Source organism: Anolis sagrei, chromosome 2 (genome assembly GCF_037176765.1).
Source record: "Anolis sagrei isolate rAnoSag1 chromosome 2, rAnoSag1.mat, whole genome shotgun sequence".
Classification (NCBI taxonomy): domain Eukaryota; kingdom Metazoa; phylum Chordata; class Lepidosauria; order Squamata; family Dactyloidae; genus Anolis; species Anolis sagrei.
The window spans coordinates 246,313,152-246,457,330 of record NC_090022.1 but is presented as its reverse complement, the minus strand read 5'-3'; the positions used below and the strand labels follow the sequence as shown (position 1 = coordinate 246,457,330).

Genomic DNA, 144,179 nt, shown 5'->3' with positions numbered 1-144,179 from the left:
TACATGCAACACATTGACCTAACCACTGTCTAACCTAAGACATCTAGAGATTTTTAAGACACACAACCTTTTTGTTACAACCAACATTGCTACTCCTACTGATTGTTTGTTCTTGTTGTTTATTTGTTCAGTCACTTCCGAGTCTTCATGACCTCATGGACCAGCCTACGCCAGAGCTCCCTGTCAACTGTGGCCACCCCCAGCTCCTTCAAAGTCAAGCTAGTCACTTCAAGGATACCATCCATCCATCTTGCTGTTGGTCGGCCCCTGTCCTTTTTCCTTCCATTTCCCCCAGCATCATTCTCTTCTCGAAGCTTTCCTTTCTTCTCATGATGTGGCCAAAGCACTTCATCTTTGCCTTTAATATCCTTCCCTCCAGTGAGCAGTCGGGCGTTATTTCCTGGAGTATGGACTGGTTTAATCTTCTTGCGGCACAAGGCACTCTCCAAATTTTCCTCCAGCACCACAGTTCAAAAGCCTCTATCTTCCTTCACTCAGCCTTCCTTAATAATCTTAACTGATTGTTAAGAGAACTCAATGTATTATTATTAGTCTTAATGTTATAAGTATTTCACTACAGGAAGCATGACCATAATATTTTGACTTTTTGCTGCTATGGAAGTCGATGTGGAAGCAAAAACTATTCTATACAATCCCAGCTGCTTTCTTGGCATCCTGCAAATGACTCAGCTTATCTAAGAAACACAGAAGTTTCAAAATAAGCATTCCTAGTAATTCTTCTGGGCCTGAACTGCTGCCAAGGCCTGGAAGATAGTCCTTTTATTTCTGGGGAGGAGTTTTCTTCCTTCATTTGATAAAGATTTTTTTTTAAGCTTTGAATGCATTCTCTTGAATTTTCTGTCTTCAGGACTTTTCTCACATCCTATTTTGTTTATAGATTAGATCAATATAGGCCATAAAAACTGCAAGGCTATTTTTACTTTGGTGCAGAGGAAGAACAAAGTTTGGTTGCAAATTAAAGACAATGAAACCCTCGGGACTAAGTTAACAACAACTATTTGAATATGATATACCCATAGGAATATGATATATCCACGGGAATATGATATTTTCCCATGGGTATACTTTGAAAACTTTAGAACGAACTTAGAAGACAGTTCATGCAATTCTTGGAATTTTACATGTAGCATCCGATTCTGTCTGAAATAAGTGGTCAAGGCAGCAGCAATAATGATGAATAGGTTATGACTGATTCTACAACAGAAGTAAAATGCCCAATTTAGATAGCTGCAGAGGCAAGTGTATTCCAACCCGCACAATGAGATATTTTCTTGCTTCTCTGTCTCCTTGACATGGCAAGGAATGTTATAACTGATAGTGTGGGGCCTAACTGTGAGAATAAGATAACACACATAACAACTCACAGCAATTCATGCTATTCCTGTAGCCATTAGACAGTTTTTGAACTTTTGTGCCTAATGGCTAATGATAATACACAAACCCACTGGTAGGGATTTCATACTGTATGCTAAAAATAAACCCTTGCCCTGTCTTTTGGCAATTAGCCCTTCTCTGTTCTTTTAAATCTATACATGAAGCCACTGGGAGAGATCAACCAAATGTTTGGGCTTTAATGTCATCAGCATGCCGTTGAAACTCAGCTTTATCTCCCCTTTACAACTGATGTTAAAGAGGCTGTGTCAGTACTTAATAGTTGTCTCAGTATGGTAAAAGACTGATGATAGATGAACAGACTGAGGCAGTGGTGGACTAGGTCTAAAAATACTGGTGTTATTGGAAATTGTAAAGATCTCAGTCTATATATGGAAATTGTAAAGATCTCAGCCTCACATAACCTGAATCAAAAATATTTTTTTCGGAATTATTTATTATATTCTTGAAATATTAAGTATCCTCAAAAATGATTATAAAAATAGTCATACCATTTAGATTTGAGTCCCATATAGTAAGGAATGTCTGTTATATTTTCAAGACACTAAAACAGTGTTTCTCAACCTGGGGGTCATGAGAGGGGTGTCAGAGGGGTTTCCAAAGACCATCAGAAAGCATAGTATTTTCTGTTGGTTATGGGGATTCTATGTGGGAAGTTTGGCCAATCTTATCGTTGGTGAGGTTCAGAGTGTTCTTTGATTGTAGGTGAACTATAAATCCCAGCGACTACAACTCCCAAAAGTCAAGGTCTATTTTCCCCAAACTCCACCAGTGTTCACATTTGGGCATAATTGAGTATTTGTGTCAAGTTTGAACCAGATCTATCATTGATTGAGTTCACAGCATTCTCTGGATGTAGGTGAACTACAACTCCAAAACTCAAGATTAATGCCCACCAAACCCTTCCAGTATTTTCTGTTGGCCATGGGAGTGTCAAGACTGGTTCAATAGCATTGTTGATGGAGTTCAGAATGCTCTTTGATAGTAGGTTTACTATAAATATCAGTAACTACAACACCCAGATGACAAATCAACCCCACCCCACCCCCAGCCCCACCAGTATTCAGATTTGGGCTTATCAGGTATTTGTGCCAAATTTTATCTATACTGACCATATAACACAGTTCTAAACACCATTATATGGCAGTATAGCTCCAGTCAAGGTCTGTCTCTCTTCACATGTCTGCCTTCTTTCTATGAACTGCTTCACTATCCAATGCAGAAATATCGTTAGAAAAGAGTGAAACAAAAGATTAACAGGTTATGTTAATCTACTTTTGTTTTTCATTTGAAAAATACTGTAATTTTCCCCATAGGAGCTATAAATCACCAACCATAGCAACCAGGTTGTGCCTGTGTTCACAGAGTTCTGTTTCACTGGAATATAATACTAATCTCCTTCCTCTTCTCACAACTATTTGCATAATTGCCATGCTTAGTGTAGATAGGAAACTATTGCACTTTCCATTTTGCTAATTCATAAGGTTGCCTAGAAACTGAATGAACTATTTCACTTCAGACTAATATACGATTTATATATGCAATGGCCTTTACCACCTTCTACAGCACTCAGAGAACCGTGCACCTTATATCAGAGAAGGAATGTACAAGTAGACTCTAAAAAAACCAAACCACTATACACCTTCAAATGGTACAGGAATATTATTTGAAAAAGTCAGTATCAGATGTAAGATCTTTGCTATTGGCAGTGAACCACAGATAACATACACATTGCAGATGTAGCCAAGGAAATAAAAAAGATAGCAAATAAACATAAACAGCAGGGAACCGTGACACTTGTGAAGAATACTATGAAACATAAAGAAAAGAGAAAAAAAATGAAAGAAAGCACCAAATATAACAGTCCCCAAGCTAGGTTTTTCTCCACAGTCCTTCCATCTGGCAGCCATTTTTTCAGGAAGAAAAGAGATCTATGACTGGATCTTTCAATATTGGAGACCACTGACAACCAGGACTTGAGAAGTTTAGCAAATGAAGCGAGCAAAATTTCTAAATAACTTTTAAAGTCCTCTGAATTATCCAGTAAATTAATTAATTAATTAATTAATTTGCTATACTTGTATACCGCCGTTTCTCAGCCTAGCCGGCGACTCAACGCGGTTTACAACAACTTATAACAAACAACAGTATACAGTTTAAAAGCATAAAAACACGATCCACAATACATATATCAATAAACCATCCAATTCATCTCTTGACTAAAATCGCGATCCAGTTTCGTCGTCCAAATTGCCAGTCCTTCAATCATTACACTTATTGTACTGAGTTAACCGAACACCTGCTCGAACATCCAGGTTTTTAGTCTTTTCCGGAAAACCATCAATGAGGGGGCTGATCTTACCTCCATGGGGAGGGCGTTCCATAGCCACGGGGCCACCACAGAAAAGGCCCCGCGGCCTTGAGATGGAATTGCATGTTATTTGGCTAGCGATTGGTCAGAGACTTACACTAACATCTTTGTTAGGAACCTCCTAAAAAAGAAACTATATAGGGCAGAGCTTTCCAAACTATGTGTTACAACTCAGTGGGTTGTTGTAGTGTATAGGTGTATCATGCAAATGTAACGAGAAGTAACAAAAATCTTGGAAATATATGTTATTATCTTACAAATTATATATTTTAAAATATAAATGAAATATTTTCATGGGATATGTTGTATTACTATAATTTTTGTTATAACAATTTATATATGTGTCCTTATTTCTTATAATAGATTGGTAAGGAGCTGTGGTGGCGCAATGGCTTAAACCCTTGTGCCAGCTGAACTACTGACCTGAAGTTTGGCTGTTCGAATCTGCAAGATAGGGAGCCTGTCTGTCAGCTCCAGCTTCCCATGCGGGGACATGAAAGAAGCCTCTCACAGGATGGTAACACATCTGGGTGTCCCCTGGACGTCTCTGCAGACAGCCAATTGCCTCACACCAGAAGCGACATGCAGTTTCTCAAGTCGCTTCTGACACTATCTATATATATAATAAAGAAGAGTGTTTGTATGGGAAGGACAGAGGTGCGGAGGGCGGAAGGGGTATGTGCCAGCGTTCTGATTGGCTGCCGCTGTGGTGCTATTTGCATATGGTCTCTGATTGGGCAGCTTCAATAGGAGCCCCTGGTGGAGAAGAGGGTTCATGGCAGAAACGAGGCATGACAGAAGGAAATTTGCATATGGTCTCTGATTGGCCAGCCTCAAATTCAACATTCCGAGATGACAAAGAGAGGAAAGGAAAGGCCAAAGGGGGCTGGGTCAGAACACTCCCAATACAGACCGAAATAGGCACACAGAGCCCCCATCACCCACTCTACATCCTACTGCAGTTTGGAGGACTATGAACCATGGATGATGGGACTTGCAGTACCACCACTCACATTCTGAGACCGCTGTTAACCTTATCTAATGACTGATCAGGACCAAACTTCGCACAGAGACCTCTCATGACCCACTTTACGTCCTGGTGTGGTTTGGCCGGGGATGGACCGTGGATTATGGAACTTGCAGTACAATTGCTCAATTCTTCAGACTACTGCAACCCTCATCCAATTACCAATAAATGCCAAACTTGGCACACTGAGTCTCCATGACGCACTCTACATCCAGGTACAGTTTGAAGGAGGATGCACCATGGACGATGGGACTTGCAATACCTGCACTCCCTTCCTAAGACCATAACTGCCAACAATGATGGATCAGGACCACAATTTACACAGAGAGCCCGCATAACTCACTCTACATCTTGGTGCGGTTTGGAAGAATTTGACAATGGATGATGGGACTTGCAGTCATTTCACTCACTTCCTGAGACCACTGAGACCCTCGCCAATGACTCATCAAGACTAAACTTGGCACATGGAGCTTCAATGACCCACTCTACATCCTGGAGCAGTTTGGAGGACGACAGACTATGGATGATGGGACTTCAAGTACCTCCACTCCCCAAGACTGCTGCAAAACTCATCTAATGACCAATCAAGACCAAAGTTGGCACACAGAGCCCCCATGACCCACTCTACATCCTGCTGCAGTTTTGGAGAAGGGTGGACCATGGATGATGGAACTTCCAGTACCTTCACTCACATTCTGAGACCTCTGCAAACCTCATCCAATGACGGATCAACACCAAACTTGGCACATAGACCTCTCATGACCCACTTTACGTCCTGGTGTTATTTGGAAAACTTTGGAGATGGATGATGGGACTTGCAGTACCTTTGCTCACTTCCTGAGACCACTGAGACCCTCGCCAATGACTAATCAAGACTAAACTTGGCACATGGAGCTCCAATGACCCACTCTACATCCTGCTGCAGTTTGGAGGAGGACAGACCATGGATGATGGGACTTCAAGTACCTCCACTCTCTTCCAAAGATTGCTGCAACCCTCTTCTAATGACCAATCAAGTCCACACTTGGCACACAGAGCCCCCATGATCCACTCTACATCCTGCTGCAATTTGAAAGGGGATGGACTTTGGATGATGGGACTTGCAGTACACTTACTGACACCACTGCCACCCTCATCTAATGACTGATAAAGACCAAACTTGGCACACAGAGCCCCCATGACCCACTCTATATCCTGCTGCTGTTTGTAGGAGGATGGGCCATGGATGATGGGACTTCAAGTACCTTCACTCACTTCCTGAAAATAATGCAGCCGTTATCCAAAGACCAATAAAGACCAAACTTGGCATACAGAACCACCATTACCCACTTTCTCTAATAACCCGGGCAACGCCGGGTCCCCAAGCTAGTAAAATAATAAAATAATAAAAGGTTGGTTTAATCTCTGGTTTGCTAGTAAAACTGAATTACTGTGTCACAAAATGATGCATGCCTAAAAAGTATGTCATCAACATTCAATGTTTGGAAAGCTCTTATATAGTGTTTTGAGTATTGGTCATGAGAGTGGAATCCGTGCTCGAACGTGGAAACCTACTAAACAATAAGGGTAAAAATCAACAAGCTCATAGAATAGTTTCTCTGGGACCCCTTCCACACATCTGAATAAAATCCCACATTTTCTGCTTTGAACTGGAATATATGGCAATGTGGAATCAGATTACCCAGTTCAAAGCAGATATTATGGGATTTTCTGCCTTAATATTTGGGGTTATATGGCTGTGTGGAAGGGCTCTGAGAATACAGAAGTAGTATGTACATGCTAATGTAGGTATGTGTAAGTTTAGTCTTGACTAGTGTGATTGTATGAGGGTTATCCAGAAAGTAAGATGACAAGGAACATAGCTTTCACAGGGAATTTTCGTGAGGAACAAGCAGTGCCAGTTGTTAGTAGTTCATTGACTGGCATTGTGGTAAAGGTTAGAGATAAGCATTCTCACACCGTTTCCCTCCAAGTATGAAGTTCACGCTGTAATATACTTCCTAAATGCTAAGGGCCTGAACACCACTGCGATTCATCACAAAATAGTTTCAGCTTATGGAGAGGAAGTAATGTCAAGACAGCATGTGATAAAATGGGTATGGAATATATTGTGAGACCATGAAGAAACTTCCCAGAGCCATCCAAAACAAACATTGTGGGATGCGGTTGGTGGGAGTCTGTCTCCATCATGACACTGCACGCCCACACACTGCTCATGCAACACAAGAGTTATTAACTTCATTGGGTTGGGATGCTTTCAGTCACCCCTCCCACAGCCCTGATCTTGCACCCAGTGGCTATCATCTGTTCACTAAATTGAAGGAACACCTTGGTTGAACACACTTTTCCTGACGATGATGAGGTGAAAATCGAAGTGGCGAACTGGCTGAAAAAGGCCCAGGGAAACTTCTATGACACAGATATCAAAAACTCATCCCATAAATGTAAAAATGTATTGAACTGAATGGTGATTATGTGGGGAAATAATGTAATATCTATACTACAATCCATTAAACATTTATTAAAATGTTTAATAAAATACAAATTAAAATATATTCATTCTTTGCATATTTTTTAAAAATCTTGTAATTGTACTTTCTGGATAACCCTCGTCTATTGTAGTGGCTAATTAGACAACTGCTTAGTTTTAGCAATATCTATTATAAAAAATTACTTTTGGGTATTATATTTGGTTTTTTATTATATTTTCTTTATTTCTGAATAAAAATGAGAGAAAATTAGAGAGAGGCCTTCGTCTCTGCCAATCACACTTGCGAGGCAGGTGGGATCAAAAGCAGGGCCTCCCCAGATGATCTTAAACTCCTAGATGGTTCATGGGAGGAGATACGTTTGGACAGGTAAGCTGGGCCAGAATTCTTTAGGGCTTTATAGGCTAAAGCCAGCACTTTGAATTGTGCTCGGTAGCAAATTGGCAGCCAGTGGAGCTGACGCAACAGAGGAGTAGTGTGTTCCCTGGTTAGAAGATGTGTATAGAAGATGTATAGATAGATAAGATATAGATATAGACCAAAACAATAAACATAAAAAGAAATTATATGCATTACATATAATAAAACAGAGTAAGAATATGACTTTAAAAAACATATGTCATATTTTAACAGAAGAAAAAACAAACAAACATAACACTGTATTGCAGTGACGTAAAACAACTATAGGACAGAGGCTAAAACTATTTGATAGCCTGAAAATCCCATTATATTTAAGATTTAGTTTTGACTGAACATGTATAGAATTACACTATCAATATAAAATATCTCTAGGAAGCTCTGATTAACAACTGCAAAACCAAAGAAGACCAAAAGGTGCCATCATTTGATACTGCATAATCCAGGTAAAGATCAGTTGATGGTACAACAGCCTTTTTAAAGATCCAAGCTCAGGAATGATTTCATCAGCTAATGTACAGCTGTAGCTAAAAGGCAGAGCTACAAATCAATTTGTCACAGTTTCGGTCTTCTGCCACCAGCACTTATCGAGTGACCTTAAGCAAGACAGTCCGTGCCTTGGTCCCAATCTGCTAATTTGGGATGCTAATATTAAACTAGTCTACAAGAGTTGTTACAACAAATTAAGTCCTAATTATCAATACAGCCACTCCTATTGAGTGTTTTGGTTAATCATACTCTCTTCATGCTATTCCAAGAATTCTTTCCGGCTTTCACAACAGCCTCTTGGCATTCTCTAAGCATGCTCTCCTCCCAATTTCTTTTTGTCCTAAAGACAGTATATAATTTTTCGCAAACCTCAATATTTTAGGAGTCGGATCACATAGGTTATGACACTCATATCTGAACACTTTTTTCCGTGTCAGGAGCAACTTGAGAAACTGCAAGTTGCTTCAGGTATGAGAGAACTGGCTGTCTGCAAGGACTTTGCCCAGGGGACACCCAGATGTTTTGATGTTTTACCATCCTTGTGAGAGGCTTCTCTCATGTCCTCGCGCAGGAGCCGGAGCTGATAGAGGGAGCTCATCCGCGCTCTCCCTGGATTCGAACCTGTGACCTGTCAGTCTTCAGTCCTGCCAGCACAAGGGTTTAACCCATTGTGCCATGAGGGCTCCTTATCTGAATACTGAAATTAAATGGAATGATTAATTTTCCCTGCGTTATGCTGCATGTTTGATTTTTAAAGAAAAAAGTTGCTCTGTCCTTTATGGTGACAAATTTCAGGGAGAACCAGTGTGTTGCAGCATTAAGAGTGTGTAGGGGTGAGTGGGAGAAAGAATCTAGCAGCATCTTTGAGAGTAATACATCTTAGATGAATTTTTCGGGATTTCCAACCACTTCTTCAGATGCACTGATGGCATACAACATTAAGCTGTGGGTAATTATCTACAATTATGTAGTTATGGAAGTGAGATCAGAGTGTAATGGGATGCAGAATGCTGCAAATTGTGATGCTAGCCATAAACTTTCAAAGAGTTGTAAGATGATCCCGGTGACAAGTATGTCTTAATAATTAGCACTTCATAAAACCACTTTAACTGTCACACTTGCTTCCTAAATTTAATCTATAGAAAACCATTATAACAGTTTATAAGAACTGTGCCAAGCTGTCAGAAAAAGGAACATTTGGCCCTTTGAATGTTTTGGATTACAGCTCTATTGCCTATTACCCCCGGCTGACTTGGATGTGGCTTCTGGGAGCTAAAGTCCAAAACACTGGCAAGAGCAAAGTTATTGTATCTCTGCTCTAGAGGAACTCAAGTTGCCCCTTCTAGTCAAAACACCCACTACTTTCTCTTACTCATACTCAACATGCTGATAGGCAGTTAGTTAACTTTAATAAATGGGAGAAGCAGAACTGATTAATATTTTCTGGGATGTTGTAGTCCAAAAATTAATTTTTCCAAGCTCTGTTGAAGAGAGAAATAACTTAGAATCATAAAATCATTGCGTTGGAAGAGATCTCGTGGGCCAAGAAGCAGGAAAATCGCATTCAAAGTACCTCTAACAGATGGCCATCCAGCCTCTGTTTAAAAGCCTCCAAAGAAGGAGTCTCCACCGCACTCTGGGGCAAAGAGTTTCACTGTTGAACAGCTCTCACAGTCAGGAAGTTCTTCCTTATGTTCAGGTGGACTCTCCTGTAGTTTGAAGCCATTGTTCCGCATCCTAGTCTCCAGGGCAGCAGAAAACAAGCTTTCTCTCTCCTCCTTATGACTTCCTCTCACATATTTATACATGGCCATCATGTCTCCTCTTAGCCTCCTCTTCTGCAGGGTAAACATGCCCAGCTCTTTAAGCTGCTCCTCATAGGGCTTGTTCTCCAGACTCTTGATCATTTTAGTTGCTCTCCTCTGGACACATTCCAGTTGTCAACATCTCCCTTCAATTGCAGTGCCCAGAATTGGACACAGTATTCCAGGTGTGGTCTGACCAAGGCAGAGTAGAGGGGTAGTATGAGTTCCCTGGATCTAGATGCTATACTCCTATTTATGCAGGCCAAAATTCAATTGGCTTTTTAAATTGAAGCATCACATTGTTGGCTCATTTAACCTGTTGTCCATGAGGACTCCAAGATCTTTTTCACACATACTGCTGTCAAGCCATGCATCTCCCATTCTGTATCTTTGCATTTTATTTTTTTCTGCCAAAGTTGAGTATCTTGCATTTGTCCCTATTGAACTTCATTTTGTTACTTTTCTTCTCTCTAATCTGTTCAGATTGTTTTGAATTCTGCTCCTGTCTTCTGGAGTATTAACTATCCCTCCCAATTTGGTGTCATCTGCAAACTTGATGATCATGCCTTCTAACCCTTCATCTAAGTCATTAATAAAGATCCTGAACAGGACCAGGCCCAGGACGGAACCCTGCATATGGCACTCCGCTCGTCACTTCTTTCCAGGATGAAGAGGAAGCATTGGTGAGCACCCTTTGGGTTTGTTCACTTAACCAATTACAGATCCACCTAATTGTAGTTTTGTCTAGTCCACATTTGACTAATTTGTTTGCCAGAAGTTCATGGGGGACCTTCTCGAAGGCCTTACTGAAATCTAGATACACTACATCCATGACATCCCCTGCATCTACCCAGCTTTTAATTCTATTGAAAAAAGAGATCAGTCTGGCATGACTTGTTTTTGATAAAGCAGTGTTGACTATTAGCTATGACCACATTCGTTTCTGTGTGTTTGCAGACCTCTCCCTTAACGATCTTTTCCAGAATATTACCTGGTATTGACGGGAGGCTGACTGGACAGTAATTGTTTGGGTCATCCTTTTTTCCCTTCTTGAAGATGGGGACCACATTTGCCCTCCTCCAATCTTCAGAGTCCTGTTCTTCAAGAACTCTCAAAGATGATTGTCAGTGGTTCTGAAATAACTTCTGCTAGTTCCTTCAATACTCTTGGATGTAGTTAATCTGGACTTGAATTCATTTAGAGCAGACAGGTATTTCTGGATGACTTGTTTCCCTATTTGGGGTTGTATTTCGCCTAATTCTTCATCCATTCCATATCGCTGAGGTTGACGTCAGCTTTCTTTTTGTGAGAAGAATGAGGCAAAGAAGGCATTAAGTAGTTCTGCCTTTTCCCTGTCCCGTCAGCATTACCCCATCTTCTCATCACTGAGACCCCATTGTCTCCTTCTTCTTCCTTTTTCTACCAACGTAAGCAAATAAGCCCTTTTTATTGTTTTTAATGTCCCTGGCAAGCCTGAGCTCATTTTGCAGTAGTTTTTTTTTGCTTTGGTACTCTTTTTTATTTTTTTGTGTGTTGCATTGTTTTCAAGGACTAAATAAGTTTCTGAAAGCTTGTTTTTAATTGTAATACCTTCCATAGTGAACAATTTAATGCTCCAGAAAAGAAATCTGACAGAAGTAATAAAATAAATTTTCAACCCGACTTTGTATTTCAGTAAGCACTAAGTAACAATCAGCACAAATTATGCAAATTGTGTTCCATATTGTCAAAATTATTCCAGGAGCTGCAAATTCTTAGACATATGTGATGACTTAATTAGTTTGTGTATCATATGTTAGAACATCTGACATGTACTCAAGAATGTTTGCATTTTTGAAGTTATAATAACTGGCTCCACTTCATAAGGATTCAAACAGACCACACCAAAAAAGGAATAGTTAGGTGTGGATGGTGTTATTTCCAATCATGAAGGCATACTTCAGAGAGAAAAGATAAGCCCAGAGGCACTGCAAATGGCTATTCTGCTTCCATTATACTTGTACCAATGCCTCTTACCTGCTGCTTAGTGTTTGGTATATTGTACGCACAAATGTCAGACTCCTTAGATGCTAACATCACTGAAAGCAGTGGGTGGAAGCATTAGTTGCCTTTACATCTGCAATCATCCTGTAAAAGCTGGGAAACACAGTTTGTCATAAAAAGTTCTGCCCTTTGACAAGAATACACAAGTGCTGAAGCAGGGAATAAAATTTGTCTTGTTGGCTGCTTTCCTAAGCAAATATGAACAGATAAATAGACACTGTCCCATTTCAGAATGCAAGGTTGCACTTACAGCAAGAAGAATTCTCTCACAAAGGAAGTGCTTTGTGAGTTTAGAACTAGAAATTAATATTGTTGACTCTTTGTTTCAATGGATTCAATCATCCATGACCTGAAAATATCTCCCCCCACCAAAAAAAAATCTACAAAGTAAACCTTGGGTTTACCATTTTATATAAGGTAAAAGTAAAGGTTTTCCCCTGACATTCAGTCCAGTCGTGTCTGACTCTGAGGGTTGGTGCTCACCTCCATTTCTAAGCTGAAGAGCCGGCGTTGTCCATAGACAACCCCAAGGCCATGTAGCCGGCATAACTGGATGGAGCACCGTTACCTTCCATTATTTTATATAAAGGGTGCCATTTTAACATACCATCTAATACAATAGGAACTAAGCATTCAAAGATTTTGCTATCTATGAGGGTCCCAGAACCAAACCCAGCGGATAATAAGGGAAGGAGGATTAAACAGGGGCGCTACTTTTTTTGCTCCTGGCTTTTCAAAATGCAAACACTGGGTTTTAAAAGAACTTAAGAGACAGAATCTTTCAGTTCCTTTTTCTTTGGGTGTCTGGATGAAAGTGGAGAAGCAGAATTTCTTTGACTTACTTTCTCATATTGTTACTCCATTGATAGGAACAGAGCTTCAATGGAAAGAAGTGAAACCAGGAACTTGAACTGCAAAGCAGGATTCTCTACCAGATGGACAATGTGTACATTCCTGTATTTAGATATGTTTTAAAACAATTAAAATACAGTATGCATTGTGGAAGTCTCAAGGCTTAAGCAATCAAACCTGTTCTGCCATTTATCTTGTTGGAATAAGCTTTTAATACTTTGTTTCATAATTACTTTATATCCTACACTGGGATTGCATAATTTGCAACTCTGATGCTCAGAAGAGTATCTTAAGAGTTATCATCCAAAAATAATTTTGTAAGCTATTGTTCTGATGTAACTCCATATTAGTTAAGGATCCTATTGGATCTCAGAAGCTAAACAGGATCATCCCAGTTAGTACTTGGATGGGAGAATGCCATTGAATCTTATGCACTGTAAGCAATATTTTAGAGCAGTGGTTCTCAAAGTGAGCTCTATGGAGCCTTTGGGTCTCCGTGAAGCATACTGAAGGGTTCCCTGGTCCCTACTCCTCCTCATCCAAGATTTTCCTTCTCTTTTCTGCTCCTCCTCCTCTCCCCACTTCCCTTGGCACCAAACACCCATTTCCTCAGCCCCCTTGCCACCAAAAGCCTTTCTCCTTAAGCTCCCTTGCTGCCAAAAGCCTTTCCCCAATTCCCTTGCCTACAAAAGCCTTTTCTCCATCTCCCTTGCCACCCAGATCCTTTTCCCCTCACCATCCTTGCTTCCAAAACCCTATTTCCCTCCCACCACTCAGGGGGTGCTTTGACTGTGCTTTTCCTGCATGGCAGGAGTGGGTTGGACTGGGTGCCCCCTAGGGTTTCTACTATTGTTGCTGTTACTACTGCTACTACTACTACTACTACTACGACTGTTGGGGATGCTTTGGTTGTGGTTTTCCTGCATGGCAAAAGGGGGTTGGACTGGATGGCTCTTGGGCTTGCTCCTATTACTATTATTATAAAGGCTGGATGGTCATTTCTTGCATGGATGAAGGGGGTTGGAGTGGATGGCCTCTGGGATTGTTCCTATTATTGTTGTTATCATTGTTGTTGTTATTATGAAGACTGAATGGCCAACTGTTGGGGCTGCTTTGATTGTGCTTTTCCTGCATGGCAGAAGGAGGTTGGACTGGATGGCCCCTGGAGTCTTCCAATGAAATAATGTTAAGTTTATGTTGGTTAAAATAGTTCTTCCAAAGTTTGCTTATGCCTGATATATATGCATTATATATAACACAATATATAAACATTTCTTGGGGTTCCACGGCTGAAAAAGTTTGAGAATCCCTGTTTTAGCATAAGGAACTAGCAACATCATCTCTGAATACTGCTTGCCTAAAGGAACACTATAAAACTCATGGGATCACCATAAAGTCACTATATGACTTGAAGGCACATATGCACACATACCCCTTGAACCGCCACCGCCCATCCTATAGAAATCTTAGGATTCCATAGTATGCAGCCATGTCACTAAAAGTGGAATCATACTGTTATAATTGTTTAGTGTGAATACCCCCCTCCAGTTTCTGTGTTCATAATATTTTCCCTATCTTTCTTTGCCACCTCAGTGATAACAAGAAATTATCATATTTCTGCAGCATTGGTTTGCCTTTTTGTACAGTGCGGAAACAAATTAATGGAAGTGGTATAATTACCTTCACAGTTTTGCTTGTTACAACACATGGAGATGCTAATGCTTTGCTATACTACTTTATTTTTAGGTTTAATGGTTTTGGGAGCTAGATGTTGATCTCTAACAGCATAGTCCTGTGTCTTTGCCTAACAGATATGTCAGATAGCAGTATTCTATTAACAAGAAGTGTGACTTCATCTTTCTGCTCTAGACACAACTGAGAAATACAGCACATTTGCATAATACAGTTCAAGTACATGTGAAGTCTTGCTTTATAAGTATTAATGTCACGCTTCCAGGTGATGTCAAAGCAGCGCTCATTCAAAACCACATGATCAATTATACCTGGGGCCAATCAGCACTCCAGTTTCTATTGGTATATAGTGGCACTGAAAGATTAGTAGTCAAATGGGAAAATATATGGCCATATTTTAATAGGTAACAGTTGATCGGATCTCCCATAATATTGCAGGAGATTGTGTAGCAATTATAAAACTAAGACAAAGAATTTGATAGCATAACATTTTGTAAATTTGTGTCTACTTCTTGTTCTTGTTACACTGTTGTTACATCCCGTTTAGATTACTGCAATGCATTCTACATGGGGCTGCCTTTGAGGACTATTCAGAAGCTTCAACTAATCCAATGGTCAGCAGCCAGATTGCTTACCATAGCTGTGTACAGGGAGCATCCCCCTCCCCCCCCGTTACATCAGCTCCTCTACCACCCAACTTGGAGATTAAGATCATCAGGAGAGGCCCTGCTCTCGATCCCATGATCCTCGCAAGTGTAGCTGGTAGGGACGAGAGACAGGGCCTTTTTGGTGGTGGCCCCCAGGCTGTGGAACACCCTACCTAATGAAATCGGATCAGCCCCCTCCCTCCTATCCTTTCAGAAAAAAACTTAAAACTTGGTTGTGGGATCAAACATTCGAGCAGTAGACACAGCGATAACAATGAGAATGATTTATTGGAGTGACAATGGACTGACTTGGATTATGACTTGAACTTGCGTAATTTTAATTGGATATTATATATGTGATGTTTTAATGATTGTTTTAAATGTAAATTGCTATTATAATTGTCTTGTTTGGGCATCTAATGGTTGATACAAATTTATACAAAGATACAAATTTACGAAATAAATAAATAAATAAATAAATACTTCATCAGGTGCATCACTCAATAAAGTAGACATAAGTCTACAGAAGTTTATTCTACCAACTTCTTTCTTTTGGTTAAGAGGTGCTACAAGATCTTTTTGCAGCCTAACATGGCTAGATTTGGACTGGACTACTTCCAATTGGGGGACTTGAATCATTCTTTAAAAATCTTTTCACATACTGTGTACTACAATTTCAAGGTTTCTCTTTCCCCTAGAGGCTTAATGGCAGGTATGCATACCATCTTATTTGTTTTAAACAACAACATACCCATAAAAACTAATTTAAAAGATGAAGTAAAATTGATTAAAATGACCTCATTCCTGCCCCTAAAGCCAGTCCAAATAAGGAACTCTTATGGTGATTCTGGGAACTCTTCAATCTTGTTACTAGTCTGAATGATTTTTCCACTTCAAAAGGAAATCAAATTAGATGTACTCTAACCCATACAATTAAGCAGTTCTCAAATTGCAGGGAGGGCTGCCCCGAGGATCCATATAGGGTAGCAACAAAGTTGTAGGCAGGAATATCTGAAAGGTAAAGTTTGAGATGTTAACAACAAAGTTAGTACAATGGTTCTTGCAGAAATTGAGGTACTGAACTTGAATGAGGGAGGGACAATAAGGAAGTTAAAATAAGGGAGATTGTATCAATAGTATTTCATTCTCTCTTCTCTTTCCATCTTTGACCAATCTGTAATAGGGATAGATAAATCTCCAGAATTTTTGTCATCAGCGGCAGCCAGGTTGTTAACTGGGGCTCCTTACAGAGAGCGGTCATCCCTCCTGTTCAAGGAGCTCCACTGGTTGCCATTCATCTACCAGACCCAATTCAAGGTGCCGGTTCTTACCTTCAAAGCCCTGAATGGTTTGGGACCCGCCTACCTGCATGACTGCATCTCTGTATATGAACCAACACGATCTCTTCATTCATCTGGAGAGGCCCTTTCTCGATCCCACCAGCACCGCAGGCGCAATTGGTGGGGACAAGAGAGAGGGCCTTTTCGGTGGTGGCCCCTCGACTCTGGAACTCACTCCCTAAGGACAGGCAGGCCCCAACCCTGGCAGTCTTTAGGAGGAGCTTGAAGACGTGGTTGTTCCAGTGTGCCTTCCTGGAATAATGTTCCCATAGCACTTTGTCTCTCCAAAGCACTTTATATTTTAGGTCTGCTCGTATGTCTTCCACAAATGCCACTATCACCTTTTCGTCCAGGCCTCAGCACTATTTCCAATTTAATTTTTACATTTGGCCTTCCCATAGTTTTTAATTTTATGTTGTCTTATTGATAATGTTATATGTTTATCATCTGTGTTTTATTTTAATTGCTTGTATTGTTGTGATTATTGCTTGTATTGTTGTGTTTGGGCTCGGCCTCATGTAAGCCGCACCGAGTCCCTTGGGGAGATGGTAGCGGGGTACAAATAAAGTATTATTATTATTATTATTATTATTATTATTATTATTATCAGAGGATTTGTCTTTGTCATCTAAGTGCCCTTCCACACAGCCATATCACCCAGACTATCAAGGAAGAAAATCCCACAATATCTGCTTTGTACTGGGTTATCTGAGTCCACACTGCCATATATTCCAGTTCAAAGCAGAAAATGTGGGATTTTATTCAGCTGTGTGGAAGGGGCCCAAGAAAAGTTTTCCAGTTATAAAATTTAGCTGGTCCTGGATCCTGAGAATTTAAAAAATTCAAATGGAAATGGATACACTTCCATACACATTTTCTACACCATTTGATCTTTTTGTACAACATTTCATAATTAGGCCAAATTGGTTACGAAATATATGTACCTAGAGGAATAGTACATACATTCATTTTTATACAATTACGACTAAAATATAAAAGACCACATTATACCCAAATGTGTATGAAAATGTTATGCACTGTTTCCCCTTATAGATATTTTTGCAAATAGTCTTCCCAATTGTGTACAACAATACCCAATGGTGTACAAAAATCCCATTATCCACATTTTACAAGAGATTTTCCCCAACATATTGTATTGTTGTTTTGACTTATTCTTATGCATTGTCTTCCATAAATTGTAAATTTTCTGTGTGAGTTCAAAGAAGAAAAAATGTCAAATGACAATGGTTATATTCATTTGAAATTGTAAAATTTAGTGCACCTTAGAATTTAAATATATTTATCCACCATCCCTAGTCTGAGCTGCTCAGTATAATTCTTTTCTAACACTCACGTTGTTTGTGATCCTGTCAAATTAAGCAATTTGAGAACTGCTTAATTCTATGGGTTAGAGTACATCTAATTTGATTTCCTTTTTAAGTGGAAAATTCATGTCACTAAACATGTCACTAAAAACTTATGAAGTTATGTATGTGTAAACATGTTTAGCAACGTGCTGCACATGCTGTGATCCTATCCATAGACAGGGTATTGAACTCATCACACTAGAGCAGTGGTTCTCAACCTGGGGTCCCCAGATGTTTTTAGCCTACAACTCCCAGAAATCCCAGTCAGTTTACCAGCTGTTAGGATTTCTGGGAGTTGAAGGCCAAAAACATCTGGGGACCCCAGGTTGAGAACCACTGCACTAGAGAATGAATCCACTTTAAATCCAGTTGTTGCCTCCTTCAGAATTCTGGGGTTTGTAGTTTAGGGGGAGCCATTAACAGCCACACTAAACTACAAACCCCAGAATTCTGCAAGAGACAGAAATCAGATTTAAACTGGGTTCGTTCTCTAGTGTGATGAAGTACTTAGTTAAGTTATCCGAAAGAGATTCTATTGAAAGCACTGGAATTTACTTCTGTTGAAACTTGATTGGACTCCTGAAGTAGTCATAAATTCCTTTCATTAAATAAGTATGGAATGAAAATGGCACTTTGGAAACCAAACCAAATGCTATCGCTTTCTATAAATAAGCAGATACATTTTGAGGAAAAGTAGCTTTTAGTTCGTGCTGAAGTCTATTAAAGGCACATATTTAAGCAGAAGATGTGTTCAGCCTTGTATCACATAGTGACCTCTTGAAATTGTGGCCATGAATTGCATCTGCTACTCATCTAATTTGAGCCATGGTGAATTATAAATGTGAACCTAATATAGATGTCCTCACAGCATGTACTCAGTGTTCAGTGTATCCTTAATTCATATTACGATTAACCTCCTCCAACCCCACCCCATTTTTAGATAGGTATATGGACTGGTTGTGAAAGATAATGGTGTAAACAAACATGCAGAAGCATAAATTATTTTTTGAAGGCATGCCTGTTGCAAGCATATTTCTAACCCTAAACACCTAGTTAACAGCTGACTCAGTTGAGTATGTGGAGCACTAATTTATCCTGGTATGAACAGATTAACTAATGCTGAAATGAACTAAGTCACTTTCAACTTTTTCCCTGTGAGGTCCCATCTACACTGCCATATACCATATTTACTTAAGTATTGTGTGCCACTGCATATAATGCATACCTCAATTTTGAAGCTGCACATCAAATGTAATGTGCCCACCGGAGCAATCATAGCACTTCAGGGAGGCAGGAAAAATTAATAAAACCTTTTGAGAAGTCATGCCCCTCCATCAGGCTAAGGCTGGCAAACCCTACAGCCTTGCATGATTCCCAACTGACCTCATTTATGAGACCTTAAAAAACGAGGAGGAGGTTTCAAAGTCCTCATGAGCGCAGCAAGTTGGGAACTGCATGGGACCAAAATCCTTGGATGCTCAAGTCCTTTGCAGATAATGCTATAGTATTTTTTGAAGAAGAGTTTACTGATAGAGGATGATAATAACTTTATTTTTTTGTACCTCACCACCATCTCCTCGAAGGGACTCAGAGCGGCTAACATGGGGCCAAGTCCAAGCAATTACAGTAAGGCAAAATAAAATACATACGAAACAGACGATAACATCAATTAAAAAATGCTAAACAATAGCATGGTAATGCAACAAAAAATAGTGTCAATAACATAATAAAACAAAGTGTAAAACAGTACAAAGATTAAACGAGGGTGAGCTGGGAGTTGCAGTCCAGTCACATCTGTAGAGCTGAGCCATTCCCACCCATTATCAAGGGTGTGGCTCTCCTAATCCCAGCCTATTTGCCAGGCTGCATCTCCCAACATCTTTACCCCTTAGCTAGGCAGGCTGGGGATTATGGGAGTTGCACCCCAACAAGAAGGCCGAGCCATCTGACTGGTTAGGAGGAAAGCCTTGAGTTTTAGACAGATCTGGGGTTGATGGGAGTTGAAGCCTGGGTAAACATGGTACACATACCCTTCATTGGGGGGGGGGGGGGGCATACCAGGAAGGGTATGTGTGATGAGAATTGCCAGATCTGGTGTTCATGGGAGTTAGGAATTGTGGGAATTGTAGTCCAAAATACCTGGAGGGCCTGTTGGAAAGTCAGACAAATACAGGTACCTTCTTCCACCTATGGTGGACATGTGAAAGAGCAAAAAGATTTTTGAAGAAGATCCACCTCATAATTCAATCGATTCTGGAGACAAAAATGGAATTAAAACCAGAGTACTTCCTTCTTGGATTATTAGACTTCAGTATCAATAAAAATAAGGATACACTTTTCTTTCACATGGCCACCGCGGTGAGAATAATCTATACACAAAGAAATGGAAATCTAATGATGTCCCAACAATTGAGGAATGGACACTCAAAATATTGGACATTATAAATATGGATAGTTTATCAAATCATCTCAGAAACCATCAGAGGACAAGGACAGACTGGCCCTCAATCAGAAATTTCCTGAAGTACTACCAACCACAAAGCCTAAAGCAGGCCACTACGACGCCATAGGAGGAAGACAAATAGACAATCGGGGTTACTGGGAAGAGTTCACAACAATAACCCACATCTCAACGTGTGATTACACTTTTTCTTTTTTCTCCCCCTCCCCTTTTTTTCTTTCCTTCCTTCTCTATTTTCATTTTTACTTTATTATTAGTATTATTATTACTCTTTTTTGTTTTGTTTTTGCATGCTTGCGCAGATATCAAGTAGATTTTATATAAATACTTTCTTCACAAACAAAACCTTTTCACATCCTCCTAATAAAGATTATTCAGTAAAAAAGAAAACACCTGGAGGGCCAAAGTTTGCCCATGCCTGGTCTTGAGCCTCACCAAACTACAACTCCCAACAGTCCACGGCATTGAGCTATGTCAATGAAAGCCATGTCGAACTGCATTAATTCTACAGAGTAAATGCACCAACACACAACCCATTCTATGTGAAAAATACAAAATAGGATTCTCCCAAAGGAGCGCAGGGGAAAATGTGAGGTAAACCCGACCTCTCTGCTTTCTGTGAAAATGGCTTTCAGCCTCAACAGCTGGAGGACTCCGAAGGCTCCATAGAAACTGGGGGGAAGTGGCCTCAGCAGCTGTTCCGAAACAACAAAAGGCACTTTCTCCTCCATGGCTGCCTTGCCAAAAGGAGCAAAGGCTTGCTTTTCCCGATCAGTTTTGTGAGGCCAACATGATTCTGCAGGCAAGAGTGGAGTGAGTCAAAATTAAGAGGCAGAGGAGCTTTCTTGCTATGAAACATGGCAGAATCAGAGTCATTATGTCTGTATGGTGGCATAAATGCAGTTTGACCCCACTTTAATTGCAAAGGCTCAGTGCTGTCATTAGGGAAATTCGTTTGGATGCAGGTGAAGACAGCAGACAGACAGCAGGCGATCATTTTGAGAAAGTTTACTGCTGGCCCAAAGTGGCAACAGTCTCCAACTTGTGCTGGGAAAAAAATAAACTGCCACACCCAACTTAGGTGTGCCGGCTTGATGTAAACTTTTTCTACCATGCATACACTGAACAAAGCTTAAGTTCCCGCTTTCCAAAATCACCCGTTATTTGAAATAGGCAGAAATATTCTCGAGTATCCAGAGTTACATTTTGTTGCTATTGTAACAAGCATTCTATTGTCCCTTGTAGTTCAGAGCGAAGAAACAGAATATATGACTGTGATAAGACCCTGGGAAACAGAGGAGTTTCACTTCTGTTCCAAGCACCTTATCAGCTTAGGTGAAGACTGTGTCTTTCAGAGACTGTTAGAAACAGCAAATGGTTGCCTAATATTCAGCTGTTAGGATCTTTGGACATTTTAATTTAAGCATTATTTTGAGACACTTTTTAAAACCATTTCTCTGAGAATTTCTAAATACAATTAATCACTAAAAGCTGTTCCCCTTTACTATGGAATCCTGGGAGATATAGTTTAGTGAGGCACCAGCACTCCTTGGCAGAGAAGGCCAAACACCTTGTTGAACTGTTAAGGCACCACGCCTGAAATATTCCTAGTCTGGTTCCCAATTAAGACTAGAAAGTGAGGAGAATAGCAATTAACAATGGCTATTTGCTTCTTCAGAACTACAACTTGCACGATTCCAATGCACTGAGCCAGGGCAGTTAAAGTGGGGTGAAACAGTGTACATGCAGTCTGTGTACGTGTGCGCGTGTGTAAGTGAGAGAGATGAATGCCCCGCCGACACTGACCATTAATAATAATAGTAATAATAATAATACAATTTATATTCCGCCCTTCTCTCCTAGGGGACTCAGAACAGATTACCACCATTTACATATATACAAGGGGCCCCTGGTGGCGCAGCGGGTTAAACTGCTGAGCTGCTGAACTTGCTGACAGAAAGGTCGGTGGTTCAAATCCAGGGAGCAGGGTGAGCTCCTGCTGTTAGGCCCAGCTTCTGCCAACCTAGCAGTTTGAAAACAAGCCAATGTGAATAGATCAATAGGTACCGCTTCTGCAAGAAGGTAACAACACCCCATGAAGTAATGCTGGCCACATGAACCTGGAGGTGTCTACAGACAACGTAAGCTCTTCGCCTTAGAAATTGAGATGAGCACCACTCCCCAGAGTGGGACACAACTAGACTTAAGGTCAGGCGAAATCTTTACCTTTACTTATACATAGGCAAACATTCAATGTCTTTACTTTTCAATGCTGCAATCTGCTCTGAGTCCCCTAGAGGAGAAAGGCGAAATATAAATAAAGTGTATTATTATTTGAAACACAACAAGATGAGTCCACAGCAGACACTCTGCTGGCTGTTGTATTGGATTACACGCCTGACACTTCCCAAGTGACTAGGACTGTGATGTATTGGTGAATAATGCATGCAGATCCCAGTAAGGTGGCCTTCTGCAGCTGGCAGATGGTAATTTTGTCAGCGCTGATTGTGCACCCAGTGTGCCAGTCTTTGCAGTTCAATCTCTAAATCCTCAAATCGTGTCAGCTTTTCCAGTTGTTTCTCTTCAACCCTGCTGTCACTTGGGATTGCAACATCGACAATCCATCCTTTGTTTTTTAACACGATCGTGAAGCCAGGAGTATTAAGTGTATTATTATTATTAAGTGTATTATTATTATTATTATCATCATCATTATTACAATCATATACAGTGAGACACACAAACACAAAGGCTGAGGCTTCTTCATTCATTTTCCGGCTTCTGGAGGCAGTGCTCATCTCTGGCTCTGGGGAGGTGCTTTGCTCCATTTTCAAGCTGAGGAGCCTGTGTTGTCACCTCCTAGTTGTGCGCCTGGCAAAATTACTTGGAGTATCTCTTTGCCTTTTCCCACCAAAAACAGCACCTATTGATCTACTCACATTTGCATGTTAAGGCACCATGCCTGAAATATTCCTAGTCTGGTTCTATCAACTGCTAGGTTGCCCCGCTCCCTGGATTTGAACCACCAACTTTTGGTCAGCAAGTTCAGCAGCTCAGTGGTTTAACCCGCTGCACCACCAGGGGGCTCCTAAAACAACAATATCAGTAAAATACACAATTATTTTTTTTGCTGGATTTAGAAACAATATTGTGTATATGGGCAAAACCAGTTCAAGCCAGTTGGTGTTTGTTCAGCTATAAAAAAACATAATATGCAACAACATTGTAAAATTAATGCAGTTTGACCACAATTAAAACTGCCAAGGCTCAATGCTAGGCAATCATGTAGGAGTTCCCGGTGGCATAGTGGATTAAACCCTTGTGCTGGCAGGATTGCTGATAGGTCAGCAGTTCGAATCTGAGGAGAGTGGGTTGAGCTCCCTCTGTCAGCTCCAGCTCCCCATGCAGGGACATGAGAGAAGCCTCCCACAAGGATGGTAAAACATCAAAACATCTGGGCAATGCCCTTGCAGATGGCCAATTCTCTCACATCAGAAGCGACTTGCAATTTCTCAAGTTGCTCCTGACATGGAAAAAGAAGGCAGCTGCACAAGGTCTTTAGCCTGGGAGCTGTAGCTTTGTACAGGCAGTCACCAAGTTATGAATGAAATAGGTGATGTAGGATTGTTCTTAAATTGGAATTTGTAAGCTGGAACAGGTACATTCCTTAACTCCATAATATATATCAGGCATGGGCCAACTTTGTCCATCCAGGAGTTTGGACATCAACTCCCATAATTCCTAACAGCCTCAGGCCCTTTCCTTTCCCTCCTCAGCTGCTTAAGCGGCTGAGGAGGGAAAGCAAAAGGCCCGCGGCTGTTAGGAATGTTGAGAGTTGACGTCCAAAACTCCTGGAGCAGGAATGGGCAAACTCAGGCCCGGGGCCCGATGCGACTCCTTGAGCTCTTTTCTTAGGCCATCTTCTCTCTTGCTATCCTATTCTTTCTTCTCTCTTTCCTTCCTTCTGCCTTCCACTCCTTTGTCCTTCCTTCCTCTCTCCCTCTTCCTCCTTCATTCCCTTTCATCTTTCCTTCCTTCTCTTTCCTCCGTCCCTCCCTCTTTCTCTCTCCCTTTCATCCTTCCTTCCCCCTTTCTGCATTCCTCCTTCCTTTCCTTCAACCCTTTTGTCTTTCCTTTCTTCCCTCTTTCCTCTCTCCTTTTTTCTCCTTCCTCCCCTTTTGTCTTTCCTCCTTCCATTTCCTTTCTCCCTTTCATCTTTCCTTCCTTCTCTCTTTTCTTCCTCATATCCTTCTCTTCCTCCCTCCACTTTTCCTTCCTTCCTTCCACTCTTCCCTTCCCTTCCATCCTTCCCTTTTGTCTTTCCTTGCTTCCCTCTTTCTCCTTCCATCCTTCCCTTCCTCCTTTTTGTCCTTCCTTCTCTTTCCTCCCTCTCTTACATCCTTCTCCTCCTCCCTTCACTTTTTCATTCCTCCCATCCTTTCGTCCTTCCACTCTTCCCTTTTGTCTTTCCTTGCTTCCCCCTTCCCTCCCTCCCTCTTTCTCCTTCCAACCTTCCCTTCCTCCCTTTCATCCTTCCTCTCTTTCCTCCCTTCCTTCTATCCATCCATCCTTCTTTTCCTCCCTTCACTTTTCCTTCCTCCACCTTTCTTTGTCTTTCCTTCCTTCCCTCTTCCCTCCCTCCTTCCCTCTTTCTCCTTCCATCCTTCCTTCTCTCTTTCCTCCCTTCCTTCTATCCATCCTTCTCTTCCTCCCTTCACTTTTCCTTCCTCCTTCCCTTCCTCCCACCTTCTCTTTTGTCTTTCCTTCCTTCCCTCTTCCCTCCCTCCTTCCCTCTTTCTCCTTCCATCCTCCCCTTCCTCCTTTTTGTCCTTCCTTCCTTCCTCCCACCCTTCCCTTCCATCCTTCCCTTTTGTCTTTCCTTGCTTCCCTTTCTCCTTCCACCCTTCCCTTCCTTTTTGTCCTTCCTTCCTTCTCTTTCTTCCCTCTCTTCTTTCCTTCACTTTTTCCTTCCTCCTTCCCTTCCTCCCACCCTTTTTTGTCTTTCCTTCCTTTCCTCTTCCCTCCCTCCTTCCCTCTTTCTCCTTCCATCCTTCCCTTCCTCCTTTTTGTCCTTCCTTCCTTCCTTCTCTCTTCCCTCCCTCCTTTCCATCCTTCTCTTCCTCCCTTCACGTTTCCCTTCCTTCCACTCTTCCTTTTTGTCTTTCCTTCCTTCCCTCTTTCCTCCCTCCTCCCATCCTTCCCTTCCTCCTTTTTGCCCTTCCTTCCTTCCTTCTCTCTTCCCTTCCTTCTTTCCGGGCTGCCATTCCTCTTGGGAGTGCTAGCATGCGGCCCCCAAGTTAGAAAGTTTTCCCACGCCAAGCCGGCCCTTGCTTGCTTGGCCCAGTGCTGTGGAATCTTGGTCTGGCCGGTGCTTCCTGGGCGTTGGGTGGCGCTGTGCAGCCTGGAGCTCCGCCTCGCTCGGCCTTCCCCCCTCCGCCTTGGGAGAGAGGCGGAGCGCGGCCTGATGAGCAGCTCCTCCTCCTCCTCCCTTGCCTTGCCTTCCTTCCTTCCTCTTCATTCTGTGGAGGAGCCTCCGTGCGGCACACTTCTCCGAGTCGGAGGGGAGGAGGACGAGGAGGAGGAGGACGAGAGGCAGGCGCGGGGCTGGGCCGGTCCCCTTCCCTGCCTTCCTTCCTTCCTTCCTTCCTTCCTTCTTTCCTGCCTTCTTTCCAGGCAGCCGTTCGCGCTCGCTCCCCTTCGGCCGGGCTGCAGCGGGGAAGGCGCCCCCAGCCCGGCCCCGCTTCCAGGGGAGCTCCGGCCAGGCGGTGGCGGCGGGGCCGGGACGCCGGGCGCCTGGCAAGAAGTTTACTTGAAGCCTCCTCCTTCCTTCCTTCCTCCTCTCCTCTCCTCCTGCCTCCCTTCCTTCTTTGGCGGCGGAGATGAAGCTCAGCCGGCAGTTCACCGTCTTCGGCAGCGCGATCTTCTGCGTGGTGATCTTCTCGCTCTACTTGATGCTGGATCGGGGCCACTTCGACCACCCCAAGAACCACCGGAGGGAGGGCTCCTTCCCCCAGGTGAGGCCACGCGCGGCGTCGGTGGGTGGGTGGGGGCCCAAAAGGAGAAGAGCCTTGGCTCATGGGAAGGAGGCTTGGCGGGGGCCAGGAAGGAAGGGCCACCCCATTGATTCCAAAGGAGAGAGAGAGAGAGAGATCACTCGGGTCTGGAGTGGGTCGTGGCGGGTCAAGTCACTTCTGAGCGGCACTCGCCCCTCCGTATCCACGGACCCAACCATCCACGCCTTGGCAGTACTCCCCATTCACAAATCTTACCAAATAATGTGCATGTGTATGGAGATAGATCTTTCTTATGCATCTCTATACATATTTCCTGTGTATACTCCATGCATGGGAAATACAAACAAAGTCATATTCTATTGACTTTCCTACTATGTGTGTATAGAAAGAAGTGGCCAAGAAATAGACAGTATTCCTCCATATCCACGGACCCAACCATCCATGGCTTGGAAATCTTAACCATTCACAAATATTCCCCAAATAGTGTGTATGTGTAAGGAGATATGTTTCCAGTACATATTTCCTGTGTAACTCCATGCATGGGAAATATAAACAGACTCATATTTTACACACACACACACTTTCGTGGATGTATGAAGTGGCCAAGAAATAGACAGTATTCCTCCATATCCACGGACCCAACCATCCACGGCTTGGAAATCTTAGCCATTCACAAATATTCCCCAAATAGTGTGCATGTGTAAGGAGATATGTTTCCAGTACATATTTCCTGTGTAACTCCATGCATGGGAAATATAAACAGACTCATATTTTACACACACACACACTTTCGTGGATGTATGAAGTGGCCAAGAAATAGACAGTATTCCTCCATATCCACGGATCCAACCATCCATGGCTTGGAAATCTTAGCCATTCACAAATATTCCCCAAATAGTGTGTATGTGTAAGGAGATATGTTTCCAGTACATATTTCCTGTGTAACTCCATGCAAGGGAAATATAAACAGACTCATATTTTACACACACACACACACTTTCATGGATGTATGAAGTGGCCAAGAAATAGACAGTATTCCTCCATATCCACGGACCCAACCATCCATGGCTTGGAAATCTTAGCCATTCACAAATATTCCCCAAATAGTGTGCATGTGTAAGGAGATACGTTTCCAGTACATATTTCCTGTGTAACTCCATGCAAGGGAAATATAAACAGACTCATATTTTACACACACACACACTTTCGTGGATGTATGAAGTGGCCAAGAAATAGACAGTATTCCTCCATATCCACGGACCCAACCATCCATGGCTTGGAAATCTTAGCCATTCACAAATATTCCCCAAATAGTGTGCATGTGTAAGGAGATATGTTTCCAGTACATATTTCCTGTGTAACTCCATGCATGGGAAATATAAACAGACTCATATTTTACACACACACACACTTTCGTGGATGTATGAAGTGACCAAGAATTAGACAGTACTCCTCCATATCCACGGACCCAACCATCCATGGCTTGGAAATCTTAGCCATTCACAAATATTCCCCAAATAGTGTGCATGTGTAAGGAGATATGTTTCCAGTACATATTTCCTGTGTAACTCCATGCATGGGAAATATAAACAGACTCATATTTTACACACACACACACTTTCGTGGATGTATGAAGTGACCAAGAATTAGACAGTACTCCTCCATATCCACGGACCCAACCATCCGTGGCTTGGAAATCTTAGCCATTCACAAATATTCCCCAAATAGTGTGCATGTGTAAGGAGATACGTTTCCAGTACATATTTCCTGTGTAACTCCATGCAAGGGAAATATAAACAGACTCACATTATATATATTTTCGTGTGTGTATGAAGTGATCAAGAATTAGACAGTATTCCTCCGTATCCACGGACCCAAACATCCACGGCTTGGAAATCTTAGCCATTCACAAATATTCCCCAAATAGTGTGCACGTGTAAGGAGATATGTTTCCAATACATGTTTCCTGTGTAACTCCATGCAAGGGAAATAGAAACAGACTCACATTATATATACCGTATATTCCGGCATATAAGACGACTGGGCATATAAGACGACCCCCAACTTTTCCAGTTAAAATATAGAGTTAAGACGACTCCCATGCATAAGACTACACCCGCGTATAAGACGACCCTTGACTTTTGAGAAGATTTTCTTGGGTTAAAAAGTAGTCTTATACGCCAGAATATACTGTATATATATATATATCGCGTGTATGAAGTGACCAAGAATTAGATAGTATTCCTCCATATCCACAGACCCAACCATCCACGACTTGGAAATATTAGCCATTCACAAATATTCACAAACTAGTTGGGATACCCAGCAGTGCCCATGTTATTTGAAAAAGGCATTGTTTCTTTTTAGGATGTTAGGTCATATCATTTAGTTAATCGGTAACACTATTTATTAGGGAAAAAAAGCCAATTTTTGATTTGGTTTTTTAAATGAATGCTTCCATTAGAAAATGCATAAGGATGTGGGTGAAGTACAATTCCCAAAACCGTAGGTCCATCCTTCCCAAACTCTGCAAATATTTACAGTTGGCCATGTTGGGTCTGTGTGCCAAGTTTGGTCCAGATCCGACATTGGCAGGGTTTAGTGCTCTCTGGATGCAGATGAACAATAACTCCCAAAATCAAGGGTTCAGTGTGCTCTGAGTGCAGGGTGAACTATTCCAGTATGTTCTGTTGGTCACCAGGGTTCTGTGTGCCATGTTTGGTCCAGATCTGTCATGGGTGAGGTTCAGAGTGCTCTGGGTGCAAGGTGAACTACAATTCCCACACGGGTGAGTCAGTTCTCCAAGCCCCTCCAGTATGTTCTGTTGGTCATGGTGAACTACAACGTCTGCAAATCAAGGTCAGTTCCCCCAAACCTGGTCATGGGGGTCTGTGTGCCAAATGTTGTCCAAGTCCATTATCAAAGGGGGTCACAGTACTCTGCTTTGATGCAGGGTGAACTACAACTTCCATGCTGTTGAGTCAGTCCCCCAAACCTGTCCAGTCTATTCATTTGCTGATCAATTCCTCTGTTTGCTGTGTCCCATTGGAAAGGGTAGGAAAGGGTTAAAGGAGAGGCGGTGGGTGGGGTCATGCAAATTTATCACAAGGAACCCTGGGATGCCTGCCTCTGGTGGAGGAAACATATCAAGTATAGGATGAAATTGTCCCTGAATGAAAGCATTCCTTGGGTGGTGGGCCGTGGTGTTTGGGGAGGACATTGGCGATATTTGGGCTACATGTTCATGGCGCTTGCTCTAACCTGCAATGTCAGCAACATATACATTTTTCACTTTTATTGTTATGTATAGGAAATATAAACCAACTCATATTCTATTTGGGTGATTGTGAGTTTTCCAGGCTGTATGGCCATGTTCCAGAAGCATTCTCTCCTGACGTTTCACCTACACCTATGGCAGGCATCCTCAGAGGTTGTGAGGTCTATTGGAACAGACCTCACAACCTCTGAGGTTCCAACAGACCTCACAACCTCTGAGGATGCCTGCCATCAATGCAGTGTACTGTATGTTTATTTTATGCGTTGTTTTTAGGCTAATTGTGTCATATGTAAGCCGCTGCCCCGAGTCCTTTTGGGGAGATAGAGCCAGGGTACAAAAAAAAAGTTATTATCTATATAAATAAAAATGTAATGTTTGTTTGTGAGATTAACATAACTCAAAAACCACTGGACGAATTGTCACCAAATTTGGCCACAATACACCTCGCAGGCCAACGAGTGACCATCACTCATAAAAACACTGAAAAACACAGCAGAAGGGACTTAAAAAGCCAAAAAACAAAAAATACATTACAATGCATGCGCAAAACCACATGTATATACGCAAACACACATATATACAAATATATACACACACAAACTGGGCCACAGCAACACGTGGCAGGGGACAGCTAGTTATTCATAAAGAATCATGGGCAGTTTCTGGTGCTGGTCTCTGGGGATACTGTTTTATTTGTTACCCATCTCTCCTCCCAGCTTGATGAAGGGAGGTGTGCTCTGCTTCCACCTTTTTCTCCCACCCGCCGCGACTAGGATCTGGGTGTTCATCTACACTGTGGCATGAATGCAGTCCGACATCACTTTCATTACCCTGTCTCAGTGCTATGGAATCAGTGGATGTGCAGTTTTACAAGCTTCTCTGCTAAAGAGTGCTGGTGTGTTACTAGCACTCCCAGGATTCTATAACACTGAGACGTGGCTTTTAAAGTGGTGTCAAAGTGCACTCATTCTACAGTGTAGATCAGGCATGGGCAAACTTGGTCCCTCCAGGTGTTTTGGACTTCAAATCCCAGCATTCCTAACAGCCTCAGGCCCTTTCCTTTTTTACCTAAGCCACTTAAGACTGTATTCCTCCATCTCCACGAACCCAACCATCCATGGCTTGGAAATATTAGACATTCACAAATATTCACAAAATAGCTTGGATACCTGGCAATGCCCAGGTTATTTGAAAAAGGCATTGTTTGTTTTGGGATGTTAGGGCATATCATTTAGTTAATCAGTAACACTATTCATTAGGGGGAAAAGCCAGTTTTTGATTTGGTTTTTTAAAATGAATGCTCCCATTAGAAAATGCAAAAGGATGTGGGTGAAGTACAATTCCCAAAACCGTAGGTCAATCCTCCCCGAACCCTATCAATGTTTACAATTGGCCATGTTGGGTCTGTGTGCCAAGTTTGGTCCAGAGCTGACATTGGCTGGGTTCAGTGCTCTCTGGATGCAGGTGAACTATAGCTCCCAAAATCAAGGGTTCAGTGTGCTCTGAGTGCAGGGTAAACTACTCCAGTATTAAAGTGGTGTCAAACTGCACTCATTCTACAGTGTAGCTCAGGCATGGGCAAACTTGGGCCCTCCTGGAATATTGTGTCCAATTCTGGGCACCACAATTCAAGAGAGATATTGACAAGCTGGAATGTGTGCAGAGGAGGGAGACTAAAATGATCAAGGGTCTGGAGAATAAGCCCTATGAGGAACAGCTTAAAGAGCTGGGCATGTTTAGCCTGAAGAAGAGAAGGCAGAGATAAGATAGCCATGTATAAATATGTGAGAGGAAGTCATAGGGAGGAGGGAGTGAACTTGTTTTCTGCTGCCCTGGAGACTAGGACAGCGGAACAATGGCTTCAAACTACAAGAAAGGAGATTCCATCTGAACATTAGGAAGAATTTCTTGACTGTGAAAGCTGTTCAGCAGTGGAACTCTCTGCCTTGGAGTGTGGTGGAGGCTCCTTCTTTGGAAGCTTTTAAACAGAGGCTGGATGGCCATCTGTCGGGGGTGCTTTGAATACAATTTTCCTTCTTTTTGGCAGGGAGTTGTACTGGATGGCTCATGAGGTCTCTTCCAACTCTATGATTCTATGATTCCATGTGTTTTGGACTTCAGCTCCCACCAAGGAGCTTTCCTTTTTTTAAGTGGCTAAGGGGGAAAAGGAAGGGGCCTGAGGCTTTTAGGAATGCTGGGAGTTGAAGTCCAAAACACTTGGAGGGCCAAAGTTTGCCCATGCCTGGTGTAGATGCACCCAGATAATTGACTTCCAGACAAGGCATGCTGGTGAAATCACAGTTTCCTTGGACTGGACTTTTTGTGGGTTTTTTCGAGATGGTAGCAGAGAAGGAGAATAATCGGCTCTCTTCTGAACAGGACTTTGGACAGGAGCTCATTAGCTTACCTGCCCTAGTTTCTAAGTTGGGTGGGCTTAAGTCGAGCCGGAGGCCTGTCTTGGCACGGGATTGAAATGTTACAGTCGGCTCAGCCCTGCAGTGGAGTATGTGTTTTCACAGCAAGCAGTGCCTGCTGGCATGTGCACGCCACTAGGCACCTTTCCTTTGCCAGCAGTTAGGAATAAGATTTTCAGTCTGGGAATGCAGTAATGCCCTTAAAGAGCTGGGTGCCAGACATGGATGGTAGGTGTCTTAGTATGTGTGGCTTTCATTCCTTTTCCCTAGAGGGAAAAACCTAGAAAACAGGGAGAAAGTAAATCTCTAAGAAAGTGAGCAGCTCACTGACTTCAGGGCAAGTTTGTTGTACAGTTGGCCCTTCGTATCCACAGTTTCTATATCCACAGATCCAATCATCCATGGCTTGCAATTTTTTAAATTTTTCCCAAAGCAAGCATTGATTTTTGCCATTTTATACGAGAGACACCATTTTACTACACTTTGTGTATAATGGGACTTGGACATCCATAGGTCCTGGACAAATGCCCGGATACCAAGGGCTTGCTATCCTTTGTTTTTCTTACTTTTACCTTCTGTTCTTTTTTTCATTGAAACTTAGCATAGGGAGTGCCGCATTCTGCTATTGAAACACTTCTTTTAGATACATCAAGCACTATTTACATGTGTGAGAGAAAAAGAGAGTGGTCACCCCAAAAGCTTGTAATTCTGGTTTTTCAACATTTTAGCCACCATATCACATTAATGCTATGGTGTTTTTAACTTGGAAGTTAATATGGCATGAAAGCTATGGGTCTATTCTGCATTGAATGTGCAGCTACTGTCTCTTGTAAATGGAAATAATAGCCTAGGAGCAAATTGCCCAGAGGGGAATGTGGCTGTCAGAATAAATATTTTAATTTTCTTTATATATGTAACTCAAGATTTGAGACCTTACACGCGTTGCATGACTTGTAATTCAAGAAATGCTTGTTCTGTATTGCAAAGAGGTGTGCCGCTCAAGTAGTTCTTTATTGGTGTGATGGGAGTCGAGGATGAGAACACAGTGGTAGAAAAAAGTTGAAATTACCAAATGCTGCTTTTGTCCTCCTTCCGTGGTGCAGTGGGTTAAACCGCTGAGCTGCAGGACTTGCTGACCAAAGGTCGGTGGTTCGAATCCGAGGAGCAGGGTGAGCCCCCGCTGTTAGACCCAGCTTCTGCCAACCTAGCAGTTTGAAAACATGCTAATGTGAGTAGATAATTAGGTGCCACCTCTGCAGGAATGTAATTGTGCTGCATGCAGTCATGCTGGCCACATGACCTTGGAGGTGTCTAGGGACAATGCTGGCTGTTTGGCTTAGAAATGGAGATAAGCACCACCCTCCAGAATTGGACACAACTAGACTTAACATCAAGGGAAAATCTTTACCTTTACTTTTAACTTGTTTTTAGTATGTTCATCAGAAGGAAATAAAGTCTGCTTTCACTTAAACAAGATTCTTCATTTGAATTCCTGGATAGTATAGGCACATTGCCAAATCTAGTTGAAAAATCTCCCACTTTTTCATTTCTGTGGATGTCTGTTGTTCAGATTTCACAGCTGCTAAGTAAAGGATAGTTCCATCCAAAAATAAATCAATGCGCTGCCAACAGAACTTCTGTAGACAGTACTTTAAAATATATGTTTTCATATTTTCAGTGATTTGATTCCACCGAACATCCATATTACATAAATACTGGGCTTTTTAGCTTTATAGAAAGCTGCCCCAAAGTATCAACTGTTCATCAGATTGTAAATAAATCAAGTTGCCTAAAAATATCTTCCATAGTTCTAAAAAGTTAATGGTAATATCCCTGTGCTGGTGTTTTATTGTATTTTAGGGACACCTTTATTCCAACAGCTCAGTAATCTCTTGATAGATTAGCATAGGTGGGTGTCTGTTTTAGTTAACTTTAATACAGTGAAAATGCAGTAAAATCTATAGGTGCCATCACATGTAGTGTTTTTTGGTCATGTCAGGAGCAACTTGAGAAACTGCAAGTCGCTTCTGGTGTGAGAGAATTGGCCGTCTGCAAGGACGTTGCCCAAGGGACGCCTGGATGATTTGATGTTTTTATCCTTGTGGGAGGCTTCTCTCATGTCCCCGCATGAGGAGCTGGAGCTGATAGAGGGAGCTCATCCGCCTCTCCCCGGATTCGAACCTGCGACCTGTCAGTCTTCAGTCCTGCCGGCACTGGAGTTTAACTTGTGTTAATCACATGTAGTGAAAATGATATGAGCTCATTTTAGCAGGAATAGTTGAAATATTGAGGTGGGATATTGAGTCTGAATGGAACCCCTGGTGGCGCAGTGGGTTAAACCACTGAGCTGCTGAACTTGATGACCGAAAGGTCGGCAGTTCGAGTCTGAGGAGTGAGGTGAGCTCCCGCTGTTAGCTCCAGCTTCTCCCAACCTAGCAGTTTGGAAATATGCATATGTGAGTAGATCAATTGGTATCGCTCTGGCAGGAAGGTAACGGTGTTCCATGGAGTCATGCTGGCCACATGACCTTGGAGGTGTCTAAGGACAATGCCGGCTCTTCAGCTTAGAAATGGAGATGAGCACCATGACTAGTGGTCATGACTAGTGGTTGGAGAGTGGACCAGGGACCACTCTCCAACATTAGTACCTCTTATTGAGTCTGAGCTCTTGACACCTGTCTTCTCCCTGATAGTTTAACTTTTCAGATTGGTGTTTTGACTGAGTTAAAACATTCCTCTGAGTTAAAACATTCCTCTGGAATGAAAGGAAGCTGGTCAGAATCTTTGCTTAACCCTAAAGTTAGTTTTATTTATCAAAGGACAGAGAACTGCAGCGAGCAAAATAAAAGCAAATGTTTTAAAAATATTTCCCTATAGTTAATATGATGGGCAGGTTCTTATTCTTGCTTGGTAATGGACATGTAGCTAAAGACAGAAGTGTTAGAAATCTAGGATCTGCTCTTCCTACTTAGTAGAAAGATGGAGTATAGAATTGAGTTAAATCCTAGATTAAAGCTCCCCATGCTAATTACAGTTGCATACTTGGCTGTGAGGTAGCTCTAGGGTAAAGTCTCATCCAGATCAGCAGAACAAATGACCAGGGCAGGTTTCATCTTGTCTTTACAGACAATACACACATCTTGAGTGTTTTGATACTGTCTGGGCTGTCAGATCGCATATGCAGGCTTGGCCCTCAGAAATAGAGGCAGACAAGCCCAAACAATGCAAACTCACCAGGGTGATAATTAACATGGACACCCTCCTCTATGTTCTAACTTTATATGACAATTGGTGTGCAAGGAAAGTGTTCTTGATTTTACCATTTGTAATAGACTGCTCCAACAGGAAATAAGGATTCTTAGGTGACCTGCAAATGCCTTATTACTTTGCGTGTATTAAACAAAGCATTGGGTATTGTTAATCCCCAAGGAAAAAGAAATGAACATGAAAAATGAAAACTTTAATTTGCGGTGGGTGGTTTTTAGTGTTATAGACTATAATATAGTGATCTCTTTCAGGCATCCTTTAGGGCTAAAGCATAAGTAGTTTCAGACTTGATTACCGATGACCTTAGCTCTCTTCCGATGCTATGGAGGCGTGACTACTAAACAGAAGAGGAAGGTCAGTGTGTCAGCCCTGTGCCCTTCCTTGGTTGCTGTTTCTTTTGTCCTCTACATGTGCAGGGTGTCATTCTGTGGAAGTGCTCCATGCAAACTTGGGGTTTAAATTGTGAAGTCAGCCTCCATAGAAAGTGGAGATTCCCCTTTCAGAATGCCACTTTTCATAATCTAGGGCAATAGAAACAGTGATAGAAAGTTGGGGTCAGTGTGCTTCCTCGCCTCACATGTTTTCATAATGCATTATTATTGTTTCATATCAAAAGCATTGCATAAATTACTATAAAAAATTCATAATGCCTGAAAATGGCTAGTGTTTCTTCTGTGAGCTAATACATTTGGAGAGGGAAGATAGGTGGAAAAGCAGGTAGCAGTAGTCATATGGGTATATGTAACTGCATGTTTAATGTCAAACAAGGAGGAGGAGTGTGAATTTCAGACTAGGTAAATACTCATTCAGCGGCATGATTGGCTGCATTTATATAGAGTTGTGGCTCATTTTTGTAAGTCATATGCTTATTCTGAAGTGCAGACTTACGGAACTCTGTGAGGCAGTTTACAGTCATCCTATCACATTTGAGATTTTGATTTTTGCAGGTTTGATTATTTACATATTTGGTTAAAATGTTCTTTCTTAGACTCTGTAGGCCCTCCAATGTGATTCTGTGTTTAATTTCCAGTGGAGCATGACCATAGAAACATGTTGAAAGACTTAGAAATTCCTAGCAAGGCGTTCTCTCAAGTTAAAAAACTGCTCTCTCTCTCTCTCTCTCTCCCCCCTCTCTCTATGCATCTCAGTGGTTCCCAATCTTTTTTTGAACAGGGACCACTCTCCAACATTACTACCAAAAGGGTTACGAATGAGCTTTTAGTCAACTTTAGATTCGGTTTGGTTATTTGGGGTGCTGAATCAGAAAATTGCATTGGATAGACCACATCAGCTCTAGTTTCTGATACAGAACATATGTCATCCACTAGTCGTCATCTGTTTGCCCACAGAAAATAAGATTTAATAATTTAGAGCTGATGTGGGTAGTCAGTCTCCCCCCTCTTGACATCCCAGTTGTCTCGGCACTATAAGAGGGTTTCACAAGACCAGTCACTCTCGTTGCCACACAATTTCAAGGCAACAGTGTAGTAATGGTGAGTCCGCGGACTATATTTTCATTCTTGTGGACCACTGGTGGTCCACAGACTACAGATTGGGGACCACTGATATATATATATATATAGATAGAGAGAGGAAGAGAGAGGGCTTTATGTAACACCAATGGACAAAAAACACAATAAAATAGTCTTTTAATTCACATGTTTTCACTTTCATGGGGTCCTGTGCCTTTAACTCCAGTGAACATGGATGGCTTACTGTACTTTGACTTTGGCCCTCTCCATTCAAAGGAAACATCTACTCCATTTCGTTGCTTTTCACAGCCCATTGTGTGTGATTTGGCTTCTAGTGCTGTACAAATTGGCAAGATTTGTCATTCAGAAAGTATTACCCATTCACAGATGGCACTTTGCTGTGTATTGAAGGTTGGAAATTGCAGAAAACTACAGTCCTAAGAAGGGGAACATGGGCAGAAGCTGGTTTGGCCAGAAAATTTGCTTTTCAGCTAAAAATATCAGATAGATCAGTTATTGATGAGAAAATCACTTTAGCCTTATTCATGAATGTTGTTCAAATTGGCACGTCGGAATAAATATAAAAGCAGTTTAGATATTTACCCTAATGGTAATTGCTTCTCAGTAATCCTTTTATTAATGAATTACTTTACCAATATGGGTGTATACATAGCTTTTCTTTTAAAAGTTCCAAATGCTTCTTCAAATTTCAGCTTTGTTGGCCTTGCTGTCCTTGATAGGAATCTTAAATTTCTTGAAGTAGGTATGTCATATAAGTGAAGGATTGTAAGAAAGGAGGCAGCATGTACACTTTATCTATTCTTAGATGGCTTTAGGAAACCAAAGACTGATTCAATTTGGGTCAGATGCCTTTAACCAAGTACTGTATATCCCATCTAATGGAGTTAAACTGAAATTGACTTTTAAATGTTTGTGATTGTTTTAATAGGATTATGTTTATGTTTTGTAATGGTAATTTCTGCATTTTTGGTGTCATTTGGCAATTGAATGTTTTGCCCTAAGTTGGAAACTTTCCTGAGTCCTCATTTTACACACGTAAAATGACCTCACATATAAGTTGGAGGCTGTTTTGGAACCCAAACTATGAATTTTGATATGACCTGTGGATATTTTGAGGGTTATTCCACAGAGAGGGGCAAACATCGATGCTGGCTACCACTAAGATTTCCCCATAAAGGCATTCAGAAAGATCAGAAGTGGTGGCATGACAGAGAGAGTAGAGGATATAGATGTTTCTTTTAGGTTCTTCCAGGATAGACTAAGCTCTTGTCCTCTTCTAGCATGGTTCCCTTTAAAAAAAGAATTAAGGTACAATACTCACACTGGCCAGTCTTTTTAGGGTTGATTTTGTGACTAAAATTCCTAAACTTACACATGAGTGCATAATAGTCTTGTGAATTTGTACAGAATATCTGTTTCTGTTTGTTTCATTCGTAAGTCCCGGTTTTCGTTTCTGAATGTTTCTCCCAAAAATTGACGCCTTTCCAAATGAGCTTTTTCATCTCAGGTCCAAAAAAACGAGTATTTTCTTCCCATTGGCGGCAATGGGTGGGCTTACCATTCTCCCCTTTCCCTCAGTTTTAGGCACTGGTGGATCTAGGTGGTTTCTTGGCCTGCACGACACAGACACACTCTTTTTTCAACAAGAGTGCATGTGTGCCTTGCAGGCCCAAAGAACCCGCATTTTCCAGGGCCTGCGGCCGAGTGCCAAGCACCTCTTACTAGGTGCTCAGCGCCTGGCTGCAGGCCTTGGCAGGCATGGGCTTTTTGGGCCTGCAAACCACATATGCACTCTCCTTGAAAAGAGGCTGTGTGTGTGGCTTGCAGGCCCAAAGCAACCACGCCTGCCAGGGCCTGCAGCCAAGCGCTGAAAATCAGGTGACCAAATGGTTACCATTCCCATTTCTATACCAGAGGGGGGAGTAACAATTTCATACCATCCGAATGAAACAAACAGTATGAAAACCCCTGAAACGGTTACTGGGCCCATGACTAGTGCATAGTGTAGTTGATGATCTCACTGCTAAATGTAGCTTACCATTCAGTAATGAAAACGTTTTGGAGAGGACCACATTCAAATAAGTATAAATATTTTGTCTTGTATCTTCTTTGTAATCATCTTGATTATGGCTTTCCATTTTAGCAAATATGTTGTTTTACACTGAACAGTCCAGCAAGATTCAACTTGCATCCTCTGAAGAAGTGAATCAGTAATTTGTGATACTGTCTTGGTTACTTCTAGTCAATCAGCCCATATACTTTCCTTTGCTGCTAGCAACAGTGAGTTGCACATTAGTACCACTCAGTGAAAATTGTGTGCAAAAGAAGAATATTCTAGGCAATCTTGAACTTCTGAACTTACCATTCTGGGTTAAGAGAGAACCTTGCACCTTGAAATAGTCTTTGCCAAACTTACCTGTTCACATTCTTAGTTCATCTAGAAAGCAAATCACTCTGACAAATTGCAATCAATTGCTTTAAATCTGAAAATGATGTAGATGTAATACTATCAGTTTTCTACTCTTAGACTGGAGATTAGAGTATACCACAGAGACTCTATAGGAAAAGGAATAAAATTGGTTTGGTCACATTTTAGTATAGGCTGACATAATTCATACTGATAACCAAAATGGGAATGCCACTAGGATTTGATTTTCATGCTTGTCAAAACTCTGTGATGAGGGTCTTTAAATAAAAATGCACACACTGTGTAAAATTCTGCCTACAGGTTAGGGGAGGATGGCTGCAAAATGGTGTACAAAATGTATGGAAATTATTATGCACACCAAAGTATGTGCACACCTTTGTGAACTGGTGAAAACACGATAGAGTAAACTAATGCTTGGAAAATGTGACTTTTAATGGGAGGGAGGATATACACATTGTCTATCTTAAACCCACATTCCTTCCTTTTGTTTGTCCTTCGATATGAGGATTTTCCGCTCCTGTCTGTAGAGCTGCAAGACTTGGGCTGACGTTCCTGCTCAATTGCAACAAATCGACTTAGTTATTGAATTAAGCCCCTTTTCTCAGACAACTTTTCTTTGTAGGACTGGTGAGGATATTATGGTGCAACTTGATAATCCCAAGCAGTTCAGACCACTACACTTTGTAAGATGGCAGGAGATAAACACACATACAATGTGTATGTATATATGCATTTTAGAAGAATACTTGATTTGAGCTATGAAGTTGCTGGGTTTTTTATTCTGATATATATATATATATATATATATATATATATATATATATGCAGCTGGACAAAGAAAACATGTATAACATATACTCCCAGTGAGAATAAAAATTGATTTCTCTTCTGAAAGTAAAGACTTTCTGTATATATTTCAGATTTCAATATTAATGTCAAAAATACGTAGTATGATTTTACATAGGATTTGTGCTACATTAGAACAGTCAAGACAAATATCACTTAAGTAAAATAAACATTAAATATTAAATAACCAGAAAAATAAAATAAGGTGTAAACACTAAACTAATCTGGGAATCTGCTATTGTAACACATCCAATGAAGTGGTTTAAAACCAGTATAAAAAAAAAGATTAGGACTAAGTACGTTCCAGTCTACTTGGAATACACGAAGCTCATTCCACTGCATCATGATACAGTCGATATCCAAAGTGTTACCAATGAATCACAGACCTCAAATCATTTGAAAATTCAAAATGCATTAATATTTACAGTTCTGCTTGCACAACACAGTGTTGTTTGAGATGCAACTATGGATGTATGGTTGTATAAAATACTACATGCTTTTGTATTTGCCACTTCTGAAAACCTCTCAGAGGGGTGACAGAAAAGCAGTTGCCATTTTATGTAGGGTTACAGAATGTTATGAGATTAAAAAATGTATCTACTGGTATATTATATTCACCATGACTGCTAAACTTAAAATCAGTCTTTGGATTTGATTATTTGGTTAATATACCACTAGGGGGCATAAAGTGGCACTTCAGTATTTTGTCTATCTGAACTTTTTCCTTCGTTTTTGCTGGCACGGTGTTCACAGTTTTCTCTGAAAATATGGGCCTTTCAGATGCCAAATGTGTACTGTGGGTCCCGTCACCCCCATTTAAGAAGTGATTGAGTCGGCAAGTGGTATGATTTTTAAACATGATAAGAAATACAGTGTCTAAATACTCTAAAGGGTACCAGATGTTGTCTGATCTCGGAAGCTAAACAGGGTCAACTCTGGTTAGTACTTGGATGGGAGACTGTTGACGAATGCCAGATGCAGTCAGGCTAAATTTCAGAAGAAGGAATTGCAAAACCATTTCTGAATACCTAAGGAAACTCTATGAAATTTGTGGGGTCAGCATAAATCAACAGGTAATATGTATCGCAACAACTAGCATAATGTAGCAGTTTGTGTGCTGGACTGCAGCAGTGGAGACCAGGATTTGAATCCTTGCTTGGCCATGGAACCCTACAGGGTTACTTTGGGCAAACCACACCTAGCCTCAAAGGGAAGCAAGTGTACTCTCGTCACTTCAAACCAATTTTGTTGAGAAAACGCAATGATACGGTAGCCAAACATTAGGAGCGACTAGAAGGCACACTATTTATTTATCGTGTCATCAGCAACCAGACATTTGTATTACATTTTTAACAAAAACAAACAAACAGACAAAACACAGAATTTGCAAGCTTGGTAGTTGATTAAATGTCCTTTGACCAGTATCTGGCCACTTGGAGTGCCTCTGGTGTTGCCGCAAGGAGGTCCTCCACTGTGCATGTAGCAGGGCTCAGGTTGCATTGCAGCAGGTGGTCTGTAGTTTCCTCTTCTCCACACTCGCATGTCGTGGATCCCACTTTGTGGCCCCATTTCTTGAGGTTGGCTCTGCATCTCGTGGTGCCAGAGCGCAGTCTGTTCAGCGCCTTCCAAGTTGCCCAGTTTTCTGTGTGCCCAGGCGGGAGTCTCTCCTTTGGTATCAGCCATTGATTGAGGTTCTGGGTTTGAGCCTGCCACTTTTGGACTCTCGCTTTCTGGGGTGTTCCAGCGAGTGTCTCTGTAGATCTTAGAAAACTATTTCTTGATTTAAGTCGTTGACGTGCTGGCTGATACCCAAACATGGGATGGGCTGGAGATGTCACTGCCTTGGTCCTTTCACTATTGGCTGCTACTTCCTAGCGGATGTCAGGTGGTGCGATACCGGCTAGACAGTGTAATTTCTCCAGTGGTGTAGGGCGCAGACACCCCGTGATAATGCGGCATGTCTCATTAAGAGCCACATCCACTGTTTTAGCGTGGTGAGATGTGTTCCACACTGGGCATGCATACTCAGCAGCAGAGTAGCATAGCGCAAGGGTGGATGTCTTCACTGATGTGATCCCTAGGTTGTGCCAGTCAGCTTTCGTATGATATTGTTTCTAGCACCCACTTTTTGCTTGATATTCTGGCAGTGCTTCTTGTAGGTCAGAGCACGGTCCATGGTGACTCCAGGTATTTGGGTGTGCTGCAATGCTCCAGTGGGATTCCTTTCCAGGTGATCCTCAGAGCTTGGGATGCTTGTCTGTTCTTAAGGTGAAAGGCACATGTCTGTGTTTTAGATGGATTAGGGATCAGCTGGTTTTCTCTGTAATAGGCAGTAAGAGCAGAAGGCACACTGCAATTGCCATATGCATATCAACTATGCATGATACAAAAAATAAAGCATCATATTTGAGAATTGTATACACTGAAGGAATTATGAGCATTTGAGAACTGATGCAAGTGTCTATTTCAGCAGGGATGGAAAGAAAGGGGATGCAGATGAGCAATCAACTGAACTGAGGAGTTTGTAAAATCAAGAGCTATGTTTTGGGATAGCTTTCCATATCTGTGTGGTTCCCAGATGCATAGGAGGCTCACCATTCCCACTCAATAATTGTATTATAAGTTTTGAAGACCAGCTGTGGAAAATTCCACTTCCAGGAAAATTACTCTGAAAGGAGAGAAAAGGACTGTTTTGAAGGAGCTAGTAACAAAATGTGCTTCCCTAAGGTCAACTCTGACAAACAGCATTCATTTCTTTGTCAGTCCCATGGCATGATCTGACTAACATTCAGTTAATGAGTTAATTAATAATACCTTAAGAAATTAAACCATTTAGTCTACAGCTATCCCTTTGCATTCACTGGAGTCAGGGACACAGGACTACCACAAAAAGGGGAAATCTGCAAATTAAAAAATGCCTTTTGTATATCTTGAGGAAACACATCTATGATTAAACAACTCTGTTGCACTGGAGGACCTGGAGAGACCATATAACTCAAATCCACAGAAGTTAAACCGGCAAATGTAGAAGGGTATTAGGTATGATGTTAGTAAATTCATTTTTTTCAGTTTCTGGCAAGGTCTTAACATTATCAAAATAATCTTCACACAAATGTTCCAAGCTCTGATTTAGATCTTGTTTGCTCTATTTATTGTGTGAATCTCTTTCTAGGCTGTATCTCAATTGCTTCCATGTGCATAGTTTGCAGCAAAAAGCTTTGTTAATTAGTACAGACAATGCAAAATTGAGCCATATCAGCCCTTATTAGCTGATATGGTAGCTGCAAGTTTGAAGTACAGCATCAGGCTGTGAAAAGAATTGAGGCATAAGAAATCGAACACCCGCCAGACAACTTTGCGGATAACAGAAAAGGGAAAATAAGCTTGATGTGCTTGCTCTGAAATCAATGCAGTTAATATAGACTTGTCAATAAGTACCCCAGATGTAGTGTCCTGATTGGGAGAAATTAAAAGACAAGAGAGGCTAGTGATGATGGTAATGGTAAGTGCTGTGCTATTTATTAGGGGCTCATCTTGTATCTTTTAGGCTGCAATCCTGCGCACAATGGATTTACAAGCAGGGTTGGCATGCTAGTCAGATCAGATATTTGTCCCTCAACTGCATCGTATTTGTCTGCAACCAAATACTTCATGAGCACTGTGGCAGCTTGCTTTAGAACATTATGACACTGGTTAGCAAGAGCATTGGGTTAGGGCTTGTTCCCAGAAGTTACCAGTTTCCTTATTATGCACTAGCTGTCTCCTGCCACATGTTGCTGTGGCACAGTAAGTGTATATATGTGTTGTGTGTGTGTATATATGTGTGTGTTTGAACACACACACACACACACACACATACACACACATATATATGGTTTTATGCATGCATTGTAATGTAATTTTTCTTTTTTAGCTTTTTAAGTCCCTTTTGTTGTTTTTTAAAGGGTTTTTTTTATAAGTGATGGTCACTTGTTGGCCTGATAGGTGTATTGTGCCTAAAATTGGTGTCAATTCGTCCAGTGGTTTTTGAGTTACGTTAATCCCACAAATGAACACTACATTTTTATATATATAGATTAGCAATGACAAATTGAAACAAAAACAATTTGCTGATTATGCTTGAAGTGTATCAGTTCTGTCTTCTATGTTTTCACATTTGTTTCAGCTTGCTCTGGTCTGAACTTAAAAAAAACCCCAACCCTTTTCTTAGTTTCCTAAGACAAAAGCTAACAAAGAAATGTTCATTGATTTTTGATATGTTTTGAAGTTATCATTTGAAACAGTGTTTTAAGTTATTTATGCGGTGGCAATTTAAAAAGTTATTTTTTTTAGTTCCTGAAGAACTGTTATTTTTGTATCTAATAAACTTCTTCAGGCCAAAGTTTGTGCTTTAATGAAAGTTCAATGTGTTAAAAATTGGTCACCGTTATTTGACAATATATTGACTTATTAGGAGACTGTATTGCTTTTGATTGGTTACATTTACAGCTCTCCTGGGCAGTAAATCCTACTGAACCTAATTGGATTTACAAGGGTAAACAAATTGTGCTAGAGCTTGGTCCCCAGCTATTATTTCCCACTAGCCAGCTTTATAGTCTAATCAAATCACAGTGCTATGTAACAAGATATATTATTTTGCAGTTCCAGCCAATACAATACTCTTGTCAGTGAAAGAAAAAGATTTTTAAGAGTTCATTTTTTATCTCTCCAAACAGTCAGAGTATAGCTTTGTTGGGGTCCAGAGACAGAGGACTAATCTACACTGGGCAGTTTATAGCCTGGTATAAATGCACCTTGGAGTAGCCTCAGATCTGGATGCCCAGGAGCACATCCACTTTGCTGGGGCGGCACACATCTTACTACCTCCATGTGGCTGCTGCTGCTCCTTGCCAACTTCTGAGCTCTGTGCAAACTTCTGCTGATGTCGGAAAGGAGTGACCGCACAAACAGCAAGAAAGAATGTGGCAATCATCCTTCCCTCTTGCTTCTTGCATGGGTTCCCCTTTCTGACATCAGCCGAGGTGAAGTTCATATAGGGCTCCATGGCCAGCTAGGAGCAGCAGCTACACAGGTGTGATCTATGTCCTTTCCTATGCTGATGAGTGCAGGGAAAGGTGATGCTGCTTGTGTCCAGTCTGGACAGCGGATCAATCTACATTGCCCCAAAGCCTTGGGATATTCCAGCAAACTCTGGAACAGTTCCTGACTTTTCCCAAACTAAGGGAAAGTTGGTTTAAAGGAAAAAGCAGTGATGATACTCACCAAAAGTTATTGTGCAATGTGGAAACAGCAAGTGGTCCTTCCCTGCTGAATGCGCCTTTTCTTTTTCTACATTGTAGACAAGTCCACACAGTTTTGATACCTCTCCAGAGCCAGATGACCATTGGTGCACTGCTGTAGTGATTTCACTTTTTATGTATAGTGGTAGTATGGGAAGGACAAAATCTGTCAGCTTCAAAAAGTCATTTTTTCCACTGCTTAAGTTCTTGTTTTGGTTATTGTACTTAGTGCCCCTTTTTCTCCTGCCACTACTACCTACGCTGACATAGTTGCACTGATTGAGAATATCAAGTAGTTGTCCCATTTTATCTATTGTCATTCTTGTATACTTTCAAGTTGTTTCCAACTTACTGCAACTGAAAGCCTATCACTTTTTTCCTGGCAAGATCTGTTCAGAGTGGGTTTGCCTTTGACTTTGATCTAAGGCTAAGAAAATGTGACTTGCTCAAGGTCACCCACTGGGTTTCCATGACCAAGTGGGGATTTGAAACTTGGCTGTCTGCAAGGACATTGTCCAGGGGATGCCTGGATGTTTTGATGTTTTACCATCCTTGTGGGAGGCTTCTCTCATGTCCCCGCATGGGGAGCTAACAGAGGGAGCTCAACCCGCCCTCCCCGGATTCAAATTGCTGACCTGTCGGTCAGCAATCCTGCTGGTACAAGGGTTTAACACATTGTGCCACCAGGAACTCAAGATATCTACTGGAATTGCTTCTTATAGCATGTTGGGGATATACTTCTATGCTTTCTTATAAGTCCCATTGAACTCAATAGAAGACAATTGAACTACTAAAGGAAGAAATATATTTTGTAGAGTCAGTTGGAGAAGTGTAACAGCAGTTTTTTTTAACCTGCTACATGCTCATGCCTCATTAAATTATTTGCTAAAATTGGAAGGGAGGGGAAAAGAGCAGTTTTAAACTATGTGAACCTGCAGTTTACTGGAGTAGTAGAGCTGGACTCAAAAGGAGTGAAAAGAGAAATGAGTTTGATTGTATTCATTTGCATACATTTTTCTATGTAATGTAGCCCCTCTCCTTTTGCTCTAAAGTATGACATATTCTTAAAACTCCAAAATCTCATTTTAGCAAGAGTTAGCAATAAATGTTTCCTTTTTTTAATTACAAGTGCAAAAAGAAAAAAGAAAGAAAATAGAGTAGATGCAGTATATTAATGGGCTGGGCTTATTCATTAATATATGAGTACACAGGATCAGTGCCCATCAGTTAAGTTCAGAGTCTTGTAATACATAAGCAAATAACATTTTTTGAAATGCAAAATAAATATTCTGCGGTACCATATGGGTCATAGGTTACTTCCTGTTGCATGAAGAAGTTGTAACCAAACTGGCAATGTGTTGTCGAAGGCTTTCATGGACAGAATCAATGGATTGTTGTGAGCTTTCCAGGCTGTATGGCCATGCTCCAGAAGTATTATCTCCTGACATTTCACCCACATCTATGTCAGGCATCTTCAGAGGTTGTGAAATTTGAAATGCAATCTCTGAGGATGCCTGCCATCGATGTGGGTGAAATGTCAGGAGAGAATCCTTCTGGAACATGGCCATATAGCCCAGAAAACGCACAGCCACCGAAAATGGCAATGTTTTTCCTAAAGAGGTATACCCAGTACATCTATAGCATCAGTTTTGCTAGTCTAAGAAGAATTTTTAGTCTTTGAAGAATTTCAGATGTTAAGGTTAAGGCAATTTTCCATTGGTTAACTGACATAGAACAAATAGTATTTTAACTACTTATTCTGCTTGGTTCTGGCTTCATTAACACAAAATTTAGTGCTCTCCGATACAAAAATTGTTGGTTTCTATTTCACTGAGGAGTGCTTTAATGCTTTTGGCACACTTGAAGTAGCTAAAGCACTCAAATGTGATATTGTAGCATTAAAAGCTAAATATGTGTAGATGGCAGTGTTGAAAAAAGTTAAGGTCTTTGATCAGTCCTGTCATTTGAAGAACTGCACAAATCCTCCAGGGTTAACAGTAGTGACATTTAGTGGTTATTATAGGTAGAAGAGCTGGTGGGAATTCTGCCTCATTCTTATGCCCTAATTTCTGGTGTTCCCAAACTAGATTTCAGTGCTTGAAATCTTTTCTCTGTGGTCTGTTTTTGGATAACAGTTAATTCCTTTCATTTCTTTTAAGTATTACCTAATCATTCCGTAAAGAGAATTCTTGACATATGTGAAAATATGAAACTGCCTCATGTAGCATCAAACATTACTTCATTGGGTTGTTGTAGGTTTTTTTCGGGCTGTATGGCCATGGTCTAGAGGCATTCTCTCCTGACGTTTTGCCTGCACGTCTCAGGAGAGAATGCCTCTAGATCATGGCCATACAGCCCGAAAAAACCTACAACAACCCAGTGATTCTGGCCATGAAAGCCTTCGACAATACATTACTTCATTGATTACTCTGTTAGTGACCCTCTTTAGTTTTGGAAGAAAGTGGTCACCTTTCTACTTGAAATCTTTTAAAACTGATGTGTCTATTAAGTAGAGACCTGTATAGAAGGAATGTGTTCTGCTGCTCACCAGTGACCACACTCCAAAGCAGTAAACCCTAAGTATTAAGTTCTTTAATTAAACAAGCTGTGGGTGCTCATTGAACTTAACGTCTTGTAAATGTGACTGCATTTCTGTGTACGAACCTACACGATCTCTTCGATCATCCGGAGAGGCCCTGCTCGCGCTCCCGCCTCCTTCGCAGGCGCAATTGGTGGGGACGAGGGAGAGGGCCTTCTCGGTGGTGGCCCCCCAACTCTGGAACTCACTTCCCAAGGACATCAGACATGCCCCAACTCTGGTAGTCTTTAGGAGGAGCCTGAAAACGTGCCTTCCCAGAATAAGGAAAACTCTCAGCAATATGCCCTCAATATGCACTTTACCACTGATTTAGGACTGACTGCATCCCCTCATCTCTTTTTGAAAACCCTATATCAGTTATAGCCTACCTTGTTCATGCCCAGCATTATTTTTTTAATTTTAAATTATTGCATTTGGCCCGGCCATTGGTCTTTAAATGCTGCGTGTTACTGTTTATTGTTTTTTTGTTTATGTGATTTGTTTATGTGATTTATATTAATTGTATTGTATTGATTGTTTTGTTATTGCTCTTGTTATTGATGTATTGTGGACTTGGCCTCATGTAAGTCGCACCGAGTCCCTTAGGGAGATGGGACTCGGTGCCATCTCCCCAACCTTGAGCAGCGGGGTATAAATAAAGTATTACTAATAATAATAATAATAATAATAATAATAATAATAATAATAATGACTGCCCCTCTCCTTCACTGATACCAGTATGTTCTTATTTGTCCCCCCCCCCCAAGTTCTCATTTATCTTTATGTTTTCTTTGGAATTCCACTTTTACAATGTACTGTCTGTTCTGTTCCATCATCCACATCTCTTGCTTTCTCTTACCTTCATTCTAGGTTTTGTTTAAAGTCGTGTCTCACAAACATAACATCACTTCCTAGGGTGGTTCTGTGGAGCTTGTGGTCATCCCTACATGTTGTTTTCGATCAACCTTGGGCAGTGTGTCCAATAGTCAGGGATAATGGAGGTTGTAGCTCCAGATACAACTGGTGGGCTTCAGGTTCTCTTTCCATGCCCTAGGACTTGTATGTGATTTTGGGTTCTGCCAATCTGGTAACTTTATCTTCTCTTCCAGAAAAAAGGAGTGAAACATTCTGAGACCACTGTCATTGATATGTTTGTTTAAAGTGTTTGAAGTTAATGTTTTAACATTATCACTGTAAGTGCTCTTTATGGGATAAGTAACTATATACATAAGCATAAATGCTAACTGGCCAAACGTTCTGAAGCTTTATCAGTGCAAGTAGAATACAGTATGGTTATCCCTTTTCTTTGTGTGATGAAAAAAAGTCATATGCTCCCCAGCGAGAACCGAAACATCAACCTGCACCCAATAATTTAATGATATGTTTCATGTCTTGTTTGCAGAGAAATGCTTCCTGTCACAATGAGAAATCGCTTCTGTGCTATCCTAAATATAGTTGCTAGGAGAGAGGTCCTTTGTACAAAGTGGAACTGATTTCAGTGTAAATATGTTTGGGATTGCAGTTCTTTTGCATAAAGTGGAGAGTTGCTAACTTGCTGTTTGAGAAATAAAATTCTCTTGGGCACACAAAACTTAATTTATTCAGTTTCTGGTCTTTGCAGCAGAGTCGCTTTAGGGAAAAATAATAATCAAAGTGTAAAGCACATAATTAGTAGCACAGTGCTCGGCTAAGTTGGAATCTCCCTCACGTCTGCCTAGGTTTATGGATGACCCTAACAGAAGAAGAAGTACCGTATATACCCAAGTATAAGCAGACCTAAATATAAGCTGAGGCACCTAATTTTACCACAAAAAACTGAAAACTTATTTACTTGAGTATTAGCCAAGGGCGGGAAATGCTGTTAAATTTCAAAATAAAAATAGATACCAATAAACTTACATTGAGGCATCAAGTAGGTTAAATGTTTTTGAATATTTACCGTATTTCAAAGAAAAACAGTAAACTAGCTCTGTAAATGGAAAAGTAAGGTCAACAAAAACAATATGGCATCAACAATAACATAATAACAATAATAATAATAATAATAATAATAATAATAATAAAAAAATAATAGAACTTCATTTGTATCCCACCCTATCTCCCCATGGGGACTTAGGCTGGCTTCCAACATAGTGACAGGCAAACATTCAATGCCTATATAAACAATGCAGAGCTAGATATCGATCTATAATTATGTATGCATTTCCCCCTGAAACATATGCATTTCCCCCTGAAACGTTTGCAAATCCTCTCTCTATATGTGCATTTCCCTCCTGCAATATTTGCAAGCCCTATATATCTATATTCATCTCTTATCTATCTAGACATCTCTGTCTATATATATAATTATATCTATATAGGATTTGCAGAGACTTGCAAACATGTGAGAGGAAAATTCATATAAAATAATGTATACATATAGATACAGGTCTACAGATACATGAAAATCTCTCGATATCTATATGTATATAGGATTTGCAAAGATCTGCAAACATATGAGGGGAAAACTTCAGAGGGAACAAAAATGCACATGTAAAGTTAATACATTTAGATACACATTTTTTTTAAAGCCATGGAATTGGATGGGTTTGAAAGAGAGCCATACAAACAAGGAGGATATGAAATATATCTCCCTCCTTCCCTTTCTTTTGACTGGAAAAGAAAATACACTATCAAGGGAGATGAAGAGGAGAGAGAAATATATCATATATTGCAAGCAATTGCCTCCAGGCTCCACTGCCTGTCCTTGACCTTGACCCCATTATAAACCGGCTTATCTTCGAGTATGTACGATAAGCCATGAAATTGTGGGAACGGCACTCTAAAACACATGGTCTGGTCAACAAAGAAATCTTAGTTGATTTTAGCACTTCGTATGTAATACCAAATAGTGAATATTAAGGCAAATAACATTAAAACGAGTAAGTGCTTCATAGATTTAAAAAGAATGTTGCATTGTGTCTGGACAAAAATAGACAGCCAATCAAGACAAGGGAGCCCTGATATTGTGCATTCTATGAACACTCCTGCCTTAAAATAGCACAGTGCTATATGACAAAGACTTGGTTTGAACACAATGCTTGGTGGAAATATTCCACTTGAAAGGGAAGAGCTGAATGAGCACTGCTCAGGAGTTGTACTGTGGGCATTCTTGGAGTACAGCCTTGAAATAAAATTTCTGAAGACCCGTTGAATGTAATGTGCACCTCAATTTTGACAGTGTGCATTATTAAAAAATGCCTTTGCTTTTGAATGGAATATGAGGTGGTGGTGGATGCAAAAAGTATGGTGGGAAGCCACACCTCCCCGTCTGGCTTTCCCACCAGCCCTTACCCAGACACTGCTTCCACTCCCTCTTCTGTCCCTCTTCTGTTAAGATGTGCGATTCTAACATGCCGTCAAAAGTAAGGCACACTTCAGTTTCAGCAATGTCATTTATCCCTAAAAGTTGAGCATTAGAGCGTTCAGGAGGCTGGTGAAATCCTGGCTATGGAAGGAAGCATTCCCAGAGTAATGGTTGAGACCGGCTACAGAACAAAGTTATCAACCACACATACAAACTGAGTTGGACATGATTTTATCTTGGCGATTTGGCTTATTTGTAATTTTAATCGATATGTATTTTAACTCGTTATTATATGATGTTTTTAGATTGTACTATTAGCATTGAATCCTTGCTGTAAGCCGGTCTGAGTCCCTCTACAGAGGTTGAGAAGATCGGGATATAAAAGTTTTAAATAAATAAATAAATAAATTAGACTGTGAGTCTGGATTGTGTAATTTTAATGTTTTTGTTAGTTGATTTTAATTTTTATACTTCATGTTTATTTTATGATGGATTTGTCCTATTGTATTTTATGCTTTGTCATATGCTGTTTGATTTATGATTTAGCTTATTAATGTAAGGCATTGAATTTTGCCATTACTTTTTGTAAATCGCTTTGATTCCCCCCAGGGGTGAGAAAAATGGTATATAAATACTGTAAATAAATAATGAATTAGACTTGAGTAAATATGGTGTCTCAACAGGAAACATGGTGGCTCAATGAGTTAAAGCTTTGTGCTGGCTGAACTGCTGACTTGAAGTTCGGCGGTTTAAATCCGCAAGACAGAGTGAGCTCCCGTCTCTCAGCTCCATCTTCCCATTCGGGGACATGAGAGAAGCCTCCCACAGGCATCCCCTAGGCAACGTCTCTGCAGATGGCCAATTCTCTCATACCAGAAGTGACTTGAAGTTTCTCAAGTCACTACTGACATGATAAAAAAAATCAGAATGAATGATAGTTTACTCAAATAGTAAAGCAGTCAGATGAGAGGAACTGATTTATATTTTGATAGTTTTATTACAAATAGCCTCCTAAAATACACTGGATATGAATGCATCTGTATTTCACACAGTAGTTGCTTCAGCAAGAAATGCAATATGGCTGTGATGCTGCTAGGGAGTGTCATACTTTTTTGGTATGAAGTGTTCCCTGTTAGTGCTTGGAAAAGGCAGCACACAGACAAATCAAAAGCAAGATGTATGCAATGCTTCAAGAAGGAAATGTGTATCTGCCATTGAGAAATACAATGGTGAGGATTTTTTTACTCTTCCCATTACTTTTCCATAGGGAAACTTATTAACTTATTATTTAATAGCCTTTAAAGTGGAAATCTAGACTACTGTTCCATGATTTGAAGAAAGGCCAGAAATTGCTCACTTTAAGCTTCCATTTCAAAATTATATTTCATAATGCAAAGTCATTTTCATTGTAATAAAACAAATGACCCCTTAGCAGTTAGTTTCTCTAATTATAGAATCACGAATAGTGAGATGCCTTAATAGTGAGATGACTCGGATATTCTTGTAATTTAAAACATGGCTATTGTTAGACTCAGGAAGATAAAAATTGAATATGCTTTGTTCTTAATTTGGTTTGCAACAGATATATATGTAGCCTGCTTACTTTTTATTGACTAAGCTTTGTGTGAGTTCACTTTAATTATAAAACTAAATAGCCTTGAATTATTTCAGGTTTTTTTGGGGAAAGTTCCTTGTGCAATTTATGATACTTGCAAACTTTTCCCCCCTGGTATGGACTATGAAGACTTAATAAAGTTTGCGGCTTTGGAAAAAAAGGGAAAATGAAGTAGGTCTGTTCATTCAAAGAAATTTGCACATTTGAATGACTAATACTTTCTGTCTCAACAGGGTCAGCTTTCAATACTACAAGAGAAAATCGACCACTTGGAGCGCTTATTAGCAGAAAACAATGAAATAATTTCAAACATAAGAGATTCAGTGATTAATCTGAGTGAATCTGTCAAAGATGGTCAGCGTACTCCAGATGCTATAAACTTTAGTCAAGGAAACTTCTCAGAGCTATCATCTCTTGCCACTATGTACCTCTCAATTGATCCTGAGGATTGTCAGTTTGCTTCAAAAGTTGGAAGCCAATCTTCAGATGTACAGGTAAGAATCAAATAATGCATGTTTACTACTCTTCTCTTGCTGTTTTGAAAACGTATTTTATTTAACTGTATTATGTATTTGTATTCCACAATCAACTTAGGTTGGTTAGTTATCTTGTTGGTTAATCAGATTTGTTTTACTGAAGTTAGTGGAACTTCTCGGAAAACATAAGAGATGCAAATACACTGTTTTGGTTGCTTTGCATATTGCAGCCTAAACCATCTTCCTGTGCAGTTTCAAGCAGAAGTGTGTAGAAAAAAGATCTGTCTCCATTGGAAGATAGGTGGTTTATAGTACACAAATGTGGATTCATAGAACCCCTTTGGTTAACAGCAGGAGGGAAATTATTGTGCATCTCCACCTGCCAGTTAAACTTTTGACATCAGGATATCCATGAATGCTTCCATAGTGAGTGTTTATGTAGAATGACTGTAAACTGCCCTGGCTCAACTTACCTGTTTGAACGCATCTCCCTCTATGAACCATCACGGAGGTTAAAATCTTCTGGGGAGGCCCTGCTTTTGGTCTCACCACTTTCGCAGGCACGACTAGTGGGAACGAGAGACAGGGCCTTCTCAGTCGTGGCCCCTCAGCGGTGGAACTCCTTCCCTAGTGGGATTCCATGGACCTCTTCCCTCCTGTCTTTTCACAAACAAGTAAAAACTTGGCTTTGGGAGCAAGCATTTGGCTCAGCATAATTATCTGTGCAATTCAATTCGAATTGACCCTGGATTGATGAAGATGATTATTTGATTATCTGGCTTTGGATCTATGCACAATAGTCATCTAATGTTTACATATGTTTTAATGTTGTTTAAATTGTTGTTTAATTCCTTTTAATTGTTGTTGTTGCTTGAGCATGGAGTAATGACAATTATATAATCCACCTTGAGTCCCCTTTGAGGTGAGAAGGGCAGGATATAAATGTCACAAATAAATGTCACAAATAAATAAATAAAATGTGTTCAGTTTGGGTTCTTCCAGAATCCAACATGTTGCTTGTAGAAGGATCCCTTTTTCTGCCAAAAATATGCTTTGAAAGGGCACATTTGAAATTCCCAGGAAAAAAATGGGGCATAGTGCTGGACAGCAAAAGAGAGGGAAAATTGTTGTAAACGTCCTCTCCCAGCATGCTGGACTTAAATTTTACAGTTAAGTCCAGCATTGCTTTAGAATTTTTAAAGTCTAAAACCCTTTTATTAGGTCATCCAAAAAGAGCACAAAATTGTGTACAAACATCTGATATTATTATTATTATTATTATTATTATTTTATTTATATTCCACCCTATCTCCCCAAGTGGACTCATTGCGGATCATAGTACACATACATGGCAAACATTCAATGCCGTTTTGGATAGACAGGACAAAGACAGAACAGAAAGGAGGAATGTTGTGTCAACATCCAGCTTTTTGGTGCCTTGGAGGTTGTGCTCAAATCCGGCTACAGGAGAGTGCTGTCGCTCCATCCTCTAGAGATCTCTTCATCATGTAGGTTGGTGAAATATAGTGGGATAAGAAAATGGGGAGAGAAAAAATACACAAGACGTTTAATTTTAAGTGTATCATTTGCACTAGCTTTGGATAGGGAATTTCAGAGCAAGTTAGGAAAAGTAGATTTAAAAACCTGACTCTTATCCTCTCCTAGTGGAATGAAATCTGTGGATATTTTGTTGTGTTGTTATTTTTAAAAAACTTTTTTCACTCGGGTTGTTTTGATTCTTACATATTCTTTTCAGACAGACTCAACATGCATAACTGTGTTGTTGGCTCCCTTGATAAATGAGAACTCACATCTGTTTTCAGTATGTGATGTTTTGTACTTAAAACAATATTTGCTTAAAGGCTGTTGCAGAGAATATATATACCCCCCCTCCTCAGAATGAATTTCTTTGCAGTGAAGATTACCTTAAAAGTCAATTTTAAAACACTTGCCTCTACAAATCCATAAAATAACACAATCTAATCTATGCATGTATGTTTAGAAGATGAAGATAATGGATAATTAGAGAACAGAAAAATCTTAAGTTTGAGCCAGACTGTTCTTTAAATATGCTATGGAAATAGATGCCTTGGCTCTTTGAGATAACACTTTTGTAAATACAGCTTTACTAGAGGCCTGCAGCCAAGAGGTTTGCTGTTTATTTCAAATCATTATGTAAATGTCACCCTTTGTCAACTTCTGGCTCAGTGTACTTCCCTGTATCCACTGTTTTCCTCTCCCAGTTGTCTTCTTTCAAACTCCTTTATGTGACTTTTTCTTTTGAAATATTACGTGTCCCAACCAATTTTGTTCCCCTCCCTTTAATAATGGTTTCCGTTCCTGCCTTTGGTAGACCTCAGCTCATTCTAGCTATCTTTGTCTAGGTTCTTCCATCTCTGTCATTCTCCAGAATTGGAGCAACTCAAATAAATAAATAAATTTAAGCCAGTGATAATCAGGAAACATTCTGCTTGTCCCATCCCTCTGTAACCATAATGAAAACCTAGACTGAAATTCTATCTGTACCTGTACCTGTACCTGTGTAAATATGCTGGCAAAGGCCACAAAATAGACTTTTTGAAGCCAGCAACCTTCTTTTCCAGGTGAGGGACATGAAGAACTTGTCTGCATTTGTAGCACTATACAACCCAGGAATAAGTGCACTTTAATCTGTGCCTTCCAAGTTGTTCCCAACTTATGGAGCCCATAAAGCAAACATATTATGCCCTTATCCTGGTTACTGGTTGTTGAGTTTGGTTTGATATAGTTTTAATGATGTTTTTATATCCTGCTGCGGTGTTGATTGTTTTAATTGGATTGTTTATTCTATTATGTTTTAGTTGTGTTTTTAATTGGTGTATTTTGTTGTACGTTCTGGGCTTGGCCCCGCTTGTAAGCTGCCCCAAGTCCCTTCGAGAAGATGGTGGTAAGGTATAATAATAATAATAATTATATTAAAATTAATCTCTCAATGCAAATAATAATAATAATAATAATTATTATTATTATTATTATTTGCATTGAGAGATTAATTTTAATTTATTTACAATTTCTCATTGATGTTTTTGTTAGGAAGAACATTCTAGAATTGGGATTAGATTGGGTTGGATGTTTGACTTACTGTAAGTTTTAATATTTGCTTGCATTTCTTAGAATTCAATGGGCATAATTTGAGAGTATTATATTTGTATATGACTGCATGGCAGATAACTGGACTTGATGAGTCGTGTGGTCTCCTCAAGCTCTTTAGATTTTGTGATTCTATGAGAGATTGGCAGTGGGTCGGTGAAGAATCAAGCAATTAAAGGCACTAAAGGAGTAACTATTTATGCCAAGGGATCATTATTTGTTTAATATTGTAGGGAGAATTGTGAAGCCCTCCAGTCATTGTTGACTACAGCTCAATCCTTGCCAGCATAGTCAGTGGTATGGAATATTAGGAATTATAGAGTGTTTCCGAATCTAGTGTTTTTGAGCTGCAACTCCCATCAGCCTCTATTAATATGGTGAGTGATTACGGTTAGTGGGAATTGTGGCCTTTAGATGTTTTTGAGCTACACATTTGCCGGAAGGCAATCCAGTATTATCAACACAAGCAAGAATATCTCTTAGCTCACTGTGGTAAATTCTGGTTATATTGTGGCTCCATCCATACAAGGACACTAAAGACAACAGATTTCTTATGGCGGCCATGATGGCACTTTATCAGAAATGGCAGAGGATAGCAGGTGGTTATCCTGGCAACATGGTTCCAGAATCCAATCTTTTCACCATCCATTAATTTTATGTAATTTTTTGGATTGCCACAAGTCAGCAGTCAAACTTACAGGCACTTGCACCATAATCACTAAGAAAACAAAAAAAAAACACATGCAGGCTGGTTCTTCATGTCTTTTAAAAAATTCATTTACTATAGCAATATCTTTTCCACAAGCAGTCTCTAATAAGAGCTATAAAACTTTTCCAGAATAATGACATTTTTTTCAGAAAGGCATCGGACACCATTAATGTGTGTACTGCTGTCTTTTGTATTTTTTGAATTCTCTCACAGCTAGATTTTATCCTGAGTTTTTGTTGAGTCGTATTTGCCTGCTGGGTTGTCACATGGAGCTTCACACTTATTTCACTTGTCCCTATCATGCTGGAGTGAAAATTCAGGCAGTGGAACCCATACTGCTGATATTTTATTATTTTATGTGTGTGGTTGGGCATACAAATATGAATGACTACTGTAAGTCCAGCTGATGAAATGTTGAGAGAATATCAGCTGAATTAAACTGTAGAATATTCTAAAATAATAATGGCAGTTTTAAAGATATATATATATATATATATATATATATATATATATATATATATAGCAAACAATTCTTGATATATCAGACAGACGCTGAAAAAAGCTGATCTTCCTGGTTCAGCCTCCAGTTTTTTTCTGGAGGAAAAGCAAGCAATCTAACTCCAGCTCTTTTCTTTGTGAAATCCTCAAAAAAACAAAAAACAAACAAAGAAACAAAAAACCTGCTGTCTGAGCATGCTCAAATTTGCTTTCACTTGAAGAATTGTTTGGTTGGTTGCATCCTGCAAGTTGCTTCTGGTGTGAGAAAATCAGCCGTCTATGAAGACCTTGTCCAGGGGACACCCAGATGTGTTACGATCTTGCGGGGAGGCTTCTCTCATGTCATGGAGAAGAGCAAACCACAGATCACCTACTACAATGCAACCTGAGTCCTACCACATGCACAATGGAGGACCTTCTCACAGCGACACCAGAGGCACTACAAGTGGCCAGCTTCTGGTCAAAGGACATTTAATGCCAAATTTTTAAAACTTTGTTTGTGTTTTTAAATGCATTTTAACATATCTTCAACTTGCTTCTGACATGTTAAATAAATACTTAAAGAATATGCAACTAAGCAGACATTTTTGTTGTAGACATTTAAACCAGTTCTAACCTCTAGGAGTGTGGACTCAGATAACCCAATTCAAAGCAGATATTTTCTGCCTTGATATTCTGGGATATAGGACTGTGTTCTAGGTTTCTTCCTTCCTTCCTTCCTTCCTTCCTTCCTTCCTTCCTTCCTTCCTTCCTTCCTTCCTTCCTTTCGTTCATTCCAAAGTTGAAGTGTTTATCTGTGAGTGTGATGAGTAATAATATTTCATTCTACGTGTTTAGCAGGGTGGCTCCTTGTATTTAGCAAGAGGTAGCCTGTGTGTATGTTTAGGGTTTAAATAAATTGTTAGATAAGAACCATCCCTCTTGAATCCACATACCTAGACATAACCCTTGTTGAATTCATTGAGACTTACTCAAGAGTAAACATAATAGAGTTGCTGTGATGCGAGTTTCTAAGTAGTGCTCCCCTTCCCTCGTCACCCTCTTTTACCTTCATCTTCCTCCTCTTCGTCACTGCCTGGGCCTCTTGCTGCCGCTTGGGCCCTGCGATAGAGGAGGCGACGGAGGTGTTGCAGGGCCCAAACAATGGCAAGATGTTGCAGGGCCCAAACAACAGCATGCTCCCCTCGCCTTCTTTACTTTCCTCCACCTGGTCACCGCTGGGGCCTTTTTGCTGCCAATTGGCAGCAAGAAGCCCCGGTGGCGACCAGGAAGTGGAAGAAGAACGTAAAAAGGGTGAGAGGGGAGGAAGAGCCCTCTTTACCTCCCTCCTCCTGGTCCCAAAACTCGCAAAACAGCGAGTCCACAGTAAGTGAACCGCGAAGTAGTGAGGGAACACTATATATGCACAAACGTGATCATTTTCTCCATAATAATATATCATAGAACAATTCTCCACTCTGCTTCTTGAGGAATTCTACCAATTCAAGTCATGCTAGGTTATCAATCAGATTTTTTTTTTTTTTGCCCTTTAATGGTTGGGCAGATCAATGTGGTTAAAAATAAGCGGAACATTTGTCCATGAGGAGTCAAGAGTTGAGCCATTCCCTTGATTACAACCAGCTGCTGTTATGCTTATTTTCTCGTCATTCTCTCTTTGTCATCCAATGGCAAAGGGATTTGCATTTTGCTAATTTCCCTTCATAATTTCCTCCTCCGTGTGTGTGTGTGTGTGTGTGTGTGTGTGTGTGTGTTTTGGTTTGATTATAAGCCATTGTTTGAAAACTGTGGATTGCCTGGACTGCTGTGGCAAAAATGCTGCATAGAAGTGTATATGTAAACAAGGAAATGTGATAAGTTCATATTTGAGAAAGAATGCTCCATTAATCTTTCCTGCTACTGAAATACTTGAGATCTGATGCAATTGTTTCAGTTGTCCAAACTCACAGTTGTTTGTATTCAGTGCCGTTTCTGAGTAGTCTTATATTGACAGAATAAATATACCCATGTGTTGATGATAACAGTAAGACTAAGTTAAGTCATAGGAATGTTTACATATAAACTACAGTATGTGTCGAGGGTGCTTTGAATGCGATTTTTCTGCTTCTTGGCAGAGGGTTGGACTGGATGGCCCAAGAGTTCTCTTCTAACTCTATGATTCTATACAGGCAGCCCCCAAGTTATGAACAAAATTGGTTCTGTAGGTTTGTCCTTAAGTTGAATTTGTAAGTTGGAACAGGTATATTTATATATAGCTTTGGATAGCATAGGGAAGGGTTAACACCCCTGTGGTGTTTGTTTTGCTGTTTGTGCCCCTGTTCAGAAGATTTACAATTATGTCCCTGTCATAATTGGATTTTGAAAAAAATTGGCTTGTTTTGCAAACACAGATTGGTGATAAAGCTTCAGTGGAGACACCTTTTCCCCATGATAATTCTTTCAGGAGTGAATTTCCTTTCTGAGAGTCAGATTTCTCTCACTTCTTGTTGTCTCATGCCTGTTCTTAACTATGAGTCATTTGTAAGTTGGATGTTTGTAACTTGAGGACTGAATATATAGAAAGTAAATATTCATAATCCCCAGTGGCGCTGTGGGTTAAACCACTGAGCTTGCTGATCAAAAGGTCACAGCATGAGCTCCTGCTGTTAGCCCCAGCTTCTGCTAATCTAACAGTTCGAAAACATGCAAATGTGAGTAGCTCAATAGGTACCGCTGCAGTGGGAAGATAATAGCGCTCCAGGCAGTCATGCCAGCCACATGACCTTGGAGGTGTCTACGGACAACGCTGGCTCTTTGGCTTAGAAATGGAGATGAGCACCAACCCTCAGAGTCGGACATGACTGGATTTAATGTCAGGGAAAAACCTTTACCTTTATTCTAAACATTCATATTGTAGATCATATCTCATATGGACAAAGCTCACATGTTTTGCTAATTAAAGTCTTTGCAAATACCAAATAAAATATGTAGCCAGAATTTCTAGGTGAGGTTATACCTGATGGGTTGTTTTAATTTTTTTGTAAATAACAGTGATAACAGTCACACTTTTGAAATTGCAAACCTGTGCAGTTCAGACATTTCTGTGTACGATATTGTAGCCTGTTTTTTTTATCCACTTTAGATGCTTGATGTCTACAACATTCTCCCTTTTGATAATCCTGATGGTGGAGTTTGGAAACAAGGGTTTGATATCACTTATGATGAACATGAGTGGGATAGTGAACCTCTACAAGTTTTTGTTGTGCCTCACTCACACAATGATCCAGGTAATCATAATTCCAATTTTAATTTTCAAAGAATTATGTGCATGACAATTGTACCTGCACCCTCTGTGCTCTTAAGATGATGGCTCAAGTAAATTGCCATCTAAATTTTATGAAATGGCATGTGCCAATCTCCATGTGGTTCTACAGTTTCTGTTTCTCCTTAAGCAATTATTCATTTGATTTAATGGACATCAGACTTTGCTTCACATATTATACAATCATCAGGTACATACCTGATGGGCAGAAGTAATCTATAGCACACGTTTGAATTTTTTTTTAGTACTGATGGTCTTGTTTAACTCTTACTGGGAAATTAAAGTTGTCTTGGGAATCATATGGCATACATACATAAATGGGATTCTGATAGACACATTTGTTGTGACCTATGAAGTGTTCCTAACAATATGGGTTTGTTGTGATATGACTGTCCTAAATTTACATTTACATATACAGTAATAGTTACATATACATAGATACTACTGAGCTGGGAAACATAGGTATTTTTAGAAGCATGCTGCCATGATGTCAAAGGAGGAAAAGTAGCTTACTGAAAACTTTAGTGCAAAGATAATATTGCTTTATTTTGCTATACTTTTTCATAAACACTCATTTAGTACACTAGCAGTCATAAATATAAAGACTGACAGAAGTAGGGAATTGCAGCTTACATTTCAATACAATTTCAAATCTACAAATATGTGAAACATTACAATAGAATTAAATATCATTGCTATTCTTTAAAGCAGGCATGGGCCAGCTTGGGCCCTCCTTGTGTTATGGACTTTAACTCCCGCAATTCCTAATAGCCAATAGTGTAGTAGTTCTCAACCTTCCTAATGCCACAATCCCTTAATACAGTTCCTTGTGTTGTGGTGACACCCAACTATAACATTATTTTTGCTGCTTCTTTATAACTGTAATTTTTCTACTGTTATGAATCGTCATGTAAATCTCTGATATGCAGGATGTATATCCAACCTCCTGCCATAAGGGAAAAGCACAATCAAGGCACTTCTGTCAGGTGGCCAATCAGCCTTTGCAGGCTGAACATCGTGTTGTTCTCGCTGCTGCTTTGGAAGAGGAGGAAGAGGAGGACAGTGGGTCCCTCTTCCACCCGCCCACCAGCCACCAGGAGCAGCAGAAGCAGCATTGTTGGAGACGCAGCAGCAGCAGCCTTCCTCCTCTGGGCTGCCCACCGGCCTTCTTCTCCTCCTCCCTCCTCCCTCCTCTCCTTCTTCCTGAAAGCTGCCTTGGTGGTGGTGGTAGCACCGGAGAAAGAAAGAGGGAGGGGGGTTGGGAAAGGAGGAGGGAGAAAAGAAAGGGATTTAAAAAGGAGAGGAGCATGCCGGATGGAAAGGCTGGAAGGAGAAGTTTGAGAGAGGGTCATTGGGCTGAGGGTGAGCTCTTACTCCCTTTTCCTTGGAAGGGAGTTTGTCCTGGGATCAGAAGCCTTTCAGTCCCAAGTCAGGGGAGGTGGAGAGGGGGCTGGAGGAGGATTTGGGACGCTTTCCCTCTCTCCTGCGCACAGCTCCCCTTGAGCAGTTTAGTTCCAGGGTTTGGGAGAAGCATTGGTTGGAAAGTTTGGTGGCTCATTTTGGTGCGCGTGTGTGACAGAGAGAGAGAGAGATGCAGAGAAGGAAGCTGTGTGTGTGTGCGTGCGCACACGTGCTTTGGCAGGGCGCCAGGCTTCAGACAGTGCTGGTCCTTTCCTTTTTCTGCCGTGGCCGTGTGGCGCCTTCCCGCCTCTTTGATGGCTGGGCGCGCAAACTGTCACGTAAAAAGCCCCTTTAATTAACAAACTCCTTTCATGTGACATCACCTGTGCGCCCACCCGCCAAACAGGCAGGAAGGTGCCTCCCGCCTGCCCTGTGCAGGGCCCAGCTATGGCCACGCCCCTGCTGAGGGGCAGCCCGTTGGGGCGCGGTGGCCCAGTGCATCCAGGGGCCAGATAAATGCCCCTGGATACGCTGGGCCACCGCGCCCCAACGGGCTGCCCCTCAGCAGGGGGACCCCTGCTCTAAGCTTTCAGGACCCCTGCTCTAAGTTTTCAGTTTTTCTCCACATATGATTAAGTCCCTGGGCTTAGAATCAGCAATGTATAAGCAGTGACACAGCCCACTGTGAGATACTGCTTTATTTAATTCCTAGAGAGTTGTAGAAGATAAATGACGCTAAATCTGCAGTCATGTATCCAAAGCAAGAAGATTGCGAATGTTCCGAGGACAATTGCAGTCATCGTGTGACTGGGCTATCCCACTGAATGGGATGGTGGTGTTCCACATAGGTTTTATTTGAGACTGCCAAATAACAGATTACAAAGACAAACAAAGACGTCTCTCCTGGTGAACAAGGTGGTGAAGTCATTTGACAGGAAAATCTCTGGCCATGGGGCTAGGCAACGATCAGAAAGAGAGGAATCCATTGTTTGAAATTTAGATATGGACCTGCCCATGTTCAGCCCAATGGGTAAAGAGTGAGGAAGCAAGTATACATTGGATGCCCAAATTTCTAGGGCAGTTCATATAAAGGGGTGACTACTTTAATTCAAATGATTGAATCAGAGTTAGCTGACGAAGCATTAAAATGAGAGACGTTTGGAGAAAGGTACAACTCATATCACAAGGAAAGTTTGATTGATAGATTAACCTATTGCTCTTTCTTGTGAGGATGCTTCAGTATGGGACCATGTTTCCCATCGCGATCGACCACTTTAAAGGTATTCTCATGGGCTCCTCGACTAGGCTGTCAGCTTGGTGATGAAAGCATTTGCATGTACCTAGAATTCCCTAGCTTTGCATTATCAAGTTGTGTTGGGGAAGTACTATTTTGTGAACTATAATTACAATAAAGTTATGTATCCTAGTTTCCTAACATCAGAATCCTGTTCCTCTAGTTCGCAAGAGATCTTGCATGTTAGACACAGTGCTGGGGAGGACTTTATTGCAGAAATACATCCAGATTTCATGTGGCAGAAAAACATTGTGGCTGTGTTTTTCGGTAACATGATTGTACAGATAGATCTGAGCAGGAGAAACTGGATGTCACAATGAGTAAACAGACCTTGACACTGAAATTGGTCTTATATACGGTAGGTTTTATTACCCAAATTTCCTAAATTGTAAAACAAAGCTGAGGAGTAAGTACATTCAGTCCTGAGGCTCAAAACATCAAAAACTATTCTAAATAGTCCTTGAGTTAATGTGTCATAGAGCATTTTGATTTATTGGAAGATAAAGACCCCAACAGACTGTGAAAGGTTGAAAGTCTAACTTTGCTTGGGAAAACACTGGAAGGGAGTTGCATGGGGAAATAGTTTCTTTACATAAACATTCTTTGTAGTGGAAAGAAGCCTATGTAAATAACAGATCTATTCAAAAGCTCTTTGGGGCTGGATAGAGGTCTGATATAGAGATTTGGCAGTGTTCTACCATGCCTCTTAAAAAGTTTTGCAAGACTTTTTTTTACATGAAGAAGTGGTGAAAACATTTCAGCAATGCAATGTTATTGAATTTTTTGTTTTTTGTTTCTTGAAGCAAAAACCTACTCGATCCTCCAATGCCCCTGGAAGATTGATTTACACCCCCCCCTCCCGCCCGCCCATCACCACACAAACAAATGCAAGAAAATCTGACAGTATGACTCACTTTGTGTCCTCCTATCCCCAAACCCTACAGAAATTGACTAGATGATTCCTGGAACTTGAAGGGATTCAACTTCACTTTCAGTCATGTTAAGTGTGGCTCTTATGGAAAGGGAAATGGTCCCTGCCACTGTCACAGTTGTCTATCTCTGTTCTAGAGAATCCCAGAATGCTCCATAATGATGCTGCATCTGAGGCAGAGTGGCCACCAGGATGTGTTTCCTGAACCACCACTAGAGAATAGCAACCTTCTCTCCATAGATATGTGCTCAATGTATATAAGTTAATTAAGAGAATGAAGTTCATTTGTATCCACTTGTTGCTCATTTAGTAATTTAAGGCAGTTGAGGCAAATTAAGTCCTCTCGGGTTCATAATCTTTCACACTATATGATTTCAGAAAATTAATGTTTTATACCACAATTTTTGCATTAGAGTCGTTTAAAAACATCTTAAGATACATACTAAATATCTATTTGTATTCTCACAGTTTTGATCTGCAAATCTGTCATAGAATAAGCCAGTTAATGCAAATGTTATGTTAGTTGTTTCTGGGAAATTTGAATGAAATGTATTCTATTTAATTTGGTTAATATATGCTATTTGTTGTTTTCATCAGGTTGGCTAAAGACATTTGATGACTACTTCAGAGATCAGACACAACATATTCTTAATAATATGGTTATAAAACTACAAGAAGATAAGAGAAGGAAATTTATGTGGTCTGAAATTTCGTATTTTTCAAAGTGGTGGGATGGAATAGATAGTCAAAAAAAGGATGCTGTGAAAAGGTCTGAATATTTATTTCCTTATTGCATGCATATTTCCTCATTGTCTTTAAATGAACAGAAAGCTGTAAAGATGCTTTTAAACTATATCAGTATTCACAATAGTTGCATTCAATATTAGTACTTTCATAAATTGTAGTGTTTGAATGCATAGCTAAATGTAGACTTAATTTCTTAAATATAGTTTCATGACATTTCTTTTAATGTTACACTGTTCCTGTTAAGCTACAAATCTGTGTAAGTATGAAGACTTAAAGCAAGAGTTTGAAGTGGTGTGTTGAAGATGTTTTATGTTATTATGTTTTAAGTGTGTTTTTAGCTGGTAAACTCTGGGCTTGGTCCCAGATGTAATCCACCCCGAGTCCCTTCGGGGAGATGGTGGCAGGGTATAAAAATAAAGTAGTAGTAGTAGTAGTAGTAGTAGTAGTAGTTGTGGTTGTTGTTAAAGGGAAAATACAATGTCAATACTGTTACTCCCACCCCAAACATCTCACTGACAACCTACAGTTACTGCAGTAATATAGCTAATTTAAAACTCAAACATTGGTGTTGGCATACTCCAGACCTTTGTTCTTTCATCATAGTGTTATCTCATCATAGTTAAGATAATTAAATTCACATTTCCTGATGGATCGTTAGCTAATCATGTTCCTATTTACATTTAAAGAGTGGTTGGTTGTATTATTGTCAAAGGTCTAACAGTTACAGCTGTGCTCAACCTACCAAAAGTAGGCAGAAGCTCACTGTTCATCATTTCAAGTGATAATACTAAACCTTTCTATTTCTATTCTTATTCTGCATCAATATATTTTTATCCTAAGTACCTTAGCTATAGTGTTTACTTGCATTAATATTTCACATGTTTGCCATTAATTTATGTGGCCTTTATTAGATAGCTTTTTAAAAATAACTAGGATGGTGTCACCTATCTTAGAGCAGGCCCTCTAGATACTATTAGAACTGCATTACCCTACATGAATGTTTCTAGACCTGAAAGAAAAACTACATTGAAGCCCACAAACCTGTACTCTGCTATTTGTTTGGAAGCTTATGGGAAAAAGTGTAGCCTCTTTTAGCACAAGCAGTGAAAGAAGGGAAAAGCTTGCTCAGACAGGTCTACATGGTTGCTTTGCATGTCCGAAGAAGAAAAATGATGTATAAACCTAGCACCTTACCCTTTATTTTTGTCTGGCTGCATAAATCCAGGTGTCAGTGGGATATTACCAACAAATAGACCACACAATCCAAATATAAATTGCAAATAATTTGTAGGAGGTCTCTTACTATCATATTGAGGTTTAGAACAGATTAATAGTGGTCCTCAACCTGTGGGTCGCCAGATGTTTTGGCCTTCAACTCCCAGAAATCCTAGCACCTGATAAACTGGCTGGGATTTCTGGGAGTTGTAGGCCAAAACGCTTGGGGACCCACAGGTTGAGAACCATTGAGATAGATGCTTATGCCTGTTCCAAAATTGAAGACACCCTCTCTTTTCTCTTCAGTGTATTCAGAGAACACACACAAATAGGGTGATGCAGATAAACAACTTATGTACATTTTGAAATATGGGGCGGTTCTTATTTTCACTGATTTCAAAATAATACAGTCATCATAAATATGTGCATCTATATTGTGGAAAATAAATTAGGAGTTAAAGGTGTTTTGTATTTGGCTTAAAACTATATGCATAGCTATTCTCACTGAATTATTATCAGTCTTTATAGTGGGTTGTTTTACTAGGAGTAGCCTAGTTAAAACCAGTGGATTACTCAGGACTAATTTAAAATTGGGTAGAAGCAGTTCAGTTTATTTCTAGTTGAAACTAGAAAGTATGTTTAGGGATTGAATGAATTTGGGCTAAATGTCTCCAATGTTAACTAAATGATTTCTTACAGATTTTAGATAATCTTGTATATCTCAAAATAATGTTATGATTAGAGATTAAATATGTCTCTCGTGTTCCAAGTACATTTGTCAATTTTTATCCACACAATATGTGTATGTCTGACTGAGAGTGATAGTTACATGCATGAATAAAAGTTCAGTATACATATTTTTCAGATTAATTGAAGATGGCCAGTTTGAAATCGTGACTGGGGGATGGGTCATGCCTGATGAAGCTTCACCCCATTATTTTTCTTTAATTGACCAGATGATAGAAGGACACCAGTGGCTAGAGAAGGCACTAGGTTGGTTCCATGGAAATTTTATCTCGGGATTTCAGTTTTATTACTGTTTCTGTTTCATTAACAGGAGGTTAGGAGATGAGTTATCTGTCACTAAATTCCTTTCATTTACATATTACCAGATCAGCATTTACAGCTTGTGCAGGAGTTGAAAGTCACATAACTTAATTTATATAACAGTTATTTGGTATCAAAGTTTTAAATGGCAAAGTATGATTTCCCGGATCTGTAGTGGAAACTGATGGCAGCCTAAAAACACTCAGAAAACTTGGATAAATCTAAAACTAACATAGGTTAATTATCCCTTGAATTCTGGAAAAAATTTTTTTCAGATTTTGGAATATTAGCAGTCACAGAATGAGATGTTGAAAGTGGGACACAAGTCTAAATACAAAATTAATTTATATTTCATTTGTACCTTATACATATAGATTGAAGGTACACTTTACAAAATAAAAATTTGTTATAATTTTGTATATGAAAGAAAGTTTGTGTACATTAAACCATCAGAAAGCACAGGTCTCACTATCTCAGCCACCCGTGTGTACAATTTTGGATTATGGAGCATTTCAGATATTTGAATAAGGGATACTCAACTTGCTATAGATAAGAATAAGTAATACAGTTACTTCTCTCTGAGTTCTTTTTGGCAGCAGCAATAATTTTAAGTGTTTCCCTTGAGGTGAAAGATTAAGAACATCTATATCCATTCTCACCTAGCTGCTAACATCTACTCTGTTAACTTGCGGTTCACCATCTCCCCTTCCAACCATTTATCCCAAATTTAGAGCCTTTAAAGAGATTTTAAGGATTTAATATGTTTTTGATTATGTGTATTGTGTCACATATGGTTTTCTTAAGTTGTTTTAATAATATATTGAGTTTTTTTTTAATTGTTTGTATATAATTGATGGCATTGAATGTTTGCCATTGCGTATTTGTTGTGAGCTGCCCTGAGTCCCTTTGGGAGATAGGGCGGGCTATAAATAAAGTTTCATTTTATTTCATTGTACTCATCTATACTCATATTTATATAATCAATAATTATTTTCTAATAAGAATAACTCCAGTGGCACAGTAGGGTTAAACCCATGTGCCAGCAGGACTGCTGACCGAAAGGCCAGCGGTTTGAATCCAGGCAACGGGATGCGCTCCCATCTGTCAGCTCCAGCTTCCCTTGCGGGGACATGAGAGAAGCCTCCCACAGGATGGTAAAACATCCTGGCATCCCCTGGGCAACGTCCTTGCAGGCAGCCAATTCTCTCACCCCAAAAGCGACTTGCAGTTCTCAAGTCGCTCCTGACACACACACACACAAAATAATAATTAAAGTTGGCTTTAGTAAACATGGTTTAAGGCTTTGAACTATTGATGGCTAACACATGTGCAGATACAATGTCACAGAATAATTGGATTAAAAAAGAATTAGCATCTGGAAGTGACGTCAATCGCTTAATAATGATTAGGAAGCTATAGACTGAATATTCCCATATGCGTTCCCATTAAAATTTGAATATAAATCCACGTAGAAAGCTTCTTCAAATAAAGCCTACTTTAAATACGCAGGAATGGACTAAATTCTTTAACTGGTTCTAACCAGAGTAAATCCTGCATATCTTAAGTAACTCAACATTTATGTAAACCCCATTGATTCAGCAGGCTTACTCTAATTGGGAATTAACAATAGAATTAGATCAGTATACTATTTTGAGTGTTACATAGCATATAAGAGATGAGAGATACATATAGTCTGTTCTTTAATAGAAGTAGTCTGTTTTATAAACTAGATTTGGTTTTATTCCTTACATATCCTCTGATGGGAGGGGTAATACATTCAAATAGTCAAATCATATTAAACCAGGGTGGTATAGTAGTTTGAGCATTGAACTAGGTACCAGGAAGCCAGAGTTCATTCCCTGCTCAGCTTTGGAAACCCACTGGATGAGCTCAGCTTTACAAGACAGCAATGGCAAAACTCATAGAATCATAGAATCATAGAATCAAAGAGTTGGAAGAGACCTCATGGGCCATCCAGTCCAACCCCCTGCCAAGAAGCAGGAATATTGCATTCAAATCACCCCTGACAAATGGCCATCCAGCCTCTGCTTAAAAGCTTCCAAAGAAGGAGCCTCCACCACACTCCGGGGCAGAGAGTTCCACTGCTGAACGGCTCTCACAGTCAGGAAGTTCTTCAGACCCTTGTTCTCCAGACCCTTGATCTCCAGACCCTACTCCTGAGAATAAACTTTGCTAAGAAAACCTTATGATAGGATTGCCATAAATCATTTTTGATTTGAAGGCACATAGCAACAGTCAAATCACAAAGATTATGGATGTCCAGGTAATTTACAGTTTTCTTCTGTGCATGCCTCACTCAGAACAAAATCCTACTGAGTACAATGGGATTTGCTTTCAGTTTAAATGGGCACAGAAGTGTAGCCCTTTAAAACTTTATTAAATAATTTAAAATCCTTCCCCCTCCACAAGATCTGTTTTGAGTTTTGGATGTTAACTTGCAAGAAAAGATGTTTTCTAATTGCATGGTGTGAAATTAAGATGCTTTCCTTTTATATTTTCTTTTATCAGGAGTAACCCCAAAATCTGGCTGGGCAGTTGATCCCTTTGGGCATTCACCAACCATGGCTTATCTTTTGAAACGTTCTGGATTTTCCAATATGCTCATACAGAGAATTCATTATTCAGTTAAAAAGCACTTTGCAGCCCAGAAATCACTAGAATTTTTTTGGAGACAGAATTGGGGTATGTATTACTCTTTACATGACTATATATTAAGAAATGTTGTAATAACAGTGTTTTCTAGCTATTATTTTGCTTCGACCAGAATATTTAAGATATAACATGATTCTTCTATGCTCCTGTCTTCCAAATTAATTTGTAACTTCAAATTGATTTGTAGAAATTATGCACATATCACACATGCAGTCAATTAGATTTGTCACTGTGACATACACTAATACATTTCATTTATGTACAGAGCTCTTCAATGATTTTGCTAAAACAAACTATCAGAGAGGAAAATACAAATCAAGAATGTGCTACATGTACACAACTTTTGAAGCCTTTAAACCCCCCCCCCCCCCATGACCTTTTATTTAAAATGTAAATTTCACTGTATTTTCCCCAAGTACCTCCATTTTTCTCAGCAGTCCCTCTTGAAATGGCAACGGAAAGTGACATAGTGTTACTACCTGTCACCATGTTGAGAAGGCCTGCTGAGGAGTATTTAGGTATACTGGAGAGAGACTATGGTCTATGATGAGCCACACACATCTCTGAACGCACCTCCCCCTATGAACCACCTCAGAGATTAAGATCGTCAGGGGAGGCCCTGCTCTTGGTTCTACTTCCTTTGTAGGCGCAACTGGTGGGGACGAGAGACAGGGCCTTTTCAGTTGTGTCCCCTCCCTCCCCAGTGATATTAGATCAGCCCCCTCCCTTGTGGCCCTTCTTACCTCTCCGAACGCATCTCCTCCTATGAACCGGCTAGGACACTAAGATCATCTGGGGAGGCCCTGCTCTCTGTCCCGCCTGCATCACAGGCGCGCTTGGTGGGGACGAGAGATAGGGCCTTCTCAGTGGTGGCCCCTCGGCTGTGGAATGCCCTGCCTGCAGATATCAGATTGGCCCCCTCCCTGCTGGCGTTTCGGAGGAAAGTGAAGACCTGGCTGTTCGAACAAGCATTTGATTAAACAGTGTAATTGAACATAGGAATACGGAATAATGGATGATGAGACTGGATTCTGATTTTACTGTTGAGGCGCTAATGATTGTTATACGGATGTTTAATGATTTATGTTACAATTGTTTTTAATTGCTCTATACTTGTCTTGTGATGTTTTGTATTGATGTTGTTCACCGCTTTGAGTCGCCTGAGGGCTGAGAAAAGCGGTATATAAATAAAGTAAGTAAATAAATAAATAATTCATCATCATCATCATCATCATCATCACTTTATTTCTTAATTAGTCGCTCTCCACCAAAGTGCTCCAAGCGACTTACAATTTAAAATAGATTATACACAATATAAAACATTCAATATAAAAACATTCAACATAAAAACATTCAACATAAAAACATTCAGCAGTGACTATGGCAAAATTTGATCCCATTACTTAAATGCACAACCAAACAGCCAAGTATTGAGCGCCTTTACAAAAGGTCGCAACTCCGACATTGCTCTAATATATGGAGGCAATGAGTTCCACAGAATTGGAGCATAGATCGAAAAAGCTATGTGGCCTTCCGGAGGAAAGTGAAAATGTGGCTTTGGCATCAAGTCTTAAGAGAAGTGCAATAGAATAATATGGAATATGTACAATAACTATTGGAATGGCTCTGGATTACGATTGTGAATGACATGGTTTAATAGTGGTTGTGATGTTTTTAAATGTTTTAATGTGCATTAATTTTAATCTTAATTTAAATGTTTATTTTAGTTCTGTGTTTTAAAGGCATTGTGTAAAGCCGTTTTGAGTCCCCATCGGGGTTGAGAAGGGTGGGGTATAAATATGGTAAATAAATAAATTGGTGAAGACATAATTGACCCCTGACCATCATGCAGTTGCCCAGCACAGTTTAAGCCCTTGGTTTTTTAAAAATAGATCTTCACAGGGTAAAGTTTTCATGTTAGAAATATATGGTGCAGTTGATAAATACACTGGGCCCTCTCAATTTTCTGAGATTAAGTCCACAGCACTCCCATAAAAGTTGAAAACTACACATTAAAATAGCTGTCTTATGTGAGAGAACATATCGAATAACCATATCTGCAAAATTCAAACATGTTGTACCAATTATAATTTAGGTGTTATAAAAGTTTGAAGTGATTGCTTGATTTCTTTTATGGTATACAGTGTTCCCTCACTTATCACAGGGGTTACGTTCCAGCAACCTCTGTGATAAGTGAAAAACTGTGAAGTAGGGAATTATGGGAGTTGAAGTCCAAAACCCTCGGAGACAGCACCAGCGTGGTGGGGTGGTGGGCCTTACAGGTCAGGCAAGAGCAGGGTCTGGTGCAGGCCCTTGCTGCCTCCCTTGCTGTGGGATTTGGTTCAGGCCCCACCGCCTCTGATAGGAAAGAGGAAAAGGCGAGGCCTTCCCCCTTTCCTATCGGATGCAGCACTGACGTGGTGGGGCCTGCACCAGACTCCGTGGTGGGGGAGGTGGTGGGCCTGTAAGAGACCCTGCCCTTGCCTGGCCTGCAAAGCCCGTCGCTCCTTCTTTGCCAGGCCCAGCCTGAAGTGTTGAGCAGCGGAGGGACAAAGAAGAGGATGTGCCGCTGAGGACCTCTTCGGCAGTGGCCTCCTCTTCCTCACCACCTCCGCTGCTCCCCGCCTCGGAGGTCCCTTCCATTCTGGGCTGGGTGCCCAAGCTTGGCGTCCAGCCTGGCGAGGAAGGAGCATCGAGCAGTGGAGGGATGAAAAAGAGGATGCCGCCACCAAGGCCCTCTTCAGAGGTGGCCTCCTCTTCCTCACCACCTCCGCTGCTCCCCACCTCGGAGGTACCTTCCATGCCAGGCTGGGTGCCCAAGTCTGGTTCCCAGCCTGGCAAGGAAGGAGCGTGGAGCAATGGAGGGATGAAGAAGAGGATGCTGCCGCTGAGGCCCTCTTCGATGGCAGCCTCCTCGCCACCTCTGCTCCTCCCCGCCTCAGAAGCCCCTTATTCGCCAAGATGGGGGCCCTTGGGCCCCCAGCCTGGCAAGGAAGGAATGGGGAGCAGCTATACAGTGTTCCCTCGCTGCTCCGTGCAAAACAGTAAGTCCGCAATAAGCGAACTGCGAAGTAGCGAGGGAACACTGTAATAGTAACTTTTAGTTAATTGTACACAGTAGCAGTAACTGTAAAGATGGGTAAAGATTTCCAGTGAAGGGTAAAGGGTAAAGATGTTCAGTGAAGGAGAGCCTGCTACTTCTCTAGGGGCTTGGTTCCATTGCTCAACCACTCTTACTGTCAAGAATTGTCTTTATTTTACTTATTTTTAAAATTGAATTTGTATCCTGTCTTTTTTCTAAGATAGGATTGAAAGACAACTTGTGTTTTTCCAAAAGTTTAATGGAAATCCTGCAACTTCAAACCATTAGACCTGGTCCTATCCTCTGGGGCAGCAAAGACCTGTCCCTTCTCTCCGTAACAACTCTTGAAAGTGTTTAAAGACTTCAGCCATGTCACTTCTCAATTTTCTTTTCACCAAACTGAACTTCACCGCTCCTTTAATTTTACTTGATGTTTTTGTTCTTCATACCTCTTAGTATCCTTGTTTCCTTTCTCTAAACCCGCTCCAACTTTGTCTAAAAGAGGAGCTTGTAGCATTCAAGTGTTTTTAAAAGTTCAGTTATTCTTTTAGTCACTCTCGAGACACAGGGAAATAAAATTCTGTCTAAAAACAAAAAAGCAACTAACTTCTTTTAAGGTTATCTGAACAATAATGAGAACTTCTTGAACGAGTGGCTCCCTAATCTCCAGTATTCAGTGAAAGTCATATAGAGGGGAAGATTCTATAGAGGTAGCAATGATTCTCACTCCAAGAATGATTCTAAAAACTACCAATCTTTATTTGATGTACACCTTCACAGCTGATGAAGTTGGCTGCAACACATAAAAGTTTATGTCGAATAAATATGTTAGTCTTTAAAGTGCCACTATATTCTTTGTTACTGTTGATAATGGGAAAAGGAACCCAGAGTGAAAAATAATTCTGTTGACATGTCTTTATATAGCTCTTAGATATTTTCAGATTGTAGGTCACAAGAGCATTAAGTGAGTTGCAGAGCTTTGTAAATGCTCAGTAACCTTCAAGAAAATACATGTTGAGTTCACCTGTGTCCTATTACATAAAGTGCAAAATGTGGCAATTTAGGGTTGACAAGCTGGTGGTATACACATTGCGACTATTTAAAGCTAATACCATCCAATTTACAAGATTTTCTTTTGTTTGCTCTGTGTAGTTATAAAACAATTAGAATTTGCTTTGGAAATTTGCTTTTTGAGTGGTGTAGTGGCTCATTCAGGCCTGTGTATTAGTTGTACAGGGAACAAAACTTTCGTGTTTAGACTTGGGTCCCATCTCCAAGATACCTCATAATTTAAACACAGATATTCAAAAATCTGGGGGGGGGGGGAATCCTCAAAATATTTGTGATTCCAAACATTCCAGTGAAGGGGTACTCAACCTGTATATGCAGAAACATTGCAGCATACCAAAATTGGGTTCGGCATCAGAAAATTGTTTTATTATATGTTGTCCTTCACTGCTATTAAAAAGCAGCATTCTAAGCTCTCTGTGCAATATTGTAGTGTATAATCAAATTCTAATGCATTAAAATGTATAAGCCATACCTGTTATTATAATTTAAATGGTTTGTTCTTTTGGCAACAAAATCCATGAGCTTGACTAGAGTCATCGAATGGGACTAAAACAAAGACTGTAGTAAGGTTTCACATCCTATCCCAAACTACTTTGGGCTCTTCCCAAATTCAGGCAATCCCCAAGTTTTGAATAAGATAGGTTCTCTAGTTTTGTTCTTAAGTTGAATTTGTGTGTAAGTTGGAACAGGTATTTTTTTTAATGTAACTCTCTATATATATCTTCTTTGTGGTCTCTGTTAGTGCAGGCTCTAATGGAAGCTTTTCAAGCTGTGCTCTTTTAAATTTTGGTGGTAACACCACCCACTCCTACCCAGAGTATACAAGGTGCCCTGACTCCGTGCTCCCTAGTTCCTTTTCTTCTGCCGCAGCAACTGTTTTTGGAACTTCACTCAAAGAATGTCAACGACTCACTTCAGATGCTGTATCTAGTGTCCGTCGAAGATACTGGATTCGGATGGCCAATGCCTCCTCTGCTTGGGAGAGAATCATGTGGTTGGCTCACACAGCCATTGCCAGGCCTTCATGGCCCAGGCAAGAAAAAAATTAGAGCGTCCAGGTTGAAAGATTTGCTCTGTGGAGGTAGAGGGGGAGACTATGGCTAGCAGTAAAGACAAAAACAAAGCCCTTTAAACATGCATAGGAATGTGGGGAGAGGAATCCCTGAGGTTAGCCCTGTCTCTAGCCTAGCTACTCATTGACAACTAGAAACTTGATGAAACAAAGACCTGTGCAGTCCAGGGATGAAACCCAACAGATTCTTCCTCATTGGAAAAGACCAAATGAAACACATAGTGCATGTGGAGATTTTTTATTGTGGCAATAGACTTGTAGGATGTTGATGATGATAACAACAAAAATAATTAACAACAACAACCAATTTTATTAGTTACCCACCTTTCCTACAACAAAATACTTCACATGTATTGAAACACCACTATAAAATACATAACCAAACCACATGGTCAAAAGGGCAAAGTAGAATGCAAATCCAAAATTCATGGTTCAAAGTTGACTGGTTAGGCCTGCTGAAAATGAATATAGACAGAAGAACACACACAGGAGTTGGTAAATTGAAAAGTATGTAAATCTTTGAACTAATTTAAAACATAAGGGTAAATAGTCTTTCTCTCTAGGCCAGTCTTATGATATAGAAAGGAACGTTTCTTTTTATCTTTATCTTGCTTATTTTAATTCTAGATTTGGGATCTAATACGGATATTCTCTGCCACATGATGCCTTTTTATAGCTATGACGTTCCTCACACTTGTGGCCCAGATCCTAAAATCTGCTGCCAGTTTGACTTTAAACGCCTTCCTGGAGGAAGAGTCAGTTGTCCCTGGAGGGTTCCTCCAGAAGCCATTCATCCAGGAAACATCCAGCACAGGTAAATATATCACCCATTCAGTTTATAGCAAAGCCAACCATGGTTTGTAGCATTAAAAACAAAACAAAAAAACAAATCACATGAGACGCAACAAAATGTAGAATAATATAAGATGAAGAAAACTGTATCTTCCCGTTCCTGATGTCAATACTTATATAGTTGACTGTTGGTTTTTTTTTTTTAAGTTCTGTTGTTCACCACAAAAGCTGCAGTTTTCTAGTTCTACTTAGAAAGATCAAGCTTAAAAGAGACAATATAAAAAGGATTGGGACAAGGAAGGAAATAAGCAAACCCTGGCCCTAGTCCTTATAATGATCAACTGGAATAGAAACAATTCCAAGAGAGGAGAGTTGAAAAGTTAGTGACATCTCTGAAAGGCTGAAGGAATGCTTAAATAATATCTTCCCCCTTCACTGGAGTGTCACAGAATGACAGTTATCAGGTGACATTTAATGGAGAAAAGAGACTGCCTTATCAGTGGAACTGATGCTGTCCCTGTAGCTCTGTTCTTTATTGCTGTCAGATGGACCTTAAGTATTTCATTGCCCTACTGTGTTCCTCAGATACTGTGGCCAGCATCAGTGGCCTCCTGTCTCAAGTGGGTCAGATAGTGACCAGAAAGTGTGTTCTTCAGTAGAAATGCCATTCAAAATGCCTGTCTTCTGACAATGCATTTGGTGCCTTCCCAACACCGAATATTTTAGTTAGACCTCAATTCAGTTTTTGGTTTTAACCCAAACCATTTAATGAATGGAACCGGTAACTTAGCAAGTTCCCATTGATTCAGTTTGTTCAATCTAGTTTAAAATAATAATTAAATTTAGGGTTTTCAGAATGCTTCATTTAAACAATTTTAACAACTATTTTGTCTTTTTTAAGTCATACATTTGTTTAGTGTTGCTTTGTTTTAACTATGTTGTTATTTTATTTTCTCTTGTGACTGTTGTGAGCCCCACTGGGCATTTCTTACAGTGAAAATGTGCACAAGTTTTTGAAATATTTTTGAACCATAATCTAATACTTTTAGTCCTGCACAGAATTTTGTGAATTTTCTTCACATTTCCACTCAACAATGCAATATTATTTATAATGCACAGATGTGGAACATTTTTTTACTGGCTACAAGTTATGATGGTTGCATGTTACTTCCACTTGCTTCTTGCCTTTTGTCTAAGTATATAGAGATGCTGTGATATTTCCGGCAATAGAAGCATAGTATGGCTCTCAACCAAATGTGTGGGAACACCTGGGAAATGTGCTTCATTTATCACATTCTTCTGAAAATTTTCTGATGACTGGTCACAATGGGAATGTCACTAAATAGATCTTTGACACAATCCTCTACCAATCTTCATGCTCTCCTTTTGCGGTGATTTGCTGATTTTAGTGGATGTGAAAAAATGTGGAGAGATGTATGGACTGTGACTTACAAAGAACAACAGCTGTGGCTGAATACAACAATTAATGCAGGGGAACTTACAGTTCCTGAAACAGTCCATTTCCTCTTGAAAATAATTTGCCATGTTTCTGTTCCTCATGCAGACACAAAATAGTTTTAAGGTTACTTTCTAATATACAACTGAAAAAAAGTTGCATTCAACACAGTTGGACCTTTTATTATTGACATGCATAGGATCATATTAAACTGTGGCAAGTTCTTGGTGGCATGGGGATACCAGGTCAACTTGTCTGTCTCCTGAGGAATCTGCATAATGACCAAGTAGCAACAATAAGTACAGACCATAAAATACCAGATTGGTTCAAGATTGAGAAAAGAGTATGACAGGGCTGTATACTCTCACCCAATCTATTCAACTTGTATGCTGAACACATATGCTGTGCGGGACTTGATGAATCCAAGGCTGAGTTAAAATTCCAGGACAAATCATTAACAACCTCAGATATGCATATGATACCACTTTGATGGCTATATATATATATATATATATATATATAGGATTATAGCAATCAGACTGATGGATAACTGGCAAATAGAGGGAGAAAACGTGCAGGCAGTGACAGACTTTGTATTTCTAGGAGTGAAGATTACTGCAGATGCAGACTGCAGCCAGGAAATCAGAAGTCATTTATTTCTTGGGAGGAGAGCAATGACCAATCTCGATAAAATAGTGAAGAGTAGAGACATCACACTGGCAATGAAGGTCCACATAGTTAAAGCAATGGTATTCTTCATAGTAACCTGTGGATCACAAGAAGATCAAACCAGTCCATATTTCAGGAAATAAAGCCCAACTGCTCATTGGAGGGAAGGATATTAGAAGCAAAGATGCAGTACTTTGGCCACATCATGAGAAGACAGGAAAGCTTGGGGAAGATGATGATACTGGGGAAAATAGAAGCAAAAAGGAGGAGGGGCTGACCAAGGGCAAGATGGATGGATGGCATCCTTGAAGTGACTGGCTTGACCTTGAAGGAGATGGGGGTGGGGATGGCCGACAGGGAACTCTGGTGTGGACTGGTTCATGAGGTCATGAAGAGTCGGAAGCGACTGAACGAATAAACAACAAATGCATAGGATTTTGGTTGGGCCTCAGACTAAAAGCGGTTTTCTATAAAATATCCAAAATAGCTCAGGAATTAAATTTTACTGCCATGGTTCTTTTAAATGCATTAATAATTCACTCCAATTGAGTGTAATTTACAGTCTTGACCAGAAAGTTTTGTGTATATATATAAAATACCTTATGGGTATTATTACATCCTCTTGTTCTCCTTTTTATCTCCAAGGGCATGGATGATTTTAGATCAGTACAGAAAGAAGTCAAAGCTTTTCCGTACCAAAGTTTTGTTGGCTCCATTAGGAGATGATTTTCGCTACAGTGAAAGTTCAGAATGGGACCAGCAGTATCAAAATTATCAAAAGCTTTTTGATTACTTGAATTCTCATCCTGAGTACCATGTTAAGGTAAGGTGCAGTCATCGAGGGGGTCAAAAAAGAGGGGCTTTATATGCCAGTGTAACAGGGAGTGCTAACAGAGCACCTTTTCTGGCATTCTATAAGGAAATATTGCACACCTTCTTAAACAGTGACTTTTCCAGGCTGCATTGTGGTTACTGGACAGCATCTAGGTATATCTTGGTTTCATATTTTAAATTGTTAGAAATTGCTTAAATTGATTTGATAGTTCATTACCCTGGGTTCTTTGGCTATAGGACTACATATAAATATTTTAATAAAATGAATAGAATGTTATAGTCCTGGGTTCCAATTTCATCCACACTTAACTATCTTACATTTATCATACTATTCACTTATATGCCTCAGCAAAAAGGAAAGTAATTCATGTATAGTTAAAAAAAATCTATCTGACACCCCTGGAAGATGGTTAAAGCCATCCTAGTGGTATGCATAATCAACTCTATAGCAGATAGTATGATAAATTATTAATAACAGATTTAGTGAATGAAACCGTGTATGAGCCAGTTTCTCAAAAATATATGCTTTAAAAGCCAGATCTACATTACTCTCCTGAAAATGTACAGTCACTCTTAGGAGGGCCTTACAGACTGTCAGCATCATTATTGAAATCTTTTAGAGATGTTTTCCTTTTGCTGATTTTATTTAAAGAAGTCATTCTATGCTGACATATCCAATTATTTAGCTTGACTGCATATAGACTCTACCTAAGAGTATAAACAAACATTTCAATTTTGTTTTAAATAGTAAGTTTCTATTCTTTCTGAGTTTTCTGTTCCTCCTGAACCTCCAAATCTCTTGCTGGTAAAGAAATTTATTTCAGAAGTATGGAAATGTGTATCATCTTAATCTTAATATCTACCTTCCTCCCCAAATTGGAATTCAAATTAGGAATTCAAAGCGGCTACTTTAAAAAAAAAAAAAAAAAAGCAACTCCGAATAAAAACAAATATTGTGATATTGAAACCCAAAAACAAATTATAATAATTATAGTAATAATTAAAGCACAGCCAAATGAAAGTAGTGATAATTGTTTTGGTCATATTTATTTTAAATGTAAACATTAATATAAGTGTGTATGAAACAAAGAAATGCTACTTTCCTGGATTTACTGAACACCAACATAGTTTAGATTTAAACAATGTAAAGGTCACTTGTTTATTTGCATGGAAAGATGTATTGTCTCAGTTTAATAATTAAACTATTTTCACTTTGTTGTCATAAGCAGTAAGCATTCCTATTTCATATGAACAACTGAAACAGTTTGAATAATTAATGGTACATGGTCGATTTCTGTCAAATGAGGTGAATCATTTGAGATTAGTTCATGTTAGTGGCTTATGCCGTAGAGTGCATTCAAGTTCAATTTGCAGTTTGGTGCAGTTTGTCCTTAATGGTACAACATGGTTCAGCATACTGTGGGTACAACTTGACATTGTTAAATTGGACTTGCATGTTTTTCCTCCTGTCTCCAGAATATTTATGTCAAAGAGAAGAAATTTGTATAATGTTTAGTTTTGCTTAAAGAGAATAATCATTTGTTATGTGGGAAACAGGGATCATGAGTTATGATGAACCTAGATCAGTTTTATAGCAAGCCAAAGTAAACCGAGTTTGTTGTAAACTGTTATCTCATACACAAAGGTAGCTGAGATGCTTTCAAATGGCTGCAAGTCATCCTTCTCTTTTTGTGGGAGGAGTAGAGAGGAAGGGACATGCTGTCAGAACTTGGAAGTTATTGCAATAAAAGCACACTCACAAAGGCAAATCCTTGGATACAGCTTTATTTCCGTCTTCCCACAGGTGATAGAAAGACAGTACTGGAGGTTTCCCACCAAACTCCTGTGTCCCATCATTCTACTGTCCCACCCCCTTTTACTAGCTACAATCCATTCCCACCATGGCTAGCCTATAGTTTTGTTTCTCCCCAGACCAGATGGCCCTTATCTCATATGTGCTTCCATACTTCTTCCCGCCTCCTCCTCTCAGCATCCATGTCACAGGGTGGAGAGAGCAGCTCGTTTTAAGCTGGTACTGGCATCCTGACACATGCAGAGTTAACTCTCCACTTTACCCATTTGTCCATGTAACACTGACCATGGTACAAAGCATGGGAGGCATGGAAGTCAACTATCTAGACTTCATGCTGTGCATATGTGTTGATTGTTAGGGAGATGGCCATTCTCAGAAAAAAATGTTTATGAGTACTGTATAGCATTTGAAAAATACACTTTGCCCCCCTCCCATACTACTACCATTCCATAGTTATTTTAGAGTATAAATCGGTATTTGATAAAACTTAAGGTAATTGTAAAGAGTAAGTAGGTGCCAGGTCTGGTGAGCAGAGGGATATGGAAAAGCAAATTTTTGCTATGAGTCCTTAGCTCTCTGTTGCAGCATTGTCTCAAACATGAAAAAGACACTATAAGCAACAAACATTTCTCTTTTGCCCACTGCTCTCAAGAAATAACAAGACACAAATTTCTGCCAGATAAAAATTGGTCATATTTATTTTAATTGGGTTAAGTGTGACGGTTAGGTGTGAGGACTGGGGAGGCATTGTACTTCAACTGAAGGTAGCATAAATTACTTGTATTACATTTTACTTGTTTCAGGCTCAGTTTGGGACCTTATCCGATTATTTTGAAGCACTACGAAAAACCAGTAATTTGGATGAAAAAAACAGTAATTCAGTGTTCCCTGTTCTGAGTGGAGATTTCTTCACCTATGCAGACAGAGATCATCATTACTGGAGTGGGTATTTTACATCACGACCCTTCTACAAACGTCTAGATAGGATATTAGAGTCATATTTAAGGTAAGTAGTAACAGATGCCTCTGGCCTGACAATTCTCCAGTTCTTTTTCAGTAGGATCTGTTAGGAATGTGAAGAAACCTCTCTTAATTACTCATTCTCAGTGACTCATATTGTCCCGACATGCCAAGCCAACCTATTGAGAAATTGCAACAAAACTTTGTAGTGATGTGTGCATTTTCTCCACATAGCCTGACATTTTCACCACAGCTTCCCAAAGTTTTCAGTTTTTCTCTCTCTACCAACTATCAGTGATCAAACTGTACCCACTGAGCATTTATTATTATTTATTATTATTATTAACTTTATTTGTACCCCGCTAGCATCTCCCGAAGGACTCGATGCGGCTTATAAAGGCCAATCCTACATTGAGTTACTGGGGAATGCTTGGTTTCTCCTATTCCTAAGTGTTTTTCTAAGCATTTTCTAGACATTTGCAAACCAAATAGGGGTTCTCAAGCCTCCTGGCAGCTGTTAATATTCTATTCACACAGCAACTGGAACTTAAGAAAGTTAAAATTGCTGTAGATATTAAGAACTAAGTCCAGAACTGAATGTGTCACTGTGGTGTGTTTCTGTTCACCTACCTACCGTTCCCAGGTAGGCTGTAGGAGCAATCCACTATACATTGGTTAACCCCCTCATGTCAACTGATTGAGGCAGCAACCAACAGAATTCTCAAACATTGCAGTAATTTCCCTCAACTGTCTGCCTTATCAGTTTTCTTTGCGATCTTGCTAACCTGTTAAGTTTTTTTCTTTCTCTCTCCTTAGAGTTAATTAGTCAGTCATGTCTTCAGAGACAGTTGGTAAGAAAAGAGAACAAAATGAATTTGAGAAAGTTAATAAATTTTCTGCATGTCTTCCAAATCATAGTTGAGGTTAATTGTTGCAATGGTTTAGAATCAAGTTAGCACGAGGGATTAACCCATGTGTGGTGGATTGCTCCTTCAGCCTTTGTCCCCAGAATGACTATTCATGGTGAATATTAGCCTCTTATTCCCTCCACCCAGCAGTTAACTTTCCATCCCCATTAAGTATACTCATTCATAATTAGACTGATTTAGATCAGTTGATGGCCAAAGGTTGAACTGCTGCTTTATACTGATTTTATTATAATCTGTGAAATTATTTGGTTGATTTTTTTGAGGTAGTATTTGTCTCTGCCCTTAGAAACATGCATAATATTTAGTAGTGTGAAGCGAGAAAAGCTCTAGCTGTGCAGTAAATACAGCTATACCTTTTCCTTACTGTTTTGATGTCTCTTTCTCAGGGCTCCTCTTTTTCAGTGACTCCATTCTGTTTTTCTCATCCTGCTTCCCATGGTGTTTGAGCATGCATAATCTCTCCTAGACTGTTCTTATGATTTCCTCAGATCAGTATTTATTAGCTCCATAAGTTTTATTTCTGTCCAAACACCAAGATTACCTTGAGTTTGCTAGCCCCCTCACTTTTGTACATGTCTGTTGTGGTTTTGGTTACAGAGGTGATGGTGCTCAGAGAAATGAATTAGAATCATGACACTGGACAATGAAATTCACCTTTGAGCTATTGCAGTCCTGCACATAACTGCAGCCATTCTTCATCTTCACCCCTTTGTCCTCTGCATTGATATTCTTGTCTCTGTCTTGCGCTACCACCATGTTCTTGTGGCTAGGTTTCTTAAAGTCAAACACTAGTGGCTAAATATGATAAGCTAAAGTAAGAGAGTATTACCTACCACCCCAAGTTGAGGAGGAGAAATAATTAAAACTGTTGACGTTGCAAGTGTGGTTCATTTAATCTTTTTATTGTTGGAAGATAGCACATACATGTCTATGAATATGTTCAAACATTTTGTTGGTCAAATAATAAGGGTCTATAGTTTAGTAGTTGTTGGTCTACAAATCTGACATTGATCTTGTCAATAAACAAAATCTCTCTTTATTCCAGGACTGCAGAAATACTTTATTCTTTGGCTCTGGTACAGTCGAAGAAGACAGAGAAAATGAAAACATTTCCTTCAGCAGATCATTTCAAATTACTAACAGAGGCAAGGAGAAACCTGGGACTTTTCCAACATCATGATGCTATCACAGGAACATCTAAAGACTGGGTTGTTGTGGATTATGGGACGAGGTAAGTGCTTTAAGTTTCATAGAGCCTGTGTGCATTTTTTGGTTTAAAATTGGATTGGAATTTTATGCGTTTTTGTTTTGGTTCATGGTGCTATAAATGTTGCCATACTTCTTTCTCATGCTTATTTTACAATGAAGTAGTTTGATTAATAGCTACATGTTAGTCAGTATTCAGTAATTGCTACTCTTTTCCCCTAATGCTTTAAGATAAATAAATGCTTGAATATAGCTTGTCAGAGCTACAGTATTTTTTTTATCCACAGGCTTTTCCACTCTTTAATTAACTTGAAGAAAATCATCACTGATTCTGCTCACATTCTTATTCTAAAGGACCAAGAAATGTATAGTTATAATCCATCAGAACCATTCCTTACAATGGTAGGTTTATGAAAATAATTGTTGTGGTGGTGGCAGCACATGATTCACAAATGAGGGCACAATTGTGCTGGTGAAAAGGTCTGTCAGTTTAGCTTCCCAGTAGGAGATGTCTAAGGTACATTGTATGTAGAGAACTTGGGTGGCTGAGTGTGTAATGCAAACTGGTTTTATGAATATGTTTTAAGTGGTTTTGAATCTTACTGAAGTTGTAAGCCATCTTGAGTCCCCCTATGGGGGTGAGAAGGCAGGGTATAAATAAAGCAAACAAACAAACAAACAAATAAATAAATAAAATGGACAGTGCATCTTGAATAAGGATTAAAAATGAAGAAGAAAAATTCCTTTTGTTGATCAAAAGTAGTTCAGTTAATGTGACATACAACCTGATTGTGTTCCTTATGGTAAGAAAGTCCCTAGGCTTACAGGTGGTGGGTGCATCTGGAGGGTTTTGGGTGCCTTTACAAAATAGATACATTTTTGGGTTAAGCTGCCACAAAACACCCATTTCACAGAAGGCAAATAGGCAAAGCTAACAAGTAGAACTAGTCCAGTGACATGAATACAAGGGACATCCACTTTGAAAATCAAGATGACTCTCTTAAATACAGTTTTCTAGTTCGGCAAAACATGAATTTTACAGCAGCATTAGTTACTGATACTAAGAGACAAATAACTTTAATGCTTACAAGCTAGAAAAAATGCAGAACAAACACACTTTTTTTTAAAAAAAAAGACTCTTACATAGAAAATGCATATAAATCCCCCCATATAAAAACCAGGAGAGAGAAAACATGAACCCTTGCATATAGTCTCTGGCCCCTTCCACACAGTTGAATAAAATCCCAGATTATTTGCTTTGAACCGAAATATATGGCAGTGTGGACTCAGATATCCTTGTTCAAAGCAGATATTGTGGGATTTCCTGCCTTGATATTCTGGCTTATATGGCTGTGTGAAAGGGCCCTCTGTCCCTTCAGAAAATAAGACAAAGCACTGTTGTACTCATGTAATGTGAAAAATGTCTGTTATCTTAGTGAAGATTGAACAAGGAGTAAAGTATTGCCTTTTTGATTAATTTTAAAGTGCAGTTTTATTTTATGCATTTATATCTGGGAATAAATTGGACATATTTTCCCATTGTCAGGATGATTCCCAGTCAACACAAGACTCTTTGCCACAAAAGACCATCATACAACTGAGTAATCAGCCAAGGTAAGCATTTTGCTTCTAAATATTTGATTTAAAAATATCAATAAATGTTATATGATGACAGTATCAAAATTCAGTTTTTAAAAACCCAATTTGGTTCTGGAAGAGACCAGGTGATTTGCAAAAAAATACAAAATAAAAAGGAAATAATCTTTAAAATAATAGAGCAGTCCATGGAAACCCATCTTTTAAATCTTTTAAATTAGGTCTGAGTGTAGTTCTTAGACCTTCAGATACTGTGGGATCATTCTTGCTGTAAAGATTTATTTATTTATTTACTCTATTTATATCCTGCCTTTCCCTACCCCGAAGGGGACTCAAAGTGGCTTTACAAATGGCAACTATTTGATGCCTTTAGAGAACAAGCAATTAAATACATTTAAGTTAAAATTTTAAATTAAAAAACATAATTTTAAAAAATTAAAAATTAGAGTTAAACTGCACATTAAAACATATAAACATTATAATCACTTTTAAAAGATTCCCTCTTCAAATCATTTCAACAATGTGTATCCTCTGTGTGTGAGTGAGAAGGGTTTTTTTGTTTTTTGGTTTTGAATCTGGGGAAACTCGGTTCCCCAGAAAGTCGGGGAAAGTTGGTTCTGGTATGAGAGAATTGGCCGTCTGCAAGGACGTTGCCTGGAGCCACCCAGCTGTTCTATCAACCTTGTGGAAGCCTTCTCTCATGTCCCCACATGGAGAGCTGGAGTTGACAGAGGGAGCTAATCTGCGCTCTGCCCAAATTCAAATCTCTGACCTGTCGGTCTTCAGTCCTTCCAGAACAAGAGTTTAACGCATTGCACCACTGGGACAAAACAGATATGGAGTGATGACCTGCAGTATACAGTCATGTATTGCTGTGAATGTTCTCTCACTTACTACCAGGATACCCCAACAAATTACACTCTTTTTATTTTGAGGAATGTGCAGTTTAACAGAACAAAGGTTTCTTCTCCCTAATGAAGGAATCTGGTCACTAAGCAGTGGTACTGGAACAGAGAAACTGTGGATTTGTGCAAAATTATATATTGTTTGTATAGTGTAAGGTATCAATAACTGAGTGATCCTGTTAGTAGAAAAAGGGAGGCTGTTTATGTCAATATTCCATTTGACATATTTTCCAATATACCGTGTCTCAAAAACTTGCCATGGGAGGCACTTCAGAACTTTTGTCAGGTGATCCACAACACTCTTGAGAGAAGCAAGGACCTGATCTATCTGGAGTCCTTCCACTACTGGAGAATCCACTCTGGATCCAACCTTTTGGACTTTTTAAATTTTACTTTTAATATTGTGGGCTATAATGTTTTGCGAGAACTATATCATAAAACTACAAAATACTTTAGTTGAAAGATATGATTAAATCATGATTCATAAATACTTGTGTTGAAGGTAAAGTCCAAAACAGCATTCCTTTATCAATTTTTGCATTTTAGCAGTGCCTAAAGCCACCCTTTTAACATGCCCGCACTCATTCATATTTTATTCATATTTGGTAGCTTTAAGGCTGGTAGTAAAGTAGGCTATAAATCTAGGTCAGAAGTCGTTTGGGGAATTCAGTCTTCATCAATGGACTTACATTTGAGGGAAATAGAATTGAATACTTTAGCAATGTCCAAACTCAGCAAGGGGCTGCTGTTACTTGACTATATCAGACAGTTAGCAAAATGTTCACTGGCGCATAGGGAGTAGCGATATTCATTGGTGAAGCCTGATGTGCAGTGGGACACTTGATGGTGCCCAATATGCATATTCCCTTGGAGAGTCTTGGATACTTAGCTATGTAGCTAAGTATGCGAAAAGTTAGGCAGTGTAGGCAATGAGTACCAGATCCCAAGTGCCAGAAATTTTTCTGATGCTATGTTTTCTCTAGAAAAACTTTCCACGCCATATATTTAGTTAGGTTTTCCCATAATTGTGTTGGGCGTTGTACTGCAATCAGTCATATTAGATGAGCTATATATAGGGTGTGAATTTCTAGTTACTGTCATGAGGAGATAAGTGCAACAAATCTTTTTCCTCGATAGAGATTAACAAATGCTAATGTTTCTACTTTAATTCTCAGCCAAAAGGACAAGTCAATAGTATATGTGATGCATTGCTTGTGCTCACAGACACATACACTTCCTATAGTGCAGGGTAGGTAGCTGTGGAATGAGGGTAACTCAGTGGTCTTCCAAGACACCCACTACTTAAAACTTCCTCAAAGAAATTAAGTTTGTTTTCCTCCCCAAATCCCCTCTGGGAGACATTGCTTTCTGTTCATTTCCTGTTTCAAAAAAAGTCTTCTCTGGAGCCTAAATTGGTTCACAGTATCCCAAAATCCATTTGTTTGATCCCTGAGGTCCACAAAATCAATGATGGAGGGAGGGTCGCATGCAGGCTCCATTTTGCCTGCCCGTGCCTTCGTGAAACAGAATGTTTATTAGTGTACTGAGTTAGATATTTCTCCACTTGAAGTGGAACTGTTAAGGAATTCAGACTGTGAGTGGGTAATGTGGAATCTACTGTAGTTGTATAGATGTATTTAGCTTTAAGGCACTCTGCTTTGCTTGCTTCTCTAATAGTCTGTAGGTGTCTGCCCTAGAAAATTGCATTCTTTCATGTACAATCATTTTTGGGTTAAATATAAGTATATGATACTTCCATTTACATTGTTACAAATATTCCTATAAAATAATTGAATATGTTTGAATATGACATTTATAACAAATGTGCTAATTCAGATAGCAGCATTTACTTTTTTCCTCTGCAACACTCACATCATTGACCATACAATACCTCAGAATATTATGCTTTGAAAACCTCTTGCAAAATACAAACACAATGAAGAAACAAATGTAACCTTGTGCTCAAAAGATTTTTATCTCTTTGGGAAATAAATTTGACAGTGTTCATACATGTGTAGTGAAGTCATTTCTTGTTTATAGAAACCACAGGAAATACTCTGGGTTTTCTTAGGTAATGAGTATTCAGTAGATATGTGCACGGAATTCGTTTCTTCTGATTCTTTTGTGTCTTCTATTTACTCAGAAGCACAAAACAGATATCCCCTTCCACATGAAAATCTGCTCGACATAAAAGCCTGCCTACTGCCTTCTTTCATGTGCATCTGAACTTGCCTCCTTGTCTTGGAAAGAGAGTGCGTATGTGGTGGGGCATGCAGGCAGGCCCAGGACAGACCACCCCTTACTCTAGAGTAAGACGTGGTCGACTGCAGTTTCTGGCAGGCACAGGTGCCTGCCTTCATGCCCCACCACACATGCACTCTCAGAGAGTGTGGCGGGGCATATACGTTGGGGCAGGCAGGCAGGCCCGGAGCAGGCACTCTAGATTAAGAGGCACTCGGCTGCAGGCACTGGCAGGTGCACGCTTTCATCTGGTTTCTGTCTCCTGCTTAATTCTGGGGTTTGTAGTTTTGGGGAGGGGCCTTTAACAGCCTCACTAAACTACAAACCCCAGAATTCTGCAGATTTTAAGTGGATTTTTTCTCTAGTGTGATGAAGTTACTGGTTATTGCAGTGTTTAAGGAGAATATCTCTTCGTTTTGTTTTAAGTTAGATGATTTCGAGGACAAAAGTTTAAAGTAGCCAAGATTTCTTATATAACAAGTTAAAAGTTTATATATATAAAATTACTTTGAACATAACCATCTTACTTAGTAATTAATTACATGGCTGTCTTTGGTAAATTTTAGGAAAAGGCCATGTGAATCTTATGTGTCATGCTGTTTGTTGTTCAGTGGAGCAGGACTACAACAGTGGGGTTCATGAAGATTTCAGTGTTTTGACTTTAAGAAGTGAAAAGGATAGAAGCTATGTGCACAATTTCCTTCTTCATAACACTTATTTTTGTATTTATTTTATTAGGCAGCCTCTATATATTTCATTTCTAACCAGTAGAGCTTCTTCACTTTTCTTCCTTGACAAGTCTTAGATTGTGACTTTGCAGCAAGTCACAAACTAAGAGCCTTTCAGAAGATTATGAACTAGGACTATAATCTCTGTACTTCTGGTTCCAAAAGATAAAACATTTAGGACGTTACGATCTTGCAGTATTATTTGGAAAAACACATCAGAGCTATGGTGAACCTAGATATAATTATATAAGATAGGACATGAAGTCAACTTAAAATTAAGTGTTCCCCTTTGCACATATGTTCAAAAAAAGTACTAAGTAAACCAATAATCTCATGGTTGTGGTGAATATTAGTGTTGTTTTGATTCTTTTAGCATTTTGTTTATGGAAATTGACAGGATATTAACACTTGTAAGAAGCTGGTGGAGGAATACATTATATGCTGCTATTAGACATGTAAGTTTTATAACAATCTGTATATTTGGGTTTAAAATTGCTTTTATGCTTTTGACAGGAAGTTATAAAATTTAAAATGTTACTGAAGCAAATGTATTTAATAATGTATGTGATATGTGCCCTTGTGAGCTGGGAGGCAGTACAGAAATTATTAAAATAAATAAATATAAATTATTACAAGTACTATGTGTATATGTATATTCCTAATAATCCCTAGAACACACCTTTTAATTTAGCAGAATTGTAGTATAGAAGGGGTGAATAGCTTGTTTGTACTCATGGTTGGACCGAGAGCGGAACAGAAAGTTTCTATATTATAGTCAATGCTTTCAGTTGGTATGCTAAATAAGTGAGAGGATTGGTTCAAAAAAGTAGAAATACTTCTAGTCCATGCTAACTTTTCTAGAAGAAGTACTCAGAGGATTTGTTTTAATGAATATCTTTCAAAGTTGTTTTTGTTTTATCACTTCCATTTGGTAGGCTTTTTGTTATTACTTTCCCTGTTGAATTGTATCATGTCTTCAGGCTCTGTTTATATTTATATTGTTGCTCTTCATAGTTGGTATTTGAAGGAAGGGTTGTATGTTTGGTAGCATATTAGCAGTTTTAAAGTGGAGGTATGTTTCTCTGTAGTTTAATATGTTCATAAATCTGGAGCAAATATTGTAGTCTGTGATCTAAAACTCCTATGTTTACTGATAACATCCAAATATTTGAGGTAGTAGAAACAAAAAAAATATTTTGAAGGCCTTTAAAAGGATCTGTCCAAACTGGAATATAAGAATAACCAATGAACATTGAAATAACCCCTATGGTTCTCTATAAGCAGAGTGATAACAGCATTGGGCAAAAATCATATCTGGTCAAGGAAAAGTTAAATTGATATGTTGGTGTAAAAGTTGCCCAACTATGACTACTCTGGTAAGCGTACATTCAATATTAGGTATAATTGTAGCTGAAATAAATCAGGAGTAAAGTATTAAGTACAGGCAGTCCCCAGGTTACAGACAAGATAGATTCTTTAGGTTTGTTCTTAAGTAGAATTTGTTTGTAAGTTGGAACGGGTACATTTTTTAAGTGTAACTCCAGGCTTTCTGTGTGTGTATGCTTTGAGTAGCATAGGGAAAGGTTAACACCCCCATGGTGCTTGTTTTGCTGTCTATGTCCCTATCCTATTCAGAAAATGTCCCCTCACTTTCTGTCCCTGTGATCACTGGATTTTGAAAAATTTATGTTGTTGTGGAAACAAGGATTGCTGATTAAGCTTCATTCAAAACACCTTTTCCCCATGATAACTCTTTCAGGAGAGGATTTCCCTTCCTAGGGGTAGATTTCTCTCACTTCCTGTTGTCTACCCCTGTTCTTAACTATGAGTTGTTTGTAAGTCGGATATTTGTAATTCAGGGACTGCGTGTAGCGCATCCAGGAAGAACATGTGATGTTTATGTCCATAGGCAAATATAATAAAAAGTGAATGTCACAAATAAAAAAGTATTGATTATTGCTAAGTATAATCACAGAATTTTCTCAACCCTGTTGCATCATATTTTCAGTGTATGAAAGAGAAAAAAGGGTAGGGTAGTATCTCTGCATCTAAGGCACAGGGTGGGATTATATAGCCCTCCAAATGTTGTTAGACTGCTGCTGGCAATCATTATTGTGGAATATGCTGACCAGGATTGCTGGGACTTGCAGCCCAACAATATTTGGAAGTTTGCATGAATCTCACCCCTGATTGAACACACTTGCAGGTCTAATACTAGAAGGTGAATGGCGCCTGGTTGACTATGGAGTGGAAAGCTTCCCCAACTCCCCAAAGTGCTTGGGTTGTAGTATGCATGGAAATGATGCAAAAATAGAATGAAGCACTTTTGTGCTATATTTGAGTTTTTCCCTTCCCTTTTGTCAGACAAACTACTTGTCTTGATAGATTTTACTTTTATGCAAAATTTTGTTTAAAAAGTAGAAACAATTTGTGTTTGGTTTTCAATACTTCATTAGTGCTCTTCTGTGTGCTTTTCCTGAATGTACGTTAAGTTGTAGAGTAACAATGCCATTGGTAATTTAACAAGTAATTAGGCATATTTTCTGTGGTGACCTGATTTTCTGACTTTTGCAGACAATTGCTTTGTGTAAAGTCACATCACAAGGGGTTTTTTCTAGAGAGTGGGGAGTACCTTTTAAAAATGCATATTTTGAAAAATTTACATAGATATGTTTAGTATTGTTCACTGACCATGAATTTTGTGTATTTGTCTTGCCTGAAATCAAGTATGATTGTGAAAATTGCAACGATCTGCTTGGGCACATTCAGAAAGCTGAAAGAAGTTGTGCCTTAACACTGAAGGTGTCAACATTCTCCAGTGCAAGCTTGATTCATGGATTCATGGAGCTGATCTGCATCAATATGAGACAAAGTCATCTTGTATTGTCGAAGGTTTTCATGGCCAGAATCACTGGGTTGTTGTAGGTTTTTCGGGCTGTATGGCCATGTTATAAAAGCATTCTCTCCTGACGCTTTGCCTGCATCTATGGCAGGCATCTCACAACCTCTGAGGATGCCTGCCATAAATGCAGGTGAAAGTCAGGAGAGAGTGCTTCTAGAACATGGCCCAAAACATATAGCCCAAAAAACCTACACCAACCCAGTTATTGCAGTGATGAAAGCCTTTGACAATATATTAATTCTATCTGTTTGCAACTAGCATGGAACTGTTTCTGATGGGTTTATATAGACCCCTTTCCTATATATGTTCTGTTTTGTATAGTTAAAATTTCTGGCCAGGCAGATATTTTTTACATGTCAGCTGCTGCTTCACCTTCTGCCCACTTATCACCAGCTTGACCAAGATGTTTAATAGAAGAAGAGATGGAGGCCAGTCCAGCAAAGCACTCAGAAAGAAAAAGAGTGACACTGGGGTGAGGAAGCAAGACAGACTAACATAGAACTTAGGGATAGAAGCCACTGAAGGAGCCTCTGGCCGCTGGGGGTTATGGAACAGAATGGCTCGGTGTGGTGAGAAGGAGAAAAGAGAAGGCAAATTTGAGTTGTTTTTTTTTAAAAAAAATAATCCAACAAGGATTAGGAATATTTGTATTAGAAATTATCTCATCTTGTAGAGTAGGTCTTTAAAGTGAGAGATGCTATGGTGTTGGAAGCTTAAAGTAGTCAGCTGTTACATGTCTTTTTCTTTACTATTTAAAATATGGTAACTCTATACCCAAACAGATCTCAAGTTTCTTGGTATGAGCAGTAATACTTTTTGTCTCCAGAGGTTAAAACCTTTGTACCTGGCTGTTTCTGAAGAACATTCTTAGGACATTAAAAAAATATTCTGCTTCTTGTATGTTTGAAAGAAAGAGATCAATATAGCAATTTTCATCCGTTTTTTTTCTTACCCTGTCACTCACTATTGCACTATGAAAAGTGGAAATACTTGGCCAGTGTATATCCTAATGGAGGCAATCAAATTTAGTGCATGCTCCCAAAGCTCATACCCAGGTGGATTCGTTTTGTGGAACTGTGGAACGTGGTGGGGAGAGGCAGGTACAACCAAACAGTGGCAGATAGAAAATAGCATCCTGAAGAGCACATTAATAATGGCCAAGCCTCATTTCTAGTTCTGAGGTACAAATGTTCTGACTGGAAATTTTTTTCTTCAGGGTCTTTCAGACTGATCGAGACAGGAGAACAATTTTAAATTTTTGAAGGAAGAAATCAATTCCAGCCGTAGACCCAGAGGCAGTGCCACAAAGGAGTGCTCTGAATGGTGAGAGCAGCGCAGCTGCCTGTTGCCTCTGAAATAGAGGTAGTTGTTCGGTTTCTCCAAGTTCTTGTCTTAAAGTCCAGTTTCAGACATCAGTAAATCTGCCTCCATGGGTTTTTTAAAATTAGTTCTATCTAGCAGTTGTTTTCTTGTGGATGGATGATGTTCTGTGCCATGTGAGTGAAGTACAGTCTTTTAATGAGTGTGATGTCTTGATTATTGTGGGTTCCTAGCGCAGTAAGAAATGATTTAACTGGTAGAGCTTATGCTTTGCTTTAAGAAAGCACAATAACTCTGTATTAGACATATCTCTAATGTCCATATGGGTGTATATTCTCAACTTTTTGCTGGATGCTCCAAATATCTGTGTCTCGTCTCTTGACAGAATTCTGTCTCGTCCCGTCTTCTTTCCCAAATGGCAAATCATGACTACTTTTAAGATCCAAATTCTCCTTCCCTCTGTACCTCAGTCTTGCTGCTTCACAAACAAATAACTTTTTATACTTTACTGCTTTGGCGATCATATTCATTGAGCTTCTGTTGCATGTTTGTTTAACCTGACACAAAGGTTTCACATTTTTAGGAAAATGTTATGATTGCTGATACATGCTTGGGTTTCAATTTTCCCATGTAGCAGGAATTAAATATTTCCAATTTGGCAAAGATAGAAATTGTATTTTGTTTTCCGACAATGTTTGGATTAAAACAGCTGGATTGAAAAAGCTAGTATTGTGTTGTGGTTTGAGCTTTGGACAAGGACATAGATTTGAATACCCATATGACCAGGGAACCTCACTGGAGGACCTTGGGCCAGTTACATTCGCTCAGCCTCAGGGGAAGGCATGGGCAAACTTCCTTCGAACAAACTTTGGCAAGAAATCCACAGTATAGGTTTTCCTTAGGGCTGTCATAAGGCAAAAATGATTTGAAGACACACAACAACAAAATTGAAAGATACATCTGAGTTGTGATATGGGTTGATTTTCTATGGCAAAACTCATTCTATGCATTTTAGTTTGCATGCTTCTTGAGTACTGATTTTTCCTACCATTCTTGGTAAAGCATAATGTCTATAAATAACATGGCATACATTGTAAATTACAATCCCAAGGATATATATTAGGGCTGTACAAAACTTAGTTTGTACCTCGTTTCTCATATCTATTTTGTAAGATTTGCACATATGATGTGATATTAAGAAATGCAAAGGGCACCCATGCAAAAAAAAAAAAAAGCCCTTGACCTATGACTTTGGAATTATGTAAATCTTGTAAATGGCTCTAGGTCTCAGTCGCAGGTACCGCTTCTCCCCCAAAAGGGCTGGGTTTGGTTCCCTCAAAAGAGCCCTCGGAGGATGGAGAGGCCCAAAGTCAAGGGAGAAGTCTGGCTTTTTCCCCAAAGGCGTGGCAAGGGGCCCTTGGGGCAGGGGGGATGCCTGGCTGGATCAAGGAAGAAGCTGCTTTGACACATGGCCAGCCCAGAAAGAGACAAGACCAGAAAGAGACAGGCCGAGACAGCACTCACATCAAAGTTAACATGAGAAACAAGCGGAATTCTGGGAAATGTCATTTAGGGTGGGGTCTTTTGAAATCTCTGCCACAGGGGTCCTCACCTTCCCAAACTACACTCCCCAGAATTCTGCTTAACACCTTGTGCCTCCTTCGCCTCCCTGAAATATTTGGTGGGGGAAACCCATATTCTTTCTCTAAAGAAATTTTGAGATTAAAGGGGTTGTTGGGAACTGAATAAACCCTGTGAGGTAGGCAAAATTGAGAGGCAGTATCTCCAAAGTCTATCTAGTAGGTTTCCTATTATTATTATTTCAAAGGCTGGATAGGCATCTGTTGTGAGAGCTTTGATTGTGCTTTTCCTGCCTGGCAGAAGAGGGTTGGACTGGATGGACCCTGTAGTCTTCCAGTGAAATAGTACTCTTAAGTTTATGTTGGTTAAAATTCCCTAAGAATCAGTGGATATGCAAATCTTTCTGAAACTTTGGGGGAATGATTTCTTGGTTATGCTGTATCATTGAAAACAGAAAATCAAGGAGATAACTCTTGTAAGTTTTTTTTAAAAAATGTTTGTTCATAAAAACTTTAAAAATCCCAAAAAACAGTGAGTGAGTGAAACATTGTGAAACATGGGCGGAGGGACAATGGTAAATGTGATCTACCGTTGTAGCAAGTTTCATTCCAATAGCCCTAAAATGAGGGAGAAAGGAGTCCTGGAAGCTTCCCTGCATGCACAATTACATATCGAAAAAGTAACAAAAATATTGTTATATCATTATAGTTACAAAATAGACCCCTAACCATATTTTAGAAACACTTTAGAAACGCCCCCCCCCCCCAATTTAATAATGAGTATTGCAAAATTTTACATTGATTGCACAGGCCATAGATAGATAGATAGATAGATAGATAGATAGATAGATAGATAGATGCTTTTAAAAAGTTATTTGCTTGTTGTCTGCATAGAAAATAACAACATTGTGCTGTTTTGCAACCATGACTAATTAAGAGTTGCTGAACTGGTAAAATGATGGAAGAATAATAATTTGTATCAGCCACGAATTGTTAAGTTGCAAGGTACGTGATACACAGGTTGTTCCTATCTGTGTAAACGTGGAAGGCTCTGGTCTTGAATATATGGGATCTGATGCACACATACATATCTTAATGATTAACACCAAGTCATGTCTCAAAACAAAACCCAAGCAAAGAGCGTGACAGGAAATACGTTTTCCACAGTCTTAGCAAAGATTTCAAAATTGCTTTTCTTTCCCAAGTCATCTGTTCTGACTCCCCAGTGTGTATTTCCAGCCCTCTCAGACTTTACTGTCTGTATTTTTTCCTATCTTATTCTATATTTCCATTTAGGAAAGCAAGCCTCCTCCCAAAGGCAGAAGTCTAGTTCAAAGCAAGGACTCTTGAGAAGGATAGTCTCAAGGCCCCGTAGACCTATTGTGGTTCTGATATAATTGCCTGGCAGTGTTCCACTTTATGGAAGTGAAGTCCACTCCAGAATGTTGAGAATGGAACCATTTTGAACCCTTAGGAGTTGCCTTAACAGATCCTGAAAATGGAAATTTTAATGAAGAAATGCTATGGGAAAATTGTTGATTTGATAGGAGAAAGAAGTGGATGAAACCATTCCCCATGGAAGGAGACGCAGCACCCCAAGTTATGATCATAATTTGTGAGAACTTTAGAACTAATATTTCCTAACTAAAAGAATAAGCATTCTATGTGAAATGTAGTGAATTCCCACTGAAAAGAAATTCCCTCTGAAATGGTCTGGAGACCATACCCTATGCGAAGCGTCTTAAAGAAATGGGTATGTCTAGCCTGCAGAAGAGAAGGTTGAGGGGAGACATTATAACCATGTATAAATATGTGAAAGGGTGTCATTAGGAAAAGGGAGCAGGTTTGTTCCTGCTGCCCTTGAAACTAGGACTCAGACTAATGGGTTCAAATTACAGGAAAGGAGATTCCACCTGAACATTAGGAATAACTTCCTGACCATATGAACTGTTCAACAGTGGAACTCTCTGCTTTGGAGTATGGTGGAAACTTCTTCTTTGTAAGCTTTTAAACAGGCTGAATGGCCATCTGTCAGGGATACTTTGATTAGTAGGGGGTTGGACTACATGGTCCATGTGGTCTCTTCTAACTCTATGATTATATGATTCTATGAAAAAAAATGAACTGACGGTTTTTCTTCCTTGTTGTTGCATCTAAATGAAGTATATCAATATCTTTCACCAACATGTTTTTTCAGCATGAGTTTCAGCAAGTCTTAGCTAAATTGTAAGTTGTCAATCAATCCAGAAAAACAATAGCAGGAAGTTGCTACATAAGAAGACTCTTTTCCTCTTGGAAAAGTGTAAGGAATGATACGTGATACATCTTTTTAGAACCAGTGCTTTTAAACTTGCCATTTCTCTATTTATTAGATCCGTTTTATTTTGTCACAATTGTGGAATTCATAAAACAGATCACAAATGCTAAGTTTTATTAGCTCAGGGTCTCTTTCTTATAAGTAATCATCATGGTGGAATCTTATTTCCTTTTTTTTCAATTTGCTTTCAGTGGAGGGGCACTATGATAGCTTGTAACATATATCTTCACTCCATTACTGGGATGTACCTCAAATCAATATTTTAAACACTTAGTAATTTAAGTAGAAGATAATTAATGAGTGGATTATGTTGATTCTGCTTTTTACTTTTAAAAGAGTTACTTTCAACATGTTTCCCTATATATATCTTTATTTTTGTACCCGGCCTCCATCTCCCCGAAGGGACTCGGGGCAGCTTACATATAACACATATGTAAAACAATGCATAAAATAAACACACAGTACAATACAAAAAGTAAAACCAATAGCACATTAAACAACAATTTAAAACTCAGAACAATGCCCCATAACCTATGGTGACAACTGCTGTTAGATATAGCTGTAAACAAGACAAGGGAATGGGATAGTGCAAATTGTAGTTTAAAAACAAGGGCATAGGATAAAAATGCAGTGCTGCATAATTAATTGCAGACCATTGGGGCTAGACATACTCAAAGCCTTGTTTAAACATCCAAGTTTTCAAATCTCTGTGAAAGGAAGACAATGTGGGGGCCTTCCTAATTTCCCTGGGGAGGAGGTACCAAACCAGTAAGAAGGCCCTCTCCCTCATCCCCACCAACAGTGCTTGTGATGGTGTCGGAACCATGAGGAGGGCCTCCCCGGCAGATCTTAATGCTTGCGCAGGTACATGGGGGGAATGCGGTCACAAAGATAGGCAGGGCCCAAACCGTGTGTGTGTGTGTTTGAATGATCCTGTGAATTGACCAACATAACTAACATTTGTTCATGTAACAGTTTACAAGAGTATTTCAGTAACCCAAAAGGGCACTGCAGTGTTTTTGCAGTTCTAGAAATAAAAAAAATGTTATTTCATTTTTCAAATGTTATTTCATTCACAAGGATCTCTCATTGTGAATTTTCTAATGTTTATGAGTAGACATTTTAGGAGATGTTTACAGTGTTTCATGCAATATTGTTGATGATTTCACTAAAGAAATTCTGTATTCGTAAACAGACAGTCATTTTGGCTGTGGTTTTAGCAAATAAACAACATATCTAGAAGCAATTGGATGCAGGTTTTGTCTGTTGAGGCAGTTGACACTATTAGCTATAGGTAATACAGAAGGAGTGGGTTGGATCTGAAAAGCTTTTTTCTGCTGGAGGAAATTCAATTGTGCCCTACTTAAAGATAATTAGTGACTTTCTTTAAAAACAAATTGCAGTGTTGCATGGATTTTTAAGATTATATACTTAAAATCCCTTTGCTTTGGATAATATTTTAAAATATCCCGACCATATGTACATTTAGATAAATAGATTTGCCTTGGGAAAGAGATTAGTCAAGAACCTCACTTCAATGTGTTTTTCTACAAAACACATTAGCAACTGTGTCTTTTAAAGAATACACTAAGTGTGGATTCTACTGTCTTTTTTGTTTTCTTGTCAATGCATAATTTTAGAAAATTTCCTACACATATAATGTATTTCGGATAACACAGAAATCTATGGTCAAATTAAGTTGTTTTTGTAAAGTTCTGGCAATGTTTCTTGCAGGTACCTTTTGATTTATAATCCTACAGAACAAGATCGTTCTTCAGTGGTTTCCGTCTATGTGAACACGCCCAGAGTCAAAGTCCTGTCTCCTTCTGGAAGAGCTGTTGTGGTTCAACTTAGTGCAGTGTGGGATGGAACGGATAAAATATCATATGATGCATATCAGGCAAGCTCTTTGTAATATTTCATCTGTGGGCATGTGCTAGATACATGTTTCAACATTTCTTACTTGGCAGGTAGTAGGTGTTTGTGGGACAAAAAATAGAATTATCCCATATTATTCTCACTGTGAGAAGGTAAACGATCTACACATTTAAAATTCAATTGCCTCACTAACTCTCTGGATTGTTAGCATTTTGTCTATTCCCAAAGGAGTCCATTACTATATAACATTTCACTAAACTTGCAACATAAAAAGTATATTTCAGTAACTAGTCAAAGTTATCAAAGGGATGCAGCATTTTGAGTGTGTTAGAATAACTGTACCCTTGATTTCCTTTGGCATTCCTTGATTGAAGTATGAGTAAGCAGTCTTAATCCTGCATTGAATAAACTGTTAGGAAGAGTAATAATAGCTGAAGACTCCTGAGTGTTTGCATGCTCTGGTGACATGTGTGTTTATATACCTTTCAGCTGAGGCTGACATAAAGAAAATGATTGTCATCCCTTTAGTTTTGAAAGTTACAAGTAATAGTAATCATTAAACCAGTATGGCTGGTTCATTCAAAATATTTTGAATATGAATAGCTATTCATTTTTCTGAATTGATCTAGTTTAATTTAACCAAAATCTATTACTGTTGTTTTTCTTATAATAGAGAAGAACAAGAAAATAATCAGTGTAGTGATATCACAAGGAAAAGGCAATTTATTTGAAGGACAATTGCTACGGTGAACATTGTGTACTCAATATACTTCATTTTAGGAAAAGCTTTGTATGCAGCAACCTGGAAAGATTACCGCTAATGCCAAAAATACCTTTTTTTGAATAGTAGTATTTTCATGTCTGTTGGTTTTAATTATAAAATAGTTTCTAATGTAGTGTTTGAATCTCATTATAAGTGAAAAAGCTAAAGAATTTTGATGTTTATTCTAAATATTGAAAGGATAACATTTTCTTTCCTGCTCCCAACAGATTTCTTTCTTGGCTCACATACCACCTTTAGGTTTTGGAGTTTACCAGCTTCTAGAGGGACTCGGTTCAGAAACTGTGTTGGCTGATTATAATCTCTATCATAACGATAAAGCGAAAGCAGTCACGCCATACAGGGTTTTCAACGTTAAAGAGATACAGAATGCTTTGGATGAGATCATGTTAGAAAACACTTACATGAAAATCTGGTTCTCTGGCCACTCTGGACTCATTGAGGTATGTATACTAGCTATTTGATAATATTTTTATATTGAAACAAATTAAAAGTTTATCAGTCTCATTAAGTGTTTTCTTTTTAGAAAGTAAACACAAAGGAAGACAATAAAAATTATCGTGTGAAATTGGAATTTGTGTGGTATGGAACTACAAGCAATAGAGATAAGAGTGGAGCTTATCTCTTCTTACCAGATGGAGATGCCAAGGTAATGCATGCAGGGTTTTCTCTTTTGTGACACTCTGTTATGGAATACCCTCTCCTTAGAGCCTCAGTTGGGGCAAATATTGGCATTGTTTTGGTTTCTAATGGGTTTGTCCAGCTTGTTAAGGTACACAGTTTTAGCTTGTTTTAATTTGTTAGGTAAATATGATTTTAGACTATTAAATTACCTTCTATTTTGCACCTTTCAATAATAGAATAGCTGTTAGGAGTATTCATTTCCATAAGGTGTGGTAATGGCCAGAAAAACAGACCACTTAATAGATTATCAGATAACTTTATAGAGGATGCCTCTAAATGACTGCTAGTGATGATGACTGTAGGCTACTCGAGATCAGAAACAAAAAGATTTCTGTCCTGTTTCTGGGCTTCCTATGGGCATGCAGGTAGCCATTAAGGGGTATGGGTCTAAATCCAGTTGCTAGTCCCATCTATAATTGAGTTATTGATTCACTGGGATTTACATTATGTTATTTCTTCCAGTTAGATCTATCAAACACATTCAGGCCAGTCCTCTGGACATGGCATGAATTTGGTCTGATCCAGTAGGACTCTTTTTACATTTAAGTGTTGCCCTATAGTCCTCTCTGTCATATAAAATGACAGAGTGGACTATATAAAATGAGTTCAATGATTAAAATGATTTCAGCCATTTCCACAGAGTCAGCCACGTAAGATTCATCTCCCCTTATTTATTTTATTAGGACTCATCTTATGGATGGTGGTGGTAGTGGCCTTTCCCCTTTCCGTTTCATGTCCCAGGCAAAATCATGAAATGTAAGGATAGGAAGTACAAACATTATTTTTCTTCATTTGTCTTTTCACAGCCCTACGTTTTTTCTGATCCACCTATCATAAGAGTTACACATGGCAGAATTTTTTCTGAAGTTACTACTTTTTTCCATCATATGACTCACACAGTACGACTTTACAAAGTTCATGGTAATGTAATTTTAACAAATACAGTTGAATAATTGTATGCTTTTGTTTGTTTAGAGCAGGGGTCCTCAAACTTTTTAAACGGGGGGCCGGATTACTGTCCCCCAGACGGTTGGAGGGCCAGACTATAGTTTTTTTTTTAAAAAAAAATGATGACCAAATTCCTATGCACACTGCATATGTCCTATTTTGCTACTGTTATGAATTGTAATATAAATATCTGATATGCATGATGTATTTTTATTGTTACAATCTGAACATAAAGCATGGTTTTAGCATTTCTGGAGATAAAATAGTTCCAATTAAAATGAGGAAAGCATTCTATTTTCTGTCTTTTTGAAAGTGGTTTTTGGAATATGTAAGCATGAGTCCCCTTTCAGGGGGAGAAGGGCAGGGTATAAATATAGGAAATAAATCTATATAAATAAAAATGTAATGTTCGTTTGTGGGATTAACAGAACTCAAAAACCACTGGATACCTAACAACCCAATGTATGTCCTTCACTCAAAAAAATTGATTTTGTCATTTGGGAGTTGTAGTTGCTGGAATTTATAGTTTACCTATAATCAAAGAACATTCTGAACCCCATCAACGATGGAATTGAACCAAACTTAGCACACAGTTCTCCCATGACCAACAGAAAATACTGGAAGGGTTTGGTAGGCAGTGTCCTTTGGTTTTAGAGTTGTAGTTCACCTACATCCAGAGATCACTGTGGACTCAAACAAGGATGGATCTGGACCAAACTTGGCACTGATACTCAATATGCCCAAATGTGAACACTGGTGGCATTTGGGGGTTGTATTTGCTGGGATTTATAGTTCACCTGCAATCAAAGAGCATTCTAAACTCCACCAATGATGGAATTGAACCAGTCTTGGTACACAGAACTCCCATGAACAACAGAAAATACTGAAAGGGTTTGGTGGGCATTGACCTTGAGTTTTGGAGTTGTAGTTCACCTGCCTCCATAAATCACTGTGGATTCAAGAAAGATCTGGCCCAAACTTGGCACGAATATTCCATATGCCCAAATGTGAACACTGGTGGAGTATGGGGGAAATAGAATCTTGACATTTGCGAGTTGTAGTTGCTGGGATTTGTAGTTTACCTACAATCACAGAGCATTCTGAACCTCATCAACAATAGAATTGGGCCAAACCTTTCCAGAGCAGCGCGGGATGGAGAAGCCTGTGGAGGGAGAAGCGCTCTCTGCTCTCCCACGGAGAACAGAGAGCGCAGCAGAGTGGACGCCATTCATTCCTCTGTAACAGACGATCCCTGGTGGCAAGGAAGGCTTGCACAAATGGTGGAGGAGGTGCCGGTGGGCGTGGCCAGGCTTCCAGGCCAGGGAAGCCAGCATCGCTTGGCCACGCCCACCCGGTGCCACCTCCACCGTTTGCGCACGTCTTCCTTGCCACCAGGGATCATCTGTTACAGAGGAATGGCGTCCGCTCTGCTGCACTTCTCCCTCCACAGGCTTCTCCTTCCACACGGGATGGAGAAGCCTGTGGAGGGAGAAGCGCAGCAGAGCGGGCGCCATTCCTCTGTAACAGAAAATCCCTGGTGGCGCGAATGGTGGAGGCGGCGCTGGGTGGGCGTGGCCAAGCGATGCTGGCTTCCCTGGCCTGGAAGCCTGGCCACGCCCACCCGGCGCCGCCTCCACCATTCGCGCCACCAGGGATTTTCTGTTACAGAGGAATGGCGCCCGCTCTGCTGCGCTCTCTGTTCTCCGCGGGAGAGCAGAGAGCGCTTCTCCCTCCACAGGCTTCTCCATCCTGTGTGGAAGGAGAAGCCTGTGGAGGGAGAAGCACAGCAGAGCAGACGCCATTGGCGGCGGCGGCGAGGGGCTTTGGACAGGCCAGGACAGGCCGCGCGGGCTGGATAAAGGCCCTTGGCGGGCCGCATACAGCCCGCGGGCCATAGTTTGGGGACCCCTGGTTTAGAGTTTCATTTTTGCCCTGTTTTGTGTTGTACGTGAATATCGTTAGGAGGCCTTTGTGTAGCCATAACTTTTTTTGCTCCAGTGGGTGGTCTTTGTTGGCGAGGAGGATATGTTAATTTGCTAAATACAGGGTTAGTCAAAATGCATAGGCCAATAAGCCATTCAATTGAATGGCTTATTGGCCTATGCATTTTGACTAACCCTGTATATTTAGCATCGCTGTCATGTGCTTTTGAAGAGCATTGGGCAAATTCATCCAGTATAGGTTGCAAAAGCTAGACTAACTGTTATAAACTGGGACTGGCATCCACCCCCAGCTTTTGCTTTGTTTCTAAGCAGAATTTAAATTGCTATTTGGACTTTTAAAGTCCATAAACAGCCCGTCTGGATACCATATTTTCCCATATGAACCAGCTTGTAGTTGACATAATCTTGGAAGGCATTTTGTTTAAATAAGGTTTGATTTTCTTAACCATGTTTTGATATTTCAAAAGAGTGCTTCTGGTTCTTTTGATACATAAAATTTAAATTGGACTCATGTGACTGCATGAAAAATAGTACACAAAATATTTTGTGAGGGTTTGAAAAGTTTGCATTTTAGCTCTCTTGGTGATGTTGGAACTTCCTGCTAGGTTGGCTTCTTTCCTGTACTTGCCCAAAAGGGGTTAACTGGTTTGGTGATGCTATTTATTTTTATTGATAAGTATTTTATGTTTAATCTGTTTTAAAGTTTTGATAGTATTTCTATTTTTATTGCAATTGTTTTTATTGTTAGCTGCTTTGATAATCAATTTTAGAATAAAGGTATTTCATTCAGAAAGAGTAGGTGAACTCTTTATTATGAAAAGCAATGAAAACTACCATTTTCACAGCCTTTGTTTCTGTATCTGAGAGGGACAAGAGCAGCAAACAACTCAAATGACGATTTTAGTCATTCTACTTCTGATAATCAGAGGTAGCAAATGTGGAATTGGTTGGACTAATGTAATATGCCAGCCTTCCTAAATAATGTACTCTCTATATCAGGCATGGGCAAACTAAGACTCATGGCCTAGACATGGCCCTCTGCGCCCTTATGTCCAGCCCTCAAAATTTCCCCCGTCTTCTGGGCATAAGAATGTCTGCCACATCCTCATCCTGAAAGAAGGAGGGAGGGAGGGAGGCATGCAGCGAGTGAAACCCCTCTAGAGTGCTCTCATTCTCCACGTGCCTTCCTTGGGCTCTTCTCCAGGCAATCCTGTCTCAATGCCAGGAGAAGCGCATCCCGGGCGAAGAGGCAAGCGGAGGGTGAAGTGGCTCCAAAGCCGCCACACCTGCCATGTTGCCTCTCCCTTCTCCTGGCATCAGGACGAGGCCCTGTCCTGATGCAGGCAGAAGGGAGAGGCAGGTGAGGGGCAAGGGATCCTTATGCTGGGAGGAAAGCCTGAGGGTTATTTGCCCCTGGCCCTGTCCCTAGCTCCGTCCCCTCCTGAGCCCACCCTGCCCTCCCTCCTAGCTCAGTCCTCCCTCCTGGCCGGACTCGCAATGTGGCCCCAGGGCAAAAAAAGCTTGTCCATGCCTGTTCTATATGCTTTTTAATGCAAACTCAATACTCCCTTTCTGTTGGCCATTCTGGTCTATGCTGATAGGATAGTTCAAAATGAGAAAGGCTGCAGTATATATAATGGTTACAATATTACAGTTTGCAACTTCTGCCCCTGGCATCACTCTTAAAATGGTGCTTTCATTATAAGATACCATCATGTATGAACAAGGAAATTATGTATTTTAGAGAGCTCCCTCTGTTTGTGAGTTGAGCTTCGAAAAAGGTAAACTGAGGAACTGACAAAACTACCTCTGAGTATTCCTTGCCAAGAAAACCCTATGAAAATAATGGGGTCACCATAGGTTGATAGGGACTTCAAGCCAGATACATGCTCATAGATAGTTCATTGGTCTTTTAACAGTACCTGTATCACTTCAGGTAATGGGTTTGACAATTCAGTATTGGAAGATCACAAAATGTTTTTATAATTTAGGATTAGAAGGCCAGTCTCCTGAGATCACCAATATTGTGGACATCAGAGGAGAACATAATCATGAGATTGCAATGAGAATTTCTACTGATATAGAAAGCCAAAACAGATTTTATAGTGACCTCAATGGATACCAGGTAATTGCAATGGTTTATTTAAGACAAGCAAGGCCTGAATCTAGTGTAGAACTGAGTTGCTTTTGTACATATTTCAAAAAAGGTCATAAAGTATAATAAGACAGTTAGTACCCTCTCGTACCTGTCACCTTCCTTTATATAGTTTTTATCAATGACGTATCTTCTCGGATCCACATGTCAGTACTGCAGATACATATTTCCACTTCCATGAAAGGGAAATAATTTACCAAGATTAGTTTTGTTTTGTTATGCTGCAGCTGAGCCCACAGCCATGGTGGAATGCAGTACATTTCATTCAGCCCAGTTCCGTGTATTTGCAGCAAATTGTTTGCAAGCTCTTTCATTTGCTAGAGTAAGCACACAGATATTATTATTATTATTATTATTATTATTATTATTATTCCACTGTTCTCTCTGGGCTGAGACCCAAAGCAGCTCACAACCTTAAAAACAATACACTTAATCTAATACGGAGCTGTGCATACATCTGTGAACTTACTTGAACAAAAACTTTCCCTGTATCAGCCACCCTGTTCATTTTAAACTTTTCAGTATTTCCACTTTCTGAGACAGCATTAGTCAAGACCACTGCTGTCATAACATTCCTAGAATTGCTTCATTGATTCATTGGGCAAATAAGATTTTCATTCTCTAAGGCTCTTAAAATAAATGTTTAGGAAGTATCATTTGTTTTTAAAGGCCCATACCTTTAAACACTTAACTAGTAAACGTTTTATTTCAAAACTTTTTAAAAGATAAATGATACTACATTTGTTCACTATTTACAGTTCACGTGATTACAATTGTATTCTTTCTAACCTTTCCTTGAACTCTCAACAATGTCCCCTCCTGCCCTGCTGGTTCTTTTTTGACCAGAACTCACACACTGTTCAATTTTCAAATTTTAAAAAGTCTAGAGCAGGCACTAGCTAGAGCAGAGCTAGAGCAGGCACTAGCTCTGTCTATTACAATTCTATTATTTGTTTTTGTAGGAATTTCTTTGCTCTTGAAGGTGGGGAATATTAATGCAGTAAATGAATAGAACAAGAAAGGGGACCCTGGTGGCACAATGGGTTACACCCTTGTGCTGGCAGAACTGCTGACTGAAAGGTCAGTGGTTTGAATCTGGGGAGTGGAGTGAGCTCCCATCTGTCAGCCCCAACTTCTCATGTGGGAACATGGGGAAAACCTCCCACAGAATGGTAAAACATCCAGGAGTCCCCTGGGCAACGTCCCTGCAGATGGCCAATTCTCTCACACCAGACGCAACTTGCAGTTTCTCAAGTCACTCCACACACACACACACACACACACACACAAATAGAACATGAACTGGTATAATGTAGTGGTTTGAGTGTTGAACTAGAATACAAGGAGAGCAGGGTTTGAATCCCTGCTCAGTCATTGAAGCCCATTCACTGGGTGATCTTGAGCAAGTCGCATACTCCAGCCCCTATGGACAAATTCTGTCATATGTCTGAAATGACTTGAAGGCATGTTACAACGAAATTAATAGAAGAAATTTTACTTGTGATGAGCATGACTGATGGTTTGGTTTTCTAGAAAAAAAGCTTTATTATCCCTCTGTTCTTTCAACACAATAGTGCTCTTGCATCTAATCACCTCTTCCTTATCATGTATACCTCGTAGAGGCCTGGGTTTTTGCATAGGATATTTTAAACAACTACTTTAGCTTCATCTATAAATCAATTTGAGTAATACTTCTTGTTGCTTACAGTGTGTGGTATTATTTGTCCCCTGTTGATCAAAACAAAAAACAATAGTAACCTCATTTTAGGATGAGTGATTTTCTTTTGTGTTTTTTTAAAGTACAGTATTTATAGTTTCTGCTGGTTTTTAGGTATCAAAAGAAAGTTTACTATTTGTCTTACTTAAATTATCAATGAAGTTCACTGAAATCATCTTTGATCATTTAGATTCAGCCTAGACAAACAATGAGCAAATTGCCTCTACAAGCAAATTTTTATCCAATGACCACAATGGCTTATGTCCAGGATAACATGATTCGCTTGACTCTTCATTCAGCTCAATCTCTTGGAATTTCAAGTTTAAAAAGTGGTAAGTAACTATATTGGCTTTCAAATAATGATTCTGGTGGAAATAAATCACATTATCCTGATAACATACCATAAGTGACTGCACAACCACAATGTATAATGGTTCTCTAATATTTAAATACTCACTCAAAACAGGAGAAAGTAATGTAACCAGAAGTGTGTTAAACATGTATCAGCATTGCCCATTGTAACTCTGTCTGATGGCTTGATGTACATTAGTTTAGGGAGAATTATATGTCTCCTATCTTATGCATATCATTTTAGTCTCCTAACTACATCAGCATCTCAAAAACTTACAGATCTGTGTTCATGTGAAACTTTATCTAAACTATTAATGAATCTTGGTTAATTTTCTTTGGGTTTTGCTTAATATGATTCAACCCTTTAATTCATGTTGGTGGAGCCTAAGTAAAACAAAATGTTTGTTTTCAGGCCAATTGGAGGTCATCATGGATCGGCGACTTATGCAGGATGACAACCGAGGCTTAGGACAAGGTGTACACGATAACAAAATCACTGCTAATCTATTCCGACTTCTGTTGGAGAAAAGAAATGGAGTAGATACGGTAGGATGAGTGTTACCTATATTTTCCTTCCTTTATAAACAACAAATAATGTTCTAATATGTATTATTAATCTGTATTATTAATATTAATATATATTATTGGTAATAAACCATAACACTGTCATATTAAGTGCATTTCCAGAGAGATAATCTTTTTTTTTAAAGAGCAGTAATGGTTCACTGTTCAAATGTGGATTTAACTGCACCGAGGGAGGAGTGAGGAACCCTCTGGTTCATGGAGAAGGGAATACTGGGTGGGAAAGTTCAATTGGAGGATATGGTGCTTTTGAGTAGACAATTCCCTAAATAGCTGGCCCCAGCTAGGACCCAACATCTTGTCCTAGCACTTCACTATTGCTCTTTTCCTTACTGCTGCCATATGACCTATGTACAGAATGAGGCAGCATAACTTACTTTTTTCAAAACTTAATAAAACCCATTGTATGAATCAGAATTTTTTTATAACGTAGGCACATACCTAAAGTTTTGTTTTACGTAATTTTGAAGATCAAATTAGGTAGGTGATGTCCCCCATTCTCCATTCTCCATACACTGAGTAAACCAATTTCTGGCGTTTGTCATGACTCTTGCCAGCATAGCAGGCGTTATGTTTGCAATTTCTTCCTGGATGTTGGTCTTCAAATCTTGTAGGGTCCTTGGATGGTTCACATAAACATGGGATTTCAAAAAACCCCATAGAAAAAAATCACAAGGGGCGGACCGGCCATTCCAAATCCACTCGAAAAGTAGGCTTCAACGGCAAAAGCACGCTCCTCACTGTTCCAACGCATGATGGCGACTGAACTGTGTCAAGACAAAACTTTATACTCCCACCTCTCGAACGAGATCACTAGCGCTCCGCTACGTCTTCAACCGACTGAATGGTGTGCATTTAAAAAAAGGAAGTTATGCTGCCTCACCCTGTACTTTACTCACTACCCTATCCTTTAAATTATTGTTGCACCAGTCCGCCTACCCATAACAATAAATTGAATTGTTGTTGGTTGTTGGTTTTGACACCTCTTTTATATATTGTTATAATGTTGTTGTTGTATTTTGTTTTATACTGTTGTTATGCATTTTAATGTGTTGCATTTTAAACTTGTGTTGATTGGGCTTGGCTGCCCTGAGTCCCCTGGGGAAGATGGAGGCGGGGTACCAAAAAAAATTATGGTTGGGAATCCACTGAGTTCAAGGACCCCACATAATCTGTCCTACATAGGGTTTCCAGCAGAGAAATCCAGGCCCCTATATTGTTTTAAGTTCTCTAAGTCTGTTTAAAATTATACTTTGTTGGTAAACCATTTAGCTTTCTCTAAGCCGTTCTGAGTCCCCCTTCGGGGGTTGAGAAGGACGGGATAGATAAATAATTCTTTCTTGTTTTGACTTGTCATGAGGCATTTATAACATGGTTATACTGAATGTGAACAGAGGCATAATGTGCTAGTTAAGATCAACAGTCTTGTACATATGGAGGCTCTCCATATGTTCTGGGACTCCCAACTAACATGGTTATCCCAATCATATAAATGGTCAATCACTATATATGGAATATGATGATGGGTGGGATGGAGTTAGCATGCTCCCTCTTCTTATATATTTAATTTAACATGATTATGACTGAATGAATATACTGCAGCCTTAAGTATGAGGCCACATTATCTATTTGCTGAGAACACAAAATGTGTCTTTTGCTTGTTGAAATTTAATGCTCTTATTTCTTTAAAAAGTGTTGTGAATATGCAACCAACTTTACTCCAGGAACAACTTTATCTCAAAACTTATTCCATTGTACTTGTAAATTTGAGGGAGGCAATGGATCATCAAAAGATTGTGACAAGGTTACAAATCAATACTGAATCTGTAGCATACTTTAAAACTCACAAGATTTACTAAATCACTACAATATTCCCCAGAGTAAACAATATCAAATTGGCTTTTGAATTGTCTTTTGGAAGCTTCAGGTTTGATTCTTCCTTTGGAAATATTTTGAAATAAGACCAGTGATTAAGGTCTACTTCATAATGTGCTAGAAGAGTGAAACTTTTGGAATTAAGATCCTTCTGTTTTGTGTTGTCTGGGGCACAGGAAGAATTGGTAGCCAAATGAAAAAGATTGCAAGGTCAGCTATATTGGGAGCAAGAATTATGAAGAGAGTTGTATGGATGGGAATTGAAAGCTGGCAGCTCTGAGTTGCCAGTTTATCCGATGTGTGGTTTCTTCAAGAGGGTGAAGGCACAGGCAATTTCCTAGATCACCCTCTGCAAAGTACCTTGCCTCCAAGGGACACCTCCCCACTCCCAAAAGGAATGCATTGGAGGAATAGGTGACTCGGGATCTCCAATCTTTTGTTGATGTCCTTGCCATGCTGCCATGCTTTCCTTTGAAAGCATGAAGAAATGCGACTGTTGTTTCACCAGAATTCCAGGCTGAATGTGTAAAGTAATATATTCATGATTACTTTTATCCTTGACTGTAAATTGGAGTTGTTTTGATGGATTGTGTCTTATCAAAGATTAGCCACTTGGCGCCCTCCAGATTCTTTGGAGCACAGCATCCATAATCCATGATCATTGGACGTAGTCACTGGGGCTTTTGAAAGGTCACATGTAACTGCACAAATGTTCACAGTGAACTTTCAAAACAAGCATACAAACCACACAGCATTGAATTTTCTCTGTTTTCTTTAGCATATTAAGTGATGAAGATTTGACACACAAACAATACCATAGTCTTTAGAGTAGCTGTTGGGCCACTAATGAAATTTATGGGAATTACATTTTAAAATTTTATAAATGTTGCCTGCAGTAGAATAAATAATATTGTATATGATTCAAAGTTTGGCAGTGAGTAGGCAAGGTATGATAAGTTATTTAAATGCTACAGACAAAAGCAAAACAGAACATCCTGTAAATAATGAAAAGGCATTTAATGATAAAGGAATTCATATTATGTACTCATCAAGCACAGATGCATATGACAGAGGACGGCACAAGATTGCCAGCAAGAGTGAAAAAGATATGCAATATTCTTTTAGAATGTGCATAAAGGCTGCCAGCTGGTTATTTAGGCACTCGTAGACTTATACACTTAATTTCACATGGTCCAGTTCATATTTGTGTTCCTCCTTGCATTCTCCATTTGGTATAAAGGGAAGAATTATTATTCCAACACTTGGGTACAGATGAGGATTGGCATCTAGTTTTATTCCCAGAATAATGGATCAATGAATAAATGCATATATATTTATTTACTGCTATTTTCTTTTCTTTTTTGTAATAGAAAGAAGAGAAGTTATCAGTCAGCTATCCTTCTCTCCTTAGTCACATGACATCGTCTTTCATGAATCACCCCATGATTCTGATGGTTACCTATGCAGAAACTGGTGTCCCATCCCTACTGAATACTTTTTCACCACTAATTGCACCCATGCCGTGCGATATGCTTATTGTCAATTTAAGAACAATACAATCAAAGGTAAGTTGGGAAAATACATTTTCATTGCCCCTCTCAATACATTTGAATTGTTTGTTGTGGAGAGTACAAGTTTTTAAAACTTCTGGTATGAGAGAGGAAATTGAATGCTGCCTCAGCATTTTTTCTCTTCTAAGCACACAAAATGTATCTGAAAAATTCTTGACACCAACTCTGCAAAGGGTGTCAATCACAAAGAAAGAAAACACAAGCCATTTTTGCTCATATATTGAACAGGAGTTTCAATTTAAAACCAACAGCATCTTCTCTCCTCTGGTTCTGGTCTGCAGTACAGTTGTGTACTTTGATAATTGTATATATATAGATGTAATCCACTTTTTCACAGCACAAATAGAATTACCAGTTGAATTACTTTGATTTATAAATAGGCTTTCATTAGGTAAAATTGCTGAATCAGAGAGTGATAAGCATCTCATATTTTGTAAGCCACCAACCACTGCTTTATTTTTTACCAGCATAAAATTGTGGATTTTTGCATGTTATTGGAATGAGCCCCCGGTGACGCAATGGGTTAAACCCTTGTGCCAGCAGGACTGCTGACTGACAGGTCAGCGGTTCGAATCCAGGAAGAGCAAGTTGGGCTCCTTCTGTGAGCTCCAGCTCCCCATGCAGGGGCATGAGAGAAGCCTCCCACAGGATGGTAAAACATTAAAAACATCTGGGCGTCCCCTGGGCAACGTCCTTGCAGACAGCCAATTCTCTCACACCAGAAGTGACTTGCAGTTTCTCAAGTTGCTCCTGACATGAAAAAAAAAATGGAATGATAAATGCTAACATAGTTAAAACATTTTCATATTGGAAAATGTTGAGCTCTTGCACTAATAACGTTAAAATATTTAGATTTACACCAAACAGAAAATCCCATGTATTTCAGTAACAGAACGTAACTAAAGAACATTTCCAAACAGCATCCTTTCCCCTAGCATTTTCTAGCTAATATGTTATTCTTTCCCCCATTACAGAAGAATCTTGCAGTCCTGAGTGGCTGCTCTCTCACATTAGATCAATAATGCACAATATTGTACAACCTTCAAAACATCAATATTTTTAAAAGCAAAAGGTTTACCAAAGAGGCCTGGTAACAGGCAGCCATGCTCGAATTTTCTTTTGTTAAAAGGGATAAGTGTTTTGCAGTACCAGGCCTGAAGTATAGCTTAGCGCTAGGGACATGCCATTGCTTTAAGATGTGGTAATGACCACTGGCTTAATTGGAGGATAATGTGTGTTATCAGCAGCAACCAGTCATGATAACTGTGTGTAAGCTCTGTAACAGCAGCAGAGGATGGCTTTTGCCTTCAGGCAATACTTGGTCATGGTGAGAAACACGATATTGGGCTTGAAGGACTGTTGGTTTGATCCAGAACAGCTCTTACATAGCACAGTACAGAATGTAGTCTCTGAAATGATTTCTCTAAAGGCATATTTCCCAGCTGCATACCAAAAGCACATCCTTTATTCTCTCTAACTCGGGCTTTCTGAAGGGTAAGCAAAATCTGCGAGCATATCAGTTACTAGAGCCTGTGTGTGTGTGTTTCTAATTTGTAGGTTGCTGAATCTAAATTGAAACATTTAGATGCCTCCTCTTTTGCACAATGCAGTTTACTTTTCTGGTGACTGGGGGGGATATTTTGGTTGTGTTTGAGAGCATTTTCTGGCTTTCTGTTTTGATGCTGCTGCCAAGTGAATCTAGTGGTATAAGATGTTGTGGAACTTTAAAAAGGACATAAAGAACTTTTTCTCTGTTCAGGCTTAACATTACAGCAGTTACCAGTTAATCTTGGCTAGAAACCAGTAATGCTAGGCTCCAAATTGCCCATTCAGATTCAAGCAGTTGACTGATTAATAGATTGGTGGAGTGCTTATACATATTTATATGGTGCCTTTCAGGATACACAGCCTTGCAAGGCTTCGAATACAAGCAGTATCACAGTAAGGATTTTTTAAAAAGAAGATGTGATTGTTTTAGGATGGGGGGCATTAGAGAGGAAGGGCTCGGAGATGCCTGTTTCCTTCTCTCTTGCTGTGTCTCTGTGGATTCGGTTTCCTTGATGATGTTATATTAGCTGTCTTTTGTCAGTGGTGGTACAATTTGGCTCTGAGATGGCCTTTGCCTGCCTCTTTCCTGGAAATCATCTCTCTGGTAATGGACCTGTAGGAGCTAGGGGAAAGTGCTACTGGAGTAGATGTTCAAGGTGGTCTTTGCCTATCTGTTTTCTAACCTTCACGTTGTTTTCACTTCCAAGATCTTTCCACAGATCAGTCAATGATAACGACATTGTAGAGAAGCAGGGAGATTGGGGATAGTTCAGCTGGAGCAAGTTCTCAGGTGGCATTTGTCTGCCTGTTTTCCTCTTTGTTCTTTGATTATTTTCCCCAGAGCTATTTCAGTTTCTTTCTGTATTATGTGCCTTCATGTTGTTCCCTTCAAGGTAACCTTAAGGCAAAGCTAACATTGGAGGTGTGTGTGTGTGTGTGTGTGTATGCGCGCAAGAATTGTTGAGAGTGGTTTTGACATTGCTTTTCTCTCAGGGTGAGAAAGGGTGAAAGAAAACAGATTCAGATCATGGTTACCTGGAGTACTACTTGAGCACTTAAGCTGCTACACCACACTGGCTCTTAATTTCAATGTCACAGTCAACATTCAGAATTTTATATCTATGCCCTGAACTTGCTAATTTCTCCTCCAAATTTCTCTTTTTTGTTTACAGGCGGATTCAGGTCCATCAGATGAAGCTGCCCTCATTCTTCATAGGAAAGGATTTGACTGCAGATTTGCAAACACAGACCTAGGGCTCCTCTGCTCCACAACTCAGGGAAAGGTATTCTGAGATATTTTAACATTTTCCCTAAGGGGAAGGAGGTGGGAAACCTTGCTGAGATTCTTCACTTTTACTGTGAACATGGCTCAGGCATGCCTTGTGCTGCTTTCAGACTTTTTCTTGTTGTATTAAAACCTAAGCTTTAGGAAATGTTGACTATAGCTTGAAGAGGAGGACCTGTTGCTTGATAATCAACTTTAAACATTCTTTAAGTAGAATTACAGGGGTCTTTGGGCTCTTCTTTTTAAATTATGATGACACATATCTAAATGGGTTTCCGGACAATCTACTGAATATTGAGAAGCTGTAACGGGTTCTCCTTCTGTGGCATCTGCATCTCCCTCCCTATCACTCATTCTCTGCTTCTTGGGTGGTGCAGGTCGTGATCACCCCTGGAGGGCAGTTGGCCTGCCTGCCTCCCTCCTTCCATTGCTTGCCATTTGGGTCCTCTGGGGGTGCCTGATGACCACACACCCCTCCAGGTTGCAATGCCACCCAAGGAGTTGCCAGAGTTATAAAGGCTACAAACACCAGCCAGGCCTACCATACTTCCCTATTCTTTCCACTGGTCAAGTGTAGCTTCCCTCCCGTAAACCTCTTGCCCTCCCCAATGGCCAAGCCCCCCTTCCCTCTAATTTTATATGACCCACAAATGATGTTATAAATATCCAAATGGCCCTTGGCAGAATAAAAGGTTCTCCCTTTTGCTCTAAGACAGTGGTTTTGAAGTTTTGCTCCTTCAGTTGTTTTGGACTTACTAAAGGTTGAAAACCATTGGTGTACAACAACATCGCAAAAGTGTTGCATTTTTGGTTGTCACTATTTAAGTATGTATTTTTAGAAATTTGAAAACTATGTTTGATTGATTTATTACAACAAACACTAGACATTCACGCCCATGCATACTATCATTCCTTAGACCAAGGATAGACAACATAATGCCCTCCAGATGTTTTGGACTAGACCTCTTATATTTCCCAGTCATATTCTTTTTGGCTTATAAGAGTTATAATCCAAAGCCCTAGATGCACTTACCCACCCTGCTTGAAAAAAATGGCTTTAAAACATATTCTACTGGGGAAGCCCATTTAATGTAAACATGGCCAGTTTTTGTATCGGTGTATTCTGTTTAGGATTTTAGATTATTATATTACAGTATTCCAGGTGTGCACTCTTCTCATATCAGGCACTGGCCTCGATTTGGCATGCTAGAATCCACCAAGAACTCATGCATAGTTTGCATGTTCAGAAGTAGCCTCTGAACATACAATGTATTAGGATTTGTCCCTTGGGCACACTGAAAGAGTATTGATAAATATCTAAGAACCAACAGAATTCCCCCATAATTCCCTTCTAATGCCCATAATGCAAGCTGGGCTTTAGAAGAAACTTATTAAAAGGTGAATTAGTCTCAGGTTTTTCAATGGAGTAATTATTTTTTCTTTTTGAAATTTCCAGCTAAGAATGCACAAACTCTTCAACAAATTTCATGTGGAAAGTCTTACACCAACATCCTTAACTTTGATGCATTCACCTTCAGATGCCAGAAATATGAGTGAGATCAGCATGAGTCCTATGGAGATAAACACATACAGAATTCGGTTGCGATGAAACCTGGCTTTTGAACTTGGTTACTAAAGAATAATCTTCAGCTTTTTGTCTTTTAAAAAGACTGGTGTGCAATAAGAAGCACATTTTTAAAAATTTCAGGTTTTGGATACTGTGACAATATATTCATTTTCGATTTTGTTTTGATCTCCAGCGTCGTAAAAAGCCATGATGCAAGCAACTTTCTTGTGCTGTAATAAAACATGCCAACATCAGTATAATTAAATACAACAAATGAGGGAGAAATGAACAATATTACTTCTCATCAACAAAGAGAATCTCAGGTTAAATATTAGTTTAAGGTTTCTATGTTTATGATTTTGTCTTTGAAGAGTTGGGGGGACATTGATTTTAAGCAGCTTTTTTGATCTGTAGGTAGCTTTTGAATATATATAATTGAAATCCCAGATACAGCTTGAAAATGAACCTAAATACGCTCTGGCAAAGCTATTGGCCAAATACTTAAAGACTTCTATAAATGACAGTTTCAGTTTATTCCACATGGAGTCTGCATTTATCCCACTCTAGAGGGTAGAGTGAAATTCAAGAGCCTTTCAGAAGTGTGGAAGATCTGGAACTGCAGAACTTACATTCTGGAATTTTGGATTCATCTTCCTTTGAAAATACCAGAAAAAACAAGCAAACCTGCAACCTTCCGTTTTGCTACTTGACACTTTGGGATATGTGCAATTGCTCCCATCACACAGAGTAAGGAAATTCAAGGCTGTAATTTCATGACTGCAAAGGGGTTTTTTTTTACAGATCATTTGGATACTAATGAGCTCCAAGATGTTTTTTCTATTTCAGTATTACCACATGAAAATAAATGTGCCTTATTTCTTTTATATATCTATATATATACATCTTGTTACTCTTTTGGTGTCCACACAGTGTTCTTTGGGGTTTGAGTGGGAGGATGGAAATAATACATTGAAGCATTTATGTTTTGACAGTAATGACCACACTCTGATCTCCTGCACCAAGTGTGCACTGATGGTGTTTTGAATGCTTTGACTATTTGAATGTAGTGAAATGATGTCATAAAGCAAAATAATGAAACAATAAAGAATACTGTAAAATCCATCTGCTATTGGCTAAAACGCCACATACACATTGCTATGTGTATTGTAGCAAACAGTGCATTGAGAATCATGTGCCTCTATTTTTTAAAATAGCGTCAGTGCTTATTTTGCCAACGTTTGTTACTCTTTTTCTGCACCATGTATTTCACATTGAGTTCTGAGTGTTGAGTGGGCTTAAAGCTGGTGGGAAACTTTTGGCCTTTCAGATATTTGGGACTTTTACCATTCTTTTCCAATAAACATTCAGCAAAGAGCTGATGGCGATTGTAGGCAGAAACACCTGGAGGATAAAAGGTGTCGCAGCCCTGATTTAAAAGTTCCACTTCCTTTAAAGAAACTGTTTACAACTTCATGTCAAATAAGGCTGCAATCTTATAAACTCTTACTTAGGAGTAAGCCCTGTGGAACTTCCTTCTATGGAAGACTGTATAGAATCACACTGATAAGTGGAAGTTTAGCTTGATTGCATTTCCTTTAACCTTGATCTTTTTTTAGCTTTACTGATACAAATTTAAATGATTTCCTTTAAAATAGGCATTTTAATAAGTCAAAATTGCTTTTTCTGCTCATGCATTTTTGTACTATATGTTTCTGATCTGTGCCACATTCTTACTAAGTACATTTAGCTGCACTTCCAGTCTTATCATTAAAATAAACTTTGTCCAATTTTGGAAGCTCTTTTTAGAGTGCATCATAGTTGCCCTACATCAGTTTTGTAAACATTCTTGTGAATTTTGTTGGGAAAATGGTAAAAAATACATTGGGAATTACGAAAATTTGTAAATGGATAGTTTTATGCAATAAATATACAATTTTGAATACTTTTATATTGAGGTGGAACATTCTTGTAGAAACCTCTTGTTATTACTTTTTCAAAAAAAAATTGTGTCCATTGTATGATAAACCTTTTCCAGAAACCTCTGATTGTTCTTTCAAAACTTCTGAATAATAAAAATTGATGCAATAAATGATAGTGTTGCTTGTAGAACATGTTTTCAAAGGATGTTACATATGGCTAGACCTGCAGCCCAGTCTTAAACCTGTTTACTCAGAAGTCCTCTCAAATTGAATAGGATGAGGCTTCTAGTAATGCAAGCTGAGGATTGCAGCCTGCTTCCTTTATTATTATTTTTTTCAAAACTTTGTCACCAGCTGTAGAATCATGCGTGGATATTATTTAACCAGAAAACTTTTGCTGTCACTCAGAATTGTTTTGTAGGGAAAATGCCATTTGTGGTAATGGTAATTAAATAAATTCTTTAGTTTTCAAAATTTGCTATCCAGTTCACAGTGATTTCTTTCCATAAGTAATTCATTCATGGCTTTAAGACCTAAATCCAATTGCTAATCCTAGAGTTAGGCCCATTGATTCAATGGGATTTATATTACCATATTTCTTAAGTAGGCTGCAACTTTTTGTAGCAACTGTATACAGTAGTCTCGCTTATCCAACACAAACAGGCCAGCAGAATGTTGAATAAGTGAAAACATTGGATAATAAGGAGGGATTAAGGAAAAGCCTATTAAACATCAAATTATGTTATGATTTTATAAATTAAGCACCAAAACTTCATGTTTTACAACAAATTGACAGAAAAAGCGGTTCAGTACACAGTAACATTATGTAGTTATTACTAGTCATGTGCATTCATGTTTTGTGTCCTGGCTTTCAATCAGGGCCCTGATCCATTTTGACTGAGCCTCCAGAAATTGGGAGGTAGGATATTTGCTTTCTGTTTTAGGTGCCAAAAGATCAGTTTTCTTTTGGCCCATTATTTGGGGGGCACTTGGCTGCAGGCCCTGCGAGGCCTGGGCGTGTAGGCCCAAAGCGCCGGGGTGTCTGTAGCCAAGTGCTGAGTAAAGAGCCCTGACACTTTGAGCCTACATGTGCAGCAATTGATCCAAAAAGCAGGATTGGAGTTGGTACCCGCTCCCGCCTGTCTTTCCTATCAAGTTCATTTTCATTCTAGGAGGGACCTTCCCATTTCCTGCCATACAAATGGACAGAATGAAATGAAAACACAAATCAAACAGATGAGACAAATTTCAGACCCATGACTAGTAATTATTACTGTATTTACGAATTTAGCACCAAAACAGACAAAGGGTTCTTTCTTTCTTCCACTCTGGACATTATTCCGGGCAGGAGGCAGACTGCGTTGGATAATGTAGAATGTTGGATAAGCGAAGGTTGGATAAGTGAGACTTCTATATATGTTTTAATTTTGTTACTTTACCTTGAGTCTTGGGCTAGGAAAAGGGGATACAAATAAATGTACTAGCTGTCATAGTAAGTATTCACTTGTCAAGCATTTGCTCAACATCTCTGCTGTAGCTGGAACTAGCGCTTGGATTTAGGCCAAATATGTTGTTTCTTGTGAATGCTTTCCAATACTTAGAATCCCTCTAATATATGAGTTGCTTGCAATATTTGTTGTAGAATTGGGAAGGAGAGGTTATGCAAACAAGCCATTTCAATATGTACACAATTTGTACAGTTTTAAAGCAAGTTAAAATAGGAACGTAATCAAACCATGATTTTTATATCCCACAATCATGATGATCCCGAGTTCTCTGGGATCATAAAATTATATAGTTGGAATGGGCTCCATGGGTCATCAGATACGTGGACGATTATTTAAATGAATGAAATATAGCCTTTAAACCTCATGCAATAAACCAATCCAAGAGCAACGGGACAAGAAAAAAAATGCCAGGAATGTTAAAATATATCAGCATCATTCTCGTATTTCTTAGCATTATGCTGCAATTCTTGTTCTATTCTAGTTCAGTAATCGATTTCAGGGTTTCTTTCCTCCTACATGGAAAGTCATGAATATTCTTGTGTATATTTTTTATATATATGCAGTTCTACTTCTATACATTTTTCAAATGTGTGTGCACTCTTTTCTGAGATGAATGCACTATTCATTTGCCAGGAATAAATGGATCCTTTTGTGCAGAAAGAAGAACTCAACTGAAGTTCTTTTCCTATTTATAACAATGTTCTGAACAACAACACCCATCACTCTTTACCATTGCCTGTGCTGGTTAGGACTGAAGAGATTTGTAGTCCAAAACATACAGAAATAACTAGTTGCCTACTCATAGTACATTGTCAAGATTCTCCTTAATCCAGGAATGGGAATATTCAGCTTTCTTGATATTGTTGGGCTGCAAATCCTCACAACTCCAACCCATGAGAAATGCTGAGACTTGACAACCAATATCTAGAAAACCGATTGTTCCCCAACCTTGATTTAATTCAATACTAAACACAAAAGATTTTCCTGGTTTCAAGATGATCATCCCCATACCATTGTTTTCTAATAAGAATAGGTACAGCATCAGAACTCTAGCAGCAAATAGAAGTCATAATTCCTGGTTTTGGTGATTGACTTTCAATCTATGTTTCATTGTCTCGGTATTCTGGTTGTCAGCAATATGACCTGTTGAATATAAGCAGGACAAGGGATGTAACAGAGGTAGAGGGCTATTGCAGAAGCTAAGCACTCTGTGTTGCACTGATGTGCCAGTAGTACAGTAGGCCCTCCACTTTTGCTGGGTTTATGGAGGCATGATCCTTGTGAAAATGTTTTGTTTTGTTTTTTTTACTTCAGAAGTTGAACATAGAATCATAGATGTTTTTTTCTAGGAATCCCTAGGTCCTGCAGCATGACTTTATGGTCAACTTCTAGCAGATATTGACTGTAGAGTCATGCTTAAGGATCTAGAAATTCCTATAGAGAATATATTAATTTTATATATGGAGAATCAAATCCTCAAAAGTTAAACCCATAAATGTGGAGAGCCAACTATACTTCCTTTGTGCCATATTCTAAAGGTCTTCTATACCTCCTGCTCAGAAGCATAACTTAATCACCACAATATAGCCTCAAAGTGAAGTTTCTACAAGTAGGTGGATGTGTTTGAATCTTACACTTCTTGTTTTAGATATTTAATAGTCTCTCTAATCCCAATGTATTGCAGTGTTAGTTCTCCAAAAACATTATGTAATATACTGTACAATGTGCATGTAGGACCCCAAACAACAGGCAGAATTCTGAATTTCCCAGGAGTACAAAATGTTGCAGATGTTCCAAAAAGTTCTTGTACTACAGTTTGAAAAATGTATCTTGCTAACATCAATCCACTCGATGCAGAAGCCATTGAGCTTCCCTCGAGTCAAGATCACAGTTGCTATAGAGGAGAAATTCTGGTTTTGGTTTTCAGCTACTCTGGTGTATTACTGTTTTTGGAGTATGAACACCTACAGCTAGTTGGGTGAAATGTTTGTACATTTTTTTCAAGAAGTCCCACTGTAAGGAATGTCACCTACCTACCGATGGGGAGAACCATTCCTATCTGATTCAGTTGCCATGACAATATCTCAGGTCTCTCCCGTTCCGCATTTGTTCCCCTGGCTCAGCCTTGGCATATGAAGCTTAGCTTGTGCTTCCTGCTCCAAATTTTCCTTACAAAGGGGAAAGATAAGATAAAGCTAATAAAAGATTAACAGCAAACATGATAAGAAAGCATGCTGGATGGTAAATTTGTCTGCAAATAAAAAGGGAAACCATGTACGCTGAATACAAAACACCTTGAAATCGGGGCTACACGGATGACCAAGCAGCAGCAGCATGTCGTTTTCAATCGGGTGGTGTACTCTCTGTGTTAATGGGATTTCATATTTTTCGTGTGATCTGATCTGGCGTTCAGGGCCATTAGGCTCTTCTATACCACTGTTTACATAATAAATATCGCATTAATTGTAGGATCTTATAGAAAAACAGGCACTGTTGGGGCTCTATATTAAATCTGATAACTTCCTCCAGTGCTACATTTTGTATCTGTAATGGCAACACTGTGGTGAGCAGCACATAGCCAAAGCACCACACATAGGCTTCCAAGCCATTTTTGTGTTGCCCTACTTGCTACCAAAAATGGATGGTACACCATTAAAAACATGTTTCACAACAATCTTCTTTGTGTTTTCTTCATATATGCAAAATCTTTGTGATGCTATTACCAAACTGAATAGTTTCATCACTCCTTATTGCAAACAGGAAACTGACTTCTTGAACTTCATGTCACAGTTGTATGAAACTGCAGCCATCTCTTTCACAAGAGATCCAATTTATGCAATGCAGTAAAGTTACATAAGGAGTTGAGGCTTCATTTTCAGTGAATTGTTACATGAATACCTAAGCTATCACTTGCTCTTTGGGATGCATGTAGAAGTCGCATATGGAATTCTCCATATAGAAAGGAAATATCTCCATAGAAAACTAGATAGCTATAGGATGGTTTCTAGCTGAGCACTCCTGAAGAGCCAAGTTTTATGTTTGGAGCTTTTAAAAACTAAAGTGGATAACTAAAAATAAAGAAGTCTATAGTTGATATGGAAAAAATACACCACAAAGATACCTTGTAGTTCTTTCTGGGAGGGAATTCCATAACTGGGGAGCCTCCACTAAAAAGGTCCTGACTCTATTATCTCTAGTGCATAACCTGCATTCAGAGAATGTTGTGGTCATAGATATTAATAAATTCAATGAAAACTATCAGGTTGCAGTATTGTATGGTTTGCTGTACATTAACATACACTATCAACACTCAAATACACTGCACTTTAATTTACTTCAGGCCAGATCTCCTTAAAAATGATTATGTATAATTATTATAGACATTTCCTATGGAGGTGTCCCTCAGTTCTGTAATGTTATTGGATCTTAAAACCAGCTCTTCCAACTCAGATTATATTTAATCCTGTTATATTGCTCTGTCTTGATCTAGGGAAGCCCTTCAGGCAAAATGTATGCTATTTTGCTAGACATAGGTGCCAACATTTTCTGTCACAGCTAGACAGTTTCAAATGCTGAATTAGCAAGGCCTGGAATGAAACATGGAAGGTAAATCCAAATAATTTGTGAAAGACAAACAAATCCTGGAAACCTATTTCCTTGCTTATATCAAGATGGGGATCATGTTAACTTCTAGATCAGTGGTTTTCAACCCTAACCCTAACAGCCAGTAAACTGGCTGGGATTTCTGGGAGTTGTAGGCCAAAACACCTGGGGACCCACAAGTTGAGAACCACTGCTCTACATGTTATTTGGCTGCAGGTCTTAGCAGCCTTAGCCAGGATAGCAAATAGTGAAGACTTCTGGGGGGCTGCAGTTTTAACAAAATCTGGAATGCCACTGAATCTCCATCCCTGATGTATAGATATAAACAACAACAATGGAAAAAACTAGAGCCCATATTGAAGGTCACATTTGCAAGTCTTCATCACAGGAGTTGAGATTATGTGACACCTGAATTGCATGCTGCCCAGGGGATATTCCTGTACAGTCCTCAGATGGCCCAAGCTCCCTTCAAAAGCCCCAAATAAAACAAAACCTGCAAAACTCCCCTATTTCACCTCAAAGCCCACGTTTCAGCTCTGAAATGCACCGCTGAAACACAAACCATGGCAATTAGTCCTAAATTGCTTTGCTTTTCCCTGCAAGAAGCCCTAAAATGTTGTCCAGAAATGACTGGATCATCATTTTTCAGTTTGGTGTGCAGCCAACACACAGTTGGGTAGAGCCCAAAATAGCCCCTGACCCTCCTCTGCTTTCTTGAAACCAAGAGCTGCAATAATCGGGGCATCCCTAACTGTTGGTTATTCAGTCTTGTAAGTGATATCTGTTTCTCTGCAGGGCTCAGTGATTCATATGAAACTTGAACACTATCTGCATAAATGCTCCTTTTAGCTCCTCTGAATAGTTGTTAATCAGAAAAGCTTTAAAAACAGTATTTCTGGGTATAGCTCATATTCATCCTCACCCATTAGATGCTCAATTATCTGAAACCAAATTTAAATCATATGCCAGAGGCTTAATTTAATTTGCCCAGGCTAAGCAACTAACCATAGCAGTTAAGCCTGCATTTTAAAGGCATTACTATGAGGTAGTCAAGCAAAAAAAAAAAAAAAAAAAAAAAAAAACCAAAAAACTATTAAGTGCTAGAAAGCTATAGGCAAACTGAAATTGAACTGCTTATATATTGTAGAGCTAAAGGTATTTTCCATGCTAACATTTGTAAAAAAAAAAAATATTTACGGGGCATGATGATCTAGGAAATTTACCTTCAAAATTCCTGTAGAACTGAGCATAAAGGTAAAGGTAAAGGCTTTACCCTGACATTAAGTCTAGTCGTGTCTGACTCTGGGGGTTGGTGCTCATCTACATTTTTAAGCCAAAGAGCCAGCATTGTCCATAGGCACCTCCAAGGTCATGTGGCCAGCATGACTGCATGGAGCGCCGTTACCTTCCCGCCGGAGCGGTACCTATTGATCTACTCACATTTGCATATTTTTGAACTGCTAGGTTGGCAGAAGCTGGGGCTAACAGCAGTAGCTCATGCCGCTCCCCGGATTTGAACCTGCAACCTTTCAGTCAGCAAGTTCAGCAGCTCAGTGGTTTAACCCACTGCGCCACAGGGGCTCCTAGAACTGAGCATAGACATTTGAAATACATTTGATGAGCTTTTAGAAGGAACAATTCTATCTTGTCCAGTTGTGTTTAACATTTATTACCATCTGTATCCTCATCAATGTTATCATAAAGGAATTTTTATAATTCTTCAAGTTGCATTTCAGAAATATGAGGTAGTCAGAAAATCTCAGCATTGTAATGGTGGCCTCAATTCACACTTGGCATCCAATCCACTTGGATTAATAGAATCATAGAATCATAGAATTGGAAGAGACCTCATGGGCCATCCAGTCCAACCCCCTGCCAAGAAGCAGGAAAGTCGCTTTCAAAGAACCCCCAACAGATGGTAGAGAGTTCCACTGCTGAACAGCTCTTACAGTCAGAAAGTTCTTCCTACTGTTCCAGTGGAATCTCCTTTCATGTAGTTTGAAGCCATTGCTCCACATCTTGGTCTCCAAGGCAACAGAAAACAAGCTTGCTCCCTCCTCCCTGTGGCTTCCTCTCACATATTTATACAAGGCTATCATGTGTCCTCTCAGCCTTCTCTTCTGCAGGCTAAACATGCCCAGTTCTGCAAGCCACTCCTCATAGGGCTTGTTCTCCAGACCCTTGATCATCTTAGTCACCTTCCTCTGGACACATTCCAGTTTGTCAATATCTCTCTTCAATTATGGTGCCCAGAATTGGACACAGTATTCCAAGTGTGGTCTAACCAAGGCAGAATAGAGGGGTAGCATGACTTCCCTGGATCTAGACACTAGACTCCTATTTATGCAACAATGTGTGCAACATTTCAGTGACCTACTTCGGTCTGTTGAACTAGTTTTCTTACACCCAGAATAGTTTTGCATGGCTTCAGCAGGCAAACCCGTGTTTCCCTATTTAAAATTTGATAAGTTGCTTTCTAATTGATTGTTAGTGATAAATATATATTGGCTCTCCAACAGAGAGATGAAAATCAAGACATCCAGAAATTGCTTCCAAATACCTCCAGCTGGGGCAAGTCAAACATAAATGGTTTTTCCCCTCCTGGTAAGCAATTACAAGAATGATTTTTATATCTCAGAAACATACCAGAAGTTGTTTCCAAATGTCTACAAGCAACTCTGAGAAATCATTCCTTGCTAACGCTTAAAGCACCCCGTGGGGAAAAGGCATCAAATGTTTAGCAAGTTCTGTTATTGTCAATAAAGTCATATTGGAGGCTTGGGGAGAGCCTGGGGGAGGGCACTACACAATGGAATGTGTAAATAGAGAGATTGTAGCAACGATTACAAAGATGTAATTACAAACTTACAAACCAGAGAACATGTTACACAATGGGACAGATCTTCTGCGTGCACCAATAATGAGGGGAAATCCAAATTAAAAGTGAAAATCTATAAATAAAAACACACTTTTTTAACCTGAGGAAACACCTCTCCAGGAATCTCTAGGTACTCCAGCACAGTTGTCTCTGGTGTTGACTATAACATGGCATTGTAGGACATCTTACCTGATACCCATCTCTCCAAGGAAACTGAGAAAATGTGAGAGGAAAACAAAAAAAGGCCATTGGTTAATATGAATATGTCCATACAAATGCCAGCCTCAACAACAATACAACCTGCAGGTGCTGCAGTCTAATAACCTGATACAGTAAACATCTGAACATGGTAGAAATGCCCTTTTGTACTGATGAGACTTCAAAGTGGAGGGACTGTGTGATTTTTTTTAGTCCAATCTGAATTTGGATTGAAATAGGTAAGTGTGAATTGCATACTGGAGCTGAGATATAGCTTTCATATGAGTTCAACCAAAGTTTGAGAAGCAGAGAGAAAAAGAAAAGAGGTTTGTAGGAAGCCCATCCTCCTAGTCTTCCACTGCTATGCCCAGACTAAATCACTAAACTCTCTATCCAGTTCCATCAGATATACCCGACTGGTTGAAGTCAAATATGAATGAGATAGTATATGTATCTTTAAATGCAAAGCATAATGAAAATAATGAACTGTACTGACATCTGCTCTGGATACACATCTTAATGCCCATTCCAATAAAAGTAACAAATTGTATTACTTCAGTTGTGCATCAATTACAGTTCCTGATACTACATTCTTTTAGATGAGATGTATATGACAGATTGATGCAGGGATACTGCATTATTATTGAATGGGGTTTTCATTAATAAGATACCTATAGATCACATCCATTAAATTAAAGGAAGACAGTTTAAAACCCATTTAAAAGACTTTAAGACTCTTCAAAACCTTCCACAAGTGCAAATTTAGATTAAATCAGTCAGAGCAAAGCTTTAGTACAAAGCAATATTTTTGTATTGGTGTTAGACTGAAACCAGTCTTGATGCCAATGTTGAAGGCAGGTAGGTTGTGTGTAGGTCAACAGTGCAAGGGCAGCATCAACAGGCTTTGCTGGCTTCTCTCCTCATTCCCTCATCTGTTCTGCTGCTCCAACCAGTCCCCTTCTCAGCATCCCACCTGCCTGACCCCTGTCTGATCCCCTTCCCAGCCTCCCATCCCAGTGACTGAGGGCACTTAGATGCTGACACGAATCTAGCATGGAGCTGGCTTGAGAAGAACTAGTTTTGCTTCATTAGTGATTAGATTGATGGGTCTGGGTCTTGTTAACATTTGGCTATTTCAATACATATACACTGAACTTTTTAAATAAATAAATAGTAACACCATGCCTTCTGGACTCAAGTAACCATGCCAACTTTTTCCGCACTCCACCCACCTAATTACAACCTGATCCCAATTTGGGGTGCAGGACACATGAAGCAAAAAATTTTTTTGCATGAAAGTGTAGATAAAATTTATTTATTTATTTATTTATTTATTTATTTATTTATTTATAATAGCATTAAAGCCTAAAAGAAGCACTTTGACTTTGAAAATGGAGGAATGCTGTGTGGTTCGACAGCACAGAGACCGAGGTAAGGCTGAATTATTTTGCAAGTGAAGATTCAGTCAAAGACACAGTATGCCAACACACCAAGAGATGGAAATGATAGGAGAAGGTGAATGCAAAAGAATAGATGGTAGATTTTTTTAGAAGAATACACAAACAACACACAGGGAGAGAATGCACAATTTTTGCATTGAGAAATCAAATGTTGGGATAATCCATGATAGTAGTTGAAAGAATAGCTGTGAAAGTGATTGCTCTACAGAGTTTGGTCCTGGCTTCAGCAAAAATATCCCAAGGTTGCTATCTGTGAGATCAAGAAGCTATTATACTATGTTCTCTGAACAGTCACCACACTGTGCCCTATTAAAGCAGCTACAATTGTGACAGTAAATTAAAAATCTTTGGTATACTTTGGACTTTTGGTACAGCTTCTAGAAAAGGAAAGTGTTTAGTCCTTTATATAGATCTTCATTTTAAAACTCTATTGGAATATAAATAAGGTATGTGACTCTTTTATAGCATGGTAACATTTACCCGCTTAAAAATAGCTCCTTCCCTGCAAATGAGGTGCTGTTTTGTCAATATCGCTATCTTAACTTGCAACTCAGTGAACTGATGCGGGGAAATGATGACAGCTTTGATCTGATATGCAAGTGCTCTGTTGCTTGTTTGCAATGTGGCAGTTTAGTTAGCATTTCTTCAGATGAAAAGATGAGTTAAGCCAAGATTTCTATGAATGCCTTGCCTTTCAACTGACCTTCAGTTGGAAACTGAAAAATTACTCTGATAGTATTTCAATGGCTGCACTTTTAGCCTGTTTTGATTTGTTTGAACTTTTAATATGTTTCGTCATATCTAAATCCTTTACTCCTTATAATTTAGAATTGCTAAATTGTTTATTGTATTTTGGATGTTTGCCACCCTGAGATCTCATAATAAAAGGGTAGGATAAAAATTGTTTAATACATAAGTTTTAATTATGAAGTAACTCAATTACTCAAATTACTAAGTTATTTCAACAATATGTGTTTCTGGCAGTCTTTTTTGGCATTTGGTGATACTTCAACTGGTTGCAATTGAGCCCATAAAATGTAATGTAATTTAATTTTATTGGTTAGTATGTAACTTCAGATCAATCCCAACTTATGGCAACCCTATTACAGTGTTTTCTTGACAAGATTTATTCAGAGGAGTGTTGTGATGATTGCCTTCCTATAAGGTTGATTAAGTGTGACTTGTCCAAGATCAAGCCAAGGTACATCTGCACTGTAGAATTAGTGCAGTTTGACACAGTTTAACTCAATGCTATGGAATGCTGGTATTTGTAGTTTGGTGAGGTACTAACATTCTGGCAGAGAAAATGACTACCTTTCAATACTACAACTCCCATGATTCTGCAGTATTGAGTCATGGCAGTTAAAGCAATATTAAACTGCATTAATTCTATGTGTAGATGTGTCCTGGGACTCTTAGTCTGACATTCAAACCACCAGACCACACTAGCAGGCCAGAAGAGGAGTGAGGAAAGTATGCCTCTGCAGTCTACATCTGATTCCCCACAAAACCAAGGAAAATTCCCCTCTGAAATGCCATCTACATGTGTGTGAGATTCTCTTTGTCATTTTAGGTTGAAGAGAAGCTTTTTTTTCCTAGCAGAAGTGGTCTTGAATTTGAGTTCTGGATAATTTTCTGTTTATGAAAAAAACCTCTCATTGTGCTAAAATAACATAGTTCCCAAAGCACAATGACATTGCCCCCCCCCCCTCCAAGTAGGCAGAGATACAGAAGAATAGATGATAGCTAGACAGCTAAATTCCTGAGTTTAAAAATTAACTGCTGAGAGGCGGGGCTTCCTGGTTATCCTATATAAACCAGTGTCTGAACCCAAGGGGCAGCTGGGCTTTCCACAGAAGTTGAGGAAGCAGGAACCCATTTTGTTTCCTTCTGCTTCAGGGTAAGCTTTGTTTGAATTTAACAGCTTTCAGGGCTGCTTTCTTTGAGAGGCGGGGCTTCCTGAGTTTAAAAATTAACTGCTGAGAGGCGGGGCTTCCTGGTTATCCTATATAAACCAGTGTCTGAACCCAAGGGGCAGCTGGGCTTTCCACAGAAGTTGAGGAAGCAGGAACCCATTTTGTTTCCTTCTGCTTCAGGGTAAGCTTTGTTTGAATTTAACAGCTTTCAGGGCTGCTTTCTTTGAGAGGCGGGGCTTCCTGAGTTTAAAAATTAACTGCTGAGAGGCGGGGCTTCCTGGTTATCCTATATAAATCAGTGTCTGAACCCAAGGGGCAGCTGGGCTTTCCACAGAAGTTGAGGAAGCAGGAACCCATTTTGTTTCCTTCTGCTTCAGGGTAAGCTTTGTTTGAATTTAACAGCTTTCAGGTCTGCTTTCTTTGAGAGGCGGGGCTTCCTGAGTTTAAAAATTAACTGCTGAGAGGCGGGGCTTCCTGGTTATCCTATATAAATCAGTGTCTGAACCCAAGGGGCAGCTGGGCTTTCCACAGAAGTTGAGGAAGCAGGAACCCATTTTGTTTCCTTCTGCTTCAGGGTAAGCTTTGTTTGAATTTAACAGCTTTCAGGGCTGCTTTCTTTGAGAGGCGGGGCTTCCTGAGTTTAAAAATTAACTGCTGAGAGGCGGGGCTTCCTGGTTATCCTATATAAACCAGTGTCTGAACCCAAGGGGCAGCTGGCTTTCCACAGAAGTTGAGGAAGCAGGAACCCATTTTGTTTCCTTCTGCTTCAGGGTAAGCTTTGTTTGAATTTAACAGCTTTCAGGGCTGCTTTCTTTGAGAGGCGGGGCTTCCTGAGTTTAAAAATTAACTGCTGAGAGGCGGGGCTTCCTGGTTATCCTATATAAACCAGTGTCGCGCGCGCCGTACACTCAGTAACCTATACTCGTACACTCAGTAACCTATACTTTCACCCCTGCATACAGACAACAACATCAAACACACACCAAGAGCATTAACAACCTCCAGATGGAACAAACACGAAAACTTCCCATCTCATGCACAAGCTGTGGCAAGTTCAGCTTTTTCACACTACAATTACTCAATTACATCTGCCCCAAGTGTACACAGATCACTCGCATGGAACACAGGATACGACAACTCGAGGACCGTATTAAGACCCTTAAGGACATTCAGGAACTAGAGCTCTTCTTAGACACCACTCACCACACTGGCCTTGACACGCAGCCCATATCACACCAACATTACGGGGAGGCTCAACAGAACAGCACCTCAGATGTGGACAACCCTCAGGCTTGGAGAAATGTCACCCTTAGAAGGACACATAGGACCCAGAAGCCTCCTCAGAATACCTCCGCTCAGCTGCAGTTACACAATAGATTCCAAATTCTCACACAACTAGCACCTGACCAAGAAACACAACATATTGGGGAAGACCAGAATGGCTTAGATACTGATCAGTGGCTCATCCTTGATCAGTGTGCGGGAGATAGCCCTGACTGGGACAACACTTCACAACATTCACACTTGAACAATCCTGCAGGTGTACCATCCCCAACCATAGACCAGGAGCAACAGGAACACATACAGGAGAACCATAGGCTCTCGGACGAATCTCAATGGATTGTCCTTGACGAATGCACCGGGGATGTCGAGGAGGAGGACAACACTTTTCACCTACACAATTCACACCAACAGGATCACTTTTCTGGAGACCTACACACTACATTGCACAAAAGGGGTGCTGTCATTCCTGAAAGTAAACAGGTCTTGGTAGTAGGCGACTCCCTCCTTAGAGGAACGGAAGCTGTCATTTCCAGACCAGATGGGATGGCTCGAGAAATATGCTGCCTACCGGGGGCAAAAATACACCATATCACTCAGAGGCTCACCAGGCTCCTCAAGCCCTATCACCGTCCTCCCCTCATGTTGATTCATGTAGGAACCAATGATACTGCAAGGCATACGTTTCAAAAGATCATAAATGATTTTCGAGCTCTAGGAGCAATGCTAAAAGAATGTAATGTACAGGTGGTCTTTTCATCCCTCCTCCCTGTTGTAAGACACGGACCCACAAGAGCCAGAAAAATTGTACAGGTCAATGACTGGCTTAGAAAATGGTGTCAGGAGGAACGCTTTGGCTTCCTCGACCATGGCCTGCTATTCCAGGAGGATGGCCTACTGGCAAGGGATGGGGTGCATCTCACACAAGTAGGAAAACACCTTTTTGCTCACAGACTCGCAAACCTCATTAGACGCACTTTAAACTAGGTCCACCGGGGGAGGGGGACAACAGCCTTGCGAACACTACCTTACCCATAATGTCTGGGAATCGCCAGAAGGCTAAACGGAGGGCTGCACAAACACAACAAGGACCAAGTACCAAAAGCACAATAATCCCAATTAAACAGCTCAAGGGAAGATCCCAGGGGCTCACATGTCTTTACACTAATGCACAGAGCATGGGAAATAAACAAGACGAACTCCAACTTCTAGCACAACACCACAAATATGATATCATAGCCATCACTGAAACCTGGTGGGATGACTCCTATCGCTGGAATGTAGATATCGAGGGGTATAACCTCTTTCACAGAAACCGAACAAAGGGGAGAGGAGGCGGAGTAGCCTTATATGTCAAAAACTCTTATGCTGCAGAAGAAATTCAAGACAGCAATCTGGGAAACCAGCTTGAAATCATCTGGATAAGAATCAAGGGAACTGGGACTCAAAAAGATGTCATTGTAGGCGTCTACTACAGACCCCCAAGCCAGGAGGAAGATCTTGATGAAGTCTTCTGCCAACAGTTGACCAAACAGGCACAGAAAAGAGATGTAGTAGTCATGGGCGATTTCAACTATCCCGATATTTGCTGGAAAACAAACTCGGCCAAGAGTACAAGGTCCAACAAATTCCTCGCTTGCCTTGCAGAAAATTTCATGGTCCAGAAGGTAGAAGAGGCAACAAGGGGATTGGCTACTCTTGATCTCATCCTAACAAATGCGGAGGACCTGATCGATGTGGTCGAAGTGGTAGGATCCTTAGGGGCAAGTGACCATGTGCTCCTGCAATTTGAGGTACAAAGGAAGGCCGAAACTAAGACAAGTCAAACCCGCATTTTGGACTTTAGGAGAGCTGATTTCCAAAAAATGAAGGAAACGCTGAGCAGCATTCCGTGGACACAGATACTAAAAGACAAGGGAGCTACGGATGGATGGGAACTTCTCAAGAGTGAAATACTCAAGGCGCAATTGCAAACCGTGCCAACAAAGAGAAAAAATAGGACAAGTGCAAAGAAGCCAGAATGGATGTCCAAAGAACTTCTAACTGTGCTAAGACACAAAAGAGACATGCACAAGAAGTGGAAAAAGGGAGAAATCACCAAAGAAGAATTCAAACAAATAGCCAACACCTGTAGGGAAAAGGTCCGCAAAGCTAAAGCAAAAAACGAGCTCAGACTTGCCAGGGACATTAAAAACAATAAAAAGGGCTTCTATTCTTATGTCAGTAGAAAAAGGAAAAACAAGGAGGCGATAGGACCTCTTCGAGGAGAAGATGGGGCAATGCTGACAGGGGATAGGGAAAAGGCAGAACTACTTAATGCCTTCTTTGCCTCGGTCTTCTCACAAAAAGAGAGTCTTCAACCTCAGCAAGATGGAGTGGATGAGGGATTGGAGGACATCCAACCCCAAACTGGGAAAGAAGTCGTCCAGGAATACCTGGCCGCTCTTAATGAGTTCAAGTCCCCAGGGCCAGATCAACTACACCCAAGAGTATTGAAGGAACTAGCGGAAGTCATTTCGGAACCATTGGCAACCATCTTTGAGAGTTCTTGGAGAACGGGAGAAGTTCCAGCAGATTGGAGGAGGGCCAATGTGGTCCCAATCTTCAAGAAGGGGAAAAAGGACGACCCAAACAACTACCGTCCGGTCAGCCTCACGTCGATACCGGGCAAGATTCTGGAAAAGATTGTTAAGGAAGTGGTCTGCAAACACTTAGAAACAAATGCAGTCATCGCTAATAGTCAACATGGATTTATCAAAAACAAGTCATGCCAGACTAATCTGATCTCTTTCTTCGATAGAGCTACAAGCTGGGTAGATGCGGGGAATGCCGTGGATGTAGCGTACCTGGATTTCAGTAAGGCCTTCGACAAGGTCCCCCATGACCTTCTGGCAAGGAAACTAGTCCAATGTGGGCTAGGCAAAACTACGGTGAGGTGGATCTGTAATTGGTTAAGTGGACGAACACAGAGAGTGCTCACTAATGCTTCCTCTTCATCTTGGAAAGAAGTGACGAGCGGAGTCCCGCAGGGTTCCGTCCTGGGCCCGGTCCTGTTCAACATCTTTATTAATGACTTAGATGAAGGGCTAGAAGGCATGATCATCAAGTTTGCAGACGACACCAAATTGGGAGGGATAGCCAATAGTCCAGAGGACAGGAGCAGAATTCAAAACGATCTTGACAGATTAGAGAGATGGGCCAAAACTAACAAAATGAAGTTCAACAGTGACAAATGCAAGATACTCCACTTTGGCAGAAAAAATGAAATGCAAAGATACAGAATGGGGGACGCCTGGCTCGAGAGCAGTACGTGTGAAAAAGATCTTGGAGTCCTCGTGGACAACAAGTTAAACATGAGCCAACAATGTGATGTGGCGGCAAAAAAAGCCAATGGGATTTTGGCCTGCATCAATAGAAGCATAGTGTCTAGATCTAAGGAAGTAATGCTACCCCTCTATTCTGCTTTGGTTAGACCACATCTGGAATAATATAGCGGAGGGGGCAAAAGGGGTGGAGTTCTGGAACCTGTGATTGAAGATGTGGGGGGGAGGGGGGAGGGGGGGGAGAGGGGATGCTGGCAAGAGCCTATAAGCATAACAACAAGCGCAGGAGAGAGTAATCCTATGGTTCGGAACTGCGGCATAGGGGGAGGGAGGTGTTCCACTAGCCGAGGGGCCCCCATAGAGGTCGTGGTGGGAAGGAGGAGATGCGGGAGAAGGAGACCTCGAATTCGGCTTAATTCGGACCGCTTAGCCAAATTGACTATTCCCAACCGGTCTCCTAAGGTAATTTGGTGTAACCAGGTGAGCGGGCCCTCTGGCTTGAAGGTGGTGTTGTTGAACGCCAGATCTGTCAACGGAAAAACAACTTGGATCCAGGATTTAATCCTGGAGGAGCGGGCAGATCTGGCGTGCATCACGGAGACCTGGCTGGATGAAGCGGGGGGCGTAAACCTCTCCCAGCTCTGTCCTCCAGGTTTCTCCGTGCAACACCAACCAAGAGCCGGAGGACGGGGAGGCGGTGTCGCAGTGGTCTATAGAGATTCCATCCATCTAACCAGGAGCCCCATCCCGCAGACCACAAATTTTGAATGCGTCCACCTGAGGGTGGGTGACCGGGACAGAATAGGGATTCTGCTAGTGTACCGTCCACCTCGCTGCACTACAGTCTCCCTACCTGAGCTAGCGGGGGTGGTCTCGAGCCTGGCGGTGGAGTCCCAACGGCTGCTTGTGCTGGGGGACTTCAACATCCACGCCGAGGCAACCCTCACAGGTGCGGCTCAGGACTTCATGTCCGCCATGGCAACCATGGGGCTGTCCCAACGAATAACTGGCCCCACCCACTGTGCTGGACACACATTGGACTTGGTTTTCTGTCAGGGATGGGAGCAGGGTGGCGGTGTGGAGGAGTTGTCTAGCTCTCCGTTGCCATGGTCCGACCACTTCCTGATTAGATTTAGACTCACTGCGCCCCCCAACCTCCGCAAGGGTGGAGGACCCATTAGGATGGTCCGCCCCAGGAGGCTAATGGATCCGAATGGATTCCTGACGGCTCTTGGGGAGTTTCCCGCCGCCGCGGTAGGTGATCATGTCGAGGCCTTGGTCGCTCTCTGGAATGGGGAGATGTCCAGGGCTATTGACAGGATCGCTCCGGAGCGTCCCCTCTCGAGTAACCGAGCTAAACCAGCTCCTTGGTTCACTGAGGAGCTGGCAGCGATGAAGCGAAAGAAGAGGGTTCTAGAGAGCGTGTGGCGCTCAGACCCAAGCGAGTCAAACCGAGCACGGTTTGTGTCCTTTTTAAGGGCATATGCCGCGGCAATAAAAGCCGCAAAGAAAACCTTCTTTGCGGCCACTATTGCGTCTGCAAAGAACCGTCCGGCGGAGTTGTTTCGGGTTGTCAGAGGTCTTTTAACTCCCCCAACTGGTGGGAGCCCTGACAACTCGGCAGCACGCTGTGAAGCATTTGCTCGGTTCTTTGCAGACAAAGTCGCTTCGATCCGCTCTGGGCTGGACGCCGCTTTAGATGCAGTCTCTGTGGATGTGACACAAGCACCTGCTTGTCCGATTTTGTTGGATTCTTTTCAGTTTGTGAAACCCGAGGATGTGGACAAGATACTTGGAGGAATGAGACCCACCACGTCCATCCTAGACCCCTGCCCATCCTGGCTTCTGAAAGAGGCCAGAGGGGGATTGGCCGAGTGGGTAACGGTGGTGGTTAATGCCTCCCTTCGGGAAGGCAAGATTCCAGCGAGCCTAAAACAGGCTATTGTAAAGCCGCTGTTGAAGAAACCATCACTCGACCCCACCAAATTGGACAACTTTCGGCCTGTTTCCAATCTTCCCTTCCTGGGCAAAGTCATGGAAAGCGTGGTGGCCTCACAACTCCAGGTATTCTTGAGAGACACGGATATTCTGGATCCGGCACAGTCTGGTTTCAGACCGGGACATGGTACCGAGACGGTCTTGGTCGCCTTAGTGGATGATCTGCGCCGGGAGCTAGACAGGGGGAGTGTGTCCCTGTTGGTGCTCCTGGACCTCTCAGCGGCCTTCGATACCGTCGACCACGGTATTCTTCTGGGGCGCCTTGCAGAGATGGGTCTTGGGGGCACTGCTTTGCAGTGGCTCCGGTCATTTCTGGAGGGTCGTACTCAGAAGGTGTTGCTGGGGGACTCCTGTTCAGCGCCACAGCCGTTGATCTGTGGCGTTCCTCAGGGTTCCATCTTGTCCCCCTTGCTGTTTAACATCTACATGAAGCCGCTGGGTGAGATCATCCGGAGTTTCGGGGTGCGGTGTCACCTGTACGCAGATGATGTCCAACTCTGTCACTCCTTCCCACCTGCTACTAAGGAGGCCGTCGAAGTCCTGAACCGGTGCCTGGCCGCTGTAATGGTCTGGATGAGGGCGAACAAACTGAAACTAAATCCAGACAAGACAGAGGTACTCCTGGTCAGTCGCAAGGCCGAACAGGGTATAGGGTTACAGCCTGTGCTGGACGGGGTCGCACTCCCCTTGAAGGCGCAGGTTCGCAGCTTGGGTGTGACCCTGGACTCATCACTGAGCCTGGAGCCTCAGGTTTCAATGGTGACCAGGGGAGCATTTGCACAGCTTAGGCTCGTGCGCCAGCTGCGCCCGTATCTTGGGAAGTCTGACTTGGCCACGGTGGTACACGCTTTGGTCACATCCCGCCTCGACTACTGCAACGCTCTCTACGTGGGGCTGCCCTTGAAGACGGCCCGGAAGCTTCAGCTAGTCCAACGCGCGGCAGCCATGGTGTTAACGGGAGCAGGACGCAGAGAGCATACAACGCCCCTGCTGTCCCAGCTCCACTGGCTGCCGATTCGCTACCGGGCCCAATTTAAGGTGCTGGTATTATCCTACAAAGCCCTAAACGGTTCCGGCCCAAAATACCTTGCAGACCGCATCTCGGCCTATGAGCCCACGAGGGCCTTGAGATCTTCCGGGGAGGCCCTTCTCTCGGTCCCGCCTGCCTCACAGGCACGTCTGGCGGGGACGAGAGAGCGGGCCTTCTCGGTGGTGGCCCCCCGGCTGTGGAACACCCTCCCTGCTGAAGTTAGACAGGCGCCCTCCTTGTTGGCCTTTCGTAGGGGCCTGAAAACATGGCTCTTCGAGCAGGCCTTCAATTGAAAGTATCTTGAACACTGGAATGGACTAGGACTATGGAAATTGGCTATGACCCCAGGACTTGACGAAGCGGATTTTTAATATAAGTATATGTCATGTTGTATTGTCTGGTTTGTATTGTCTTGATTTTTTGTACACTGTCTTTGTGTTGCTGTTCACCGCCCCGAGTCGCCTTCGGGCTGAGAGGGGCGGTCAATAAATGCAAAAATAAATAAATAAATAAATAATTCTGGGCACCACAATTCAAGAGAGATATTGACAAGCTGGAAAGTGTCCAGAGGAGGGCGACTAAAATGATCAAGGGTCTGGAGAACAAGCCCTATGAGGAGCGGCTTAGGGAACTGGGCATGTTTAGCCTGAAGAAGAGAAGGCTGAGAGGAGATATGATAGCCATGTATAAATATGTGAGAGGAAGCCACAGGGAGGAGGGAGCAAGCTTGTTTTCTGCTTCCTTGGAGACTAGGACGCGGAACAATGGCTTCAAACTACAAGAGAGGAGATTCCATCTGAACATTAGGAAGAACTTCCTGACTGTGAGAGCCGTTCAGCAGTGGAACTCTCTGCCTCGGAGTGTGGTGGAGGCTCCTTCTTTGGAAGCTTTTAAGCAGAGGCTGGATGGCCATTTGTCAGGGGTGATTTGAATGCAATATTCCTGCTTCTTGGCAGGGGGTTGGACTGGATGGCCCATGAGGTCTCTTCCAACTCTTTGATTCTATGATTCTATGAAATGAGATAAGATAGATATAGCATGAAGGACAACTGGGAACAGCTGTCTCTTTGCCAGAGTGATGTGGCAGAAGATGATGGATAACTTCAAAGGACAACAAATTGCTAGCTAATTTAGCATTTTAGAGATAGGAGATGGTGGAGTTGTTGAGTCAGCTCAAGTCCTACCTTTTTTTAAAGATTTCAGTAGGGATCCCATTAGGTCCACTGGCTTTGTAATTTTTTTATTGGATGATGGCTTTGCTGACTTCTTACAAATTAGGCAGTGTTGCAAGCTGATCTCTGGTTTGTTGTTGCAGAATTTGCAAGAGAATCTCTTCAGCTATGTTTGAGCTGTGTTTAAGGAGGTTGTGGTAGTGATCTTTCCAGCATAGTGCAATTGATTTTTTATCCTTTAGAAGTTTGGTTCCATCTGATGAGTATAGAGCGTGTATGCCATGATTTCCTAGGCCTTAGATGACCTTTGTGGCCTTAAAGAATTTCCGTGCATCATGGACATCTGCAAAGTTGGATTTCTTGAACCTTTTTGTCCACCAGATGTTCTTAAGTTCTCTGGTCCTTCTTTGGACCTCAGCTTTTGCAATGGTGTAGGTTGTTTTCTTAGTAGCGTAGTTGGTGTCTCCCTGCCATATGGAAGTCTTCAGTTTATTCCAGTGTTCCTTAAAATATTCAGGGTATTCTATGGGTAGATGATCCTTGAGTGTTGTTTGGAGAAGGGCTTGTTTGGAGGGCTCTTGAAGGGCGTGGGTGTTCATTTTACGCCTTATCTTTCTTCCTTGGAGTCTGCGTTTGGGGACAATCCTGATGACAATCATGAATCGAATTAACCTGTGGTCTGTCCAGCAATCATCAGCGACTGCCATGGCTCTTGTGAAAAGCACTTTGCGGTGGTCTCTGGCACATATAATTACATAGTCTAAGAGTTGCCAATTCTTTGACCGGGGGTGCTTTCATGATGTCTTAAGCTTGCTTTTCTGTTGGAAGACTGTGTTTGTGATGACAAGGTTGTGATTTGCATATTTGGTGAGAAACAGGATGCCCTTTGGATGGCTGTTTCCAACCCCAATTTTACCTATGATCCCTGGCCACAGGTTGAAGTCTAGTGCAGCTCTTGCATTAAAGTCAACCAGGAGGATGATTTGTCCTCCTTAGGTACATCTGACAGGATGATGAAAAAAAATCCTTAATGTCTTCATCAGCATCTTATGTTGGTGCATAGACACTTATGATGGTAACCTGTTGGATTTTGGAAAGGTTAATTTGGAGAGTTGTGAGTGATTTGTTAATGTCGATGGGTGCTTTGGACAGTTGCTTCACAAGGTTGTTTCTGATAATGAGGCCGACACTGTGCATTCTTCATTCTTCTTCAGGCAGTCCCTTTCAGCAGAAGGTGTAGCCTCCTTTTTCTTCCTTCAGCTGTCCTTCTCCTGATCTATAGGTCTCCTGAAGTACTGCTATGTCGATGTTAACACAAGCTCCCTTTCAATAATAGCAGTCCTGCTTTCAAAGCGTTCACTGTCTGTGTTGTCCAAAAATGTCCATGTTCCAAAGTTTATTTTTCTTTTTTGGCTGCAGGGTGGTGACTCCACTGGATGTGGCAGTCCGGTCAGGGATGAGAGAGGCAGACTATATTTAGGGCACTTTTCTAGCCTCCTCCCTGTGTGGGGTGAGCAGAGTGGATCCTAAAAAGCTGGCTCAGTCATGGATACAGCTGCCAAACTACCCAACTGCCTTTGACCTTGAGGTCGAGCATCTCAATCTATATCCAACAACCATGTGCCTGTCTGTAACTACGCGCTTCCAGATTTCAGTCCTGTCCCTGTCATCACTCGCTGATCACCATGGGACTTTTGCTGGCTTAGTTTTATTTTTTGGAAGATGCCTGTGTATGAGGGTATTTTTTACATGTGGAGGTCAGTGCACAGCTGATCAACACACAGTCTTCACAGAATGAGGGTCCCATCTATTGGCATGGTTAACATGATGATAGTGGGTTCTCATCTGTTGCAGCCTTCTTCCACCTTCACAGCTATTGAAACATATGCCATGTTGTCATCTGCCTGCTCTGCCATTGAGGTCTTCATATTGTTCTTTGTCTGGATCCTCCCCTGTGGCCCCTCCTAGGAGTACATAACTCAGATTGTTGTGCCAGTCGTTTCATTGCAACACACAAGCCCCCTCACCATGACAATGTCACAATCCATCAAGGGGGTCTATAGAGTGCACCATAATAATATTGCAGATGCTGGGCTGAGAGCCAGTAGCTTGCCTACTGCCGTATAATGCAATTTGAAACTGATGGTCAGTGTAGACTCAAACAATCCAATTTGATACAATTAAATTACATTATATGTGTCTACACTGACCATATATAGCAGTTTCAAACTGCATTATATGGAAATGTACATGGGGCCTCAACCACCTAGAGTTCATGACAGGAAGGAAATATTTGAACTGAGAACTTTCCTGGTTCTCAGCTCAGTCTCTTTGCTGTAACATTACAGAAGCCCTGGATGGCACATTGAAAAGGTGGAAATGAAAAATGAGTGACATTTTTGATCTAGCATGGAGTAGCACCTTTTATGGCTAGAAGTACAATTCATTGCATGTCAGTTTGGCCCAGGGATGTTTGAATAAGGCGACATAAGGCAGTAATGGTGGCCTTAGAATGGAATATAACTTTGTATTAAGAAGACTGCATAAATCCTAGGCTATTAAAAAAAAAACATTTTTGAAGTTGTGGCTAAAGAACATAAAGGGGACACAGACATATCAGTTCAAGTTACTTCTTTTCAGTTTGACGCTGAAGGTCAGGGAAAGGACAGATGCTTAAAAGCAAGTTAAGAACAAATGGGTTTTTTTTTCTTTTCACTCCATTGAATGCATGTTCTGAAACTTCACAGAGTATTTTCAAGGGGAAAAACAGAACAGAACTAGGCCTATAGATGTGACATGCAAATGTGCCATTTTGCCCTCCTGAGAGCTTGAAAAAGTCTATGAAACTCTCTTCCAACTTAATATTTAAAAGAATAGCAATCTCTGTAGTATTCTACATATTCCCAGTGCTTCTTTCATTTTCCCTGAGAGTGAATATTAGTAGACTGTATTCACAGAGCATGCAGTTTTTCTTTAACTAGTTCATAATTTTAGATAATTATACATTCTAAAATGTATTTCTATCCTGCCTTTCTCCCAGAATGAGTTTTATGGGGGCTTACAATGATGTGAGTTTTAAAAAATGCCACTAAAATATTTTGCAAAAGTTAAAAGGAATTTAATATCTTTATTATTAAAACATGCTTACAATAGTTAAAAAATGTAAACACATTTAAAACAAAATTTCCAATACAATATAAAAAAAAACAGCATTGCACTTACACACACTATGGCTTCATTATTGAAAATTCAGAACCATTTAAATAAAAAATGTCTTCACCTGTCAGTGGAAAGAGATCAGGGAACAAGGCCATTGGACTTCTGCAGTCAGGGAGCAGCTATGGAGAAGGCTTACTCCCAAGTCCTCACCAACCAAGCTTCTGATTGTTGTTGAAAGATCAGACCCCACTTCCAATAGATGGACTCAACATGAATTCTGAAGTCATATATTAATTTTATTTTATTTTTACATTTTATAAGGTTTTGCAGTATCTTGCCTGCATTTGGACTCATTTCCATTAGCCTGGCCAAGAAACTACATATTCCAAAAGCGATTAACTAACCTTTAGTTAACAAACCACTTCAGGGGAACTGAAGAGGAAATGCGCAGACAAAAAGCTTATCTGTAAATTCTTTTGACAAAAGGGGATTTGTTCACTGTCTCAGAACCATACATTTGCCCTCTTTAAAACTAATTCATAAAACACACATGGTCTAATTCATAACTCCTTGGGATCGCCACATATGTGGTTTATAATAAAGGCAACGAGATGTGCTGGAGTAGAAAAACATATATGTGTGCATGCAGTCCAGCACATGTCAAGGGGAAACTAAAAACAACATAGAGTCTCGCTTATCCGACCTTCACACATCCAACAATCCACAGCTGTTTCAATACATTGCAATGTTTTGATGCTAAACTTGTAAATACAGTAATTACTACATAACTATACTGTGTATTGAACTGCTTTTTCTGTCAATTTGTTGTAAAACAAGTTTTTGTGCTTAATTTGTAAAATCATAACGTAATTTGATGTTTAATAGTCTTTTCCTTGATCCCTCCTTATTATCCAATGTTTTCACTTATCCAACGTTCTGCCAGCCCGTTTATGTTGGATAAGCGAGACTACTGTAATGTATGCTTGTGTATATATATCCCTGAGGGACTTTCTAGCTACTCACCTACTGGAAGGTGAGACCATCAGGAGGATACAATGCCAGCCTAAGGAGTTAATTTCATCATGTAAAGTTCTCCCACTTCCTGAGAGGGTCTGGAGATGAATGGCAAGCCAGCACACAGATTAACTTTGTATATTTTTATTGAACTGTTTATGTTTACCAAGAAACCCATTGTGTTCTCTGAAGCTCACTCTTTGCATAAACCGGACTTGGCAGTTAATCTCATTATGGACTGCTTTGCATATTGCCTCAAAACATTCCACCTGCTGCTCCTTTTTCAGGATGAACTTTTCAAACTGCTTCAGCTTCAAAGCCACAAATGACAGTTGTTCATTGTTCCCACCACTGAGGAAACCCCTACCACCTCTGACATCAGGAGGATCCCCCAGCCAACAAATGTCCAGATCCTACTTGAGATGGTTTTCTGATCAATTGGGGCAGAGGGATGCGTGTATTTTGACTTCAGTCCACACCTTTGGTAGGTAGCTGAATCTCAACCTGGTGATGGAGAAGGGAATGAAAGAAAGCCTACCTCATGCTGACTTATATATAGGATTTCACAAGTTAAGACCAATACTTTGAACTCTTCCTGCAGCTGTTTCAAAGGTGAGACACATTATCCCTGTAATTTTCCCTAATCAACAGCCTGGTCACAACATTTTGGATCTGCTGACATTTTTAAGCAGTTTCCAAAGACAGCCCCCTGTAAAGCATGTTACAGTAATCAAATTGTTTGTCATCATAACAAGATTTGACTTTTTAAGGAGTGGGTACAGTTGGCACACTAGTTTAACTGTGTAAATGCACTCTTGGTCACAACCAAAATCTGAGCATCCAGCTTCATATCTGAGTCCAGGAGGTCACCCAAGCTGTGACACTAGGATTTTGAGGTGAATGTAACCCCATTTAGCAAAGACTGAATCCTTGTTACCTAATCGGCCTCCCAAATGACCAGGAGCACCTCTGCC

General features: G+C 40.2%; 1 protein-coding gene across 1 annotated transcript; it reads left to right on the top strand.

Annotated features, from left to right (window-relative positions):
• Positions 1-25,927: 25,927 nt before the first annotated feature.
• On the top strand, positions 25,928-119,142 carry MAN2A1 (mannosidase alpha class 2A member 1). Its single transcript, XM_060761887.2, has 22 exons — positions 25,928-26,427; positions 53,204-53,464; positions 60,901-61,045; positions 65,304-65,475; positions 67,534-67,661; positions 70,245-70,418; positions 76,241-76,427; positions 79,176-79,353; positions 81,981-82,183; positions 84,112-84,297; positions 84,560-84,674; positions 85,819-85,886; positions 99,596-99,761; positions 100,730-100,963; positions 101,047-101,169; positions 102,011-102,125; positions 106,087-106,220; positions 108,158-108,299; positions 108,731-108,864; positions 112,146-112,340; positions 115,067-115,177; positions 116,636-119,142. The coding sequence occupies exons 1-22, from the start codon at positions 26,293-26,295 to the stop codon at positions 116,786-116,788; spliced, it is 3,459 nt and encodes a 1,152-aa protein (XP_060617870.2). The 5' UTR covers positions 25,928-26,292; the 3' UTR covers positions 116,789-119,142.
• The last annotated feature ends 25,037 nt before the right edge of the window (positions 119,143-144,179 follow it).

Coding starts and splice junctions, on each gene's coding strand:
- MAN2A1 (XM_060761887.2), top strand. CDS start 26,293: ATGAAGCTCAGCCGGCAGTTCACCGTCTTCGGCAGCGCGATCTTCTGC. Junction 67,662..70,244: donor GTGGCTAGAGAAGGCACTAG/GTTGGTTCCATG, acceptor TTCTTTTATCAG/GAGTAACCCCAAAATCTGGC. Junction 101,170..102,010: donor TACCAGATGGAGATGCCAAG/GTAATGCATGCA, acceptor GTCTTTTCACAG/CCCTACGTTTTTTCTGATCC.